Source organism: Somniosus microcephalus, chromosome 12 (assembly GCF_052327205.1).
Source record: "Somniosus microcephalus isolate GS21.2 chromosome 12, FLI_Smic_1.0, whole genome shotgun sequence".
NCBI lineage: Eukaryota > Metazoa > Chordata > Chondrichthyes > Squaliformes > Somniosidae > Somniosus > Somniosus microcephalus.
This window is the reverse complement of record NC_140998.1, coordinates 168,260,035-168,404,213: the sequence shown is the minus strand read 5'-3', so window position 1 is coordinate 168,404,213 and position 144,179 is coordinate 168,260,035. Positions and strand designations below refer to the sequence as shown.

The 144,179-nt window shown below is 50.0% G+C and overlaps 1 protein-coding gene across 1 annotated transcript; it reads right to left on the bottom strand.

Moving 5' to 3' along the window:
* Nucleotides 1-77,889: 77,889 nt before the first annotated feature.
* Nucleotides 77,890-122,214, bottom strand: nusap1 (nucleolar and spindle associated protein 1). The gene is made up of 12 exons (XM_086003810.1): nt 122,100-122,214; nt 107,764-107,832; nt 105,919-106,101; nt 105,590-105,785; nt 104,711-104,839; nt 103,391-103,503; nt 96,734-96,799; nt 95,244-95,446; nt 94,722-94,921; nt 83,253-83,357; nt 81,445-81,556; nt 77,890-79,730 (listed from the first exon to the last, which is right to left on the bottom strand). Exons 1-12 carry the CDS (start codon nt 122,172-122,174, stop codon nt 79,643-79,645), a joined length of 1,539 nt encoding a protein of 512 aa, XP_085859936.1. The 5' UTR covers nt 122,175-122,214; the 3' UTR covers nt 77,890-79,642.
* Nucleotides 122,215-144,179: the final 21,965 nt, after the last annotated feature.

The following is a 144,179-nucleotide window of genomic DNA, read 5'->3' as shown; positions in this document are numbered from 1 at the left end:
TTATGCCATACAGGGATGAACAAATACCATAGTTCATCCATGCGATCTTTGAATGTTTGTCATTGCCTATCCACCGTCAACACTTTCAGTAACATTCCCCGATCAATCCTACCCAACTCACGCCTCATACCATCGTAGTTTCCTTTATTTAAATTCAGGACCCTAGTCTCTGAGTCAACTGCTTCACTCTCCATCTTAATGAAGAATTCTATCATATTATGATCGCTCCGACCCAAGGGGCCTCGCACAATAAGATTGCTAATTAATCCTTTCTCATTACATAATACCCAGTCTAAGATGGCCTGATCTCTAGTTGGTTCCTCAACATATTGGTCCAGGAAACCATCTCGTATACACTCCAGGAATTCCTCCTCCACAGTATTGTTACTAATTTGGTTAGCCCAATCTATATGTAGATTAAAGTCACCCATGATAGCTGCTGTGCAATTATTCCACTTGTCCCTAATTTCCCGTTTAATACCATCCCGAACCTCCGCATTAATGTTTGGAGGTCTGTATACCACTCCCACTAACGTTTTCTGCCCCTTGGTATTTCTCAGTTCTACCCATACAGATTCCACATCACCAGAGCTAATATCCTTCCTTTCAATTGTGTTAATCCCCTCTTTAACCAGCAATGCTACCCCACCTCCTTTTCCTTTTTGCCTCTCTTTCCTGAATATTGAATACCCCTGGATGTTGAGTTCCCAGCCTTGGTCACCCTGGAGCCATGCTTCCGTAATCCCAATCATATCATATCCGTTTACATCTATTTGCACAGCTAATTCATCCACCTTATTACGAATGCTCCTTGCATTAAGACACAAGGCCTTCAGGCTTGTTTTTTTAACACTCTTAGACCTTTAAGAATTATTATTTACTGTGGCCATGTTTGATTTAAACCCTTGATTTCTCTGATTGCCACCTTTGTTTTTCTCCTTCCTGTCTTTTGCTTCTATCCTTGTTTCCCTTTCCTCTGTCTCCCTGTTCAGGTTCCCAACCCCCTGCCATTTTAGTTTAAACCCTCCCCCAGAGCACTAGCAAACACTCCCCCTAGGACATCGGTCCCGCTCCTGCCCAGGTGCAAACTGTCCGGTTTGTACTGGTCCCACCTCCCTCAGAACCGGTTCCAATGTCCCAGGAATTTGAATCACTCCCCCTTACACCAGTCCTCTAGCCATGAATTCACCTGAAATATCCTTCTATTTCTACTCTGACTAGCACGTGGCACTGGTAGCAATCCTAAGATTACTACCTTTGAGGCTACTGAGCGAAGGCACAATGGGCTGACTCTGGACAAAACGGTAGTCTCCACGACCTAGTCAGGAGTGTGATGGAATACTCTTTACTCTCCTGGATGGCTGCTGCTTCAACACTCAAGAAGCTCAACATCATCTAAGACAAAGCAGCCCACTTGATTGGCACCCCATCCACCACCTTAAACATTCGCTCCCTCCACCACCGGGGCACCGTGTCTGCAGTGTGTACCATCTACAAGATGTGCTGCCAAGTTCCCCTCCAAGTTACATACCATCCTAACGTGGCAATATATCGCCGTTTCTTCATCATCACTGGGTTAAAATCCTGGAGCATCTCCACCGCATGGATTGCAGCGTTTCAAGAAGGCGGCTCACCACCACCTTCTCAAGGGCAACTAGGGATGTGCAATAAATGCTGGGCCTTGGCAGCGACACCCACAAAACTAGAATGAATAAAAAACCAAAGGCCACATGGGGCACCATGAACTGGGGGAGAGTCACCATCCAGTGGGGGGTTGGTGCTGGGGACATGAATCAGTCAGGGTCTGTTTGGTTGTTCAGTGCCTTGGTGGGGCTGCAATATCCCTGCTGTGATTGGCTGTTCAAATATTAGGCAGGGCTTATGCGCCCCAGGCTTTGATTGGCCGTTCAGTAATTGGGTGGAGTTGCCGAGTCTCGGGCGGGGATTGGTTGTTTGGTAAGTGGGCGGAGTTGATGAGTCTCGAGCGGTGATTGGCTACTGGTCCCCGGCCTGGGCTGCCACTGTTCCTGGTTGCTGGGCACAGCCGCCATGAGCTGGATTCTGGTGAATATGAGATTCACAGGGAGAGGGGAGCGGGGAGCAGATGGAGGTATGGAGAGTAGGGGGGTGGGGGGATTGAGAGGAGAGACAGGGAGGGGGGAGAGAGGGGCAGGAAGGTGGAGAGTGCGTGAGGGGAGCGAGAGTCTTAGTGATGCTGCGGATATGTCGTCGGAATCTCAGCTTGGGCTCAAATATGACACCAAGGTTGCAAACACTCTGGTTCAGCCTCAGACAGTTGCCAGGGAGAGGGATGGAAAGTCGGTGGCTAGGGAACGGAGTTTGTGGCGGTTTGTGAAGATAATGGCTTCGGTCTTCCCGATATTTAGTTGGAAGAAATTTCTGCTCATCCAATACTGGATGTCAGACAAGCAGTCTGATAATTTAGAGACTGTGGAGGGGTCGAGAGCTGATGGCGAGCTAGTGCTGGGTGTCATCAGCGTACATGTGGAAACTGATGCTGTGTTTTCAATGATGTCGCCTGAGGGGCAGCATGTAGATGAGAAATAGGAGGGGCCCAGGATGGATCCTTGGGGGAGACCAGTGGCAACGATGTGGAAGCGGGAAGAGAATCCATTGAAGGTGATTCTCTGGCTACGATAAGATAGATGAGAATGGAGCCAGGTGAGTGCAGTCCCACCCAGCTGGATGACGGTGGAGAGGTGTTGGATGGGGATGGTATGGCCAACAATGTCAAATCTCCCCATTGTCCTCTCTGTCGTAGTCAATGGAAGGGAAAATACGACGGGGTGTTTACTGGGTGGTCAATGTGATAGCGTCCATTTTACACCATCACCCACAATTATAATAACCCCCTTATTTGAGGATCATAAGAAACAGGAGCAGGAATAGACCACTTGGCCCCTGGAGCCTGCTCCACCATTCAATAAGATCATGGCTGATCTAGGGCTCAAAGCCACTTCCCCGACCACTCCCCATAACCCTTCACTCCCTTATCTTACAAAAATCTGTCTATCTCCACCTTAAATGTATTTAATGACCCAGCCTCCACAGCTCTCTGGGGCAAAGATTTCCACAGATTTACGACCCTCTGAGAGAAGAAATTCCTCCTCATCTCAGTTCTAAAAGGGCGACCCTTTATTCTGAAACTGTGCCCCCCGAGTTCTAGATTTCCCCACGAGGGGAAACATCCTCTCTGCATCTACATTGTCGAGACCCCTCAGTATCTTATGTTTCAATAAGATCACCTCTCATTCTTCTAAATTCCAATGAGTATAGGCCCAGCCTGCTCAACCTTTCCTCATAAGTCAACCCCCTCATCTCTGGAATTAACCTAGTGAACCTTCTCTGAACTGCCTCCAATGCAAGTATATCCTTCCTTAAATAAGGAGACCAAAATTGTACGCAGTACTCAAGGTGTGGTCTCCGCAACACCTTGTACGGTTGTAGCAGGACTTCCCTGCTTTTATACTCCAACCCCCTTGAAATAAAGGCCAATATTTCATTTGCCTTTTTGATTATTTGCTGTACCTGCATGCTAACTTTTTGTGTTTCATGCACAAGGACCCCCAGGTCCCTTTGAACTGTAGCATTTTGTAATCTCTCTCCATTTAAATAATAGTTTGCTTTTTTATTTTTCCTGCCAAAGTGTATAACCTCGCACTTTCCCACGTTATACTCCATCTGCCAAATGTTTGCCCACTCACTTAGCCTGTCTATATCCCTTTGCAGGTTCTTTGAGTCCTCTGCACAACTTGCTTTCCCACCCATCTTTGTATCATCCGCAAACTTGGCTACATTACACTCGGTCCCGTCATCCAAGTCATTAATGTAGATTGTTATTATAGTTGAGGCCCCAGCACCGATCCCTGTGGCACCCCACTAGTTACCGTTTGCCAACCGGAAAATGACCCATTTATCCCGACTCTCTGCTTTCTGTTAGTTAGCCAATCCTCTATCCATGCTAATATATTATCTCCAACTCCGTGAGCTCTTATCTTATGCAGTAACCTTTTATGTGGCACCTTATCGAATGCCTTCTGGAAATCCAAATACACCACATCCACTGGCTCACCCTTGTCCACCCTGCTCGTTACATCCTCGAAGAACTCCAGCAAATTTGTTAAACATGATTTCCCTTTCCTAAAACCATGCTTACTCTGCTTGACTGCATTATGATTTTCCAAATGCCCTGCTACTGCTTCCTTAATGAAGGACTCCAGCATTTTCCCAACGACAGATGTTAGGCTAACTGGTCTATAGTTTCCTGCTTTCTGTCTCCCTCCTTTCTTAAATAGGAGTGTTACATTTGCGGTTTTCCAATCCGCTGGGACCTCTCCAGAGTCCAGGGAATTTTGGTATATTGCAACCAATGCATCCACTGCAGCCACTTCTTTTAACACCCTGGGATGCAGGCCATCTGGCCCAGGAGACTTGTCATCTTTTAGTCCCATTATTTTACCAAGTACTATTTCCTTAGTGATAGTGAGTGTCTTTAGTTCCTCCCTCCCTGTGGTCCCTTGATTATCCATTATTGGGATGTTGTTAGTGTCTTCTACCGTGAAGACAGATACAAAATATTTGTTCAGAGACTCTGCCATGTCCCCATTCCCCATTATTAATTCCCCAGTTTCATCCTCTAAGGGACCAACGTTTAATTTAGCTACTCTCTTCCTTTTTATATACCTGTAGAAGCTCTTATTATCTGTTTTAATATTTCTTGCCAGGTATACCGATTTGGATACTGTTGAGGGGGATGACTTACCAGGGGAAGGCAGCAGCAGCCAACTTCTTGGCACCAGGGGTGCTTCTGCTGCTCGGGAAGGGAGGAAAAAGAGTGGGAGAGCAATAGCGGTAGGGGATTCTATCGTAAGGGGAACAGATAGGCGTTTCTGTGGCCATAGATGTGACTTCAGGATGGTTTGTTGCCTCCCTGGTGCCAGGGTCAAGGATGTCACTGAACGGCTGCAGGGCATTCTGAAGGGGGAGGGTGAACAGTCAGAGGTCGTGGTTCACATTGGGACCAACGACATAGGTAGGAAGGGGGATGAGGTCCTGCAGTAAGAATTTAGGGCGCTAGGTAGCAGATTAAAGAGCAGGACCTCAAAGGTTGTAATCTCTGGATTACTCCCGGTGCCATGTGCTAGTGAGTATAGGAATAGAAGAATAGAGCAGATGAATGCGGGGCTAAAGAGTTGGTGCAGGAGGGAGGGCTTTAGTTTCCTGGATCACTGGGTCTGCTTCTGGGGAAGGTGGGACTTGTACAAGTCGGACGGGTTGCACCTGAACCAGAATAGGACAAATATCCTTGCGGGGAGGTTTGCTAGCACTGTTGGGGGGGGTTTAAACTAACTTGGCAGGGGGATGGGATACAGAGTGGAGCTATAATAGGGGGTGATGTACAGCCAAATATAGAGGAAAAAACAAGTCAGCTTGGAAGGCAGAGCAAATATGTAACGGCACAAGGGAGTAGGGCAAGGCTGGATGGCATTTATTTTAATGCAAGGAGTCTTGCGAATAAGGTGGATGAACTGAAGGTGTTGATGAATACATGGGAGTATGATATTGTTGCTATTACGGAGACATGGTTGAGAGAGGGGCAAGACTGGCAGCTCAATATTCCGGGGTATAGAATCTTCAGGCGAGACAGGGGGGGGGGGTAAAAGAGGAGGGGGTGTCGCAATATTAATTAAGGAGTCAATTACTGCTGTAAGGAGGGATGATATATTAACAGGTTCATCTAATGAGGCCATATGGGTAGAACTTAAAAACAAAAAGGGGGCAAGCACTTTGCTGGGAGTGTACTATAGGCCCCCAAACAGTCAGGGGGAGATAGAGGAACAGATATGTAGGCAAATCTCAGAGACATGTGCAAATAATAGGGTAATAATAGTGGGGGATTTCAACTTCCCCAATATTAACTGGGATAGTCAGAGTGTGAAAGGCTTAGAGGGTGCAGAATTCTTACAGTGCATCCAGGAGAGCTTTTTGAGCCAGCATGTAGAAAGTCCTACAAGAGAGGGGGCGGTACTGGACCTAATTCTAGGGAATGTGGCCGGGCAAGTGGTAGAAGTGTTAGTAGGTGAGCACTTTGGTGACAGTGACCATAATTCGGTGAGATTTAAGGTAGTCATGGAAAAGGACAGAGATGGACCGGAAATAAAGGTTCTAAATTGGGGGAAGGCCAATTTTAATATGATAAGGCAGGATCTGGCCAAAGTGGACTGGGATCAGCTACTTGTAGGAAAATCCGCATCGGAGCAATGGGAGTCTTTCAGAAAGGAAATTGAGAGAGTACAATGTTCCCATAAAGGTCAAGGGTGGGACCAACAAGCCCAGGGAACCTTGGATGTCAAGGGATATACAAGAATGGATTAGGAAAACAAGGGGGGGCTTTTGGCAGATACAAAGGACTAAAGACAGAGGAAGCCCTAGAGCAGTATAAAAAGTGCAGGGGGATACTTAAAAAAGAAATTAGGAGAGCGAGGAGGGGCCATGAAATAACACTGGCGAGCAAAATAAAGGAAAATCCTAAGGTGTTTTATAAGTATATTAAGGGCAAGAGGATAACTAGGGAAAGAGTAGGGCCCATTCGGGACCAAAGTGGCAATCTGTGTGTGGAGCCAGAAGATGTAGGTGGGGTTTTAAATGAATTTTTTGCATCTGTGTTCACTGTGGAGAAGGACGATGTAGACATAGAAATCGGGCAGGGGGACTGTGATATACTTGAACATATAAGCATCGAGAGGGAGGAGGTACTAGCAGTTTTAGCAGGCTTAAAAGTGGATAAATCCCCAGGCCCGGACGAGATGTATCCCAGGCTGCTGTGTGAGGCAAAGGAAGAGATTGCAGGGGCTCTGACACAAATTTTCAGGGGATGTGCCAGAGGACTAGAGAACAGCTAACGTAGTACCATTATTCAAGAAGGGTAGTAGGGATAAACCAGGCAATTACAGGCCAGTGAGCCTAACATCAGTGGTAGGGAAATTATTGGAAAAAATTCTGAGTGACAGAATTAGTCTCCACTTGGAGAGGCAAGGATTAATCAGGGATAGTCAGCATGGCTTTGTCAAGGGAAAATCATGTCTGACCAATGTGATTTAATTTTTCGAGGGGGTGATTAGGTGTGTGGATGAGGGTAGTGCAATGGATGTGGTATACATGGATTTCAGTAAGGCTTTCGATAAAGTCCCGCACAGGAGACTGGTCAAGAAGGTAAGAGCCCATGGGATCCAGGGTGCCTTGGCACATTGGATCCAAAACTGGCTTAGTGGCAGAAGGCAGAGGGTGATGGTCGAAGGTTGTTTTTGTGACTGGAAGCCTGTGTCCAGTGGGGTACCGTAGGGATCGGTGCTGGGTCCCTTGCTGTTTGTGGTCTACATTAATGATTTGGATGTGAATGTAAAAGGTATGATCAGTAAGTTCGCAGATGACACGAAAATTGGTAGGGTGGTAAATTGCGAGGAGGGTAGCCTCAGTCTGCAGGACGATATAGATGGGTTGGTCAGATGGGCGGAACAGTGGCTAATGGAATTTAACCCTGAAAAGTGTGAGGTGATGCATTTTGGAGGGACTAACAAGGCAAGGGAATACACAATGAATGGTAAGACCCTAGGAAAGACAGAGGATCAGAGGGACCTTGGTGTGCATGTAATTAGATCCCTGAAGGCAGCAGAACAGGTGGATAAGGTGGTTAAAAAGGAATATGGGATACTTGCCTTTATTAGCCGAGGCACAGAATATAAGAGCAGGGAGGTTATGATGGAGCTGTACAAAATGCTGGTTAGGCCACAGCTGGAATACTGTGTGCAGTTCTGGTCGCCACACTATAGGAAGGATGTGATTGCTTTGGAGAGGGTGCAGAGGAGATTCACCAGAATGTTACCTGGGATGGAGCGCTTCAGCTATGAAGAAAGACTGGACAGGCTGGGGTTGTTTCCCTTGGAGCAGAGAAGGCTGAGGGGGAACCTGATTGAGGTGTACAAAATTATGAGGGGCATAGATAGGGTAGATAGAAAGGAACTTTTTCCCTTAGTAGAGGGGTCAATAACAAGGGGGCATAGATTCAAGGTAAGGGGCAGGAGGTTTGGAGGGGATTTGAGGAAGAACTTTTTCACCCAGAGGGTGGTTGGAATCTGGAACTCACTGCCTGAAAGGGTGGTAGAGGCAGGAACCCTCACAACATTCAAGAAGCATTTGGATGAGCACTTGAAATGCCATTGCATACAAGGCTACGGACCAAATGCTGGAAAATGGGATTAGATTAGACAGGGCTTGATGGCCGGCGCGGACGCGATGGGCTGAAGGGCCTCTTTCTGTGCTGTATAACTCTATGGGGGAGAAATTCGGTATAGCCCCGTTTGGGGCGCTAGAATTGGCGCTGCGCAAATTTTATCGCCAGGCGCAACTTATCGCCACCTCGAACGATATTGGGTTGCTGCGCCCCTCAAGGTGATTGCGGCGTAAAATCAGGTGCTGCACGGGACTCTTAAGGCGCTAACCCGGTGGCGCTACTCAAACTTCAACAGATGGAGAGGGTGAGGCAGAGAGCGGAGCGCTTTACCGATGGGGCATTGGATGCTTTGGTTGGCGCAGTGGAGCGCCGGCGAGCTGTGCTGTACCCCGACAATGGCAGGAGGCCTCATCAGAGCGAGTACCGCAGAGCTTCGAGGGAAGTTTGTCAAAGAGTCGCCTCCAGCAGCATCGTGCCCAGGACTCCTGTGCAATGCAGGAAGAAGTTCAACGACCTCACTCGGGTCGTTAGGGTGAGTGCCTTTTTCACATTCATCTTCATCCCTCCATCTGCACCTGACTTTATGGCCAGAGGGTGTGCGAAGCCCCAATGGCCATCTGTCAGCCAGCACACATGGCCCTTTCTGGAAACACACACGCACATTCAACTCAGGGCATAATGGAAGGGCTATTCTACCATGGGGCACATGTGATGTCAGCTCAGGGCATAATGTAAGGGCTATTCTACCATGGGGGACATGTGATGTCAGCTCAGGACATAATGTAAGGGCTATTCTACCATGGGGGGCATGTGATGTCAGCTCAGGGCATAATGTATCATCACTTCCCGTCCTTTCTCCTGCAGGCCAAGCTGGCCAGGAACCGGAGGGAGCAGCTTCGTACCGGAGGAGGTCGGCCTCACCTGCAGACACTCACGGACCTGGAGGAACGAGTCCACCAGATTGTTGGAAGCCGGATGATTGGTCCTGTCACCACTGGAGCTGCCGACCCCATTGTGCACAGCGATGGTAAGGTCATCACCTTTTTGAACTGTCTCCTTCCACTTGTTCCCCCCACCAGCATGCTTTTTTACTTTGGACCCAAGTCAGAGCATTACAGCACTCATGCATCCCTTGTTGCCACCCTGTCCTTTTGCTAAAGCCACTCTTCAACCTCCCTGCTTTCAGATGCTGCATCACCAGCTCGGGAGCCAGGCCCTCAAGCTGCCACTGCCACTGACTCCGGAGGCGACGAGCAGGAGGAAGCCGGACCATCCGGACCACCCTCAGGTGAGCCAGCCCATCTGCAGACTGGGGGTAGTACTTCCCTGGAGGGGAGCGGGGGGGGGAAGGCTCTGAGGAGGAACCAGCTCCAGGACCTAGCGGGCTGCAGCAGCGCAAGGGGGGTAGGGAAGCTCGGGGGCCGTCAGGCCGCAAGCACTGCTGCACAGAGGGCAGAAGAGGTGCCTGCCCTCGCAGAAATGAGCGCCCAGGCTCGGCTCAGGCACACTGAGCTCATGGCTAAAGTGGCAAGGATGCCTGAATCCATCGAGACACTGGCAAGGAGTGTCCAAGACTTCGGCGCAGCACAGGCAAGGAGTGCGCAGGACTTCGGGGCAGCATAGGCAAGGAGTGCGCAGGACTTCGGCGCAGCACAGGCAAGGAGTCCGCAGGACTTCGGGGCAGCACTGGAAAGGACTGTCCAGGACTTCGGGGCAGCACTGGAAAGGACTGTCCAGGGCATCGGGACATCACTGGAAAGGACTGTCCAGGGCATCGGGGCAGCACTGGAAAGGACTGTCCAGGGCATCGGGACATCACTGGAAAGGACTGTCCAGGGCTTCGGGGCAGCCCTGGAAAGGACTGTCCCGGGCTTCACCGAAGCACTGGAAAGGACTGTCCCAGCCTTCACCGAAGCACTGGAAAGGACTGTCCAGGGCTTCACCGAAGCACTGGCACCTGTGACGCAAGTGCTGAGTGCTGCCACGCAGTCACTCGCTGGTCTCATGCAGACGCAGATTGAGGCTGTGATGAAATATTCCATTCATCACTCATTGGTATACTCTGCCTGTGACTGTGGTTGGTTTCAGTTTCATTTCCCTTACCTCAGTTCCGTTTCCTCACCATTGTATTGTACTGTGTGTAGGGCTCCGCCCATACCTGGCCCCTATGTAAGCTGGCCCAGCCTGCATCACATCCAGTACGGCAGACCTCTGGATGGAAGATACCTCTCCTCTGTGTGTTACCTTCTAAGTCAATAAAAGCCTTGTTTTGTTTCGCTAAGATCGAGTCTCGGATTTATTGAGGCACATCAATTTTATTGACTTAATTTTCAACACAATGGATCAACTCTTGAAACCCGAACGTTTGGATTTGGACCAGCATGCTTCGGACGCATCGGCACGCTTCGGACACTGGTTTATGTGTATGGAATTCTTCCTGGACAATTCCGCAGCCGTCAAAGACGCTACGGACGCTGCGAGTATGAAACTCGGAATTCTGCGGAATTGGGTAAGCCACCGGGTTTACCCCCTCATCCAAGACGCCGACACGTACCCGGCCGCCTGCGACATCTTAAAGGCACATTACCAGCAGCCTACGAATGAGGTGTATGCTAGGCATCTGCTCGCTACTCGCGCACAGCGACCTGGGGAATCGGTGGAGGAGTTCCTAGGCACCCTGAAAACACTTGGCAAAGACTGCAAGTGCCAAGATGTAAAAGCCGCAGTGTACACTGACGAGCTTGTTCGCGATGCCTTTATCACAGGCCTCAGCTCCACTTACACCCGGCAGAGACTGCTGGAAAAAACGGGATTGGACCTGAAACAGGCTGCGGACACAGCGCGATCCCTGGATGTGGCCCAGAGAAACTCGGACGCCTACTCTTCAGCCCGCGCCGTCCACGCCGCCACGTGTGCACCAAGGGCACCACCATCTTGGAAGGCATCTTCCCCGCCCGGCAGCCCGACACCGTCGGGGCCCCGCTCTCCCCCCAGAAGCCCTACGACAGCCGCGACGCGTCGGGGACCCAACTGCTACTTCTGCGGGCAGCCGAAGCACACCAGAAACCTGTGCCCGGCGAAAGGCACCACCTGCTTTAAGTGCGGTAAGAAGGGGCACTTCGGGAAGGTGTGCAGAGGGAACCCCGCCGGAAAACCCGCCACCGCCGCGTGTGCGCCGTGGGCGCGGCCATCTTGGACGCCATCTTGCCCGATCTCGTGGGGTCCGCCATCTTGTGAGCAGACAGCGTGGACGCCATCTTGTCTCGATCAGGGCCCTACAGTGGCATCGGTCACAGTGGACCAGACCAGGCCGCACCCGCTATCCAAATCAATGGTGGACATCGAGGTAAACGGGTGCGGGGTTAAATGTTTAATTGACAGTGGAAGCACGGAGAGTTTTATCCACCCTGAACTGGCACAACAACTCTCCCTAAAGGTGGTCCCTACTCGGGGTACCATCTCTATGGCTGATAAAACCCAGACATCGACCATTATGGGTTATTGCACGGTACAATTGTCTGTTAACGGAACTGTATACGATAATTTTAAAGTACTAATCATGAAGAATCTATGTGCGAGCGTGATCTTGGGCCTGGATTTCCAGTGCTACCACCAAAGCATCACGCTCAATTACGGTGGGTCCCAGCCGCCCCTCACAGTGTGTGGTCTGGCTACCCTGAAGGTAAAGCCGCCTTCGCCATTCGCGAACCTTACCCCTAACTGCCGGCCAATAGCGACCAAAAGCAGGAGGTACAGCTGGGAGGACAGGCGGTTTATCGCGACCGAGGTAGACAGGCTCCTGAAAGAGCGCATTATTGGACGCAGCAACAGCCCGTGGCGCGCCCAAGTGGTAGTGGTAAGGGGTAGCGAGAAGAAACGGATGGTGATCGACTATAGCCAAACGATCAACAGGTACACCCAACTAGACGCCTACCCGCTACCCCACATATCAGAAATGGTGAACCAAATCGCCCAATACCGGGTGTTCTCCACCATCGACCTCAAGTCAGCGTACCACCAGCTCCCTATCAGACCAGAGGACCGCCCGTACACCGCCTTCGAGGCGAACGGACGCCTCTACCAATTCCTCAGAGTCCCCTTTGGGGTGACGAATGGGGTCTCGGTCTTCCAGAGGGAGATGGACCGCATGGTCGGTGACCACCACTTGCAGGCAACCTTCCCCTACCTCGACAACGTCACCATCTGCGGTCACAACCAGCAGGATCACGACTCGAACCTCGAGAGGTTCCTGAAAACCGCACAAAAACTCAACCTCACCTACAACGAGGACAAGTGCGTTTACAACACCACGCGCCTCTGCATACTAGGCAGCGTGGTGGAGAATGGGGAAATCGGACCAGACCCCGACTGATTGCGCCCCCTACGGGAGCTGCCCCTGCCCAACACTCCCAAAGCCCTGAAAAGGTGCCTGGGGTTATTTTCTTATTATTCCCAATGGGTCCCCAACTACTCCGACAAAGCCCGCCCCCTCTTGAAAGCATCCTCTTTTCCGCTCCCTGCTGAGGCCCACGCCGCCTTCAAAAGCATTAAGCGGGATATTGAGCGGGCCACGCTACAGGCAGTGGACGAGAACACTCCCTTTCAAGTGGAAAGTGATGCGTCTGACTTTGCCTTGGCGGCCACCCTCAACCAGGCGGGGCGGCCCGTAGCTTTCTTCTCGAGGACCCTCCAAGGGCCCGAGATCAGACACTCCTCCGTGGAAAAGGAGGCCCAAGCCATCGTGGAGGCAGTGCGCCACTGGCGCCACTACCTAGCCGGCAAACGCTTCACCCTACTTACCGACCAGCGGTCGGTAGCGTTTATGTTCAATAATAAACAGAGGGGGAAGATTAAAAATGATAAGATTCTTAGGTGGCGGATCGAGCTCTCCACCTTCGATTATGACATCATTTACCGGCCAGGGGCCCTTAACGAATCCCCCGACGCCCTCTCACGAGGGATGTGTGCCAGCGCCACCGAAGATCGGCTACAGACCCTCCACAACGACCTCTGCCACCCAGGGGTCACGCGGCTGTTCCACTTCATAAAGTCCCGTAACTTACCCTACTCGATTGAGGAAGTTCGGTCTCTGACCAGGAACTGCCGCACTTGCGCTGAGTGCAAGCCTCGGTTCTACCGCCCAGATAGAGCCCACTTAATCAAAGCTACACGGCCCTTTGAGCGGCTCAGCTTAGATTTCAAGGGCCCCCTCCCGTCCGTCGACCGCAATGTTTACTTCCTGAACATTGTGGATGAATACTCCCGGTTCCCATTCGCCTTCCCCTGCCCAGACATGACCGGCGCCACGGTCATTAAATGCCTCAACAGCCTGTTCTGCCTGTTCGGTATGCCGAGCTACATCCATACGGATAGGGGGGCGTCCTTCATGAGTGAAGAGCTACGCCAGTACATGCTGTCCAGGGGGATCGCCACAAGCCGTACCACCAGCTACAACCCCCGGGGTAACGGTCAAGTGGAGCGAGAGAACGGGACAGTATGGAAAGCAATCACTCTAGCTCTAAGGACCAAGGACCTCCCTATCTCCCGCTGGCAGGAAGTCCTCCCAGATGTGCTCCATTCGATACGCCAACCCCCAATACGCGTATGTCCGGCACGCCGACGGAAGGGAGGACACCGTGTCCATAAAAGACGTCGCCCCAGCCGGTAATGACAACAACCACGACAACTGAAGTCTGGCGCAGGATGAAGGCGTCGTGTCTGCTGCCTGGGAACTGCGCATTGACTGCGAGGATCAGCTGTCGGTGGTCACAGACCAGCTGCACATTCAAGGAATGGAACCCCTTGCGGTTGCGGAACTCCTCCGGATTCAATACAGGTGATGTGCCTCAATAAATCCGAGACTCGATGTTAGCGAAACAAAACAAGGCTTTTATTGACTTAGAAGGTAACACACAGAGGAGAGGTATCTTCCATCCAGAGGTCTGCCGTACTGGATGTGATGCAGGCTGGGCCAGCTTACATAGGGGCCAGGTATGGGCGGAGCCCTACACGCAGTACAATACAATGGTGAGGAAACGGAACTGAGGTAAGGGAAATGAAACTGAAACCAACCACAGTCACAGGCAGAGAATACCAATGAGTGATGAATGGAATATTTCATCACATTCACCCCTTCTATAGATTTAGTCTGTTCGGGGGTTTGATCGTCCTCTGCGACCGACGTGGCTGTTGTGGTGCCGCGGGTGTCGGCTGGGTGTCCCCGGTGGCCTCCTGGGTCTCTGCCGGGGGTGCCGCCAGGGTTGTTGAAGGGGTAGTTGGTGGGGGTACCGTTGGTCGATGTTCTTCCGGGGGTGATGAAAGAGTAGTGGGTGGGTAAGAGTTGCTGTGATCGTTGTTGCTGCTGTTGTCGTGGTTGTTGTCATTACCGGCTGGGGCGACGTCTTTTATGGACACGGTGTCCTCCCTTCCGTCGGCGTGCCGGACATACGCGTATTGGGGGTTGGCGTGGAGTAGGTGCACTGACTCCACGAGAGGGTCCGTCTTGTGGCCCCTCACATGCCTTCGCACGAATACCGGACCCGGGGTGGAGAGCCATGACGGCATGGATACGCCTGAGGTGGATTTCCGGGGAAAGACAAACATTCGCTCATGAGGCGTGGCATTAGTGGCAGTACACAATAGCGACCGTATCGAATGGAGCACATCTGGGAGGACTTCCTGCCAGCGGGAGATAGGGAGGCCCTTGGTCCTTAGAGCTAGAGTGACTGCTTTCCATACTGTCCTGTTCTCTCGCTCCACTTGACCGTTACCCCGGGGGTTGTAGCTGGTGGTACGGCTTGTGGCGATCCCCCTGGACAGCATGTACTGGCGTAGCTCTTCACTCATGAAGGATGCCCCCCTATCCGTATGGATGTAGCTCGGCATACCGAACAGGCAGAACAGGCTGTTGAGGCATTTAATGACCGTGGCGCTGGTCATGTCTGGGCAGGGGAGGGCGAATGGGAAACGGGAGTATTCATCCACAATGTTCAGGAAGTAAACATTGCGGTCGACGGACGGGAGGGGGCCCTTGAAATCTAAGCTGAGCCGCTCAAAGGGCCGTGTAGCTTTGATTAAGTGGGCTCTATCTGGGCGGTAGAACCGAGGCTTGCACTCAGCGCAAGTGCGGCAGTTCCTGGTCAGAGACCGAACTTCCTCAATTGAGTAGGGTAAGTTACGGGACTTTATGAAGTGGAACAGCCGCGTGACCCCTGGGTGGCAGAGGTCGTTGTGGAGGGTCTGTAGCCGATCTTCGGTGGCGCTGGCACACATCCCTCGTGAGAGGGCGTCGGGGGATTCGTTAAGGGCCCCTGGCCGGTAAATGATGTCATAATCGAAGGTGGAGAGCTCGATCCGCCACCTAAGAATCTTATCATTTTTAATCTTCCCCCTCTGTTTATTATTGAACATAAACGCTACCGACCGCTGGTCGGTAAGTAGGGTGAAGCGTTTGCCGGCTAGGTAGTGGCGCCAGTGGCGCACTGCCTCCACGATGGCTTGGGCCTCCTTTTCCACGGAGGAGTGTCTGATCTCGGGCCCTTGGAGGGTCCTCGAGAAGAAAGCTACGGGCCGCCCCGCCTGGTTGAGGGTGGCAGCCAAGGCAAAGTCAGACGCATCACTTTCCACTTGAAAGGGAGTGTTCTCGTCCACTGCCTGTAGCGTGGCCCGCTCAATATCCCGCTTAATGCTTTTGAAGGCGGCGTGGGCCTCAGCAGGGAGCGGAAAAGAGGATGCTTTCAAGAGGGGGCGAGCTTTGTCGGAGTAGTTGGGGACCCATTGGGAATAATAAGAAAATAACCCCAGGCACCTTTTCAGGGCTTTGGGAGTGTTGGGCAGGGGCAGCTCCCGTAGGGGGCGCAATCAGTCGGGGTCTGGTCCGATTTCCCCATTCTCCACCACGCTGCCTAGTATGCAGAGGCGCGTGGTGTTGTAAACGCACTTGTCCTCGTTGTAGGTGAGGTTGAGTTTTTGTGCGGTTTTCAGGAACCTCTCGAGGTTCGAGTCGTGATCCTGCTGGTTGTGACCGCAGATGGTGACGTTGTCGAGGTAGGGGAAGGTTGCCTGCAAGTGGTGGTCACCGACCATGCGGTCCATCTCCCTCTGGAAGACCGAGACCCCATTCGTCACCCCAAAGGGGACTCTGAGGAATTGGTAGAGGCGTCCGTTCGCCTCGAAGGCGGTGTACGGGCGGTCCTCTGGTCTGATAGGGAGCTGGTGGTACGCTGACTTGAGGTCGATGGTGGAGAACACCCGGTATTGGGCGATTTGGTTCACCATTTCTGATATGTGGGGTAGCGGGTAGGCGTCTAGTTGGGTGTACCTGTTGATCGTTTGGCTATAGTCGATCACCATCCGTTTCTTCTCGCTACCCCTTACCACTACCACTTGGGCGCGCCACGGGCTGTTGCTGCGTCCAATAATGCGCTCTTTCAGGAGCCTGTCTACCTCGGTCGCGATAAACCGCCTGTCCTCCCAGCTGTACCTCCTGCTTTTGGTCGCTATTGGCCGGCAGTTAGGGGTAAGGTTCGCGAATGGCGAAGGCGGCTTTACCTTCAGGGTAGCCAGACCACACACTGTGAGGGGCGGCTGGGACCCACCGTAATTGAGCGTGATGCTTTGGTGGTAGCACTGGAAATCCAGGCCCAAGATCACGCTCGCACATAGATTCTTCATGATTAGTACTTTAAAATTATCGTATACAGTTCCGTTAACAGACAATTGTACCGTGCAATAACCCATAATGGTCGATGTCTGGGTTTTATCAGCCATAGAGATGGTACCCCGAGTAGGGACCACCTTTAGGGAGAGTTGTTGTGCCAGTTCAGGGTGGATAAAACTCTCCGTGCTTCCACTGTCAATTAAACATTTAACCCCGCACCCGTTTACCTCGATGTCCACCATTGATTTGGATAGCGGGTGCGGCCTGGTCTGGTCCACTGTGACCGATGCCACTGTAGGGCCCTGATCGAGACAAGATGGCGTCCACGCTGTCTGCTCACAAGATGGCGGACCCCACGAGATCGGGCAAGATGGCGTCCAAGATGGCCGCTCCCACGGCGCACACGCGGCGGTGGCGGGTTTTCCGGCGGGGTTCCCTCTGCACATCTTCCCGAAGTGCCCCTTCTTACCGCACTTAAAGCAGGTGGTGCCTTTCGCCGGGCACAGGTTTCTGGTGTGCTTCGGCTGCCCGCAGAAGTAGCAGTTGGGTCCCTGACGCGTCGCGGCTGTCGTAGGGCTTCTGGGGGGAGAGCGGGGCCCCGACGGTGTCGGGCTGCCGGGCGGGGAAGATGCCTTCCAAGATGGTGGTGCCCTTGGTGCACACGTGGCGGCGTGGACGGCGCGGGCTGAAGAGTAGGCGTCCGAGTTTCTCTGGGCCACATCCAGGGATCGCGCTGTGTCCGCAGCCTGTTTCAGGTCCAATCCCGTTTTTTCCAGCAGTCTCTGCCGGATGTAAGTGGAGCTGAGGCCTGTGATAAAGGCATCGCGAACAAGCTCGTCAGTGTACACTGCGGCTTTTACATCTTGGCACTTGCAGTCTTTGCCAAGTGTTTTCAGGGTGCCTAGGAACTCCTCCACCGATTCCCCAGGTCGCTGTGCGCGAGTAGCGAGCAGATGCCTAGCATACACCTCATTCGTAGGCTGCTGGTAATGTGCCTTTAAGATGTCGCAGGTGGCCGGGTACGTGTCGGCGTCTTGGATGAGGGGGTAAACCCGGTGGCTTACCCAATTCCGCAGAATTCCGAGTTTCATACTCGCAGCGTCCGTAGCGTCTTTGACGGCTGCGGAATTGTCCAGGAAGAATTCCATACACATAAACCGGTGTCCGAAGCGTGCCGATGCGTCCGAAGCATGCTGGTCCAAATCCAAACGTTCGGGTTTCAAGAGTTGATCCATTGTGTTGAAAATTAAGTCAATAAAATTGATGTGCCTCAATAAATCCGAGACTCGATCTTAGCGAAACAAAACAAGGCTTTTATTGACTTAGAAGGTAACACACAGAGGAGAGGTATCTTCCATCCAGAGGTCTGCTGTACTGGATGTGATGCAGGCTGGGCCAGCTTACATAGGGGCCAGGTATGGGCGGAGCCCTACACACAGTACAATACAATGGTGAGGAAACGGAACTGAGGTAAGGGAAATGAAACTGAAACCAACCACAGTCACAGGCAGAGAATACCAATGAGTGATGAATGGAATATTTCATCACAACAGGCGCCCGCAAAGCCACGTGCGTGCAGTCAATGGCGCCCTGCACCATGGGGAAGTCCGCTATTGCTGCGAAGCCTTCTGCGCGCTCCCGCTGCTTGTCCAGTGTCATAGGGAAGGAGATGTACTGCCGCCTCCTTTTAAACAGGGCATCAGTTACTTGACGGATGCAGCAATGCACCGCAAACTGCGATATGTTGGCGATGTCCCCAGTTGCAGCCTGAAAGGAGCCGCTCGTGTAGAAGTTCAGGGCAACAGTCATCTTGACAGCCACCGACAGAGAGGTCCTGCACCTTATCTGAGGCTGCAGATCTGGCTGAAGCAGGTGGCACAGCTCAGTCACCACCTCCTTTCTGAAGCGCAGCTTTCTAAGACACTGCTCCTCTGACATGTTCAAGTAAGAGAACTGTTGTCGGAAAACCCTGGCAGCGTAAGGTCTGGTGTGGCGACGTCTGTTGGCCCTCCTCCATCTGGCCATACCTGCCCGTCTCTCCCTGCGTCTCTGTGCCCTTTCCAGATGGTTCAGCAGCAGGACATTCCCCTCCAATGCAGCCCCCATGATAATAGCGCACAAGAAAGTTTTCCCGTTGTAAATGCTCACCAGCAGCAAGGTGATGGTCAGAAGGCTGAAGTTCCTCTGCCAGCGCTGGCTCACTGGTGAAATGGCTCTCAGAGTGCAGCTCAGCAACTCTGTGAAACTCTCGAAGAAGTTGTGCTCCCAAAATGGCTGCCGCTTTTATACCAGTGCAGTCCCCTTTAAAGAACACCCTCCCAGCCCGAGAGCGACTGGGGAATGATCCAGGTAAGCTGTCCTTATTAGCGCCAGGCGGAATGGAGGGGGGCGCCACTGAATTTCCGGTCCGGGGCGCCAAAAAGGCGTTGCACACTGAAATGACGTCATGATCTGCCTGCGCCCGTGAGCGGGCGCTAAGATTTAGCGCCGGCACTAAAAGTCCACTCAATATGGGAGGAGATGCAGGGTTCGCTGCGCCCAGGCGCCAGTTGGTTAGCGCCCCACTTCTCGGCCTCTTTAGGCGCTAATCGCTGGCGCTACCAACCGAATTTCTCCCCCTATGACTCTGACTCTATGGCCTAGAAATTCAGTTGGTTGCGCCAGCCGTTAGCGCCTTAGGAGGAGTAGATGTCGGGCGCTAGGCGGCTAGCGCCCGGGCGCAGCGCGATCTGCGCCTCGCCCCAACTTCACTAGAGATTTAGCGGCGGCGCAAAGTCTTTGCGCGCGCTCAGCTGCGCGCGCAGATCATGACGTCATTTCCTCGTGCAACGCCCTTTGTGCGCCCCCAACCGGAACTTCAGTGGCGCCGCCCCATTGTGCGCCTGGCGCCCCTAGCGACTGTTAGAGTGGAACGGTGCTCAGTCGATGCGGGGCGCGGGGGGCGCAAATTAAAGGGCACTCCTCCTGCACTATAAAAGGCTGCCATTTCACAGCACTCCTTCTTGAGAAACGGATCTTTGGAGAGAGACCAAGGTAGAGAGCTTTCTGCTTTGGCCCAGCACTCGGACAGGTACTTCTGGCTTCAGGCCACAGCTTTCCACTAGTCTTTGCCTTCATTGACATCTCATTGTTTGCCAGCATATTATGGGGGCTGCAATGTGTGTCAACGCTGGCTTTCTCAATTACATCCAAAGGGCTCACAGACGCCGTGAGAGAGTGGCAGCCCTGGCTAGACGGAGAGGGGGCAACAGGCGTCAGGAAAGGAGGCCTTACCCACCCAGGGTATACCGCCAGCAGTTCTCCTATCTCAATATGTCTGACGAGCAGTGTGTTCGGAGGCTGCGATTCTGAAGGGAGGTGGTCACAGAGATCTGCCAGCTGCTTGGCGGTGATCTGCAGCCACAACTGAGGAGCAGGACGTCTCTGTCGGTGGCAGTAAAGGTGACGGTGGCTCTCAACTTCTATGCCACCGGCTCCTTCCAATCCGCTACTGGGGACATTGCCACCATCTCCCAGTTCGCCGTGCATTGCTGCATCCGCCAGGTGACCAATGCCCTTTTCAAAAGGAGACGTCAGTTCATCTCCTTCTCCATGGCCCTTGCCAAGCAGCAACAGCGTGCAATGGGCTTTGCAGCATTCACGGGCTTCCCCATGGTGCAGGGCGCCATTGACTGCACGCATGTGGCTTTGCGGGCACCTCTGGAGAATGCCGAGGATTACCGCAACCGGAAGGGCTACCATTCGCTCAACGTCCAGCTGGTGTGTGACCACAGGCAGCTCATCCTAGCTGTCAATGCCCGCTTTCCAGGCAGCAGCCACGATGCCTTCATCCTGCGACAGACTTCTGTGGCAGACATGTTCCAGGCACAGCCTCACCCACGAGGATGGCTTATCGGGGACAAAGGCTATCCTTTGTGTACCTGGCTGATGACCCCGCTCCGTGCGCCCAGCACCCCTGCTGAAGAGGGATACAATGAGAGCCATCAAGCGACCAGGAACATCATCGAACAAACAATCGGCGTCCTGAAGCAACGGTTCCGCTGTCTGGATCGTTCCGGTGGAGCCCTACAGCATTCGCCGGAGCGAGTCTCCCATTTCGTGGTCGTTTGCTGCATGCTGCACAACCTGGCTATCCGCCGGACTCAGGCACTGCCACCAGAGATTGGAGGACCACCTCAGGAGGAGGAGGAGGAGGAGGAGGAGGACCAGCACAGGAGGGAGGCAGAAAGTGCAAGGGCCGCCCGTCGCCGGCTTATTGAACGTCGCTTCTAGGCCCCCTCTCAGGGAATGGCTTGTGCCAATGTCAGCAGATGAATGTAGCCGCTCCACAAGCCCTCAGCCGAGCAGGGCAACCAGGACTTAACAAAAAAACCATGGACACTGCAATTTAACAACAATAATTTATTGCAAACCTCTGCCCTTCCCACATTACATCCTCATGTGGAGAAGCCCCCTCCAAAAACACAAAACTACCAGTCTCGGCCTTACAAAAAGAAAGAAAGACACCAGTCTCGGCCTTACAAAAAGAAAGAAAGACACCAGTCTCGGTCTTACAAAAAGAAAGAAAGGCACCAGTCTCGGCCTTACAACAAGCACCAGGCATTTGTGCATACCTCTACTTTTTGCCCTGCGAGGGCGATGCCTTGCGCATCCTTGCCTGGCCCCTGCCCGCCCTGCAGCTCCTCCTCAATGGGAGCCCAGTGGCTGCAGCAAGGCTGGGGGAAGGCTGCTGAGGGGCAGATGGCGAGACGGCAGATGCCCTTCGGGGTCGGCCTGCACCAGCTCTGGCCTTGGAGTGGCCGGCTGCTGACTGCTCCAACTCTGGCTGGGCGGCAGCAGTCTGTCCAGTGGCTCGTGGCAGCTGCAATGGCGGAGTGGCCGTGTTGGCTGCAGTAATGGTGCCAACCTGGCAGATCGCAGGTGCTCGCTGGTCGCCTGAGACATTGGCACTCGCATGGGCCAGCACTGCAGCATGCGCAGCAAACAGCTGAAGAACAGACTGCTGGGCTGCTGCTGCGCGGCAAGTGCCCTGGCGATGCCTGGCTGATCCAGCGAGGGTGGCAGCAGTTAGTGCCCGTGTGGCCCTGGTCTGTGTCCGCATGACACCAGCCAGTGAATGGATGGCACGACTGAGCACTTGGCTAGAAGCCGACTGTGCTGCCGCGAAGTCCTGCAGACTCCTGGCCTGTGCTGCACTGAATTGTTCCAGACTCCTGGCCTGTGCTGCACTGAATTGTTGCAGACTCCTGGCCTGTGCTGCTCCGAATTCCTGCACACTCCTTGACAGAGACTCTATGGAGTCAGGCATCCTTGCCACTGCAGCCATGAGCTCAGTGTGCCTGCGCTCAGCCTGGACGGCCATTTCCTCCAGGAGCCGCACCTCCTCTGCGCTGACCGTCGCAGGACTGGAGGCCGCACTCACCCTCTGGGGAGAAGTCCGCCGAGCTTCCCCACCCCTCCCGCGTTGCTGCAGGCCGCTGGGCCCCGGAGCTTCACTCTCCTCCGACCCTTCCCCCCGGCTCCCCTCCAGGGAAGACGTGTCCCCTACATCGCCATGGGCTGGCGCGGCTGAGGGTGGCACTGATGGGCCGGCTTCCTCTTCCTCCTCCTCGTATTCCGAAGCGCTGACAGTGGCAGCTTGAGGGCCCGCCTCCTCACCTGGCGATTCACCATCTGAAAGCAGGAAGGCACAAGAGTAGCTTTACAGTGAGGACAGGGCGGCAGCGAGGGAGGCATGAGTGGTGCCATTCACAGCATTGGTCGGACAGTGGCAAAGGATGCTGATCTGAGGCGCCAGTGGAACGAGCGAAGTCAAAAAGGTGATGCCCTTACCATTGGTGCCCAGAACAGGGTCGGCATCTCCACTGGCGACGGGTCCAATCAGCCGGCCTGCCATAATGCGCTCCACACGCTGGTCGAGGTCGGAGAGCTCTTTGACATCAGGACGGCCTCCCCCGGTGTCAATTCGTTTGCGCCGGTTGTGAGCCACCTTGGCCTGCAAGAGAAAGGACGGCCTCTAAGTGCAGTGTGTAGCCCTGATCTTGTCTGCAATGCCTCCCATGGTCGAATAGCTTGAACAGTGTGTAGCCCTGATCTTGTCTGCACTGCCTCCCATGGTCGAATAGCTTGAACAGTGTGAAGCCCTGATCTTGTCTGCAATGCCTCCCATGGTCGAATAGCTTGAACAGTGTGAAGCCCTGATCTTGTCTGCAATGCCTCCCATGGTCGAATAGCTTGAACAGTGTGTAGCCCTGATCTTGTCTGCAATGCCTCCCATGGTCGAATAGCTTGTACAGTGTGTAAAGTGCTGAATGTGCAAGTGATTTTCATGACAGTCCCATAGCTGCTGGATGAGGCCTGGCCATTAGGGCTTTGAGGTCCCTTTGCCCATAAAGTGAGGTGCACATGCAGGGATGAGGAGGACACTGGAAAGGGTACTCACCCTGACAACCCGAGTGAGGTCGTCGAACTTCTTCCGGCATTGCACAGGAGTCCTGGCAACCACGCTGTTGGAAGACACCCTGTTTGAGACCTCCCTCCAGGCTTTCCTGTAGGCGCTGGGCAGCGGCCTCTTGCCACCTTCTGGGAACAGAACATGGCGCCTGCGCTCCACTCCGCCAACCAGCACCCTCAGGTTACCGTCGCTGAAGCGCTGCGCTCTCTCCCTGGCCTTCTCCATAGCCCTGGGCGTTGCACAGATGAAGCAGAAGTGGTCAGGCCTAGGTTGAGGGCTGCAGTGTGCAGGGCGTGGCAGGCAAACAAATCCACCCTCCCCCTTTAAGAGCTGACCGGCGCCAGAGTGTCTGCCGTCAATCAACAACTCGCCGCACCTGCGCTGCGCCTGGCCTCGGGGGTATCGCTCAGCACCGCCGGCTTAGCGCCTAAAGATAGTCGTGCATCGCCTGTTTTAGCGCAGCAGCAACCTCTTGGGGCGATGCGACTGAATATCGCCGAATGGGGCGCGACTTTGCGCCGGGTGCAAACTTTAGCGGCCGCCCGACTTTACCGCCCCAAAAGTGGCTATACTGAATTTCTAGGCCTATGACTCTCATAATTCATCTTCTCTCTCTTTATTATATTTTTAGTCATCCTTTGCTGGTTTTTAAACATTTCCCAATCCTCTGGTCTCCCACCAATCTTGGCAACATTGTATGCCTTCATTTTCAATTTGATACCATCCTTTACTTCCTTAGTTAGCCACGGATGGTGCTCCCTTCTCTTCAAATCTTTCTTTCTCATGAGTTCCCAACATACCAGCGTCACTGCACTTGAGCACTGATTCATTGCACGAGCACACTCTGAGGAAATACTGAGCTGTGATATAGTTACAAGGGCTTTCTATCCTGATTTCAGCCTGCTCCAGATCAGAGTGTACAGGGAATGGTTTCATTGTAAGCTCACTGAGGTCACTCCTATTCATTGCCAGTGATAAAACCAAAGAACTGGAGAGGACATGGGTTACATTAGGGCCAGGATGTCTCTGGACAATTTCAGAGCAAGGTTGCAGATCAAACTATCAATGAGTGGGAGGAGTAATTACAGAGAAAGAATAGCAAGGAGTCCATTCCGATCGTCAGCAGTCGGAGAAAGACCAACATCACTCATAACCAAAGGCAAGGACTATGGAACGTTGTCAGCACCAGATAAGGTGGTTAAGAAGCCATACAGGATACTTTCCTTTATTAGCTGAGGCATAGAATACAGGAGCAGGTTGGTTATGCTTGAACTGTATAAAACATTAGTTAGACCACAGCTAGAATACTGTGTACAGTTCTGGTCACCACATTACAGGAAGGATGTGATTACACAAAAGGGGGGACAGAGGAGATTTACCAGGATGTTGCCTGGACTGGAGAATTTTAGCTATGAGGAAAGACTGGATAGGCTGGGGTTGTTTTCTTTGGAACAGAGGAGGCTGAAGGGAGACTTAATTGAGGTGTATAAAATTATGAGGGGCCTAGATAGAGTTGATAGGAAGGACCTATTTCCCCTAGCAGAGGTCAATAACCAGGGGGCATAGATTTAAAGTAATTGGTAGAAGGATTAGAGGGGAGTTGAGGAGAACTTTTTTCACCCAGAGGGTGGTGGGGGTCTGGAACTCACTGTCTGTAAGGGTGGTAGAGACAGAAACACTCATCGCATTTAAAAAGTACTTGGATATGTACTTGGAATGCCGTAACCTACAGGGCTACAGACCAAGAGCTGGAAACTGGAATTAGGCTGGATAGCTCTTTGTTGGCCGGCACAGACACAATGGGTTCGATTTTAACTCAGGTGCGGGATGGTGTCGTGTTATCCGAATTTCGTGTTTCCCACACAAATCTAACTGGATTTTAACTCAATTGGCCAATTGATTTCCAACGTGTGGGAAGCCTTTACAAATGGGTTTTTCATGACTGAAAGTCCCCTCCGATGACGTGGCGGAGCCACCAAAGGACTCAGAGTGGTTGTACATAATTCCTTTAACAGCAATGTAGTTACTGTCTGTGCCTGTACCTTTAATTGCACTGTTTGACTGTACAATGCCAGTTACCTTTACAGCACGTGATGACGTCATGCCGTTAGTCACGTGATGCCCCAACGGCGGGAAAAACGTGATGACGTCATGATGTCACTCTCCCTCGTGGAGCCCTCAAGGAGAATAGACCTGTTATTGATGTGTCCTAGCAGTTTCCAATTTAAACTCGTTTGTTTTCATTAAAGTTCATTAATTTAATTATTTGAGTCAAACTCAGTCTTTTTGATAGGAACCTCCGTTCCTACATTGGTAACCCCGACTTCTACGAACGATTTTCGTGGAAGATTCGACATGGACACGAACGCCGTCACGCTGAAACTGCCACAGTTCTGGGAGCAACAACCAGACGCCTGGTTCATCCAGGCTGAAGCCCAGTTCGCCATTCGGAACATCAATGCGGATCAGACCCGTTATTATTACGTGGTCTCCACCCTCGACAGCGCAACTGCATCCCGGATCATCAGCTTCATCGGTAGTCCTCCTACTGACAGCAAGTATGATGCAATGAAGGCACGGTTGCTTCAGGTTTTCGGGCTATCAAAGTCGGAGCGTGCTCGCCAGCTCATCGCGTTGCCCGGCCTCGGGGACTCCAAACCATCCGAGCTCATGAGCCAAATGCTCACGCTCTTGGGTGCTGAACCGGAATGTTTCATCTTCCGGGAGCATTTCCTCTATCAACTGCCTGAACAGGTTCAGGCTGCCCTGGCCAGCTCCGACATTACTGACTGCACCAAGCTTGCGGCCGAAGCCAATAAGATTTTCATGGTTACCCAGCAGTGTTGTGCGGCCATGAGGCGCCCACCCCCCACAGACGCGGTCCCGGTTTCTCCTACGGCGGGCTGGTGCTCCTACCACACCCGTTTTGGCGCGAAAGCACGATGCTGCCGCTCCCCCTGCAGTTTTTCGCCAAAGAAAACCAAGAACGTGCAGGCGGCGTCCCTGGTGACGGATGACCAAATCTAACGGGCGTTCCGCAGTGGCGATGGCCATCGGTTCTACGGGGAAACTCCTCTATCACTGATTCCCTCTCGGGCTGCCATTTCCTTTGTGACACCGGGGCGCAGTGTAGCATTCTACCTGCGTCGAAGCTCGACACGCAGACTGGGAACCTCAGTTTTTCCCTCGTTGCGGCTAATGGCGCAGCTATTCGAACGTTCCGAAAGCGGCGGGTCGAAGTCTGTTTCGGTGGTCAGCGCTTCTTTTGGGATTTCATCACGGCTACAGTCTCACAGCCTATCCTAGGGGCAGATTTTCTGTGTGCCAACAGCCTGCTAGTCAATGTCCAACACCGCCGGCTGATCTATGCGGCCACCTTCCACTCGATCCCGTGCTTCTACTGTACCTCCGTGGCGCGTTCCATTGCTTGTGCTTTTCCTCCTCCGGATGATTTCACGCGGCTCCTCGGGGAGTTTCCGGAGCTGACAAGGCCCACCTTCTCCTCTTCAGCGACGAAACATGGTGTTGAACATCACATCACCACTACTGGCTCCCCGGTATATGCTCGGGCTAAAAGACTTGAACCCAGCAAGCTTGCAGCTGCGAAGGCGGAGTTCGTCACAATGGAGCGGCTCGGCATCATTAGGCGATCGAACAGTCCCTGGTCTTCGCCTCTACACATCGTGCCGAAACCAGGCGGCGGCTGGCGGCCATGCGGTGACTACCGACGCCTCAACGATGCCACCACTCCGGATCGGTACCCGATCCCGCATATCCAGGACTTCTCGGCCCACTTGGCGGGAAATACTATCTTCTCTAAAGTCGACCTCATCCGTGGATATCACCAGGTTCCAGTGCACCCACAAGACGTACCGAAAACCACTGTCATCACCCCTTTTGGCCTCTTTGAGTTCCTGCGGATGCCGTTTGGCTTAAAGAACGCAGCACAGGCGTTCCAACATTTAATGGTCTCCGTTCTTCGGGACCTGCGTTTCCTTTTCGTCAACCTTGACGACATGCTCATCGTCAGTGCCAGCAAGGAGGAGCACATCTCCCATTTGCGTTCCCTCTTTACGCGCCTTAGCCAACACGGTTTAATCATCAACCCGGCCAAGTGCCAGTTCGGCCTGCAACAAATCGACTTCCTGGGACACCGCATAACATCGGATGGCGCCGTCCCTTTGGCGACGAAGGTTGAGGCGGTTACTTCTTTCCCGCGGCCGTCGACAGTCAAGGCCTTGCAGGAGTTCCTGGGGATGGTCAACTTCTACCACCGTTTCGTCCCCAAGGCGGCTCAACTCATGCAACCCTTGTTCGGGGCCCTCAAGGGCAAGTCCGGTAAAGACCCAATCAGCTGGGCAGCTGAAATCAATCCAGGCATTCGGCGACACCAAGAACGCTTTGGCCAACGCAACCATGCTGGCACACCCACTTCCAGGTGCTACTATCGCCCTTACCACCGACGCGTCAGACTACGCCATCGGTGCAGTGCAAGAGCAGTGGGTCAACGGCACGTGGCTACCGCTGGCGTTTTTCAGCCGTCAATTGCGAACAAATGAAAAAAAGTACAGCACCTTCGATAGGGAACTACTGGCCCTTTTCCTCGCCATTCGCCATTTCTGGTTTTTATTGGAGGGGCGCCCCTTCACGGCTTTTGTCGACCACAAACCCCTTGCGTTCGCCATGGCCAAGACCACCGAACCGTGGTCCGCTCGTCAACAACGTCACTTGACGTTCATTTCCGAATTTACTACGGACATTCAACATGTGTCTGGTAAGGACAACCTGGTGGCAGATTGCCTCTCCCGTGCGACGGTCCACGCGGTGCACCTGGGGATCGACTACGCCCTCATGGCGAAAGATCAGGTTTCGGATTCGGAGGTCCAATCATATCAAACCGTTCCCTCCAGCTTCCAAGCGACTGACGTCGTCTTCCAGGACGCAGGTGCCACGCTTCTTTGCGATGTTTCCATGGGAGTTCCTTGTCCCATAGTGCCAGTCGCATGGCGCCGGAGGGTTTTTGATGCCGTACACGGGTTGTCGCACCCAGGGATGAAGGCTTCACAACGGCTTATGTCAGCCAAGTTCGTCTGGAAGGGGATGCACATCGATGTCCGTGACTGGGCTAATACCTGCATCGTATGCCAGAAGGCCAAAGTCCAGTGTCATGTCAAGGCTCCAGTGGCTGCGTTTACTGTTCCGGAGTGTCGTTTCGACCACGTGCATGTGGACCTCGTGGGGCCGCTTCCGCCTTCTCAGGGTTATACTCATCTCCTTACCATAGTGGACCGTACCACTAGGTGGCCAGAGGCAATTCCTTTGGTTTCCACCACGTCGGCAGACGTCACTAGAGCTTTCATCTCCTGTTGGGTCGCCCATTTCGGAGTACCGGTGGACATCTCCTCTGACCGCGGGCCAGAATTTTCCTCGGATCTTTGGAATGCTGTGGCTCAGGGGCTCGGTACACAGCTTCATCGCACCACCGCCTATCATCCTCAGGCAAACGGCCTTTGCGAGCGATTCTACAGGTCGCTTAAAGCCTCTCTTCGGGCCAGTCTTCAAGGTGCAGGATGGGTGAACAGACTCCCATGGGTCCTGTTGGGTCACCGTACGGCGCCCAAAGAAGATCTACAATCGTCTTCAGCTGAACTCGTCTATGGCCAGCTGCTCCGGGTACCAGGAGATTTCCTCCCTTCTGCCACAGAGCCATGGTCTGCCTCCCAGCAACTCGTTCGCCACCAAGAAGCGGCCAGATGCTTTGCCCCGATCCCTACGTCCAATCACGGTTTGCAGACCTCCTACATGCCACCGGGACTGAAGACTGCGGAATATGTCTTCATCTGACACGACGCTCACCGGGATCCGCTCAAGCCTCCTTACACTGGTCCTTTCTGCATCATCGAACCGGGTGACAAATCCTTTTTGGTCAACATCGGAGGGAAACCGGATCACATCTCGGTGGACCGCTTGAAGCCGGCTCACCTGGACCTGGACCACCCTGTCGTAGTCGCTCAACCACCCAAACGTGGCCGACGGCCCGTGGCCGCCGCACCTGATCAACCAAAGCCGCCTGACAACCCGTCTGCGCTCGTCGCGCCGGCTCAGCCGCCACCGACTGCCAACGCGTCCACCGGTCATCAACTTCCTCTACCAGGGTATCGAAGTCGATCGGACAGGCTCATCAGGCCTCCTCCTCACCTCACCTTTTCTGTTAAAGACAATTCTGGGGGGGCGCATGTGGCGGAGCCACCAAAGGACTCAGAGCGGTTGTACATAATTTCTTTAACAGCAATGTAGTTACTGTCTGTGCCTGTACCTTTAATTACACTTCACCTGAAGAAGAAGCAGCACTCCGAAAGCTTGTGATTTCAAATAAAGCTGTTGGACTATAACCTGGTGTTGTGTGATTTCTTACATTTAATTACACTGTTTGACTGTACAATGCCAGTTACCTTTACAGCACGTGATGACGTCATGCCGTTAGTCACGTGATGCCCCAATGGTGGGAAGAACGTAATGACGTCATGACGTCACTCTCCTGATCAGGGGATCAGTCCTCCTGGAGCCCTCAAGGAGAATAGACCTGTTATTGATGTGTCCTAGCAGTTTCCAGTTTAAACTCGTTTGTTTTCATTAAAGTTCATTAATTTAATTACCTGAGCCGAACTCAGTCTTTTTGATAGGAACCTCCGTTCCTACAACGTCATCATTGCTGCTGCATTTAAGGTCTACAGCAAGCCTTGCTTCTTCTGCAGACTGCCAAGCTTCTTGACTGTGCAGTGTGAGGGAGCTGCAGCAAAAATGACAAGCGGGAGGGCAAGATTAGCTCCTCGCTTTGACGAGGTGGCACTGCAGGAATTAATGGATAGGGCTAGGGCCAACAGGGAGGTGCTGTTCCCTTCATCAGGGAGGAAGAGGCCTCCCACTCAGACCAAGGCAGTGTGGATGCAGGTGACTGAGGAGATCAACTCCTTGGGAGTTGTAAAGTCCGCGCCTCAATAATACACAGACTTCGGGAGAACAGTTTAACAGGTACTTTACTGAACAGGAGGGCACTCTTTTGTTTGGACCCAAAAAAAAAAACCAAAACAAATTGGACTGTAAATTAACAAAACTTCAACTGAAACTTAACAAATCAAATTAAAATTTGGTTTTCCGGGTTGATGATGCACTCCAGTCCCCGCGGCGCCCACCGGTCGCGGAAATACTCAAGCGTGCCGGCGTACACTGCATGCTCCATCTCCAGGGCCACCCGGGCGCGAACATGGCCGTGGAAGAGAGGCAGGCAATCCAGCCGGACGACCCCCTCGACCGCCCGCTGTCTGGACCAATTGATGGCTCTTTTAGCCAGGCCCAGGAGCAGGCCTACAAGGAGGTCCTCCAACCTGCCCGCTCCCCTCCGCACCGGGTGACCGTAGATCAAGAGCGTGGGACTGAAGTGCAACCAAAAATCGAGGAGCAGCCCCTTCAAGTAGTAAAAGAGGGGCTGCAACCTCTCACAATCGACATAAACATGAAACACGGACTCCTCCAGGTCACAAAAAATGCAGGCGTCCTGGGAGTCCGTGAACCTACTTAAAACCATATGGCACGGGACCGCTCCGTGCAACACCCTCCAGGCCAAGTCCCCGATGGAACAAGGGAGGACTCCCGCGTAGAGAGCCCTCCACTGGGGACCTCCGCCTCCGCCGGTCGGCAAGACGCCACGCCAGGGCATGTCCGGACGGCAGACGAAGATGGCAAAGTGGAGAGTGTGCAGGAGCAGCCCGTACAGGAAACCCCTCCGCGCAGAATGAAAAGGCACGGAGGGTATTTCCTCGAGACGGCTCAAGTTGTGAGGCACCGGTTCCCGAGGGGAGTTTTGGGGCCGGGCGCCGATGAGGAATTCCGTCCGAACGGGGGTAAGCTCGGACGGGATCACCCCACGTGCTTGAGCCGCCTCGATACACCTAGTGGAGTCGGGGCCCAGTGCCACTTTCACCGACTCGATGGCTTCGACCGCGAGCCGGACGTTAGCCCAGGACAGGCGCCGCGCCAGCTCCTCCGGCGCCATCCAGCCCGCTCCTCCACTATCAAGCAGGTCCCCGACTCTGGTCACCTTGCCAGGCACAGCCCTGCCCTCCGCCAGCCACCCGAACCCGCGGTCATGGAGGTGCGGATTCCTGAGCAGCGGCTCCCGAAGGAGAGCCGCCGCTCCTGACGGGGTAGAGCTCCGCCTGGAAGCGACGTAGTTCCAAACCCATAGCAGTTCCCGGTAGAAGACAGGCAGCTCCTGCAGGCCGGCACGCCTGCAGCCCACTTTCACAAACAGGAGCTGCGTGTCGTAATTGAGGCCGTGCAGCTGGCGGAAGAAATACGTCACCAGCGCACACCATCTCGGAGGATTCTCGACGTACAGGTATCTCTGCAGCGTCTGAAGACGGAAAGTCGCAGCCTGGGTGCGAAGGCACACCAGCGCCTGACCGCCCTCCCTAAGCGGGAGACTCAGAACCGCGGCAGAGACCCAGTGCTTCCTTTTGTCCCAGAAGAAGTCGATGAGCTTCTTCTGCATCTTGGCGACAAACGCAGGGGGAGGGATCAAAGTGACCAACCGGTACCACAACATCGCGGCCACCAGCTGGTTTATGACCAGCGCTCGACCCCTGTAGGACAACACTCGGAGCAGTCCTGTCCAGTGTCCTAGGCGAGCGGTGACTTTGGCCTCCAGCTCTTGCCAGTTCGCCGGCCAGGCGTCCTCGGCAGGGCTAAGGTAGACTCCCAAATAGAGGAGGTGCGTGGTGCTCCAGGCAAAAGGCCTGAACTCCTCCGGCAGGGAGTCCAACCGCCACTGACCCACCAGGAGTCCGGAACATTTCTCCCAGTTGATCTTGGCGGAGGATGCGTCCGAGTAAATCTGCTGGCATTCCCGCATCCTCCGCAAGTCAGCGGGATCCGTGACCGTGAGGAGCACGTCATCGGTGTAAGCCGAGAGGACCACCTCCACGCCCGGCCCTTGCAGAGCCAGTCCCGTCAACCTCTTCCGCAAGAGGCTCAAGAAAGGCTCCACGCAAATGGCGTATAACTGACCGGACATGGGGCATCCCTGACGCACCCCCCTCCCGAAGCGAAGGGGCACCGTCAAGGACCCGTTAACTATAATCAGACAATCCGCGGCGGCGTACAGAAGTCAGATCCGGGTGATGAAATGCGTCCCGAACCCGAATGTACGCAGAGTGCCGAAGAGATACTCGTGATCCACCCTGTCGAACGCCTTCTCCTGATCCAGGGAAAGGAAGGCGACCGACAGACCAGCCCTCTGGGTGTGGTGGACCAGGTCCCGGACCAGATGGATGTTATCGTGGATGGTCCGGCCCGGGACCGTGTAGGACTGGTCGGGGTGGATCATGTGGGCCAGCACGGTGCCAAGGCGAGCAGACATGGCCCTGGCAAAGATTTTATAGTCCGTGCTGAGGAGGGAGACTGGGCACCAGTTCTTAAGGAGGCGGAGATCGCCCTTCTTAGGCAGCAGGACAATGACCGCCCTGCGCCAAGAGAGGGGCATCTCCCCGGTCGCCAAACATTCCCCCAGGACCCGCGCGTAGTCGCCCCCCAAGACGTCCCAGAACGCCCTGTGGAACTCCACGGTCAGTCCGTCCAGCCCCGGGGGCATTCCCCCGGAGAGCTGGCGGAGGGCGCCGGTCAGCTCCGCCAGGCTTAGCGGAGCGTCCAATTTTTCGGCGCCCTCCGGGCTGAACTTCGGCAGGTCCTCCCACAAAACTCTGCGCACATCCTCGCTGGACGGATCCAGAGAGAACAGAGCCCCGTAATAGGCGCGGGTCTCCGCGCTGATTCCCTCCGGATCCGAGACCAGACATCCGTCGTCGGCCAGCAGCCCCAAGAGCTGCTTACGGACCCCCCATCTTTTTTCCAGCGAGTAGAAGAAGGGGGAGCCGCGGTCCAGGTCCCGCAGGAGCTGGATCCGCGACCTCACGTACGCGTCTCGGGACCCGACGAGCTGCAGGTCCTTCAGCGCGCCCTTCTTCTCTTCGTACACCTTCCGCAGGGCCGGGTCCTCGACGACCTGACCGAGACGGGACTCCAGGTCGAGCACCTCCTTCTCCAACCGCCCGACCCGGGCCTCCCGCCTCTTGGTTGACCCCTTTGCGTACTCCTGACAGAAGAGACGGACGTGAGCCTTGCCCACGTCCCACCATAGCCTCAAGGAGGGGAAGCCCCACCGCTTCCTTCTCCAGTCGGCCCAGAACCGATGAAACGAATCCCGGAACCGCGAGTCCTCCAGCAGCAGGTTGTTAAATTGCCAGTACGCGGACCCCCCCCCCGCGCGCGCGCAGCGGAGCAAGCTCCGCCCACACCAGGTGGTGGTCCATGCACGGCACCGGCCGCATGGAAGCCGCCGGAACGCAGGAGACGTACGCCCGTGAAATGTAGAGGCAGTCGATTCTGGACCTTCCTCCCCCAGACCTCACACTAGTGAAGGCGCTGGAGTCGGGGTGGAGATTTCGCCAGACGTCCACCAAGTCGAAGGACCTGACCAGGTCCCTCAACTTCTCCATCGCCGCTGGGCTTCGCGGGGGACCCGAACGGTCCCTCGCCTCGAGGGTGCAGTTAAAATCCCCCCCGAGGATGACGCACTCGCCCGCGTCGACGGAGCCCAAAAGAGCGGACACTTCTTCGAAGAAGCGCACTTGCTGCGCACCGGTCTGAGGGGCGTACACATTCACTAGATGGAGCGGCACGCCCCCCAGGCGAACAGTGACCTGGAGCAAGCGGCCCGGCACGTGCTCCTTGACCCCAAGATCTCCGGCTGAAAATGCGGGGCCAGCAAGATAGCCACCCCGCTGGAAATGTTGGAGAGGTGACTCATGCTGACCCCTCCTTGCCACTCCAGGAGCCATGTGGCTTCGTCTCCCGGAACGGTGTGGGTTTCTTGCAGGAAGCACACCGCATACTTCCCGTCCCGAAGGACGGAGAAGTTATTGAATCTGCAGCGCGCCTCCCTGCTGCCGTTGATGTTGAGGCTGGCTATGGTTATCTTCATGTCAGAAGCATAGTGCAACCTCTACCTACACCTAACGGGGAGAGGGAGCGCAGCCGCTGGTCAGCCGCCACTTCCTCAGCAGCCCAGTGAGAAACGTTCTGAGCCGACGCAGCTCGAGCGGGTCCACGCCCTCGTCCGCGCCCATGATTTTAACGGCGGCGCGGACGGACACGATGAGCAGAGCCAGCTCCAACCACCTGTCGAGGGCCAGCCGGATCTTATTGTGCCGACCCTGGCACGTGGCCATAAAGTCCCGGAGTTCCCTTACGGGAATGAGGAGAGACTCGGCGAGGGGCACGAGGTCATCCAGCGCTTCGTCGACGGTGGAGTCGAAATCGTCCTCCGTGCCCATCACCGAGTCCCCATCCTCCTCCAGGGGGTCGTCACCAGCGGCTGACCCTTCCGTCGCACAGTGCGCAGCGAACGGCTCGGCCGCACCAGCCGGTCCCGCCTCCACCTGGATCCCACCCCCAGGATCGGCGGCAGAGGATTCCTCCCTGGGCTCCTCTAGGGGCGCCGGGCCAGAAGACGGCGGCGGTTCGGAGTCCCCCCCCGCCTCAGACGCCAGAACGACCAGAGAAACCGGGGAGAGAACAATTCCCAGATTCTCCAGTACGTCCGACACCAGAGACGCAGCCAGGGGGCCATCCTCCTCCCCGCCACCAACCGCCGACCCAGTGGATGGGGTGTTTTCAACTAAAACCTCCACCGGGACAAGCAGCCCCTGGGAGATGTCCGGGTCGCATTGGGCGAGCTCATTTTCCTCGAGCTCGCCCGACCCAGACCCCAGGCCGCCCGACCCGGTGAGGGGTAACGGCACCGATAAAATGTCAATCACCGCCGTGGGGTGTCCCGCGCCCACCCCCACGGGCAGGGTCTCGTCCCCATCCCCGGGAGGCACGTGCCGGACAGACACATCTGCCTCAGCCTCCCGAGGGACAGGCGACCCCTGCCGATCGCCGGTGGTAATGACAGCGAGGGGGGGGCGCAGTACCCGCGGCAGGTGACGACTCCCCCTGCTCGGAGGGACCTTCCTCCTCCCGGTCCTCCTCCTCTTCCAGGGGGTCACGCCTTCTTTTCAGCGCGGAGGGAGCGAGGGAGACCTCCATGTCTGCAGGTACCTCCTCGTCTGCTCCCTCCGGCGGAGCAGGTTTGTCGGGTTCCTCGGGCCCGAGCCCGGCCGCAGATACTGGTGTTTCCGCTACGGCGGTTGCGGCCACAGGCTCGGGCAAGAGGCCCCTCCCACTCCCATCCGCCCCGATTAACTCCGCGAGGAGCGCGGCTGTAAGGGGCTTAAGGGGCAAGGGCCGGCCCCCCACAGGGGGACCCGCCCTAAGGTGTTTGGATTTTTGCTGCGCCTTCCTTCCGGCCGGATGCGCTCCCTCCCCCCCGCCGGAGGCCTTGGTGGCATCGGCCTCTGACGTCAACCGCGGTTCCTGATGTGCGGGCAGATCCGGGGGGAGAAGTGGCGGCGGCGCCAGCCTCGGCCGCACTAGATGATCTGGCGGCCTTGGAGGTGGGGCAGTTTTTCCGAATGTGCCCCACCTCCTTGCAGGCGTGGCACCGCACGCCGTCCGACGTCCAGAAGACGCGATAGGCGGTCCCCTCGTGGCGGACGACGAACGCCCTGTCAGTGTCCTCCTCCCGCGCCAGCTGGATAAACAGCTGGCGCCGGAACGAGAAGACGTGGCAAAGCCTGGCTTCCCGGAAGCCGAGCGAGATGGGCGTGATCCCCGACCTCACCTCCCCAAGTTGGCATAAATGGGGGAGGAGGAGCTCACCAGGAACATAGGGCGGGACGTTCGAGATGACGATCCTCTGCACGGTGGCCTCGAGAGGATCTTCCGGCAGGAAGTTCCCGCCCACGGTGAGCCCCTTGGCGACGGCCAGGGACACCGCCCGCTCCGACCCCAGGAAGAACACAGCCTTCCCGTACATTTTTGAGGCCGCGACGATGGCTGAGGGGCCGACAACCCGAGCCATAGCTTTAACGCAGGCCTCAATGGTCATAGTGGGGTGAGTGTAGCTCTTCACCCCAAGCTTTTTTGTCATAAGTTTAAAAGGTGACGGGGCAGCAGAAGCTGCGGGAGCAGCTGTGGCTCTGGCTGCCACTCCCGCATAAGTCCTGGCTGGCCCCGCCACCGGCGAAGATGCAGTCACCATTAGGGGTGTTTTTATAAAGGCTACACTCACCCCAAGTCACAGGCCTGAAGGTGTTAATGGCCTCAGGTATTTTTTGGTCCTCTATTGAGCAGAGGGAGCTGTTTAAAATGAAGACACACCTCTCCCCTTATTGATTGAAATTGGGAGAGGGGCCTTCTCCCCTCTGCTCAATAGGCAATTAATAAAAAGAGATGAAATTGAGGTGCCTCAGAGAAATAGGCAGAGAGAGACAAAGAGAGAGAGAGAGAGGGGGGGGTGGGAAGGAGAGAGGCCGCAAGGGCAGGGTTGCCACTCAGGATGGTGGGTGGGTGGGTGTTGGCAGGGGTGCACTCTCCGATGGGAATTTAAAGTCTTTGATGGTGGTGGTCTTCTGGCAGGGGGAGAAGATGTCTTCACCTGGGAAAGCTGGAGATGCCCCAGGCTCAGTCCCACACCAGGTCTTAACGATGTAATTGGACTTCACCTAGGCAGCTCCAGCTGTCCCAGGTCAGGCAATAGAAGGGGTGCTTATTAGTGGTGTGTGTGGCCTAGTTTTTAACAAGAGCCACACACACACACACAGACACCCCTTGATGATCCGGCCTTGTTTCTTCTTTTCTCCCCCCACCTAAAATACAAAGTCTTTGGGAGAGTGCCCCAAATAACACCCACCTGTAGATGTTCAGAAAGATGTTCTCCTTCCCTCCTTCCAAACAGTTGGTTGTTTTCTGTTAATGGTGGTTTCTCACCCCTCTCTCCCTCTCCTGAATTGGAGGCCAATTTGGGGAGGCAGTGATAGGAAAGGCCTCTCCCCTGGTTGATGATGTTGCTGGCCTCCTTTCTCCTTCTCCTCCTCTGTCCTCTCTCTCCAGGCACCTCTGTTGTTGTGATGATGATGGTGGAGGTGGTGGTGGTGACCTTTCGTTCTCCTCCTCTTCCTGGTCAGGAGACCACCACTTTCCACTCTCCACTCTCCTGGTTTGGCTGCTCCTTCTCCTCCTGCTGACTGAGGCAGCTGCACAGCCAGCAATGCTGAGAATGAGGTCTCAACAGGAGGGCAACGTCAGACTGAAACACAGAAGCCTGCTAGGGCCTTTTATACAGGGGTGGTCACTGCCAGTACTGCAGTCTAAAACCAGTTCTTCCCTTAAAGGTACATACACAACAATTCCTCCCCTTTTAGATAAACAGTACATAACATTCATTTAACAACTAAATAATAACTAATTACAACTTTCTGGATATTATATACATCAACTGAAATAATCATTTATAAGTTCAGTCTTTGAGGAGGCTTCCTGATCCTGACTGGATAGCGCCTTTCTCAAGTATCCTGTTCTTGCTGCGAAGCTGATTCTGGTTCATGGTCACTGGTTGGTTCGTCAGCTTCCAATACCACTGCTTCTGAGGTAGACGCAATCTGTACTTCAGGTTGATTACCAGGTGCACCTTCTCGTGGCACGGGTTTGGCTTGTTCCTGTGACTCTAGAATCTGGTCAGCATGGCGCCTCACAATGCTCTCTCCAACGTCCACTGTGTACATTAGTGGTCCCTGCTGTGTGCATATCGTTCCTGGCTGCCATTTTTCTGTTCGGTAGTCGCGGGCCAAGACTGGTTGCCCTACCTTGAAGCTCCGGGTTGGCTTCTCATTTATGTGCTGGAATTGCTTATCCTCAACATCTCCTCTTATGTTTGGTTTGAGCAAATCCAGGCGACATCTTCGCCTTCGGTTGAAGAACAGTATGGCTGGAGCTTGGTTGGTTACTGCATGTGTCGCATGTAAGCAAACAAGAAACTATCCACCTTGTGTTGTAGTGGTATGTCATCATTATACATTGCCTTTATGGCCTTTTTAAAGGTCTGAACAAACCTCTCAGCCAATCCATTTGTGGCTGGATGATATGGGGCAGATGTGTAATATTTCACCCCATTATTCTTCAGGAACCTCCGGAAATCCTCAGACACAAACTGTGGCCCATTGTCGGAGCAAATCTGTTCTGGCAACCCATCCCTGGCGAAGATGGTCCTTAGGACTGCAATAGTTTTCTCCGTGGTGGTGGAGGACATTTTAATGACCTCTGGCCATTTCGAATGGGCGTCCACAGCGATTAGAAACATTGAGTCCATAAATGGACCAGCAAAATCAATGTGTACCCGTTGCCATGGAGATGAGGGCCACTCCCATGGATGTAGTGGGGCCTGTGGTGGAGAGTTTTGGGCCTTCTGGCATCCTGTGCATCTCTTGGTCATATCCTCGATTTCTTTATCGATTCCCGGCCACCACACAGATGCCCCGGCTAGGCTCTTCATTTTTACCCCTCCCAGATGACCCTCATGAAGCTCATTGAGCACTCTATCTCTCAACTTGGGTGGAATTACCACTCAGGATCCACACATCAAGGTTCCCTGGCACACTGACAGCTGTTCTCTCCTTGGCGAGAATGCTGGCAACAGTGAGTCGCCATATGCTGGCCATCCCTTCACCGTCAAATCGTAGACCCGAGAGAGTGTCGGGTCATTTCAGGTTTCCTTCTCTATACTCGAGTTTGTAACAGGCAAACATTCGACTATGGTCGCATGGAGTATCTCAACAGGGTCCACTGCAGGTGTTTCTTCTACCGTAGGCAACGGTAGGCGCGACAGCCCATCAGCGTTTCCATGCTGTTTCGTACCCTTGTACTCTATGTCGTACTGATGTGCCCCTAGAAAAAGTGACCATCTTTGCAGCCGTTGCGCCGTCATCACCGGAACGCCCTTCTTTGGGTTAAAAATGGAGACCAGGGGCTGATGATCAGTCAGTAGGGTGAATTTCTGCCCGTGCAGATAGTGATTGAACTTCTTCACCCCCCACACCAGGCTGAGGGCCTCCCTGTCAATCTGGGCGTACTTACGCTCGGCTGAGGTTAACGAGCGCGACGCAAAGGCTATTGGCCTCTCTGAACCGTCACGGAATTTGTGTGACAGCACCGCTCCAATGCCGTAGGGTGATGCATCACATGCCAACCGAATTGGTAGTGTTGGGTTGTAGTGGGCCAATACTTCTTTTGAAGTGATTAGGCATTTACATTCCTGAAAGGCACGCTTACACTCATCACTCCATTTCCATGTCACTCCAGTTTGCAGCAGGGCGTTCAGTGGGTGCAGAATTCACAGAAATCACAGATAGTGAGGCGAAAATATCTTCTATCCGCGGAAGTGGATACTGTACTGTGTGCAGGACTGAGTTCACAGTCACCTTGAAGCCCCCACAGATGCGAACCTTCTTTGGCTCCCCAGGCGTGCTGCTCAATGCTTTCTTCATTACAGGAATGATGGGTGTGGCCCACTCGCTCCAGTCCACCTTGGACAGCACACCCGAACGCTCCAGACTCTCCAGTTCAGCTTCAACGGCTGGGTGGATCGCGTATGGCCTTGAAAAATTTTGGGTTTGCGTTATCCTCAATCTTTACTCCTTTTAGAGTCTCAAGTTCTTGTTGGAACACCTCTTCCGCGTCAGATAGAATTTGTGACAGACGTCCAGGTGCGACGTTATCATCCTTTTTGTCAGTCACAGTTAGCGCCAGAATGGAATGTCAATCCAATTGTATTTTTCGGATCCATTCACGTCCCAATAATGGTGGTCCTCCATCTCGTAATATATACATATATAGTTTCTGTGTTTCCTTGCCGTTATATTTAACTGGCACCCTTATTTTTCCTCTGGGGTAGACCTTTTGCCCCGTGTATGTCTTCAATACAATGGACGTGTCCTTTAAGGGTATGTGTGAGAATAGCCGCTCATAGTCTCGTCGATTCATGACAGTTAGGGCTGATCCTGTATCCAATTCCATCTTTACTGGGGACCCTGCTATCATGAGGGCGACCCAAATGATTCGGTGATCTTCCTTTGCGATCACGTTGTGTAACTTTAGACAACTTAGTCTCCTGCTCCCAGAGTCCTTATCACTCTCCTGATCTTCCGAACTACTGTCTGTCAGTTTCTTTACTTTCCTGTACTGTTCCTTAGTAGTTTTTGTCGTGTTGGTTTTCTTTCCCGACCTGCAGACTCTTGCTATATGTCCCATTTTTCCGCATTGCCTGCATACTTTGTCCTTAAACCAGCAGTCCTTCTGCTCGTGGGTTGTTCTGCCGCAGCGATAGCACTTTTCTGCTCCATACGCCATTTCGTTAGTGCTGTATTCTTGTGGTTTCTGTTGTATTTCCGCAGCTCCCCGTGCTGCTGCTTCGTAGGATACTGCCACGCTGAAAGCCTGTTCTAGCGTCGGGTCCTTTTTTGAAAGTAGTCGTTTCTGGGTTCCTTCACTCTGGAGCCCGCAGACAAACTTATCCCGTAAGGTGTCTGCCAGTCCTGCTCCGAACTGGCAGTGCTTCGATAACTTGCGTAGTTCCGTAAGATAGTCAGCATTGCTCTCATCTTTGTGCTGGTTTCTTTTATGGAACTTGAATCTTTCTGCTATCAGCAGCGGTGTAGGGTTTAGGTGTTCCTGTAAGATATTAGCAATCTCCTCAAAACTTTTCTCCATTGGTTTAGCTGGGGTAATTAAATTCCGCAATAGGCCATACGTACTCGCGCCCATCAAATTCAATAATACCGACGCCCTCTTTCCATCGGCCGCCTCATTTGCCTTGCAGTACACTTCAATTCTTTCCACATATGTGGTCCAGTCTTCTACCTTGTTGTCGAAAGCAGTGATACTGCCACTTTTCGGCATCTTGGGTGATTTAAAATGGCGCCTCCCGCGCTTTTTCTTCTTCCCCAATGGAATAAAATGGCACCTCCCGCGCTTTTCCTTCTTCCCCAACGGGATAAAATGGTGCCTCCCGCGCTTTACCTTCTTCCCCTTGCTGCCGCGCTGCTCCTAGCGTTCTACGGGGTAATGGCGGCGACCCGCGGCTTCGGCGCGTCTCGCTTTCCTTCCCCCCCGTTTATTTTCTCTCCGCTGCCCGGTTCTTGAGCACCGACCGCGCCCTGTGCGCTCCACCCTCTCTCTCTCTTGTTTTCTTTTCCCGGCGACGCTGCGCGGCCCGTTTTGTAGAGCCGCTCGATCGAGCTTGAGCCCGCCGCAGTCCGGAAGGGTCAGCGCACTACCTGCTACCAGCACGATTTGCTGGAACACCTTAACTGGGGAGCCAAGCACAGCTCTCCACAGTCTCTCCCGCAATTCTCCGAACACCGATGAATTCTTTGGGCGGTTGCCCGTGGTCGACGCCCGTTGCTCAGACTACGACCTCCAAGAAACCTCCTCTCAGGGCGAGATCCCCGTGAGATGATGCCACACTGCAGGTGAGTTCGAACTTACTCGTCGCCACTGTAAAGTCCGCGCCTCAATAATACACGGACTTCGGGAGAACAGTTTAACAGGTACTTTACTGAACAGGAGGGCAACGTCAGACTGAAATACAGAAGCCTGCTAGGGCCTTTTATACAGGGGTGGTCACTGCCGGTACTGCAGTCTAAAACCAGTTCTTCCCTTAAAGGTACATACACAACAGGAGTCACCCACAGAAACTGGATACAGAGCAGGAAAAGATTTCATGACATTCAGCGCACTGGAAAAGTAAGTATGAATTTCCCATCACCCTCAATCTGATCCCCATTGCCTTTCCTCACCAGCACCCAGCTTTAGCAATCACTTCCTCCACATTCCACTTGACACTGACATCCATACACCCTTACCCATTCCCTCTCTCTCTATGCTCACATTCACAGAACTATTCCACCATGCAGCCCTCACACTCCCAATCACTCTGATGTTTTGAACACAACTGACAACACACAGGGAGGGCCCTTGGTCTTGCCATCTCATTCCATCTTTGTCTCCTTCTAAGTATCTATGCTATGCAATCTCTACACTCACTCCTTCATTCTCACTCAACCTCCACTTGTCTCCCTCATTGCAGGAAAAGAGAGCTCACAACAAAAGAGAGCAAGCCAGGACAGGAGGAGGGACAGCCTCAATAGTCCACCTGACCCCCTGGGAGGAGGCCGTCCTGGAAATTATGGGCATTGAGGATGATTTGCACGTGGGGGCTGTAACACAGCAAGCTGGTGACAGAAAAGTTTCCCATCTCTCTCTTTGACATTGTATGAGTCGCTGATAATGATTGTGAAGCTGTAACAGATGGACTTATGAGCATCTGCAAAAAGCTATGTGCATGTAGCCTTTGCATCACATCTCTGACTCTTTCCTTTACTCCCCCACAGGACCATCACAAGCATCCGTCCCCCCCTAGCCAGGAAGAAGAGGCTGAGCAGCCAGACTCCTCAGAGGAAGCTGCAACCTCTGAGGGCGCAGCGTCAGCAGAATTCAGCGCACCCAGCATCAGCGCAGACACTCACACCTCGGTGGGACTTTCGGGACATAGAGCAGTGTTGTCACCTGGTGTATCACAACTCACAAGTGAGCATCAGCAGATTGTGGAGAGAGGGACAGCAGTGGAGAGTCCTAGTCGGAGGGCGCAGGACTCTGCCAGCTCGGCTTAGCAGCATGTCGACCCTCTGCATCTGGGTCCATCCATAAGATCAGAGGTGATGGAACTCCAGGCACAGATGCAGGAGTCTCTGGCAGGTTTTATCTCTAGGGACGCTGCGAGTGTGGAGCGAATGGAGGAGTCCATAGCGACCATGAGCAAAGCCTTTGTGGAGTCATTGGCACATGAACACATCACCATGGAAAGGATGGCTACCTCCATGGAAAGGATGGCTACCTCCATGGTAAGGCTGGCTACCGTAGAGGAGAGAATGGCTACAGTAGAGGAGAGGATGGCTACGGCCATGGAGGAGCTTAGTCGCCAGGGTATGGAAAACATGGTCATTGTTCAGAATAGAATGACATCTCTTGAGGAGAGATGGGCATCTATTGAACAGAGAAACCAGACCTTCATGGAAGTCCTTCTGAGTAGGACTGCCATTGCAGATACGGGTCCCCATGGCCCCCCTGATATGCAGCAAGGTGCTCTCCAGCCACTTGCAGGCGCTGAGGGGGACCTGACCCATGAGAGGGAGGTTGGTGGCAGACCTCAAGGAAGTGGGGGCTCCTCTCCAAGTGCTCACACTTCCATGCCACTGCAGAGCCCTCGGTCAGAGCCCCACTGGAGTCCACACCCAAGTGAGATAGATGTCTCAACCCCTGCACAGCCGCAGGAGCAGCAGACTGTTGATGAGCCCTCACAGGCTCGCAACCCCAGAGGATGCCCGCCAAAGGTGTCGAGACAGGAGCAGCAGGAAAGTGAGCAAGGGGTCTCCACATCTGCTGAAGCCACAGGGGAGGCACCACGTAGGAGCACGCGTAAGATGAAAATTCTGCGCAAATAGTCACAGGGGTAGTCACTTGGGTGCAATTTTGTGTTTATTTTTAAAATGCCATCACATCGTTATTGAACATAAAAATTCTGATGGCAAATGTTGCAGTTGTGGCGTCTGTCATTTCGCTATTGGGACTTCCACATTGAGGCCTTAGGAATACTTGCAACTGTCAGTATGGTGGTCAGAGTGATAGGAACCCTCTGGTTCTTGGCCATTGTCAAAGCTCTGGTAAGAAGCAGCGAGGCAAAAGTGTTTGATTGACTAGGCTAAGCAAATCTGGCCAGGATGAGTGCGTTCCTTGCATCCCGGGCAGCAATGTTCTCGCGTAATACTGCCGCTGGTTGATGGGCCTCTGCAGGATGTTCGTTTTCATCGTCCTCCTCCTCCTCTATGTGAGGAGCCACTTGGTCCTCAGGAATCTGCAAGCCACGACGCTGTGCCATGTTGTGAAGTGCACAGCAAACCACGACGATTCTGGAGACCCTGGCTGCTTTGCTCGATAATGGATCTGGTGGAAAATGTGGCTGGAGTTGTAGCGCTCCTCTGCTTCGTTGGCTGGCCTCCTCAACGGTGTCATTAGCCACGTCCTCAGGGGATAGCCTTTGTCTCCAAGTAGCCATCCGTTAAGTTGGTCTGGTGGACTGAATAACGGAGGCACACTAGACTGGCGCAGTATGAAGGAATCATGGCAACTGCCAGGGTACATGGCACAAACATGCAAAATTTCCTTCTTGTGGTCACACACCAGCTGAACTTTGAGGGAGTGGAAGCACTTGCGGTTGACAAAAATACCTGGATTGCGATGGGGTGTCCTAAGGGCCACATGTGTGCAGTCAACGATGCCCTGCACCCTTGGAAAGCCTGCCAGATTAGCTAAGCCAACCACTCATGCCGTGACACTTGCTCGATCCTTGGTGAAATGGATGTGATTGTGCGTGAGGGCAAAGAGGGCATCGGTTACCTGCGTGATGCAAGTGTGTGCGGCCGCCTGAGAGATGCCGTTGATGTCTGCTGTTGATCCCTGGAATGAGCCTTGTTGTGTATGTAATATGTGTGCTACTTTGAACCTATGGACAGGACTGCACTACTTGTAGGGCGTAGTGATACGCAGTACCACTCCTGGCCATAGGGGTATAAATAGTACTGTGGGTACTGATCTCCCCTCAGTTCCCGCCTGTGGGCATGAAGTAAAGACCTACGTATAGTCCCTACCTCCAACCAGTAAAGACCTGTTTGAGTTATACGTTTAAGTCTTTGTGTTAATTGTTCAATACAATACACATACTTAACACTGGCGACGAGTCAGGTTCTTACCCTGCGGCAGTTGAAGAGAGGTTTCAAACATCACCACCCCACTAGAAGTGACAGGCTTTAGGACTCTGAAGCCTCCATCAGCGACTGAGCACTGGAGTGCAGCAGCCATCCTGACAGCTTCCAGCGACTGACAGAAGTCTTTCTGCAGTTTCCTTGTTCAACCTAGGCGGTGGGGTAAGCCGTGCAGCGTTGGCTGCAAAGACAGGGCTGGGGAAGTTGGAGAAGATAAGGGCGATCGCAATCCCTGATAAGAGCCGTGGTGAAACGCGCGAGCGGGTAAGCCAGAGCCCGGGAGGGAGCGAGCAAGAGCCGCGCGAGCGGGTGAGCCAGAGGCCGGGAGCCGCTTCAAGTGCGAGGCGCAGCGCGGGCCAGCGATCGGGACCAAAGATAAGGGCCGCACTCGGACTGAAAGGCGCGGCGGCTGCAGAAGCTCAAGGTGCGAGAGCCGCGGTGCACAGCGCGGGCTATTGATCGCGGCGAAGGTAAGGGCCGCACTCGGGGGCTGAAGGGAGACGGCGTCGGGGGACGGGTGAAGACCGCCAAGCGCGGGAAATCGCCATTTTGTGGGCGGAGGACGACGGCAAGAGCGGGAAGCCGCCATCTTTGATAACAAGTAAACAAAATAAAATCTGAGAAATTGCAAATCTACAATGTCTAAACACGGGAATATTAGCACCTTTGATAGTGACCTCGAAGATTGGGCCATATATGTTGAAAGAGTAAAAAATTATTGTAAGGCCAATAAAATTCATGACCAAGATAAAGCTCTAACATTATTAAATTTAATGGGTGCGAAGACATACGGGCAATTGAAACACCTGTTATCACCAGATGAACCGGCGGATAAGACGTTCGATGAGATTGTTACTGTCCTGAAAGATCATCTAAACCCCACGCCGCTGATGCTAGCGGAACGATTTAAATTTTATGACAGAAGGCAGCTACAGCATGAAAGCAATGCTGAATATTTGCTGGAATTGCGTAAATTAGCGAAATATTGCCAGTTTGGAACGGGACTGACAGATGCACTACGAGACAAATTTGTGTGTGGTTTATTTAAACAGGATACACAAAAGCGACTGCTCGAGGAGAATGAGCTGACGCTTGAGAAGGCGGTCACTATGGCAGCAGCACACGAAGCCGCAGCGAGAGGCACGGCAGTAATGCAGCTACGGTCACCGGAGCTCAGTGCACACAAATTGGGTGTGAGTTCTGGCAAATGTTATCATTGTGGAAAGACAACGCATGATCAGAACCAGTGTTGGTTTAAAAACCAAGAATGTAGAACTTGTGGTAGGCTTGGACATATAGCTAGAGTATGCAGGTCAGGGAAGAAGACCAGCAACAAGAAGTCACCGCAAGGAAAATACGCAAAAGTACACAAGGTGGCCGAACAGGAGTCCGATTCAGACGCTAGCAGTAATGAACTGGCTGGCTTAAGCAGTATTGAACTGGCTAGCTTAAGGGTACTCAACGTTGGTAAGGGTGCAGACCTCCAGACAATTTGGGTTACTCTTCAGATAGAAGGAGTCCAAGTAAAAATGGAATTGGACACTGGATCGGCATTGTCGGTCATGAATAAGAAAGATTACAGAAGGTTATTCCAACATATTCCCCTACAGGATACGGAGATTATATTGACAACCTACACGGGGCAGAGAGTGTACCCCATTGGGACAATAAAGGTTGCAGTGGTCCACAAGGGCGAAGACAGTCAAATAATGGACTTATATGTGATATCTGAAGGAGGTTCTCCACTACTAGGACGGGAGTGGATTAGGAAAATGAATATGGACTGGCATTTCCTACAAACAATAACGAATGAGAACTCGGTGAAGATAGTCGGCCCAGACTCTGGAACGGATGATGGTAAGCCCAACTCAGGTGCAAAAGACAAAGTTTCAGCACAGAATTCCACTGAGCAACAACAACATAGTTTAACTGTGGATTCTGAGTCTGGCAAGTCTACTGATGTGCCCATTTCTGAGGGACACCGGGCTCGAACTCAACTCCATTTCAAACTACAACAGCAATTAGAACAAATGCTTCGCCGTTTTGAGCAAGAGTTGAATGCAACGAAAGAGTTCTTTGATATAGAGTTGGAGAATCTGGAAAGACAACAGAAGCAGCTGATGGAGAAAATGGAGCAGGAGCACACAAAACGTCTGATGTCAGAGGAGTTAACGGTCAGCCAACTCCTGCATATGCTGAAGGACAGGACTCTGAAATGGGAAAAACTTGAACACGAACTTCAATATTCAAACGAAAGGGGTTCGGAGCTCTCAAAGGTTATTGGAAGAGCTGAGGTGGCAACACAGACTGAGATGACTGCAACAGAGCAGCCCTTGGATGCCAAAAGTACGCTGACTCACGTCAACGTAGAACAACAGACCGCTGAAACAGCTGCTCCGGTAGAGGGATTGAATAGTCCGATCAATCAATCTCCAAAAGAAGTTGAAGTAGTAAAATCTCAAATGAGGTCATTAGTAAACGACTTGCTGAAAGCCCAGAAAAAGCTGGATGAAGAGGTACGCATGAAGAAGTCTCTTCAGGAAAGATGTCTGGACTTGGAACAAAAGCTGGCTAATGCCCAGCTGGGTATAGAGGAAATAGAAGACCCTCTCGCTGGCCTAGATCAGGACGACACCGAATATTACTATGTCCTGTCCTGCCCAACTTGTAACTTCGACTCCCACCATACAGAAATCATGGAGGAGCACCGAAAGTCTACGGAACATCGGGAGAAGGTGGCTCTACTACGGAAAAAGGAGGAAGAGAAGGAGGAACTGCGCATGCAGCTGGCAGCTGACAGTGGAGCCCAGAGAGTCTCCAAGAAGCAGAAAAGGAAAAGTCGAAACAGAAGATGACCCATCTGAACCATTATTACCTCTACCAGATCACACACGTGGTCCCTCCGAACGGAGCCAATTCAGTTCGGAAGTTCAAACTGTTAAATCCATGGAAGGACTATTGAATGAGTCACTCCAGCAACGTGAACCGACTACACCACAGAGATTGAACCTGTGAACTGTTTTCCGCAGAGACTGAATCTGTGATCTGTTTTGACATGAAGTTATCTATGTATCTATGTTATTCTGTTATGTAAACCTGAAGTTATATATGTATATATGTTATTACGTTATGTTAAATGGGGAGATGACTGTAAAGCTAGGAAGGGAGGAATGTTGTGTATGTAATATGTGTGCTACTTTGAACCTATGGACAGGACTGCACTACTTGTAGGGCGTAGTGATACGCAGTACCACTCCTGGCCATAGGGGTATAAATAGTACTGTGGGTACTGATCTCCCCTCAGTTCCCGCCTGTGGGCATGAAGTAAAGACCTACGTATAGTTCCTACCTCCAACCAGTAAAGACCTGTTTGAGTTATACGTTTAAGTCTTTGTGTTAATTGTTCAATACAATACACATACTTAACAAGCCTGAGGCCAAAAAGTTGAGTGTGGTGGCGACTTTGATGGCCACTGGTAATGCTTGTCCACCTGGTCCTCTGGGCAGCAGGTCTTGCTGTAGCATTGCGCAGATGTCAGTCACTAACTCTCGCGAAAGTCAGAGCCGCCTTTGGCACTGCTGCTCAGACATGTTGAGGTAGCTCACCCTGCATCTGTAGACCCTGTTTGGGGGGTATCTCCTGCACCGACGGGCTTCCATGCGCTGGCCCCTTCTGGCCTGTGCAGCCTCAGGTGGGTGAGCAGCAGCCTGGCGCTGCTGCTGCTGTTGCTGGTGCTGCTGTTGTTCCTGGTCCTGCTGCTGCCGTGCCTGGTGCTCGAGCTCCTCTAATGCCCAGATGGGAAGGAAATAAATGGCTCCCATGCTTCTGGTATATGCCTCCTTTGAGGAAGCGCTGAGTGAAGGTGGCGAGAAGGGTTTCCCAGGAGGCCACACTGGAGATGGGTGTAAGGCTCCAACCTTCCACAGGTGTGGTTAAGCTGTCTGAAAGTTGCCCCAGACCGGAGACCACTAAGTCCTGCCACCTGCAAATCATGGCTGATCAAATCTCTTTAATGGTTGACCTGCAGTTGATAGTCAGCAATCCAATAGTGCTCCCGCCAGGTTTCACATTCGTGTTTCCCACCAGGCGTGCTTCACGTGGGAAAAGGGTTAAATTTGCAAGAACCTTTCAAAATAGGATTATAGAGGTCATTTAGTGGTTGTTAAGGGCCTTAAAGACAAATCCCGCCTGTTGGGTGCGGGACAGAGTCGGGACCATCAGACATGACTGAGTGAAAATTGCTCGGAGTCGGGAACCAGGCCCGGGGAGGGGGGGCGGGAGGGATCCCACCTGCCAGTTTTTGCGATTTTAACCCCCCGCACGCCTCCAAGCCCGCTTCCACGGCTCAATGAAAATCGAGGCCAATGGGTCGAATGGCCTCCTTCTGTGCCATAAATTTCTATGATTCTATATGCACAGTGCTGGGACAGGGACCGCTATCACCACCAGACACCAGCACAGTGCTGGGACAGGGACCGCTATCACCACCAGACACCAGCACAGTGCTGGGACAGGGCGCGCTGTCAGCATCAGACACCAGCACGGTGCTGGGACAGGGAGCGCTGTCAGCACCAGACACCAGCATAGTGCTGGGACAGGGACCGCTATCACCACCACACACCAGCACAGTGCTGGGACAGGGAGCACCAGCACCACCAGACACCAGCACAGTGCTGGGACAGGGAGCACCGTCAGCGCCAGACACCAGCACAGTGCTAGAACAGGGAGCGCCATCACCAGCAGACACCAACATAGTGCTGGACCAGGGAGTGCCGTCAGCACCAAACACCAGGACAGTGCTGCGACAGGGAGCACCGTCAGCACCAGACACCAGCACAGTGCTGGGACAGGGCGCGCTGTCAGCAGCAGACACCAGCACAGTGCTGGGACAGGGAGCGCTGTCAGCACCAGACACCAGCACAGTGCTGGGACAGGGTACGATATCACCACCAGACACAAGCACAGTGCTGGGACAGGGAGCGGTGTCACCACCAGACACCAGCACAGTGCTGGGACATGGAGCGCTGTCACCACCAGACACCAGCACAGTGCTGGGACAGGGAGCCCTGTCACCTCCAGACACCAGCACAGTGCTCGGACAGGGAGCGCTGTCACCACCAGACACCAGCACAGTGCTGGGACAGGAAGCACCGTCACCACCAGACACCAGCACAGTGCTGGGACAGGGAGAACCATCACCACCAGATACCAGCACAGTGCTGGGACAGGGAGCACCAGCACCACCAGACACTGGCACAGTGCTGGGACAGGGAGCACTGTCAGCACCAGACACCAGCACAGTGCTCAGACATGTAGCACCAGCACCACCAGACACCAGCACGGTGCTGGGACAGGAAGCACCATCACCACCAGACACCAGCACAGTGCTGGGACAGGGAGAACCATCACCACCAGATACCAGCACAGTGCTGGGACAGGGAGCACCAGCACCACCAGACACTGGCACAGTGCTGGGACAGGGAGTGCTGTCACCACCAGACACCAGCACAGTGCTGGGACAGGGCGCGCTGTCAGCACCAGACACCAGCACAGTGCTGGGACAGAGAGCGCTGTCACCACCAGACACCAGCACAGTGCTGGGACAGGGCGCGCTGTCAGCACCAGACACCAGCACAGTGCTGGGACAGGGAGCGCTGTCAGCACCAGACACCAGCACAGTGCTGGGACAGGGAGCGGTGTCACCACCAGACACCAGCACACTGCTGGGACAGGGAGCCCTGTCACCACCAGACACCAGCACAGTGCTGGGACAGGGAGAACCATCACCACCAGATACCAGCAAAGTGCTGGGACAGGGAGCACCAGCACCACCAGACACTAGCACAGTGCTGGGACAGGGAGCACCGTCAGCACCAGACACCAGCACAGTGCTCAGACATGTAGCACCAGCACCGCCAGACACCAGCAAAGTGCTGGGACGGGTAGCACCATCACCACCTGACACCAGCACAGTGCTGGGACAGGGAGCGCCATCACCACCAGACACCAGCACAGTGCTGGGACAGGGAGCACCATCACCACCAGACACCAGCATAGTGCTGGGACAGAGAGCACCGTCAGCACCAGACACCAGCACAGTGCTGCAAAAGGGAGCGCCATCACCAGCAGACACCAACATAGTGCTGGACCAGGAAGCGCCGTCAGCACCAAACACCAGCACTGTGCTGGGACAGGGCGCACTGTCAGCACCAGACACCAGCACAGTGCTGGGACAGGGAGCGCTGTCAGCACCAGACACCAGCACAGTGCTGGGACAGGGTACGATATCACCACCAGACACCAGCGCAGTGCTGGAACAGGGAGCGGTGTCACCACCAGACACCAGCACACTGCTGGGACATGGAGCGCTGTCACCACCAGACACCAGCATAGTGCTGGGACAGGGAGCGCTGTCACCACCAGACACCAGCACAGTGCTGGGACAGGGAGCACAGTCACCACCAGACACCAGCACAGTGCTGGGACAGGGAGCACCATCAGCACCAGACACCAGAACAGTGCTGGGACAAGGGGCGCTATCACCACCAGACACCAGCACAGTGCTGGGACAGGGAGCGCTGTCACCACCATACTCCAGCACAGTGCTGGGACAGGGAGCACTGCCACCACCAGACACCAGCACAGTGCTGGGACAGGGAGCACTGTCACCACCAGACACCAGCACAGTGCTGGGACAGGGAGCGCTATCACCACCAGACACCAGCACAGAGCTGGGAAAGGGAGCGCTGTCAGCACCAGACACCAGCACAGTGCTGGGACAGGGTGCTATGTCAACAACAGACACCAGCACAGTGCTGGGACAGGGTGCGGTGTCACCACAAAACACCAGCGCACTGCTGGGACAGGGAGCGCTGTCACCACCAGACACCAGCACAATGCTGGGACAGGGAGCACTGTCACCACCAGACACCAGCACAGTGCTGGGACAGGGATCGCCGTCACCACCAGACACCAGCACAGTGCTGGGACAGGGAGCACTGTCACCACCAGACACCAGCACAGTGCTGGGACAGGGAGCACCATCAGCACCAGACACTAGAACAGTGCTGGGACAGGGAGCGCTATCACCACCAGACACCAGCACAGTGCTGGGACAGGGAGCGCTGTCACCACCAGACACCAGCACAGTGCTGGGACAGGGAGCGCTATCACTACCAGACACCAGCACAGTGCTGGGACAGGGAGCGCTGTCAGCACCAGACACCAGCACAGTGCTGGGACAGGGAGCGCTGTCAGCACCAGACACCAGCACAGTGCTGGGACAGGGAGCATTATCACCACCAGACACCAGCACAGTGCTGGGACAGGGAGCACTGTCAGCACCAGACACCAGCACAGTGCTGGGACCGGGAGCACTGTCACCACCAGACTCCAGCACAGTGCTGGGACAGGGAGCACTGTCACCACCAGACACCAGCACAGTGCTGAGACAGGGAGCTCTGTCACCACCAGACACCAACACATTGCTGGGTCAGGGAGCGCCGTCATCACCAGCACAGTGCTGGTACAGGGAGCACCGTCAGCACCAGACACCAGCACAGTGCTGGGACAGGGAGCACTGTCACCAGCAGACACCAGCACAGTGCTGGGACAGGTAGCGCTGTCACCATGAGACACTAGCACAGTGCTGGGACAGGGAGTGCTGTCACCAGCAGACACCAGCACAGTGCTGGGACAGTGAGCGCTGTCACCACCAGACACCAGCACAGTGCTGGGACAGGGAGCGCTGTCAGCACCAGACACCAGCACAGTGCTGGGACAGGGCGCACTGTCACCACCAGACACCAGCACAGTGCTGGGACAGGGAGCACTGTCACCACCAGACACCAGCACAGTGCTGAGACAGGGAGCTCTGTCACCACCAGACACCAACACATTGCTGGGTCAGGGAGCGCCGTCATCACCAGCACAGTGCTGAGACAGGGAGCTCTGTCACCACCAGACACCAACACATTGCTGGGTCAGGGAGCGCCGTCATCACCAGCACAGTGCTGGTACAGGGAGCACCATCAGCAGCAGACACCAGCACAGTGCTGGGACAGGGAGCACTGTCACCAGCAGACACCAGCACAGTGCTGGGACAGGTAGCGCTGTCACCACGAGACACTAGCACAGTGCTGGGACAGGGAGTGCTGTCACCAGTAGACACCAGCACAGTGCTGGGACAGGGAGCGCTGTCACCACCAGACACCAGCATAGTGCTGGGACAGAGAGCACTGTCACCACCAGACACCAGCACAGTGCTGGGACAGGGAGCGCAGTCACCACCAGACACCAGCACAGTGCTGGGACAGGGAGCGCTCTCACCACCAGACACCAGCACAGTGCTGGGACAGGGCGCACTGTCACCACCAGACACCAGCACAGTACTGGGTCAGGGAGCGCCGTCACCACCAGGCACCAGCACAGTGCTGGTACAGCGAGCACCGTCAGCACCAGACACGAGCACAGTGCTGGGACAGGGAGCACTGTCACCAGCAGACACCAGCACAGTGCTGGGACAGGTAGCGCTGTCACCACGAGACACTAGCACAGTGCTGGGACAGGGAGCGCTGTCACCACCAGACACCAGCACAGCACTGTCACCACCAGACACCAGCACAGTGCTGGGAAGTGGAGCGCAGTCACCACCAGAAACCAGCACAATGCTGGGACAGGGCGCACTGTCACCACCAGTCACCAGCACAGTGCTGGAACAGGGAGCGCCATCACCACCTGACACCAGTACAGTGCTGGGACAGGGAGCACCGTCACCACCAGACTCCAGCACAGTGGTGCTCCCCTGAGGCCCACAAAAGTAGTTTGACATGTACCTTTGCCGAACCTTGACTCTCCCATCACCCGCTGGACTGGTCGGAGTGAGCACGACAAAGGCTCTTTCCATTTCCGACTCAAAATGACCACTCAGGCCCTATTAACGTCCTAGGATCCCGATTTGCATGTTAAAAGGGGCCCAGCGTCTGAAACAGGCAGGCACTTTGGACACCCAACGGGAGGCCCCATTCCAAATGGCGATGGCCGCATCGCTGGCGTTAACGGGCGGGAAGCTCAGCGGCCCCATTCTGAGGCCGTTCCCGACCCTTTAGCCCCAGGCGATGGCCAATCTACACCGAGCCCCTGTGGCCCTAACGACTCTGCTGGTTGACACTGGGGTATTTTTTGAGGCGATCCTATTGGGAGGAGTGAATCAGCCTCAGAACTGCCTCGTGACTGCTGCAGTTTGTCATCTGCTGGCTCTGGCCAATCAGGATCCAGCAATGGGTTGGCTCCTTGCCAGGTTGTGACCATTTAAAAGGTGACTGGAGGTTCAGCTCACAGCCTTTGTGAGACCTGTGAGTGTGTCATGAACTGGACTGTACTGAAGGGAGTTAAAGATCACTGCGGGACTTTCAAGTGAGTCTTCCACATTAAATATCTTTGTATTTCCACTTTGAATGGCTCCTATACTATTTAATATTCCTCTTTCTCGAGCAACTATCCCATCTCTTTTTAAACAGAACTGACAGACTTTTCTTTAACAGCAGTTTATGACAGACTGACACATTCTAACAGGCCTCGGTGTGAACATTGGTTCTAATCTCTCCTTTAATTCTTTTCATCTTTCTCTTAAATCTGTGCCTCTTGTTACTGCCTCCCTTGTTATGTTCATTAATAACTCGTCGTTTTTATTAAGAACAGCTAGCTTTTGCTAGACACTTTGTTGAGCACATGTGTACTAGGTACAGTATCTGTAGAGGCCTCCATCTTGACTGCTGCCTTGTGGGTAGCCTAGTGCATCCTGGGTAGCCCACTCTTATATACATACAGCACCACCTAGTGTACCATTCCAGAATGACAGGTTACTGATCATTACATCCCCCTTTCTTTGAGGTTAAACAAAATCAGTATCAATCAATATCAATCAATAACAACATAAACATCTTCAACAGTCAATACATTTTCAATGTAGTTTTCTTTGTACTCAAAGATTAAGTCTATCAGGCTTTTTTACTTCACGTGTGGTTCTTCTCAGCACAGGTAAGTCTGATGTGTTTTCATGAGAGCCTGTATGTGTATTTGTGTTAGATTGTTCTGGTGGTGAGTGACAAGATTCAGTTGCGGCATTGTCATCGATTTGCTCTTCGATAGTCTCTTGTGTTTTTAGGAGGGAACGGCGGTTCCTCCTGAGAATCTGCCCTTCCTCAGTTCTAACAGTGTATGACCTTGGTCCTACTTCCTCAAGAACTGTAGCTTTCCTGTTCCATGCATCTGGATCCTCAATCCAGACAACATCATCCCTTGTCAATGGTTTCAGAGTTTTGGATGACTTGTCATAGTATGATTTCTGTTTCAGCTTTAACAGTTGAAGTCTCTGTCTCAGTTCCTTACTCTGCTTTTCTTTTGCACAGCAGGGTAGCGTGGTACGCAACTTGCGACCCATTAGGAGTTCAGCAGGTGAAGAACCAGAGTCTAAAGGTGAGGCTCGGTAGCTCAGCAGGGCGAGATAAGGATCAGACTTGCTTTCTGTCACTTTCTTCAGTAGCTGCTTGAGAACTTGAACACCTTTCTCTGCCTTACCATTCAACTGAGCATACAAAGGACTGGATGTGATGTGTTGAAAGTCATAATGTGCTGCAAACTGTTGCCACTCCTTACAGTTGAAGCACAGACCATTGTCGCTAATGGCAATCCTGGGAATTCCATGTCTGGCGAAGATGGATTTCACATGCATTATGACACTGCTTGCTGTGGTGCTTGAGAGCAGCACCATCTCAGGATAGTTAGAATAGTAGTCAATCACTATTAGATAGCCTTTACCATTTAAATGAAAAAGGTCCATACCAACCTTTTGCCATGGTGCTGTTGGTATGTCAGCTACTATCATTGGTTCCTTTGCTTGTTTGTTTTGGTGTTTCTGACATGTCTCACATTTGCCTATCATGTTCTCAATGTCCTTATTTATGCCAGGCCAATAAACAGTGTCTCTTGCTCTCCTTTTGCATTTTTCAATTCTGAGGTGTCCCTCATGAATCCTTTTGAGCATGTCTTGACGTAGAGCCTGTGGAATGACTATTCTGTTCTGTTTTAGTAATAGTCCACTTGCGACACTCAATTCTGACCTTATGTGAAAATATTTTGGACAGGAACCTTTTGGCCAACCATGATGAATGTTCTCTATTACTGTTTGTAATACTGTATCTTTTACTGTTTCTTCTGCTATTTGCTTTGATTTTGTGTCTGACACGGGCAGCGCAGCAGTGACCATACTCACATGAACATCCACGTCTTCTTCAGTAGAGCTCACATGACATAAATTGGCCAGAAAAAGCAATAATCCTGAGGATTGGGAGCAGTTTAGGATTCAACAAAGGAGGACAAAGGGATTAATTAAGAAAGGGAAAATAGAATATGAGAGTAAGCTTGCAGGGAACATAAAAACTGACTGTAAAAGCTTTTATAGATATGTGAAGAGAAAAAGATTGGTGAAGTCAAGTGTAGGTCCCTTACAGTCAGAATCAGGGGAATTTATAATGGGAAACAAAGAAATGGCAGCCCAACTAAATTCATACTTTGGTTCTGTCTTCACAAAGGAGGACACAAATAACCTCCCACAGATGCCGGGGAACATAGGGCCTGATGAAAGGGTGGAACTGAAAGAAATCAGTATTTGTAGGGAAATGATGTTAGGAAAATTGATGGGACTAAAGGCCGATAAATCCCCAGGGCCTGATAATCTACATCCCAGGGTACTTAAGGAAGTGGCCCTGGAAATAGTAGATGCATTGCTGGTCATCTTCCAGAACTCGATAGACTGTGGAACAGTACCCATGGATTGGAGGGTAGCTAATGTTACCCCACTATTCAAAAAAGGTGGTCGAGAAAAAGCGGGGAATTATAGACCGGTAAGCCTGACATCGGTAGTGGGGAAAATGCTAGAATCTATTATAAAAGATATAATAGCAGAGCACTTGGAAAACAGTGACAGGATCGGACAAAGTCAACATGGATTTACAAAAGGTAAATCATGCTTGACTAATCTACTGGAATTTTTTGAGGATGTAACTGGTAAAATAGATAAGGGAGAACCAGTGGATGTGGTGTATTTGGACTTTCAGAAGGCTTTCGATAAGGTCCCGCATAAGAGATTACCATGCAAAATTAAGGCACATGGGATTGGGGGCAAGGTATTGACTTGGATAGAGAACTGGTTGGCGGACAGAAAGCAAAGAGTTGGAATAAACGGGTCGTTTTCCGAGTGGCAGGCAGTGACTAGTGGGGTACCGCAAGGATCGGTCCTAGGACCCCAGCTGTTCACAATATATATTAATGATCTGGACGAGGGAATTGGATGTAATATCTCCAAATTTGCAGACGACACAAAGCTGGGTGGGAGAGTAAGCTGTGAGGAGGATGTCGTGAAACTCCAGTACGATTTGGACAGATTGGGTGATTGGGCAGAAACATGGCAAATGCACTATAATGTGGATAAATGTGAGGTTATCCACTTTGGTGGCAAAAACAGGAAGGCAGATTATTATTTGAATGGCAATAGATTGGGAGAAGGGGAAGTGCAACGAGACCTGGGTGTTCTTGTGCACCAGTCGCTGAAGGTAAGCATGCAGGTGCAGCAGGCGGTTAAGAAGGCAAATGGTATGTTGGCCTTCGTAGCAAGAGGGTTCGAGTACAGGAACAAGGATGTCTTGCTACAGTTGTACAGGGCCTTGTTGAGACCGCACCTTGAGTACTGTGTGCAGTTTTGGTCGCCTTACCTGAGGAAGGACGTTCTTGCCATGGAAGGAGTGCAGCGAAGATTCACCAGGCTGATACCTGGGATGGCAGGAATGACGTACGAGGAGAGATTGTGTCGATTGGGCTTATACTCACTGGAGTTTAGAAGATTGAGAGGGGATCTCATCAAAACTTATAAAATTCTGTCAGGCCTGGACAGACTAGATGCAGGAAGGATGCTTCTGATGGCCGGGGAGTCCAGAACCAGGGGTCATAGTCTAAGGATAAGGGGTAAGCCATTTAGGACTGAAATGAGGAGGAATTTCTTCACCCAGAGAGTGGTGAACCTATGGAATTCTCTGCCACAGAGGGCGGTGGAGGCCAGTTCATTAAATATTTTCAAAAAAGAGTTGGATATATTTCTTAAGGCTAAAGGGATCAAGGGATATGGGGAGAAGGCAGGGACAAGGTACTGAATTTGGATGGTCAGCCATGATCTCATTGAATGGCGGAGCAGGCTCGAAGGGCCGAATGGCCTACTCCTGCTCCTATCTTCTATGTTTCTATGACTCATTGTGGGTGCTCGGGATAGTGCATCTGCTAATACTATGTATTTGCCTGGTGTGTAGATCAGTTCAAAGTCATATCTTTGCAGCTTCATCATGAGTCGTTGAATCCTTGGAGACATCTCATTCAGGTTCTTTTTTATGATGGCAACCAGTGGGCTGTGGTCTGTCTCAACTGTGAAGGTGGGAAGTCCATATATGTAGCCATGAAACTTTTCTAGTCCAACTACCAAGCCTAGACATTCCTTTTCAATCTGGGCGTATCGACACTCAGTATCAGTCATAGACCTGGAGGCACAGGCAACAGGCTTCCAATCTTCACCCTCTGCTTGTAGCAAGACCGCACCTAGGCCATCTTTTGATGCATCCGTTGACACTTTGATTCTTTTTGTTGGGTCAAAGAAGGTGAGTACAGGTGTGGTTGTCAGCACTGCTTTGAGGTTTATCCACTCTTGTTCATGTCTTTCTGTCCATGCGAACTCATTTGTTTTACGTAGCAGGTCTCGCAGACAGGCTGTCTTGGCTGACAAGTTAGGAATGAACTTTCCAATGAAGTTTACCATCCCCATGATGCGTAGCACTCCTTTTTTGTCAGTGGGTCGGGGCATTTTGAGTATGGCGTTTACTTTTTCCATATCTGGCTCTATTCCTTTACCAGATAGATTATCTCCTAGGAAAGTGACTTCCTGGACGCCAAACTGACACTTGGCTTTGTTGAGCTTCAGTCCATTCCGGCGTATGCTCTGTAGCACTTTAGTCAGTCTCTCATTGGCCCAGAAATTCCAGAACGGGGCTTGCAGCGCGTGCAAGCCCCGTATTTACACTTACCCCGCGCTACTGCCGATCAGCTCCAGGGACGCCTGGAATTGGTGTTTCCAGAAGAAGAATCCCGGGCAGCGTAGGACGTCACGCCGCCCAGGAGTGCAGCCAGCGCGAAGTCAGGAGCGTGCAGTGCAAGTGAGACACGCCCCTTGAGGTCTGTTTCACTGGACACGCCCCCAATGTTTCTGTCAAGCTGCTAACCATTTTTACATGCAAAGCAGCAGTTTAAATAGGTTTTTGGAAGTTTTTTGAAGATTTTGGTAACTTTCATAAACTTTTTTAAATGTTTACATTATTTTGAGTAATCTGAAGTAGTTTTAAAGAGAATTAAAGCAATTTAAAGACTTTTAAAAGCCCTAAAAGAATTTTTTTAATTCCATTTATTTATTTAGCAATGTCGTCGTCATACGTGTCTTCACACTGTTCCCTTTGGGGAACTGTATGAAGTGGTGGAAGGATTTATGGCCATGATTAACGCTCATTCCGTGACCGTAACCATCTTTGAACCAGCCATTAGGGCGGTTAGTCCTATGGCGGGAGGGTTTTACGGGCTCCCACAAGCTATACAAGGAGGGGGGGCCACCCACACCCACGGACGCAAATATCCCACTGGATGTCAACCCAGAATTTAGAGCCGGAGCTCCGACTCCACTTGCCGGGACTGTCTGGAGCGGGGTTCGAAACCCTACCCTGATCTGGCCCAGCGGCGGGGATCCTACCGCTATGACAAAGGCCCAATCCGATTAGCAACGTGAAATGGCAGCATAGGGCTCCAGTCACGGGGAGGGAAAAGGCGCAGGAAACGTATGGGTGTCACCTTTTGTGCGGAGTGGGCCTTTTGCGTAGCAGTAAGCATCCCCGCCGCTGGGCCAGAAGGAGTAGGGTTTTGAACCCCACTCCAGACAGTCCCGGCAAGTGGAGTCGGAGCTCCAACTTTAAATTCTGGGTGGACATCCAGCGGGATGCTTGCGTCCGTGGGTGTTGGTGGCCCCCCCGCCCTCAGATGGGTTGTGGGAGCCCGTAAAACCCGCCCGCCATAGGACTAACCACCCTAATGGCTGGTTCAAAGATGGTTACGGTCACGGAATGAGCGTTAATCACGGCCATAAATCCTTCCACCACTTCATACAGTTCCCCAAAGGGAACAGTGTGAGGATACGTACGATGGTGACCTCTTGCGCAATGCACCTCCTTGGACCCTCAGTCGCAGATGCGAGGGGGCAAGTTGTGCAATTGTTAAATTTTTTATTTTATTGACATGTAAAATGTTGGCCCAGTAATTCCCTTCCAAATGCACTAGTACGGTCGGGGTACTTACGCATCTGGCTGGATGAAATGCCGGTTTTCAGCATGCACAGTGCATGTGGGGAAAACCGGCATTTCCTGTCCTCTGAACGAAGGGGTTCAGAGGCAGAACGCGTGCGACTGCACAGGCAGCGCGTGCGCAGTATAATTCGCCGCTTTCATTAATGCTTTCAGTGAGGTCCAGTCATTACAACTTACACATGAAAAAAGCATGGGTACAGTTGCTCCAGAGGCTGCGGAGGAAGATATTTCTTATCGTGGAGCTTCTGAAAGTATGTATGTCTGTATATATTCCTTTGCGTGTTATGTATATATTCCTTTACTTATGTGTATGAATGTATTATTTAATTATGACTTTCAGAGAAAGTAACTTATTGGAAAATCATAATTAAAAATATACATTCATACACATTAGTAAAGGAATATAAATCATACATACATATACGTAAAGGAATATATGTGGACATACATACATAACTCATTCTCACATTCCATTCACACAGCCACAATTGCTCCTTCTACCTACCGTTCTGAAAACCCGTTTAAAAAAAAAGAAATTAAAGTTTAAAACTTAGTTAAAATTTCTTAAAATAACTTCCCTCCCTTTCCCAAACCTAAATATTGCATTTCATAAGTTCCTCCATAAAATATATCTCCTTCCCCAGCCAATGAACAACTTTACACTTGCTTTTTTTAAGTGCAAGTTCTAGGGACTTACCCTCACTGAATCCATCAGTGAAATCTACAAAGTTCACTGCGCAAGCGCTGCCTGTGCAGTCGCACGCGCTGTGAATAGACCTCGGGTCTGGAAATGCCGGCGTTCCCCGCATGCGCTGTTCCTGCTGAACGCCGGCATTTCCAACGGCCAGATGCATGAGTAACCCGACCGTACTCACGCTTCTGGCCTGGAATTTCTGGCCCATTGTGTTCTTTCAGTGTGGAGCCCCAGATGATGATGTCATCAACATAGACCCGAATTCCTTCCAGACCTTCAATTATGTGTTCCATCGCTCTATGAAAGATTTCAGATGCAGATATTATCCCGAAAGGCATTCTGAGGAAACAATACCTGCCAAATGGTGTGTTGAAGGTACAGTATTTGGCGCTCTCTTCATCCAGTTTTAGTTGCCAAAATCCTTGTGAGGCATCGAGTTTGTAAAGTATCTGGCACCTGACATTTCACTGGTGATTTCTTCTCGCTTGGGAATCTGGTAGTGTTCACGTTTTATGTTTGCATTTAAGTCCTTTGGATCCATGCATATTCTTAGATCATTGTTCTTTTTCTTTACACATACCATGGAGTTAACCCAGTCTGTTGGCTCTTCGACTTTCCTGATGACTCCTAGTGTGGTCATTCTGTCCAGTTCATTCTTGAGCCGGTCACGCAGGGGTGCTGGAACTCTTCGTGGAGCATGTACCACTGGCTGAGCATCCTCTTTTAGCTGGATCTTGTAAGTGAATGGTAGAACTCCAAATCCTTTGAACACATCCTGGAAATTATTCACGACAGAATCCACCGAGTCATCTGGTCTGCTTATGGCACAGTTTATATGGTAGACTCTCTTGACCAGTTCTAATTCCTCACAAGCTTTGTCACCCAGTAGTGAATCAAGTCCTTCATCCACAACAGAAAACATGAGATGATGCACTTTGTCTTGACTGTCACTTTAAGTCTGCATACACCTAAGCTATCTATTTTCTGTCCATTATAGTCCTTCAGTAGTACTGACTTTTTCTGTATTTTGGGCTTTTCTTTCATATTGTTAATGTCACTCATACTGATTAAGTTTGCTTTTGCCCCAGTGTCTAGTTTCAATGTAACTAATGCTCCATTTACCTGCAGTGGGATCATCCATTTGTCCTCTTTTACTGCATTAACTTTATGTTCAGCATTGTTAATTCCTGAGGGCTGCACATTTTCTGTATCCTTTTTGATATTGTCACATGACACCATTCCTACAAAACATGTCTCACTTAAATCAGTGTCCTCAATTACATTAACTCGTTGCCCTTTCTTAGTTTTTACTTTTGAAAAGCATTGTTTGGCAAAGTGATTCTTTCCATGACATTTTGTGCACATTTTTCCAAACGCTGGACATTGTTTTAACTGGTGTTTGTAACCACAGCGTTTACAATTAAAAATTCCTTCCTCCGATTGCTTTTCACTTCTGTTCTGCCCATGTTTCTTCCCCTTGCAGGACACAGCACCGACAGCAGCACTTACTGCAATCGCATCATCATTGATTTCACTGAAAGTCTTGGCATGCTTTTGAGCTAGCTCGCTAGCTTGGCATATTTTCACAGCAATTTCCAATGTTAGTTCGGTTTCTCTCAACAGACATTCCCTGACTTTTTTATCATGAATACCAAACACAATCTGGTCACGAATCATGGATGCTTTCAGCTCAGAGAAATTACATGTCTGTGCTTTCAGTTTCAGATCAGTCAAAAAGCTATCAAAAGCCTCATTTTGTTGCTGTGTCCGAGAACAGAAAACATACCTCTCATAGGTTTCGTTCGTTTTGGGAGAACAATGTGTGTCAAATTTCTTTAGCACATCGTCTAATTTTTCTCTGTTCTCCTCTTGATTAAATACAAATGTATTAAATACCTCTATCGCCTGTGGGCCTGCAACCGTGAGCAGCAACACTATTTTCCTTGCGTCTGGCTTCGTACTGTACCCGATGGCAGCAATGTAGAGTTCGAATTGTTGTTTAAAAGTCTGCCAATTGTAGTCGACATTTCCTGTGAGTTTCAAATGCTCTGGTGGCTTCAAATTCTCCATATCGCGTTGCACAATATTCAGCAGATCTTACCAATCCTGGTACCATGTTATGTTAATTAATAACTAGTCGTTTTTATTAAGAACAGCTAGCTTTTGCTAGACACTTTATTGAGCACATGTGGACAAGGTACAGTATCTGTAGAGGCCTCCATCTTGACTGCTGCCTTGTGGGTAGCCTAGTGCATCCTGGGTAGCCCACTCTTATATACATACAGCACCACTTAGTGTACCATTCCAGAATGACAGGTTACTGATCATTACATCGCTGACCTGTTCAAATTACCTATCGCTACTTACCTTATCAAAACCCTTCATGATCTTGAAGGCGTCTATCAGGTCACACGCTAACCTTTCCAGCTCTATTCCAAAATATCCCAACTTCAAATGTCTCTTCATAACTGGAACCCTTCGTCCCTGGTAACAGTAAATTGTGTATCTACCCTGGTCCTCTCCCATTGCTTTTATACCCTTCTTGAATGCAGTCTGTGTGGTGATGGTGCTCACATAGTGCTGTTAGGTCAGGACTTCCAGTATTTTGACCCAGCGACAACTTGTATTTATATAGCGCATCTAATGTAGTAAAACATCCCAAGGTGCTTCATGGGAGCATTATCAAACAAAATTTGACACTGATCCACATAAAGAGATATTAGGACAGGTGAGCAAAAGCTTGATCAGAGGTAGGTTTCAAGGAGCGTTTTAAAGAAGGAAAGAGAGGAGGAGAGGTTTAGGGAGGGAATTCTAGAGCTTAGGGCCTAGGCAGCTGAAGACACGGCTGCCAATGGTGGAGCGATGAAAATCGGAGATGTGTAAAAGTCCATAATTGGAGGAGTGCAGACATCACGGAGGGTTGTAGGAAGCTACAGAGATAGGGAGGGGCGAGGCCATGGAGGGATTTGAAAACCAGGATGAGAATTTTAAAATCGAGGCGTTGGCAGACCAGGAGCCAATGTAGGTCAGCGAGCACAGGGGTGATGGGTGAACAGCAATGATGAAGGAATAGGGATATGTCCAAGTCAGGATGGTGTGTGACTTGGGGCTGATGGTGGTCCCATGAAATTGCTGAACTTATTTGGTACCTAATCAAATGCTTTATGAAAATGGACTAAACACATTTACCCATCCTGTTCCCATCTTCCTTCATCCACCTCGCCAATCCAATCTGGAATGTTGACCTAGTTTCTGCCTCAACCACTAACCCTGGAAGTGAATCCCACAGCCGCACAACTCTCTGTGTGAAGACGTTTCTCCTGCTCTCTGTTCTAAATCTCTTACATTTAATCTTGTATCTGTGGCCTCTCATTCTTGACCCCTCAGCTATACTTTGGTGCAGATGGATCCGTTACCCTTGGCAGCCAAGTCAATGACCCTATAGAGTGCACTCCTTCATTCCTCATACATTTTTTTAATAAAGGTTTCTTTGTCCTCACTGCAACTTTAAGATGTTACTAATCGACCAACAGTAAGGAAGCTCAAACCTGTTATTTTTTTTTCATTCATGGGATGTGGGCATCGCTGACAAGGCCAGCATTTATTGCCCATCCCTAGTTGCCCTTGAGAAGGTGGTGGTGAGCTGCCTTCTTGAATATCTGCAGTCCGTGTGGTGAAGGTACTCCCACCGAGCTGTTAGGGAGGGAGTTCCAGGATTTTGACCGAGCGACTATGAAGGAATGGCGATATATTTCCAGCTGATGGTGTTCCCATGCACCTGCCAGGCAATAGAGGTCGTGATTTTGGGAGGTGCTGTCGAAGAAGCCTTGGCGAGTTGCTGCAATGCATCTTGAAGATGACACATACTGCAGACACAGTGCGCCAGTGATGAAGGGAGTGAATGTTTAAGGTGGTAGATGGGGTGCCAATCAAGCGGGCTGCTTTGTCCTGGATGGTGTCGAGCTTCTTGAGTGTTGTTGGAGCTGCACTCATCCAGGCAAGTGGAGAGTATTCCATCACACTCTTGACTTGTGCCTTGTAGATGGTTGAAAGTCTTTGGGGAGTCAGGCGGTGAGACACTCGCCACAGAATACCTAGCCTCTGACCTGCTCTTGTTATCACAATATTTATGCGGCTGGTCCAGTTAAGTTTCTGGTCAATGGTGACCCCCAGGATGTTGATGGGCGGGAGTGGGGGGGGGGATTCGACAACGATAATGCCGTTAAATGTCATGGGGAGGTGGATAGACTCTTGTTGGAGATGGTCATTGCCTGGCACTTGTTTAGTGAATGTTACTTGACAGCCCAAGCCTGAGTGTTGTCCAGGTTTTACTGCATGCGGGCATGGACTGCTTCATTATCTGAGGAGTTGCGAATGGAACTGAACACTGTGCAATCATCAGCGAACATCCTCACTTCTGAGCTTATAATGGAGGGAAGATCATTGATGAAGCAGCTGAAAATGGTTGGGGCTAGGACACTGCCCTGAGGAACTCCTGCAACGATGTCCTGGGGCTGAGATGATTGGCCTCCAACCACCACAACCATCTTCCTTTGTGCTCGGTATGACTCCAGCCAGTGGAGAGTTTTCTTCCTGATTCCCATTGACTTCAATTTTACTAGGGCTCCTTGATGCCACACTCGGTCAAATGCTGCCTTGATGTCAAGGGCAGTTACTCTCACCTTACCTCTGGAATTCAGCTCTTTTGACCATGTTTGGACCAAGGCTGTAATGAGGTCTGGTGCTGAGTGGTCCTGGCAGATCCCAAACTGAGCATTGTGAGCAGGTTATTGGTGAGTAAGTGTCGCTTGACAGCACTGTCGACAACACCTGCCATCACTTTGCTGACGATTGAGAGTAGACTGATGAGCCGGTAATTGGCCAGATTGAATTTGTCCTGCTTTTTGTAGACAGGACATAGCTGGACAATTTTCCACTTTATTGGGTAGATGCCAGTGTTGTAGCTGAGCTGGAACTGCTTGGCTAGATGCACGGCTAGTTCTGGAGCACAAGGGGGAAAAATTTGGTAGGTTGCGCCACCCATTAGTGCCTAAAGAGGTCGAGAAGTGGGGCGCTAACCAACTAGCGCCCGGGCGCAGCGAACCCTGCGCCTCTTCCCAAATTGAGCAGACATTTAGCGCTGGCGCTAATCCGTTGTACCCGCTCAACGGCGCACGCAGATCATGATGTCATTTCAGTGTGCAACGCCCTTGGGGCACCCCGGACCGGAAATTCAGTGGCGCCCCCCTCCGTTCCGCCTGGCGCTAACAAGGACAGGTTACCTTGAACGTTTCCCAGTTGCTGTCGGGCTGGGGGGGCGCTATTTAAAGGGGACTCTTCCTGGATCATTAGTGGTAGCCATTTTTGGACCACACCTTCTGTGAGAGAGAGAGAGAGTTGCTCAGAGACAAACGGAGAGCCATTTCTGCAGTGAGCCAGCGCTGGCTGAGGAACTTTAGCCTTCTGAACATTACTTTGCAGTTGGTAAGCTTCTCAACCGGCATAACTTTCAGTGCGCACTTACTATGGGGGCTGCACTGGATGGGAACATCGTCCTTCTTAATCATATTGACAGGGCACAGAGACGCAGGGATAGAGTGGCAGGCATGGCCAGACGGAGGAGGGCCTACAGACGTCGGCACACGAGACCTTACGCTGCCAGCGTTTTCCGCCAACAGTTTTTGTATATCAACATGTCGGAGGAGCAGTGTTTCCGAAGGCTGCGCTTCAGTAAGGAGGTGGTCACTGAGCTCTGCCACCTGCTTCAGCCAGATCTGCAGCCTCAACTAAGCTGCAGGACATCTCTGTCGGTGGCTGTGAAGATCACTGTGGCTCTAAACTTCTATGCCAGCGGCTCCTTTCAGACCGCTACTGGGGGCATTGCCAACATCTCACAGTTCGCGGTGCATTGCTGCATCCGTCAAGTGACTAATGCCCTCTTTAAAAGGAGACGGCAGTACATCTCCTTCCCAATGACCCCGGACAAGCAGCGAGAGTGCACAGAGGGCTTCGCAAGGATAGCGGGCTTCCCCATGGTGCAGGGCGCCATTGACTGCACACATGTGGCTTTGCGGGCGCCTCTAGAGAATGCAGAGGATTTCCGCAACCGAAAGGGGTTCCATTCTTTGAATGTGCAGCTGGTCTGTGACCACCGACAGCTGATACTCGCTGTCAATGCCCACTTTCCAGGCAGCAGCCACGATGCCTTCATCCTGCGCCAGACTTCTGTGGCAGACCTTTTCGAAGCCCCGGCTTACCCAGGAGGCTGGCTTCTCGGGGACAAGGGCTATCCTCTGTGCCGCTGGCTGATGACCCCGCTCCATTCGCCCAGCACCCCTGCTGAAGAACGTTACAATGAGAGCCATCAAGCGACCAGGAGCATCATTGAGCACACAATCGGCGTGCTGAAGCAACGGTTCCGCTGTCTGGACCATTCCGGAGGAGCCCTTCAGTACTCACCTGAGCGAGTCTCCCACTTCATGGTTGTGTGTTGCATGCTGCATAACCTGGCAATCCTCAGGACCCAGCCAATGCCACCAGACACTGAAGCACCAGCAGAGGAGGAGGAGGAGGAGCACCAAGATGGGAGGGAGGCACAAACGGCAAGGGCCGCCCGTCAGAGGCTTATAGCAAGTCGCTTCTAGGCCCCTCTGAGGGAATGCTTTCTGCCATTCCAAGAACATGAATGGAACCATTCTACTACCCCTAAGCCGGTCAAGGCAACAATTAGTGCAAAAACAGACATGGACATTGTGAATAAATAAACTTCTTTATTTAACAAAATGTGTATCCTTCCCACATGACAAAGCAATGGAAACAAACAGCAAAACAAACAGACTGCCACATAACTGTCTCTCACACCTTGGAGACAATGTACAAAACATAACTGTCTCTCACACCCTGGAGACAATGTCCAAAATATAACCAACATTCAGACCAGCATCCTCGGCCTTGAATGAAAGAAATAACATAATTTAGCAGCACCTCCTACTTTTTGCCCCTCGAGGGTGATCTGCTTCCCTTGCGGAATTGCCCCCTTCCCGCCCTGCAGCTCCTCCGTAATGGGACCCCAGTGGCTGCAGCAAGGCTGGGTGAGGCCTGCTGACTGTCCGAAACTGAGACCGCAGATGCCCTTGAGGTATGGCCTGGACCAGCTCTGGGCCTGGAGGGCCCGGCTGCTGACTGCTCCAACTTCGCATGGGCGGAAGCAGTCTGTCCTACAGGTGGTGGCAGCTGCAGTGGAGAAGTGCCAGTGGTGGCATCAGGAATGCTGTCATCCTGAGAGCGGATAGCAGCTTCCTGGTCGGCCGACACACTGGCACTCTGACGGGGCAGCACCGCACCATGCGCAGCAGTCGGCTGGTGCACAGATTGCTGGCCTGCTGTGGCGCGGCGAGGGCCCCCGGGGAATCCTGCCCGATCCAGCGAGGGTGGCAGAAGTCAGTGCTCGCATGGCCTCAATCTGCGTCTGCATGAGACCAGCCACTGACTGCGTGGCAGCACTCAGCACTTGCGTGGCAGGTGCCAGTGCTTCGCCGAAGTCCTGGAGAATCCTTGCCAGTGCTGCGCCGAAGTCCTGCACACTCCTTGCCTGTGCTGCGCCGAAGTCCTGGACACTCCTTGCCAGTCTCAATGGAGTCGGGCATCCTTGCCACTGCAGCCATGAGCTCAGTGTGCCTCAGCCCAGCCTGGGCACTCATTTCTATGAGGGCACGCACCTCTTCTGCGCTCTGTGCAGCAGCACTCGCGGCCCGACTCGCCCTCCGGGGAGATGCGTGCCCCCGAGCTTCCCTACTCCCCTCGCGTTGCTGCAGGCCGCTGGGTCCTGGAGCTGCATCCTCCTCAGACCATTCCCCCCTGCTCCCCTCCAGGGAAGGCGTCTCCCCAGTCTGGACATGGGCTGGCTCGCCTGAGGGTGGTACGGATGGTCCGGCTTCCTCCTCCTCGTCGCCTCCAGAGTCACTCGCACTGGCAGCTTGAGGGCCCGCCTCCCGAGCTGGTGATGCAGCATCTGAAAGCAGGGAGGTTCAAGAGTGGCTTTAGTGAAAGGACAGGGTGGCAGCAAGGGATGCATGAGTGCTGCAATGCTCTGAGTTGGCTCGAGAGTGAAAAAGCATGCTGGTGTGGGGAACAAGTGGAAGGAGAGAGGTCAAAATGGTAATGACCTTACCATTGCTGTCCACAATGGGGTCGGTATCTCCGGAGGCGACGGGGCCAATCATTCGGCTTGCCACAATCCGATGGACTCGCTCCTCCAGGTCTGTAAGGGTCTGCAGGTGAGGCCGGCCTCCTCCGGTCCAATAATTCATAATAATAATTCAACTTTTATTGTCATTGCACAAGTACATGAACAACGAAATGTGATCTTGCAAGCTCCCATGACTGGGAGAAGCAAAGCCGCTGCATCGGTGCGCGCCGCCATTCCATTTCCACCATTCCTCCTGTCCGACAATCTTCAGCCCACCGCCCGGGCCTGCTCACCAGCCGCTCCTCCCGTGGCTCCTTCCGTGACCTTCTCACCAACTGCCCCTCCTCGGGGCTCCTTCCGTGACCTTCTGCACCTGGTCTTCCCTGATGGTCACCCCTCCAGGTACTAACCAGGCCTGGCTCTGCTTAGCTTCCAAGCCTTGCCAGTGACCCTGTCCCTAGTCCCAGGAACAGGGCTGTTGTCTTCTATTATTGGCCAGCTTGGCCTGCAAGAGAAAGGACGGGGTGTGATGAAACCTGCAGCCCTGATCTGGCATGACATGCCTCCCATGGTCGATTAGCCCTTACATTATGCTGCCCTGATCTGGCATGACATGCCTCCCATGGTCCAGGAGCCCTTACATTATGCACAGAGCTGAATGTGCGTGTGTGTTTCCAGAAAGGGCCATGGGTGCTGGATGACAGCTGGCCATTGGGGCTTTGCACACCCTCTGGCCATAAAGTGAGGTCCAGATGGAGGGATGAAGATGATTCTGAAAAAAGCACTCACCCTGACGACCCGAGTGAGGTCGTTGAACTTCTTCCTGCATTGCACAGGGGTCCTGGGAACCATGCTGCTGGAGGTGACTCTGTTGGAAACCTCCCTCCAAGCTCTGCGATAGTCAGTGTTGAGGCCTCCTGCCATTCTCTGGGTAGAGTACAGATCGCCTGCGCTCCACCGCGCCAACCAGAGCATCCAATGCCCCCTCGCTGAAGCGCTGCGCTCTCTCCCTGGCCCTCTCCATATTGATGCGGTTGTCGACGCCACAGGTAGGTTACCACCGAGTTTGAGGCCTACGAGGCGCAGGGTGCGGCTGGAGATGATAATCGATCCGCCCCTTTAAGAGCTGGCCAGCGCCAGCGTGTCTGGCTGAAATCGATAATTGACAGCACCTGTGCTGCGCCCGCGGAGAAATTGCGTGCAGCGCCTGATTTGGCGCCGCAATCACCTTCAGGGGCGCAGCTACCCAATATCGCTCGAGGTGGCGATAAATTGCGCCTGGCGCTAAACTTTGCGCACCGCCAATACTAGCGCCCCAAACGGGGCGATACCGAATTTCTCCCCCCAAGTCTTCAGCACGACAGCCGGGATGTTGTCGGGGCCCTTAGCCTTTGCAGTATCCAGTGCGCTCAGCCGTTTCTTGATATCACGTGGAGTGAATCAAATTGGCTGAAGATTGGTTTCTGTAATGCCAGGGACCTCAGGTGAGAGCAGAATGGGACAGACAAGACAGGTCAAGAGCCCTGTTAACCATGGTAGAGGGGAATCCTTGGTTGAAGAAAAAGGAAGACATACCGGAAGCAGTGGTATGGAAGGTCGCATCGGCAGAACAGGTGCGACAAGACGGAGAGTTTGGAAGAATGGAATAGAGTCCTTACAGGAGGTGAGGTGGGAGGAAGTGTAGTCCAGGTAGCTGTGGGAGTCGGTGGGCTTATAGTAGATATTAGTCGACAGCCTATCCCCAGAAATGCAGATAAAGAAGTCGAGGAAGGGAAGGGAAGAGTCGGAGATGGACCATGTAAAGGTGAACGTAGGGTGGAAATTGGAATCAAACTGATGAAATTTTCCAGTTCTGGGCGAGAACAGGAAGCAGCACCGATACATTTATCAATGTACCGGAGGGAGGGGACCTGAGCAGTACTGAAACAAAGAATGTTCCACATATCCCACGAAAAGGCAGGCATAGCTAGGACCCATGTGGGTTCCTGTAGCAACAGCTTTAATTTGGGGGAAGTGAGAGGAGTCAAAGGAGATGTTGTTCAATGTGAGAACAAGTTCAGCCAGGTGGAGGTGAGTGGTGCTAGATGTGGACTGGTTGGGCCTCCGTTCAAGAAAGAAGCCTCTTTCAGCATTTGGAGAGGCTCTATTTATTTATCCCAGTCTGGCAACACTTTAAATTTAAAATTCTCATCGTTGTGTTCAAATCCCTCCATGGTGTTTCCCTTCTCTATCGCTGCAACCTCCTCCAGCCCTACATCCTTCAGAGATCTCTGCGCTCCTCCAATTCTGGCCTCTTGAGCATTTCAATCGCTCCGCCATTGCTGCCTGGGCCCTAAGCTCTGGAATTCCCCCCCTAAACCTCTCCACCTCTCTCCCCACCAGTCCTAATATCTCATGTGGCTCGGTGTGATATTTTCTTTGGCAATGCTCCTGTGAAGCGCCTTGGGATGTTTACTATGTTAAAGGTGATATGTAAATGCAAATTGATGTTGTTCCAATGGATAACCTGTGCTGGCCGTTGGTTTCATTCTTAAGGAAAGAAATGGGCTTGTAAATGGCAGCACAGCTTGCGAACCCCAGGCCTGTGCTTCCAGCTCCAACCAGGGTGTTTCCATAGCACGGGTGCCTAGTCGCAGGTACACGGACACCAAAACTAACATGATCAACCGCCATAACTTTATTTCATTTTAATTCTTTTATTTATTCATTCTCGGGACGTGGGCGTCTCTGACAAGGCTGACATCCCTAATTGCCCATAAGAAGGTGGCAGTGAGCCGCCTTTTTGAACTGCTGCAGCCCATGTGCTGAAGGCATGCCATTGCAGCTATTAGGGAGGGCGTTCCAGGATTTTGACCAAGTGATGATGAAGGAATGGCGATATATGTCCAAGTCTGGATGGTGTGTGACTCGGAGGGGAATTGCGGTTGGAGATGAGAAGACTCCCCTCCCCCGCCACACGGAAACTACTAACATAGAAACATAGAGATAGGAACAGGAGTAGGCCATTCAATGAGATCATGGCTGATCTTCGTCTGAGATCATAGCTGATCTTACCAGTTCAATACCCCGTCCCCGCCTTTTCTCCGTAACCCTTAATCCCCTTAGCCTTCAGAAATATATCCAACTCTCTCTTGAAAATATTTATTGAATTAGCCTTCACAGCCCTCTGTGGCAGGGAATTCCACAGGCTCACCACTCTGAGTGAAGAAATTCTTCCTCATCTCTGTTTTAAATGATTTGCCCACTATTTTTAGACTGTGGCCCCTGGTTCTGTGCTCCCGGCCATTGGAAACATTCTCTCTGAATTCAGCCTGTCCAGGCCTGCCATAATTTTATATGTTTCGATGAGATCCCCTCTCAATCTTCTAAACTCCAGTGAGTACAAGCCCAAACTATTTAATCTCTCTTCGTAGGTCATTCCCGCCATTCCAGGTATCAGCCTGGTGAATTGCCGTTGCACTCCCTCCATGGCAAGAACATCCTTCCGCAGATGGGGCGACCAAAACTGTACACAATACTCCAGATGCGGTCTCACCAGCACCCCGTACAGCTGTAGTAAGGTATCCCTATTCCTATACTCGAACCCCCTTGATATGAAGGCCAACATACCATTTGCCTTCTTAATCGCCTGTTGCACCTGCATGCTCTCCTTCAGTGACTGGTGCACAAGAACACCCAGGTCCCTCTGCACTTCCCCATCTCCCAATCTATTGCCATTTAGATAATAATCTACCCTCCTGTTTTTACCCCCAAAGTGGATAACCTCGCATTTATCCACATTATAGTGCATCTGCCACGTATCCGCCCATTCCCCCAACCTGTCCAAATCGCACTGTAGCCTCCCGACATCCTCATCAGAGCCCACCCCTCCTCCTAGTTTAGTGTCGTCAGCGAATTTGGAAATATTGCATCCAATTCCCTGATCCAGATCATTTATATATATTGTGAACAGCTGGGGTCCCAGGACAGATCCTTGCGGCACCCCGCTGGTCACTGCCTGCCACTCCGAAAACGAGCCGTTTATTCCAACTCTCTGTTTTCTATCCGCCAGCCAGTTCTCTATCCACGTTAATACTTTGCCCCCAATCCCATGAGCCTTAATTTTGCATGATAATCTTTTGTGTGGAACCTTATCGAAGGCTTTCTGGAAGTCAAGGTACACCACATCCACTGGCTCTCCCCCATCTATTTTACCAGTTACTTCCTCAAAAAATTCCAGCAGATTAGTCAAACACGATTTACCCTTTGTAAATCCATGTTGACTCTGTCCGATCCTTTCCCCATTTGTCAAGTGCTCCGCTATTTTATCCTTAATAATGGACTCTAGCATTTTGCCCACAACCGATGTAAGGCTTACTGGTCTATAATTCCCTGCTTTCTCTCTACCCCCCTTTTTAAATATTGGGGTAACATTAGCTACCCTCCAATCCACGGGTACTGTTCCCGAGTCAATGGAGTTCCGGAAGATGATCCTTAGAGCATCTGCTATCTCCAGGGCCACCTCCTTAAGTACCCTAGGATGTAGTTTATCAGGCCCCGGGGATTTGTCGGCCTTCAGTCCCCTCAACTTACCCAACACCATATCCCTAGAGATACTAATTTCTGTCAGCTCCTCCCTCTCATTAGTCCCTATGTTTGCCGATATTCCTGGGAGGTTATTTGTGTCCTCCTTTGTGAATACAGAACCAAAGTATGAGTTTAATTGGTCTGCCATTTCCTTATTCTCCATTATATATTCTCCCGAATCGGACTGCAAGGGACCGACTTGGGATTTTACCAGTCTTTTCCTCCTGATATACCGATAAAAGCTTTTGCAGTCTGTCTTTATGTTTGCTGCAAGTTTACTTTCGTATTCTATTTTCCCCTTCCTGATTAATCCCTTTGTCCTCTTTTGCTGTATCCTGTACTGCCCCCAATCTTCCGGTCTGGTGCTTTTTTTTGCCAGTTGATATGCCCTTTTTTTTAATTTTATGCTGTCCCTAATTTCCCTCGTTATCCACGGTTGAGTCACCTTTTTAGGTTTATTTTTATGCCAAACCGGTATAAACATGTTCTGGAATTCTTCTATTCTATCTTTGAATGCTTGCCATTGTCTCTCCACTGTCAATCCCCCCAGAAACACCACCCAATCAATCTTACCCAATTCCCGTCTCATACCCTCGTAATTCCCTTTATTTAAGTTCTGGACCTTAGTCTCTGATTCAATTTCCTCACTCTCCATCTCGACTGAGAGCTCGATCATATTATGATCGCTCTGACCCAAGGGGCCTCGTACAAGAAGATTGGTGATAAGTCCCTTCTCATTGCACAATACCCAGTCTAAAATGGCCTGATCTCGAGTCGGCTCCTCGACATATTGGTCCAGATAACCGTCCCGAAAACATTCCAGGAATTCCTCCTCCTCAGAATTTTTACTAATTTGGGTAGTCCAATCAATATGTAAATTAAAGTCACCCATGATGACAGCTGTGCTCTTATCGCACGCTTCTCTAATTTCCCTTTTTATGCCTTCCCTCACCTCCATATTACTATTTGGAGGCCTATATATCACACCCACTAACGTTTTCCTCCCCTTGCTATTTCTCATTTCTACCCATACAGATTCCGTTTCATCCGAGTTAATATCCTTCCTTTCCATTGCATTAATCCCCTCCTTTACCAGCAATGCTACCCCACCTCCCCTACCTTTTTGCCGATCCTTCCTAAATATTGTATATCCCTGGATGTTAAGCTCCCAGCCTTGCCCACCCTGCAGCCACGTTTCTGTAATCCCAATCAAATCATACTTGTTTACCTCTATTTCCACAACTAATTCATCCACCTTGTTCCTAATGCTTCTAGCATTAAGATACAAAGCCTTCAGGCTTGCTTTTTTCACACTCTCATTATGAATTAGTTTGGCCCTTTGTGTTTCTCTCCTTTGCTTATTGCTTCTCACCTTTCTACCATCTATTTCTAACTTCATATGACTTCCCTCTTTTCCACTACCTAGGTTCCCATCCCCCTGCCAAATTAGTTTAAATCCTCCCGAACCGCCCTAGAAAATATTACCCCGAGGACATCGGCTCCCTCACAGTTCAGGTGTAGACCGTCCCCTTGGTACAGGTCACTCCTCCCCAAGAACTGGTTCCAATGCCTCAAGAATTTAAATCCCTCTCCCTTGCACCACTGCTCAAGCCACGTATTTAGCTTATCTATCTTACTCTCTCTAAACTTATTAGCTCGTGGCACTGGTAGCAATCCAGAGATTACTACCTTTGAGGTCCTACTTTTCAATTTAGCTCCTAACTCCCTAAATTCAGCTTGTAGGACCTCCTCCCTCTTTTTACCTACATCGTTGGTACCTACATGTACCACGACAACTGGCTGATCCCCCTCCCCCTTCAGAATGCTCTGCACCCGCTCCGAGACATCCTTGACCCTTGCACCAGGGAGGCAACATACCATCTTGGAGTCTCGGTCTCGGCCACAGAAACTCCTATCTATCCCCCTTACAATTGAATCCCCGATCACTATAGCCCTATCCCTCTTTTTCCCGCCCTTCTGTGCAGCAGAGCCAGTCATGGTGCCCTGAACCTGGCTGCTGGTGCCTTCCCCTGATAAGTCATCTCCCCCAACAGTACCCAAAACGGTAAACCTGTTTTGGAGGGAGATGACCGCAGGTGACTCCTGCACTACCTTCCTGCCTTTACCCTGCCTTTTGGTCACCCATTTACTGTCTGAGCTAGCCTTTACCTGCGGTGTGACCAACTCACTGAATGTGCTATCCACAACATCCTCAGCATCGCGTATGCTCCAGTGTGAGTCCATTCGCAGCTCCAGCGCCGCCATGCGGTCTGCTAGGAGCTGCAGCTGGACACACTTCCTGCACACATAGTTGTCAGGGACAGTGTCCCTGATTTCCCACATGGCACAGGAGGGGCATGACACGGGTCTGAGCTGCCCTTCCATGACTTAACCCTTACAAGACCCTTTTATTTACTACGATTTAGCTTAATTATTGAATTCTACTTAGAATAAGTTTGTGAAAGTACTCACCAACCAGTCACCTACCTGTTTTCTGGTGTTGTATTTTCACTGCCGCCTCCTGTCCTGGAACCTTTTCCACCTAGGTTAGGCTCCTGAAATAAAATAAATTGAACCTACCTTTTCAACTTCCCCTAACCCCTAAAAGGTTAGAGGAGGTGGAAGGGTGGGAGACACTACACTGTAGTGTTTCGGGTTTAGCAACAGCTCCACCTATAAACAAATGGGACAAAACATAGAAAAGTGCCCAGGCCCAGATGCTGTTAGTGTAGCCAAACCTCCAGGATTGTCCTGGTCTCCAGGAATAAAAGGCCAATCTCCCAGCCATTCCTGCAAATAATGTGGGAGGAGCATAGAGAATTTTGGTTTTAATTATCTTTGAATACTTTCATTTATGTTATAAAAATATTGGAGAGAAGAAAAGCAGTTTGACAGGCCAAGGCGATTGGCGGTCATGTGATGAGTAATGCAGGAATAGGTCCAACCAGAGTTGTCAACCCAAGATGGTATCCATCCCTGAATACTGAAGGAGGTTGTCTAGGAGACAGGGGGCGCTGGAGCCAGAGCTTGGCAGGAATCTTTGGCCATTGGGAATGAGACAAATGCCTGAAGGGTTGGAAATGATGCATCTGTTTTCAAGTTGGGGTAAGGGATAAGCCTGAAATTATTGGTGCTTAGTCTTTATATAGAATTACATAGAATGTACAGCACAGAAACAGACCAACTGGTCCATACTGGAGTTTATCAAAGGCCTTCTGAAAATCCAAGTACACCACAGCCACTGGTTCTCCCTTATCATTCTACCAGTTACATCCTCAAAGAACTCCAGTAGATTTGTTAAACACAATTTCCTTCAAAAATCCATGTTGATTCAAGTGGTCTCCTCTTTCATTAGACCAATTGTCACTCGAGCGGCTCGCCTCTGGATGGTCTTTATGCCGCTACTTACTTGCCATGATTAGTCCGAAGATCAAAGTTGGGCAGCATGCAGTATACAACCATGATCCTCGACATTCCAGCTGGACTAAATAGGATATCACCAGAGAGATCTGAGCATCTGAAGTGTGCCCTCAATTATAGTAGTGTGCTATGGCAGCAGAAATGCATTGTGTTTGAGTGGTGCTCAGCTGGTATCCCGAGATTAGCTACCTGTAATCTCCTAGGATCCATCCTGACACTTTGCTTGCTGGTTGAAGTGATGGCATGTGGACTGCAATACAATGAAGGAATGGTGGTAACTGCTGGGAAAGGGAGTATTTACTTACATAATAGTGTTGCTGTTCACAAAGAAGCTGGACAGAGTGTGCAATCTTGTGCTGTTGTAGTAGGAGATGGAGAGTAAATCAGTGAAGGAATCCAGCTCTCAATTAACAATAGGTTTTATTTTAACAATTTTTATTCCAACCTTACAAAAAAACTACTCAGGCTTTAATTATAATGCATGAACAGCAGAGGCATGGATTTTGTTTTTTTGTTTTTTTAAGTTTTCAAAAGGAGAAGTAAACATCAGTTACCAAGGAAGAGCTTCAAAGTTATTGTACTTTTCCCCATAATCACCTCTCCCAGTTAGCTGGTCACTCCTCCCCTGAAGGTGCTATTTACACACTGTTGAGCTTTGGCAGGACAGTCAACAAAAGGAGGGCATCATTAACAAGCCCAATCCTGTCTTCACCAGACATCCACACACAGGAGTGGGAATCTGGACAGTTTCCCTTTACCTTCCCCCTCACCCTGACTACAGATAGGGGCAGCCTTCAATAGCCAACACATACTTAGTGAAAGGCAAGATAGCACAGATGCTGGAAATACTCAGATCAGGTAGCACTGGTGGCAAGATGCTGCTTGACCAGAGTATTTCTTGCATTTTCTGTTCATATTTCATACAAAGTGGTTGTGGTAAAAATCTACAAAAATATCAGCAAGTTTGATGTTTAGTAGGGCACCATTCCAACAAAATATGAAAGATACAGCTCGAAACATGCCCACAGCAGCTCGAGTTCCAGCTGCCTGCCTGGATCCAAGAGCGAGTGGTGCAGGTGACACTTAACCTTGAAAATCTCAATTCTGTATAGGAATGGGGACTGAAGACAAGCAAGTGAAAGAGGGTGGATGCACAAAGGTACCATAACTATCACAGTTCCCTTTAGGAAAGGTATCTATCTCTAAACCATATAAAAAAATTCAGCTTTCTGCAGAAAGTTCTAAAAACAAGGAAGCAAGTGCTGCAATCAAACACCAACAGGACAGACAGTATATACAAAGCCATGGCAAACTGCTGCAATAGGACACAATTCAGATCAGGCAAGCTTACCCATTTCCCTGTGGGGTTCCAGTTTGAGCCTAGCCTGGAGGATCTTCCATGGCACAGTAAATATTTTAAACAAAATGAATCCCAATACATTCTACTAACTTCAGACTGTTTGGGGCTTCACCAGTCTATGGACAATCCCAAAAGTAACTAGATCACCACCAGTGTTGAAAATCTGGAGTAAAGGCAGAAAATGCTGGTACATCAGTGGCCATGATCAAGGGCCCCATGCAAAACTAACAGACCTCCTTCCCAACACAGATGCTGATGGACTCTGTGCACCTCCAGCAGTTAGTCGTTCCTCTCCCTCAGGTACCACACTTTCAGCTTAACAGATGATGCAAAGGACCTTAACCATAAAGCCAGTTAAAAAAGTTACCTCAATACAAGCCACAGAATGTTACTGCAAGTGCTGCAATCAGCAACATTCATCTTTTGGACTTGAGCTTCAATTCCCAGCGTAGTATTTTTTTAAGCATCAGTCTGCCGGATAACCCCAGCCATCATTTGACGCAAGGCTAAACTCTCAGAATTCAATACAGGCAAATAAAACCAAACAGAATACCAGAGGATTCCAACAGTGATATTCATTACAGTAAGGACATTGTGGCATGACCGCTGCACTATTGTTTTAGGAAGACACATTTAACGGCAAAATATATTCAGTTTCAAGGCTGAAATTACATGAACCAAAGCTTGGAGTGGACAGGACAGTGCTACATAGAGGAAAAAGCTAGTGTGTTTTAGAAAAATAGGAATATTCAACCAGAACATATATAATGGGCAGTGCAGAGCATTGGTTTCTTTCATGCCATGACCAGACCCCGCCTTGTTCCCATCACGTGGTTCTTTCTCTCCTTCCGTCCTTCCACAAACTTCTCCCGTCGGTTCTCCCTGTGACAAAACAGCTTCAGTTAAAATCCCCACAGTTAAACACCCACTAACAGGAGCGTCAGATCAGCAGGTCAAGCCACAATGGCTCAGCCAAGACAGCACTAAAGATGGTACAATGTGTCCGAGCTCCTGGGCAACCAGTCAAGGATCACAACCAGATCATTATCCAATGACCCCTGCTATAAAATGTGTGTGAACGTGGCGTGACCGCTGTGTGCAGCTGTGATTTCCGTTGAATAACTCACCATCACTCAGTCTAGACCCACCAGTGGGAAGACTCGGGTTTTTGAACAGTAGCCTCCACCCATGGAATTGCACAACTAGCAACAAGCCAACACCTGCTGGCAGGAGGGGTGGGGATGGGGAAAAAAGGGAATCCCCTCCCTGCCACCCTAAAACAAAAGGTTTCAAACCTATAACTAAGTGAACAGAATGGCCTGGAATTTGCAGTCCCGATGACGGCAAACAGGCAATGTTCGCTGTCATTCCGCCTTTGAAACCGACCGCTACTTCAGGAGTTAGCACGTGCGCAGCCTAATGCAGAAATCCTGAAGTTGCAGTCGGTCATTCACAGCTCCGACAGAGGCTGCACTGTGACCCCGCCCCCAAAGATCCGACAATCGGTGAAATCTCAAGTGATAAACTCTGGCTCTTCTGCAGTAATACCGCTGTTAAACTCCCCACTAAAAAAAGTTAGACCCAAAGGGATTAGGTGTAATTGGGGTTTTAACAGCATTTGACTGCTGAACAAAGGTCATGGGCCTGGAAAACCAATTTTAAACAATGTCAAATTTATCCATTTTATTAAAAAAGAAAACTTTTGTTTTTTGTCCATCTTTATTTCAGGTTTGCCTTTTCCCCCATGTGAAAGCCCCAATCTTTGTTTTGCTCTAACATTTTTTAAGTTAGAATTTTAAGAGCTTACCCACTTCCTTGTTCGCTGTCTGAGAATTCTGCATTTTGATTGGCTGCTTAGACGGCTTGTTGATGTCACTGCAGCTCGGACTAGGGGGATTCCCACTGTACGCTGTTGATTTGAACTACGGGTCTCAAAACTCGAACTTCGACAGAGAGATCGTGTAGATCTTTGTGTGAAGCTTACTCTGGTGCCAGCAGCAAACGCCGACCACAAATTCCGGGCCAATATTAAGGGACTGATAGTCCTACCAAAAAACCACGTTAAACTGCTGTGTGCAGCTACATTGGGGTAATTAGTGGGTACTACAACAGACGTGAATCATTAGCCAGCTAACTGCCAATTGAATCAGTGCAGTCTACTATCTTAAACTTTTCTTTATTTCTCCACAGACTATCCCCCAGGTAACTGAACACTCCAGGACTCAGTGGGGCAAGCACCCCTGCAGACGAGCCTGACATCAGGAACGTGCTATTTCTGCACACGCACAGAATCCTCACTTATTTCTCGGAGAAGCCCCAGTTGAGGGTTGAAATTCATGCATTGTTCTGCCCTTTTCACTTCGGAGTTTGTTCCCACACCAACACCATTCCTGACCTCAAACAATGCTCACCAGAAAGAGCAAGGCCAAGAGTCCACAAACCTAGTTTACCAGATTCTAAAAGCAGCACATCAGCAACACTCAAACACTGGTTCATGGATTGGAGAACTGAAGCACTGAACCCGCGCCCGGCCGTGAACCCCTGCCCGGCCCGCGACACTGACCTCCCAGCCCGGCCCACGACAGTGAACCCTCACCTGCTCTGTAACTTTGGCTGTTTATGATCCTTTTTATGAGAATATGCACTCGTATCCAGCGATTTATTTTGAGCCACCTGGTTCTCTTCCATCTCCCAAGTTTTCAGCTTCCCTACAAAGCGAAGAGTTTAGGTAGAGTAAGTGGTGATTCAGAACTGTTTAATTTGGACTGCGACTCCACTCGAAGAAAAAGTTTAGTGAACTCCTGGCACCAACTAATGGAACGCAGTCACATTCCACAAATAGGGACTCCTTGGTCTCAGCAAGGTCATTTTTCTAACCCCCCTCCCCCCTTTCAGATCTAGTTCATTCAGGCAGGTGGATAACTTGCACCCAACCTTCTGCCAATGTGACTATACGGTCTCCAGAGCACAGAACCATGGTGTGGGGGGGGGAATGAGTCGAGTCACCGCCACGCCCTCTGTTGGGAGCATATAGTTCAGCTCACTGCTTTCCCACCCATGATTGGGCACTGACACCATGTTAGGTCTGTTATGGCTGGTGAGTATCGCACTATCCCACAGAGCCGAGTGGTTCTAGTGAGACCCAAAGTGAACATCAGTGAGCAGGTGCTGCTTGTGACAATGTTGATGGCTCTTTCCATCACTTCACTGAAGATGGGGAGGAGGCCGATACGAAGTGGCTGGACACTGGTATCTATGATGAATGGGACCCCAGGAAGAGGCAGAGCAGGGCCATCCACTTGGCACTTTGAACTGAAGATGCTCACAAATGCATCAGCTTTGTCTATTGCACACACATGCTGGGCTCCACCATGGTTTAGGATATTCATGGCCATCCACTGTTCCTGTTGGTCAGCAACAGACTCAGCTTAGGGATCCCCATCTCCCCAAAGTAGCTCAGGGTTACTGGAGTTTAACCAGCTAAAACCATGCATCCCACCACCACAAAGCACTGGTCAGCTTCTCTCCATTAACAGACCTAGGATCTCACCACCCTTTAGGGCATTACTTGCAGTGATGCCTGGACCTGGGTGGAAGAACCCCATCCCAGTGAGTGGCTAGTGGGCACCAAGTAAAGACGGGATTGGGCTTGGCCAATGTTACTGTGGGAGAATAACGTGTTGACATTCGCTGTCTAGGAGTTGTACGTGAAGAATGGCCACTTAGTTGAGGGACCAGAGGGCTGCTGACAACTGAGGATTTGTAGCTCGGCAAGAGCAGGCACTCAGGAAAGGAGGGTGGGGAGGAGAAATCCTCAATGAAATGGTAACTTGCACAAATCATTGCGTAGACTGTAGCTAGAATATTGTATCCAAAGTAGGGCTCCTTACTTTATGAAGGAAGTAAAGGCCAGAAGAGACTCACTAAGATGATCACAGGGATAGTCTTTAGTTACAGAGAAACTAGAGATACCCTTTTCATTAAAAAAGGTTTAGAGGAGATCAAAGAGATGTTCATAATCATGAAGGTTCAAATTTAAAAAAAAACTTCATTGGCGGGTGAGTCAGTAACTAGAGGGCTTAAATTAAAGATCATCACGAAAAGAACAAATGAAGAGGTTAGGAGGGTTAAGACATGGAATGTCCTACCAGAAACAGTGGTGGAAGCAGAATCCATTATAGCTTTTAAAAGGGAAGTGGATAATTATGTGAAGATGACAATTTAAAAGGGTATGGGTAATGGCATTAAGTGGATTCCTTTTTCCAGAGTCGACACAGGGACAAGAAGAAAAATGGCCTCCTGTGCTGCAAGATTCTAGGATTCCAACTGAAAGCATGCTTTACTAATACTTGCACTTTGACCAGAGAACTTTGCCAAAGTTCAGTTGAAGCGATGCACACTGACCTTTGTGTGGCTTGTATCGAAGCGGGCGAGACAAGCTTTCCTTCAGGTCGAACTTTTTGTTGGTTCCAGGAGTCATGCTGCCGGAGAACTGGTATGGAGTAACCACTGAAACCAGGAAACAACTGAGTGAGACCATGAAAAACAATGTAAAATTAAAGTGTACAGTGCCCCATCCACCCTCTGCAGCTAAGACTCCTTTTATTAGAAGTCCAGTGCTCTGGGGAGCTCAGGAATTGACAGAAATCTTTTCAGAATTCCAGAGTGCAGAAAAGCCCTGGTATCTAGAGAGCAGGAGATTCATCATCTGCTACAGCTGGAGGGGTTTTTCCTTTGCCTCACCCTTGTCCCCCCCTGAAAATGCTACCTATACCTATTAGGTGCTGGCAACCCTCATGTTCCTTTTGGGGAAGCCAATAGTGAGCAGCAGGTTATTTGACCATGGGGGGACATCACAGCTAAGTCCAAATTCTTACCTGCCAAGCCAGTGGCTAATTTGTAGCTCAGCAGAGGCTTGGGATTTCTTAGGAACACAGGAAAAAAAAAAAAAGAGTAGGCTGCTCAGCCTCTCTAGCCTGTTACACCAGGCAGGGGTTATACCCAATATACACGAGACTGCAAGTAGGCAGAAAGCAGGACAAAGCTGGTTAGTGGGAAGAGTGTGCCAGCATTTACACTCCAACACTACTCCAGGGTGCTGCTTAGAGATGCAGTCAGTCAATCACAGGCCCCAAGTTAGGCAAACTAATAAAATGTAAGTGAAACTATGCAATGGAAAGTAGGGAATTGACAGAAACCGAGGAAGTATGGAGCACAAACCCAAACAAAATGCAATAGTCCTAAATTTGCCATTCACCAGTTTGACTTTGTGTCCTTGATCTTCTCTCAATTTAGCTTGACGGAATTTTTACAGATTTCTCTTTTCCAAGTCTAGAAAAATCACCTCTCAGACACCTTTAAAGGCAGAAAAGCCTAGCTTTCGCCAATCATTCCTCATAATTCAGACCTTTAACTCTTCTCTATCTTACCTCCCGTATCTTGGTGCACTATGTTCTAGGAACAGGAGTTGGCCATTCGGCCCTTCGAGCCTGTTCCACCATTCCATGAGATCATGGCTGATCTGTGACCCAACTCCATATACTTGCCTTTGGCCCATATCCCTTGGGTTAACAAAAATCTATCCCTCTCCAATTTAAAATTAACCATTGCCCTAGCATCAATTGACCTGGCATCAACTGACCTGGCATCAACTGCCATTTGCAGGAGAGTTCCAAACTTCATTCCTTGAAGATCGGGCTCTAAATTTTAGGCTATGTGCCCTAGTCTTAGACTCTCCAACCAGCAGAAATTGTTTCTCTATCCACCCCAGCAGTTTAATTTAATATTTTGAAAACTTCGATCAAAATCATCTCAACTTTCTAAATTTCAGAGATTACAACCTTAGTTTGTGTAACCTCAATTTGTAATTAAACCTTTTTTGTTCAGAGATCATTCTAGTAACATCTACCCTGCGCTCCCTCCAAGGACAATACATCCTTCCTAAAGTATGGTGCCCAGAACTAAACAGTACGCCAGGTGTGGTCTAACCAGAGCTCTGTATAGCTGTAACATACTCCTACCCACTTGTATTCTATAGTCCTCTAGATATAAAGCCCATCATTCCATTAGCCTTTGATCATTTTCTGTAACCGTCTGTTTATTTTTCTGTCCCCCTCGCCTGCAAATCTGCCATTATTACCCGTCTCCTAAAAAACCCTTGACCCCTCCATCCTTGCAAACTACCGCCCCATCTCCATACTCCTTTTTCTCTTCGAAGTCCTTGAACGTGTTGTCACCGCCCAAATCTATACCCATCTTTCCCGCAGCGCCATGTTTGAATCCCTCCAATCAGGTTTCCACCCCGTCATAGTACCGAAACGGCTCTCAAAGTCACAAATGACATCCTTTGTGACTGACGAAAGTAAAACTACCCCTCCTCGTCCTCATCAACTTGTCGACCACTCCACCCTCCTCGAACATCTCTCAGCCGTCGTCGAGCTGGGTGGGACTGCACTCGCCTAGTTCCATTCTTATCTATCTAATCGTAGCCAGAGAATCACCTGCAATGGGTTCTCTTCCCAGTCCTGGATCATTACCTCGTGTCCCCCAAGGATCGATCCTTGGCCCCCTCCTATTTCTCATCTACATGCTGCCCCTTGGCGACATCATCCGAAAACAGTCAGTTTCCACATGCACACTGACGACACCCAGCTCTACCTCACCACCACTTCGCTCCACCGTTTCTAAATTGTCAGACTGCTTGTCCAACATCCAGTACTGAATGAGCAGAGATTTTCTCCAATTAAATATTGGAAAGACTGAAGCCATTGATTTCGGTCCCCGTCACAAACTGCGCCCTAGCCACTGACTCCATCCCTCGCCAACAGCTGTCTGAGGCTGAACCACACTGTTTGCAACCTTGGTGTCATATTTGACATTGAAATGAACTTCTGACCACATATCCGCAGCATAGCTGATTCAGTGGCTCCGCCGCAGTATGACTCTGGGCAACTGTATATAATTCCCTTTAACGATGTTCTAACACCAGCCTAAGCCTGTACTAGAGTGTTAGACATTACTGTGTTTTGTATATAGTGTTTGTATGTACAGGGCGTGGCCCCTTTAAGAGCGCGGGCAAACACGATGACGTCACGTCGCAAACCACGTGACTGTCCGGGCAGTCCTTGTGGAATCTCCATCTTAAGACCTGTTTTCATGGTTCTCCTGTATCGATCTCAACAAACTGTTTAATGTAAGACTAAATGAGTTCAAAGACCGGTTTGATTGATCGAGTCGACCTCAGTTATTGGTTAGGAATTAGTCAATTCCTACATTGGTGACCCCATTTTGTGTGAAAGTTTTTCGCAAAAAGAAAAACAGCATGGAGGCCAACGCCGTTTTGCTAAAGCTACCGCAGTTCTGGGAGCAGCAAGCGACCTCGTGGTTCATTCAGGTCGAGGCACAGTTCGCCCTAAGGGACATCGTTGCGGATCAGACCAAATATCTCTGGTCTCCACACTCGACAGCTCTACCGCCTTGCGGATCGTCAGCCTCCGAGAACACTCCAACGGAGCACAAGTATGAAACCCTCAAGGCGCGGTTGCTGCAAGTTTTCGGGCTCACTAAATCAGAGCGCGCCCATCGATTGCTCGCTATGCCCGGGCACTCCAAGCCTTCGGAGTTGATGAGCCAAAAGCTCACTCCTGGGCTCAGAACTGGAATGCTTCCTATTCCGTGAACTATTCCTCAGCCAGCTGCCTGAGCAGGTGCAAGCTGCCCTGGCCAGATCAGAGGTGGAAGACTGCACGGCAGAAGCGAATTTTTTTTTCGCAGTACTGCACCGCCACGAGGCGCCCATCCCCCACCCCAGCTCATCAGCCTGCTGGGCTGTGTTTCTACCACGCGCAGTTCGGCGCAAAGTTGCCGCCCTCCCTACAGCTTTCCCCAAAAAAAACTGCGACTACCGAGGAACGGTCTAACGGCGGCCACGGGGCCGCCATGGTGATCGGCAACGCGGGCAAGTTGCTTTTCATCACCGATACGCTCTCCGGTCGTCGTTTTCTGTGCGACACCGGAGCGCAGTGCAGCATTTTACCCGCGTCCGCCCTCTGTGCAGGCAGGGAATCACGGCCTCGCCCTTGAAGCGGCCAATGGCGGAGCAATTCGGACCTTCGGCAGACGGCGAGTGGAGGTGTGCTTCCGGGGGGGGGGGGGGGGGGGGGGGGGGGGGGGAAACGTTTTCACTGGGAGTTTGTGATGGCCCAGGTTTCTCAACCCATTCTCGGCGCGGATTTCCTGTGCGCCAACAGCCTCCTGGTCGACGTGAAGAACCGGCGGTTGATCAACACGGCAACTTAATTCTATCCCTTGTTACCACAGTAACACTACGTCGCGCACTGTCGCCTGTGCTTTCCCGACGAGTTTGCTCGTCGAATTTCCCAACTTGACAAGACCCACGTTCTCCTCCAGCCACAAAACATGGTGTGGACCACCAACAGCCCCCCGGTCCACACGTGGGCCCGGAACCTGGCGGTCGCAAAGGTGGAGTTCGCGACCATGGAACGGTTAGGGATTATTCGCCGGTCGAATAGTTCCTGGTCTTCACTCCTCCATAATCATCCCGAAGCCTGGCGGCGGATGGCGACCATACGGCGACTATCGACGCCACCACTCCTGATCGGTACCCGATCCCCCACATCCAGGATTTCTCTGCCCATTTGGCAGGGAGCACCGTCTCCTCGAAAGTCGACCTCATACGGGGCTACCACCAGGTCCTAGTGCACCCACAGGACGTCCAGAAGACCGCAGTCACCCCCCCATTCGGCCTCTTCGAGTTTCTGCGAATGCCGTTTGGGTTAAAGAATGCCTGATGGACTCCATGCTGCGGGACCTCAAGTTCCTCTTTGTCTACCTGGACGATATCCTGATTGCCAGGCTGTAATGAAATCTGTTCCTCTTGATCCTGTATTCGTTTTGCACTCATGTATATTACCCTCCCCCACTGTGTATAGTTTCACTTCCTCTTTCCCGACTAACCTGGGAGGTTCCAGGTCTTGGCTATGCCCCTGACTGACTTCTTTTACATAAAGATCCCAGGATCTGTATGACTCATTCCTGTGAACCAGTCGGCATGTTGAGATATTGGCTCTGATCTTAGTGATTAAAAGCCAACTTGTTTAAGTCTATAACTTCTAGTTTTGTGGTTATTGAAGGCCCATCACAGGCCCACTAAAGAAGAACATAGGTCACCTACGCACCCTTTTGAGGCCTCAACCAACACGGCCTGATTATCAACCCGGCCAAGTGTCAGTTTGGCCTGCGCCAAATTGATTTCCTGGGACATCGCATCACCGCAGAGGGAGCGGTTCCTTTACAAGCGAAGGTAGAGGCGGTGATATCCTTCCCACGCCCGCAAAGCATTAAGGCCCTGCAGGAATTCCTAGTCACGGTAAACTTTTACCACCGTTTCGTGCCTAAGGCAGCACTACTCATGCAGCCCTTGTAAGAGGCCCTCAAGGGCAAGAACCCGGTAGACTGGACGGACGACATGGCCCGAGCGTGCGACAACACCAAAAGCGCCTTAGCCAATGCAACCATGCTGGCGCATCCGCTGCCAGGAGCCACTATCGCCCTCACCACCGACGGGTCAGACTACACAATCAGCACCGTGCAAGAGCAGTGGGTGAACAGGATGTGGCAGTTGTTGGCATTCTTCAGCCGTCAACTACGGCGGAACGAGAGCGCGTATCGCACATTTGACCGGGAGTTGCTCGCCCTTTTTCTGGCCATCCGCCATTTTCGCTTCCTCGTGGAAGGATGTCCTTTCACCGCCTTTGTGGACCATAAGCCACTAACTTTTACTACAGCCAAGACCGCCTAACAGTGGTCATCCCGACAACGTCAACTGACCTACAAAGCCAAATTCACCACGGATATACAGCACGTGGCCGGTAAGGACAACCTGGTGGCAGACTGCCTCTCCCACGTGACCGTCAAGACGGTTCATAAGAACATAAGAAATAGGAGCAGGAGTAGGCCAATCGGCCCCTCGAGCCTGCTCCGCCATTCAATAAGATCATGGCTGATCTGATCCTAACCGCCAATCTACTATCACTGAACCATCTCCTGAATCTAACAGAATTAAAGACACGAAATAGGAGCAGGATCAGGCTACACAGCCCCTGGGCCCGCTCCGCTACCCACAGGGCCATGACCGATCCGAACCTAGACTCATGTCCAAATTCCTGCCCGCTCCCCGTAACTCTTTATTCCCTTTACTTCTAGGAAACTGTATTTCTGTTTTAAATTTATGTAATGATATAGCTTCTACAGCTTTTTGGGGCAGCATATTCCATGGACCTACCACCCTCCTGAGTGAAGTAGTTCCTCCTCATCTCAGTTTTGAAAGAGCAGCCCCTTATTCTAAGACTATGCCCCCTAGTTCTAGTTTCACCCATCGGGAACATCTTCCCCGCATCCACCCGATCCAACCCCTTCACAATCTTATATGTTTCAATAAGATCGCCCCTCATTCTTCTGAACTCCAATGAGTAGAGTCCCAATCTACTCAACCTCTCCTCATGTGTCCATCCCCTCATCCCCGGGATTAACCGAGTGAACCTTCTTTGTACTGACTCGAGAGCAAGTATGTCTTTTCTTAAGTATGGACACCAAAACTGTATGCAGTATTCCAGGTGCGGTCTCACCAATACCTTGTACAACTGAAGCAATACCTCCCTATTTCTATATTCTATCCCCCTAGCAATGAAAGCCAACATTCCATTGGCCTTCTTAATCACTTGCTGCATCATTTGGACATCAATTACACCCTTATGGCAGCGGACCAAGCCTCAGACCCAGAAGTCCAAGCCTGCAGAACGACCGTCACTGGCCTCCGGTTGGTCGACGTCAAGTACCATTCGGCAGGTACCACGCCGTTGAGACGTCTCCGTACGGGACCCTCGCCCGGTTGTCTGGCGCCGTAAAGTGTTAGACGCCATATATGGGTTGTCACACCCAGGAATGAAGGCCTCTCAGAAGCTGATGTCAGCGAAATTCGTATGGCATGGCATGCACAAGGATGTCTGCGACTGGGCCAACACCTGCGTGGTCTGCCAAAAGGCCAAAGTACAGCGCCACGTCAAAGCTCCGTTGGCCACCTTAACAGTTCCAGAGCAACGTTTTGACCATGTCAATGTGGACGTGGTAGGACCACTCCCACGGTTTACCGCACCACCAGATGGCCGGAGGCGGTTCCCCTGGTCATCCACTACTTCGGCAGACGTGGCCAGGGCGTTCATTTCCACCTGGGTCGCCGTTTCGGAGTGCCCGCAGATATTTCTTTCGACAGGACCGCAGTTTTCCTCTGAACTCTGGAATGCAGTGGCCCAAGGACTCGGTGTCAAATTACATCGCACCACAGCCTACCACCCACAGGCAAATGGCCTCTGAACGTTTCCACCGATCACTGAAAGCCACCCTGAGGGCCAGCCTCCAGGACGCTGGCTGGGTAGACAAGCTACCGTGGGTCCTGTTGGGCCTTCGCACGGCCCCCCAAAGAAGACCTTCGCTCTTCATCAGCAGAGCTGGTGTACGGTCAGCTGCTGCTAGTCCTGGGGGGGGATTTCCTGCCAGCTTCGACGAAGCCATGGTCTGTGTCTGACCAGCTTACTAGTCACCAGGAGGCGGCCAAATGCTTCGCACCAGTGCCCACTTCGCACCATGGGCTGCAGAGTTTGCATGTTCCCCCGGAGCTTCACAAGGCTGAGTACGTCTTTATTCGCTATGATGCTCATAGGGATCCACTCAAGGCCCCATATACTGGTCCCTTCCGCGTGTTGGAGGCAGGGGACAAAACCTTCACGGTAGATGTCGGTGGTAAACCGGACCACATTTCGGTCGATCGCTTAAAGCCAGCACATCTGGACCTCGACCGCCCTGCCGAGACGAGGTCGGCCACCCATCGCCGTTACAGCAGACCAAGTGCAACCGCCTGCCAGCCGCCCAACAGCCTCAGGAGTCGTTCTGACAGGCTCATCAGATCCCCTCACCGTTTGACTGTCCGTTAAAGCAAATTCGGGGGGGGGGCGCCCCATGTGGCGGAGCCACTGAATGACTCTGGGCAACTGTATATAATTCCCTTTAACGATGTTCTAACATCAGCCTAAGCCTGTACCATTGTGTTAGACATTACTGTGTAATGTATATAGTGTTTGTATGTACGGGTGTGGCCCCTTTAAGAGAGCGGGCAAACGCGATGACGTCACGTTGCAAACCACGTGACTGTCCGGGCAGTCCTCGTGGAATCTCCATCTTAAGACCTGTTTTCGTGGTTCTCCTGTATCGATCTCAACAAACTGTTTGAACTCGTTTAGTCTTACATTAAAGACCTGTTTGATCTCGAGTCGACTTCAGTTATTGGTTAGGAATTCATCAATTCCTACAATACCACCTATTTTCATCTCCATAACATTGCCTGTCTCCGCCCCACCTCAGCACCTTTGTTACCTCTATACTTGACTAATCCAACACACTCCTGGCTGGCCTCCCACATTCTACCCTACGTAAACTTGGTCATCCAAAACTCAGCTGCCCATGTCCTAACTCTCCCAACACCCTGTTCAGCCATCACCTGTGCTCGCTGACCTTCATTGGTTCCTGGTTAAGCAGCACCTCAATTTCAAAATTCTCAACCTTGTTTTCAAATCCCTCCATGGCCTCACCCCTCCCTATCTCTACTCTCCTCTAGCCCCACACCACCCCCCCCCCCTCCCCATTGCTTTGGGCCTCCACTGTTTCCAGCTTATCACCATTTACAAGGTACTCTCATCTATTTTTTTTTTATATAAAGGTCCAAAGTAGATGACCCCACATTTGCCTATATCAAAATCCATTTGCCAGAGTTTTGCCCATCCACTTCATTCATTAATATCTTTGTAATTTTATGCTTCCATCTACATTGCTTACAATGCCACCTATCTTTGTTTAATTGGCAAACTTGGATATGCAGCTCTATGTCATCATCCAAGTAGTTAATAAATATGGTGAATAGTTGAGGCCCCAACTCAGATCCCTGTCTCACCACTAGTCACATCCTGCCAATTAGAGTACCTGCCCATTATCCTGCCACTCAGCCAATTTCCTAACTAGGTCAATAATTTGCCATTAATTCCATGTGCTTCAACTTTAGTTAAGAGTCTCTTGTGGGACTTTATTGAATGCCTTCTGGAAGTCCATATAAATAACATCCATAGACATTTCCCAGTACACTACTTTAGTTAAGTCTTCACAATATTCAATCAGGTTCGTCAGGCATGACCTACCCTTTACAAATCCATGCTGGCTCTGACCAGCTGAAACTTCACACCGTTCAGTCACTCTATCCTTAATTATAGATTCTAGTAATTTCCTGACAGATGTTAGGCTAACTGGTCTATAATTCCCTGGTTTCCCGCTCACCTTTCTTAAACAGCAGAGCAACATGTGCACTGACTTGTACTCTGTTATAGGTCAACATTTTATTGGCTTTATTGATTACTGCTCTGTGTTGGTTGGACATGCTTAAAGTCAAGCCTACCAAGACACCTAGGTCTCTTACAACTTCATCCTCTATTATTTCAACACCATTCATGGACTGTGACACACTTGAACATATTAGCATCGAGAGGGAGGAGGTACTAGCGGTTTTAGCAGGCCAAAAAGTGGATAAATCCCCAGGCCCGGACGAGATGTATCCCAGGCTGTTGTGTGAGGCAAAGGAGGAGATTGCAGGGGCTCTGACACAAATTTTCAGAGCCTCTCTGGCCACAGGGGATGTACCAGAGGACTGGAGAACAGCTAACGTAGTACCATTATTCAAGAAGGGTAGCAGGGATAAACCAGGGAATTACAGGCCAGTGAGCCTAACATCTGTGGTAGGGAAATTATTGGAAAAAATTGAGGGACAAAATTAGTCTCCACTTGGAGAGGCAAGGATTAATCGGGGATAGTCAGCATGGCTTTGTCAAGGGTAAATCATGTCTGACCAATCTGATTGAATTTTTCGAGGGGGTGACTAGGTGTGTGGATGAGGGAAATGCTGTGGATGTGGTTTACATGGACTTCAGTAAAGCTTTTGACAAAGTCCCGCATAGGAGACTGGTCAAGAAGGTAAGAGCCCATGGGATCCAGGGGGCCTTGGCGTGTTGGATCCTAAACTGGCTGAGTGGCAGGAGGCAGAGGGTGATGGCCGAAGGTTGCTTTTATGACTGGAAGCCTGTGTCCAGTGGGGTACCTCAGGGATCGGTGCTGGGTCCCTTGCTGTTTGTGATCTACATTAATGATTTGGATGAGAATGTAAAGGGTATGATCAGTAAGTTCGCGGATGACACAAAAATTGGTGGGGTGGTAAATTGCGAGGAGGAAAGCCTCAGGCTACAGGACGATATTAACGGGTTGGTCAGATGGGCGGAAAAGTGGCAAATGGAATTTAACCCGGAAAAGTACGAGGTGATGCATTTTGGACGGACAAATAAGGCAAGGGAATACACAATGAGTGGTAGGACCCTAGGAAGTACAGAGGGACCTTGGTGTACATGTACATAGATCCCTGAAGGCAGCGGAACAGGTAGATAAGGTGGCTAAAAAGGCATATGGGATACTTGCCTTCATTAGCAGAGGCATAGAATATAAGAGCAGGGAGGTTATGATGGAGCTGTACAAAACGCTGGTGAGGCCACAGCTGGAGTACTGTGCGCAGTTCTGGTCGCCTCACTATAGGAAGGATGTGATTGCTTTGGAGAGGGTGCAGAGAAGATTCACCAGGATGTTACCTGGGATGGAGCGCCTCAGCTATGAAGAAAGACTAAACAGGCTGGGGTTGTTTTCCTTGGAGCAAAGGAGGCTGAGGGGGACCTGATTGGAGGTGTACAAAATGATGAGGGGCATAGATAGGGTAGATAAGGAGGAACTTTTCCCCTTAGTAGGGGGGTCAATAACAAGGGGGCATAGATTCAGGGTAAGGGGCAGGAGATTTAGAGGGGATTTGAGGAGGAACTTTTTCACCCAGAGGGTGGTTGGGAGCTGGAACTCACTGCCTGAAAGGGTGGTAGAGGCAGGAACCCTCACAGCATTCAAGAAGCATTTGGATGGGCACTTGAAATGCCATTGCATACAAGGCTATGGACCAAATGCTGGAAAATGGGATTAGACTGGACAGGGATTGATGGACGGCGCAGACACGATGGGCCGAAGGGCCTCTCTGCGCTGTAAAACTCTGACTCTAATACACGTTGTCCATTTTTCCTTCCCAAGTGCGGCACTTTAAATTTCATCTGGCATTGTTCTACCTATTTACATTTTGTACAACTCATTCTGTAATTGTTGAGCTACCTCTTTCTACTGCCCCTTCCAGTTTGGCAGCATTTGCAAATTTGACTAGTTTGCATTGAATCTCAAGAGTCCAGATCATCGATAACAATTTGTAGCAGTCCCAACACCAATCTCTGGGGCACTCCCCCACATAATTCCTCAAACAAGTACTCTTATTTCCTACCTTCAACCAACTTCTTATCCATTCCCAGGATTTAACATGAATCCCCACAACTTTGAGCTGAATAACCTTTCACGTGGAACCTCGCCAACTGGCTTCTGAAAGTCTAGTCTATGTCACAAGCTTTCCACTATCCAATTGGGATGTCTGTTATTCAAGGATGGTCAAACAGGATCTACCCTTCTGAATGCATAGCAACTGTTGCTTATCTGGCTATTATACAGCAATTGAGCAAGTTTACTGACAATCAATTCCATTATGTTACATGGTCCAGGTAGCTCTCCAATCAAAGGAGCCACTGGATACTGGGAACTGACCCTGTAACTGCTATAGGTCTCACACCACTGATTTCAATTAATTGATCAAGAGTGCCAGATATTCAGCACTGTTAAGGTGTAGCATACCTTTAACCTGGGCAGGATTAGTAGTGCTGGCGGCTGCTGGTTTCTCTTTCTGGTCTTCAGGTTTCTTGGGTCCTGCCGGTTTGACTTTTTTCACCTCTTCAGTGCCTGGATTACTGGGCAGTTCTATGTACAGTGACATCCTGGTTGGAGTCTTCATCATGGAGCACTTGTCATCATTGTCCTTGGTAGCATCTGTAAACCTGAACACCATAACAATTAAATCCACATACACAGGAGAATTTCAAAAAAGAAAAAGTGCAATAAGAAAAATGAGCAATAGCATTGAAAAATGAGCACAGAAAAAATATAGGGTCAAGCACAACACATTTTGATATGTACCTCCACTCCAACTGTAGAGGGGTTTCCAGTTCATACTTTGTTCCTTAAAGCTTATAAAGACAAGTAGGCTACTAAAATTGGTATAATAGTCACGGTCAAAGTGCACAGAAATGGATTTGAAATAAGAACTTAGTCATCCCAAAGCTTCTGCTGGATCTTGTTGAAAGTGGCTGAGGGCATTACCTGACATTCATTTTGGCGACAGAGTACACAGAAGGCTTGAAGACTAATTTTTCATTCAGGGTGCCAGCTTTGGCTGCAGCAGAGCTACGCGGTGATTTACGCCGGTTGGGAGGCGTGGATAATGGAGCAATTTTTGCTGTCTGCTGTACTGGGCTAAACAAAGAGGGTGTGCTCTTCAGATCTTGTGATCCATTCACTGACTTCTAAGGAAAAAAAAGGGGGAATGATATAAATTGGGCTAAATACAAACTTAACAAAAAGGAGAATATCCCAAGACAAAGCTGCACCCCCATTAAACAAGCACCTGATACAATTTTGAATAGTGGTTTCAGCTCCTGCCTATAAAATTTACTGAAGTTGAGTGCTGGAGACAATGGCCCAGAAATTTCTGTCAACGCGTGAGTACGGACGGGGTACTCACGCGTGTGCCAGGAGGAATTGTCAGTTTTCAGCATGCACAGCGCATGCGCTGAAAACCAGCATTTCCTGTCCTCTGACCCAAGGGGTTAAGAGGCTGAACGCATGCGCGGTATCGGGCTGTGCGTGCGACTTGGATTTTCTGTATTTTTACAGATTTGCGCATGTGTAAAGGCCTCCGGTTTTTACACATTGAAAAACCACACGTAAGTACTTAGTTTTACAGGTAAGTGGTCTTAGTACAATTTAGAATTTTTTTCCCCCCACAGGTTTATTATTTTTAAAGAATCTACAGTAAGGTAAGTTTAGTTTTAGACCCTATTTTTTAAAAATTTATTTTTCAAAAATTTGATTAATTGTTTAAAATAGTTTTTTAAAGTTATTCATAGTTAATTTAATTATTGGGATGCTTTTTAAAATTTTATTTAAATTTTAAGTAGTGTTTTGGGGTGCAGTACTTTTCATGAGTTTGACAGTCTTTACTATCAAACTTATGAATGAAGTTTCCCCTCCCCCGATTGGCTGAACAGTGCTCACCTGATCCCAGCCGGCACATCGCACTAAGTACGCCGCTGGGTCAGGTTAGCACAGCGCGCCGGGATCAGAACCTGGCCACTGACAGGAAAGCCACTGCGGGCCAGATTTCAGATGTCGGCGCGCAGGGTAAGTGCACATCGGGGGCTTGCACGCGCGGCAAGCCCCCGACAGGAATTACTGGGCCATTGTTTCATCATGAAAGGAAGTGAGGTAGAACAAGAGGGCTGCACAAGACAGACTTGCCTCTCTTCCATCCACCTCCCACTCACTGCTCAGGCAGTAAACTAAACCAGCCAGTGTGACAATCCCACCCAGTCAGAAGTCACGTAGCAGGGAACTCAGCTCTCACCTAGACAACATATTTCAACCCTTTACAACATCCGCCTGTAACCATGTTTCAGCAGTTCCACTATCCCCAATAATTTTCATGGGAGTTAAGTGTAGTTGTCAGTCAATGCAATATAGCCTTTTTAATTGATCTTGTTTAGCACTGGGGCAGATAATGGAATAGATTTTCCAGTTTCAATAATCCTTACCTTCACATTGCTGCCTGGAAGCTTTATTGCAGATGCTTTCTGAGGGAGGGTGTTTTCAGCCAACATCTAATGAAAATAAAATCAGCTCAGTCTACTTTTAGAAAGCAGCAAACATTTAAGTAACAAGGCCAACTCTTTATTAGCACCTTAGGCTGGGTCCTATACAACAGATTATTAAAAGGACTTTCCTGAAACAATTAATACTAGCAGTTAATTGCCATTTGCTCCTTATTGAAAATTCAAAAATTCTTCAAATGATACAAAATCGTCAAAGTATGGATTAACTATGACAGGAAGGGGGAAATCAATGGGCTGTATTTGGCGACCCCTGCGGGTGCGTACGTGCCATAGGGACCATGTAAATTCCGGGTTTAGGCATGCAAAGCACATGCACAAAAACCCGGAACCTGCGATCTGGCAAGAATCTTAACAGATCCTCTGCATCCCCGGGAGATGGGCCTCTGCGGGTGGAGCGTTGCGCTATTTGCCCAACTTCCACCTGCTGAATGTCTGAAATTTACACCTGCTAAAAGCAGGCGCAAGGCCTGCTTTTACCAGCATAAGTTTAAAAAATAGAAAAATAAAATCACATTAAAAACCCTGTCCAATAAGGCAAGTTTATTTTTAGCCCCATTAAAATATACTCGTACGCACAGAACTCCCCATAAGAATGAATGGGAATTCCCTTTTTATTGGTTGGGCTGGCCCACGTGAACCACATGCGCCCCTGGGATACGCGGGCCTCAGCGGCCCAGGATCGCAAGTCTCCATACCTCCCAGGCCACCAGATAAATGCGTAGATATTTTACAGGTCAAGGCATTAGTCAGCAGGAAGCCTCCGATCGCAAATTTTGGGCCAATATGAAATCTAGCCGTGTGTTCAGTGGATTTCAATGGACGAGAGTGTGATCTTGAAGTACAGACACACAGGATTATAGGTGGGAAAAGCCAGGAGTGCAAGTGGGATTCTGGGTTTTACATACAGGCCATGGGATACAAAAGCAAGGGGGCAATGAGGAATTCGCACAAAATATTGGTACGGCCTTGGTGTATTGTGTGCAGCTTTGGGCACTCCATCATAGGAAGGATATTGGAGTCTTGGAAAAGGTGCAGCATAGATTGACTAGGATGGTACCAGGGTCCATGAATTTCATAGACTAGTACAGCACAGAAGGAGGCCATTCAGCCAATCGAGTCTGCGCCAGCTCCTTCAAGGAGCAATCCAGTTAGTCCCACTCCCCTGCTCTTTCCTCATATCCCCCACAATTTCTTCTCCAAGTATTTATCCAATTCCCTTTTGAAAGCAACTATTGAATCTGTTTCCAGCACCCTATCAGGCAGTGCATTCCAAATCCTAACCAGCACTTTTTGAAAGCCCATATACACATTAACTGCATGGTCTTCATCCACCCTCTGCATTACCTCATCAAAATACACATCAAGCGAGTCAAAAACAATTTGCCCTTAACAATTCTGTGCTGGCTCTCCTTTATTAGTCCATACTTGTCTAAGTGGCTGTTAATTTTCTCAGATTATTGTTTGAAAAACTCCCCCACCACCACTATTAAACTGACTGGCCTGTAGTTGCTGGGTTTATCCTTCTCCCCTTTTTTGAACAAGGGTGTAACATTTGCAATTCTCCAGTTCTTTGGCACCACCCCGTAGCCAAGGAGGATTGGAAGATTGTGGCCAGTACCTTGACAATTTCTACTTTTATTTCCCTCAACAACCTAGGATGCATTCCATCTGGACCGGGTGACTTATCCACTAAGTACTGCCAGCCTTTCTAGTACCTCATCTATTTCTCTCATCCAGCATCCCAGCAACCTTGTTTACCATAGCTTTGACAAAGTCCTCCTCCTTGGTCAACACCGATGCAAAGTACTCATTTAGTACCAGAGTCATGCCGTCTGCCTACACCAATAGATCTCCATTTTGGTCCAGAATCAGCCCCACTGCTCCTCTGACAACCTTTTAATGTAATTACGAAACATTATAAAAGATGTAATAGCAGAGCACTTGGAAAGCAGTGACAGGATCGGACAAAGTCAACATGGATTTACAAAAGGTAAATCATGCTTGACTAATCTACTGGAAATTTTTGAGGATGTAACTGGTAAAATAGATAAGGGAGAACCAGTGGATGTGGTGTATTTGGACTTTCAGAAGGCTTTCGATAAGGTCCCGCATAAGAGATTAGCGTGCAAAATTAAGGCACATGGGATTGGGGGCAAGGTATTGACTTGGATAGAGAACTGGTTGGCGGACAGAAAGCAAAGAGTTGGAATAAACGGGTTGTTTTCCAAGTGGCAGGCAGTGACTAGTGGGGTACCGCAGGGATCGGTCCTAGGACCCCAACTGTTCACAATATATATTAATGATCTGGACGAGGGAATTGGATGTAATATCTCCAAATTTGCAGACGACACAAAGCTGGGTGGGAGGGTATGCTGTGAAGGGCATGTCGTGAAACTCCAGTACGATTTGGACAGGTTGGGTGATTGGGCAGAAACATGGCAAATGCACTACTATAATGTGGATAAATGTGAGGTTATCCACTTTGGTGGCAAAAACAGGAAGGCAGATTATTTGAATGGCAATAGATTGGGAGAAGGGGGAAGTGCAGAGACCTGGGTGTTATTGTGCACCAGTCGCTGAAGGTAAGTATGCAGGTGCAGCAGGCGGTTAAGGCAGCAAATGGTATGTTGGCTTTCGTAGCAAGAGGGTTCGAGTACAGGAACAAGGATGTCTTGCTACAGTTGTACAGGGCCTTGGTGAGACCGCACCTTGAGTACTGTGTGCAGTTTTGGTCACCTTACTTGAGGAAGGACGTTCTTGCCATGGAAGGAGTGCAGCGAAGATTCACCAGGCTGATACCTGGGATGGCAGGAATGACGTATGAGGAGAGATTGTGTCGATTGGGCTTATACTCACTGGAGTTTAGAAGATTGAGAGGGGATCTCATCGAAACCTATAAAATTGTCAGGCCTGGACAGACTAGATGCAGGAAGGATGTTTCTGATGGCCGGGGAGTCCAGAACCAGGGGTCATAGTCTAAGGATAAGGGGTAAGCCATTTAGGACTGAAATTAGGAGGAATTTCTTCACCCAGAAAGTGGTGAACCTGTGGAATTCTCTACCACAGAGGGCGGTGGAGGCCAGTTCATCTATATATATATATATATATATAAAGCGGCTCTTCGGTCTGTCTGCCTGGTCTCTATACGTTTGGAAGTTAGAGCGTACCGACGTGCGCGTCGCCTCAAAAGAAAGCTTGCGATTCCGGACCGGTCATAGGCATATTTACGTTTCGGCCGGACAAAAATCCCGCCCGCGGTATCCCAAAAACGTTCAGCGTTCCGCTCATTAGCATCTCATTAGCGACCGTGTGACGTCAAGGTCTTCCTACAGTTGAGTGTCGAGTGACTCGACGATTGACCAATCCTACGCTTCGGTGACCTGACCGGTCGACCAATCGGTGCGTGTGTGGGCGGGCCTTATCCTTCTGAGCCGAGGTGAGTGGTCGCCATCTTGATTTTCCACAATTTTTTCCCCCACACTTGGTGTGTTAGGGAACTAAGGTAAATATTTCAATTGTGTTAGGCAATTAATTAACAATTTATTTGAGTTTTATATTGTGTTTAGCAACCCCCCACCCTAGGGGGACTCGGGGCCTGAAGCTGAAAAAATCTCTTTCCCCCCCCCCCTCCTCCTCCTCCTCCTCCTCCTCAAGTTTCCCGCTCGCTAACGGCCTTGCCGGCTCCCGCGGGCCGCCCGCAGCGGCCGTCCATCAGCCGCACGATACGCGGGGGACCTCAGCAGGGGCTGGAGAGGGGGACAGAGGGGAGTGGGGGGAGGGGGGAGGGAGGGGACATGACGGGGAGACACAGGGGCAGGGAGACCAAACGCCCCAAAATTGCCCTCGCAACGCGGGGCAGAGAGAGACAGAGAGACAGAGAGACAGAGAGACAGAGAGACTAAACTAAAGGGATATGGGGAGAAGGCAGGGACAGGGTTCTGAATTTGGATGATCAGCCATGATCTCATTGAATGGCAGAGCAGGCTCGAGGGGGCCGAATGGCCGACTCCTGCTCCTATCTTCTATGTTTCTATAGTTACTGCTGTATTCTCTGGTGCAGGGATGTGATAGAAATGGATGGGATGGTAATCAGTGAAAGACTATTTCCACTGGTTGATAAATCAGTAACATGTGGATATAAATACAGAATTAGTAGAGGGGGAGGTTAGAAGATTTTTCCCACGCTAAAGCAATATTAATTACAATAGGGAATTAGAATAAAAAAGGATTTGGGGGAAAGAGCAGTGAAATGGAAATTAGTCAATAGTCTTGAGGTGGAGCCAGCACCAGCACAGTGGGCTCCTTTGACACGAAGATTTGAGATTTTAAATTTCTGTAACTTTAGTAGATACCATGGAAGATGAAAGGTCAGTATGAAAACCAACATTTGCTATAACTTGTCAATTTAAATTTATAAAATCTTTGTACCCGGGTCCATTAGTTAAACATCTGAAGTTGCTTCACACTGGGTAACAGACGCCAAGCTGGAAAAGATCTCGGTGACTGAAAGTATACGCTGAAAGATTTGAAAAGATTTTGAAAGCAGAGGGCAGTAATAAAGAGAGGGTTTAAGGAGGCAGTTCCAGCAAAGAGGGCTGTGCAGTGTGCAAAAGACTGATATTTAGAGATTTAGTAGATGGGAAGGGAATCATGTATAAATTTAAGTGCAGCCATTGACCAACTAATCTTACCCATAATTCCTGTGGGCATGGGAAAAAAACCAAGGCTTGTTCAAAATGCAGCCGCGAGGACAGTCAGAAGCAGTTTTGACTAAGCTCAGATAACAAACAGCTATAGGCTGAGAGTGAAGGTCAAATTGTTAAACAACATTATAATGCCAAGTAGGAATTAGAGTTGGCTTAACAAAACTAATTGCAAAGATATTTAAAAGATAATTAGTGTAAGGGACATAAAATGAGAGATCATGGGAATTAAGGTATCCATCTGGTAGATTAGAGAGATAGTCTGGACATCGTCAAGACTAGTGAAACAGCGTGACACGGGCTGGGCCCTTGGTATAGAAAGGCCTTGTACTGCTTGAAGGTAGAAATGAGAAGGTAAATTCCAATGAGGTGAATGACGTATAACAATGAACAGGGTAGAGTTGTTGGAAAATTACTGAACCAGGAAGAGTCAAGATGCTACCCTTAGTCTGAGTGACAATGGTATTTTGACTATTAGAACCAATTAAAGGAGGTGATTTTGTTAAAGGCCATATATCGACACTGGCCAAACAAATTTTTTGATAAGAAAAGGGTTAAAACCTTGATACTCAAAGAACAACTTCACAGACCTACTGCAAGAACAAAGGAACAGACTGAAGACGATGTCACCTGTGTCCGAGAGGTTCCAGAGACCGAGGGCTGCGAGCAACTCGTTAAACGTATTACGATGCAAGCTTAATAAATCTTGATTATTGCCCAAGTGCTACTGGTTGCTACTTATTTTGGGTGTCTCGTCCAAGAACTCAGATCATTAAGATCTTACAACAGGAAAGCAGAGTTGGGAGGATAGAAAAGTTAGAGGCAGCAATCTTGTAATCTTTCCATTTCCTTCAGGATGCTAATCAGTCATATTCTGTAGCACTGGGATAGTGCATTGTAATCTTGGATAAGTGAAAAATCCCAAATTTGGCATCTGTCCACTTTCCCCTACCAGCAACACCGATTACACTTTCTTCCTCAGGTGCCCACATGGGTTCCACGCTTTCCAGTACATTGCATCCGTGGGCATCTGCTTGTTCCATCATAGAGTGGGGGGTGGTGCACGCACGCACGCAGGGAGATCCCTTTCGTAACAGGACAAGTAATTGGGTCGCATTTGAAGTCTGCCCAACACTATTTTCTGATCATGGATACGATTCCCCAAGTCCCAGCTGTTTTCCTGGGTTATGTCCTATTGCCATGTGTAGCCAGTGCTAGCAGGCTATTTGGCTGCAGAAGGTATCACTCAAACTCAACTATCCAACATTCACCCAAGCTCATTGCACAGACCTCTGCAGCAGGAACTCTAGTTGAGGTTTTGGGGGGGGGGGGGGGGGGGGGGGGGGTGTCCCGAGATCATCTGAAGCAGCCTTGCCAAGATCAGCTAACACTGCACTGAATATGATGGGAACCTGGTCCTTCTGGTCTATATGGCTTGATACCACACATGGTACACTTATCTGAACTAGAATTCAGAGTACAGTAGAGATGAAAAACTGCAACCAAACCAAAAGATCCCCAGTAAACTCTTGTATATTTAATCCCCAGGAATAAGGGGAACACTACACTTGTTACAATATATGGGCTATTGGGCTATTTTCCTACATGGCACAGCTGGCATGGACACTCACCTGCCAACTGCACATGGAAACTCAAGCATGTGCTGCATATTATTACCTACTGTCAGATACTGTGCTCAACCTATGTCCACGTTTCAGATGGGCACAACTAGTGGGCAGGGGTCCACACTGATAGTATCAGCCATAAAATGACCTCAGAGGGCAATACAGACTACCTATTTGGGTGTGTGTTTGGAGATGTGCATTGACATCTTTAGCCATATGCACTAAGTGCCCATGTAGTTCTCTAGACTTACCTTCACCTGTTTGATAGAGTTACCGACAACTTCAAGGCGTTTCCGTTTCCGTTCAACATACAAGTCGATTGACTCCATCTTGTTGAAATTGGCTTGATGAATCTTTTTCCAGTCTAGGAGATACCAAATACCACACTGCATTAACAGATCTCAATCCCAAATATGACACTGCATTATCAAAACATGGAGCCAAGAACTCCAAATATCACACTGAATTAGTAACACGAGACTTTTATGTAGCACCTTATCAAAGGCCTTTGAAAGTTAATATATACATCCACTGCATTGCCCTAGTCTATTGTTACTTCCTTGAAGAATTCAATAAGACTGGTAAACATGACCTTCCTTTTAGAAATCCATGCTGACATTTTTAGTATTATATTCTTTGCTAAAAGATGAGGTTATAACATCTCAAGACAGAGATTCTAGTGTCTTCCGATCACTGACCTCAAGCTAATTGGTCGATAGGTCTATCTCCCATTTGAAGATAGGAATTACATTTGCTATTCAAACCAAACCTCTGGCACTCTTCAGTAAAAACTGATGCAAAGAATCTGTTTAGTATATTTCAACCAGTATCAATGCATTACAAGTTGACATACGTAGAGCGCTCATGCTCTCTCAAATTTACTAAAAGATATGACCGGAAAGCCCTGCGGCGGGTAGTCAAAACTGCCCAACGCATTACCGGCACCCGGCTACCGACCATAGAGCACATATACCAGAAACGCTGTCTACGGAGGTCACGGTCCATCATCAAAGACCCTACCCACCCCAGCCACAGTCTGTTCGCCCTCTTGCCATCTGGGAGACGCTACAGATGCATTCGCACCCGTACGACCAGATTTAAGAACAGCTTCTTTCCCAGGGCTGTCATCCTACTGAACTCCACAAATAAACTCTAAAGCCTGCACATCTGCCAATGCACTTTATTATGGTCATATTTATGTTAATATACTACAAGCCAAATGTATGTTGAATGTTTAAATGTCTTAATCTAAATGTACACTCAGGAGCCGCAAGCCTACATTTTGTTGTACTGCACTTGTGCACTAACTGACAATAAAAGTTGATTTGATTTGATTGGTAATTAAGGTGAGGGATGTCAATACAGGGAACTGGAAGATTTTCTACCCTTTGCATTCAGTGTCAGCATCAAGCATTCCCAGTGCCAGGTACACCACAGATTAGATAGAAGATAATGACAATCTTGACACTAACAGCAAGGCACCTCACCTTGCCACTCCAGCATATCTTGATGTACACAATTTCCCAATATCAAACCACTGCTTTGCAGAGGCAGTAACAATATTTTCTTACCAGGAGTGACACGGTTTGGTCCAGTTTTTCCACGTGCTATGGGAGACAGGAGTCCAGTTTTCCTGGCTGCCCCAACATAACGTGGAATTTTGCCACCTGGGAAGATAGTCTTCGATTGAGCAGCAGTTCCTATAAGTAAAGACAGGACCAATAACTAACCAATTGGCCAACTAAGACTTTTCAATCAGCATCTCCCAACTTCTCACTTCGGGAGCTGGACTTACATAGAAGAAACGATGAGAACATACGTACACATCCTACTAAGGGTCACTGGCTGATTCTTTTCACTCCCGAGCCCAGGGGCTCTGATCCAGTGGGGACCAGCTAACTCAATACAAACTAAAGATGGAATTTGGGACATTTTGGCAGATTTTGAATGAGGAAATGCCTTGAAAAGGACCCAGCACTTCCACCATTGTCAAGTAAAGCAGAAGTGCGCACATTTTTCATTTACTTTGTACGGCCTGAATCAGTTGACTAAAAGGTCAATGAGCTATCCATTCCAACATATTACAGGAAACTTTGAGATATCGGGCACCGACGGGACTGAGCTGTTGCCGTCCCATCAAAACTGCCGGACAAACCAGCGCTAATGTTAAAACACACGGAAGCTTTTGAGCTCCGTATCTAGCAACAAACCCGGTGCTTCTAAACAGTCGGCCGTAGCTTGCAAGCGTCTCTGTAGCTAAGCAACAGCTTTAGCTAGACCTTGTAGCGAAAAGAAAAAAAACCTTACTGAACCAACTCCTGAATTTTGCTGGTGGCTCGAGCATTCCGGACAGTTAACCTCTGGATAAACCTAAGTTTCCTGTAACAATTACATTGCATAGAATCCTTTGAACATGCATGTGATGAGGTTCAATAATTGACCAGTACTACCTTTGGATGTACTGGCTGCTCTCTTGGGTGGTAAATGTGTACATGGAGTCAAAGCAGCACTCCCATCAGCCAGACTTCCTGTACTTTCATCCCCAGTTTCCATGGAATGCTCAAATTCTGCATGCCATTGTCTTGGTCTCCTCTTGGAGTCTGATCCCTGTGTGTTTTGGCACTTTTCCAAATGAGATGAAGGTTCCTACACAAGTATTTAATAAGAAAAAAGTATTTAAAATTCTTGGAACAGAACTGTAACAGATAAAATTCCATATTAGACAGCAGGACAGTGTGAACTTGTGCAGACAGTAAGTCAGCAGTAGAGATGCTTATACCGTTGAAGGCTGTTCATTTTCAGAGCTTGTGACAACCTGCAGGTGAACACATTCATTCTGATTTTCATCCTGCTCTCCCTTGCTTTTATTCGACGGTTTCTTTTTGCCCCGTCGTTTAGTCACACAAGAGTCTGCCCCCTTTTCCACAGCAGGTGTATTACATTCATCAGTTCCTTCAGCAGCCTGCAAAACAGTCAGCATAAAATGTAAATATGCTTCATCAATACAAACTAAGCGTATAATAGCTCTGCTTTACAAGCAGGTAAAGTTGCTTGTGCTCTAGAACACTCAAATGTAGGTTTCACGTCCTATTCACTAAAGCCAAGGGCCACATGCAGCCACTCTTCAGTGTAACTGATGCTACATTCACTGGGCCTCCATTCACTATCCACCCAACTATGAAAGTTCATAGCTTAATCAGTTTTGTTACCTCACCTCTCACGACTCAAAACACAAGGAAAAGCTATTATGAAGCAGCAGCATCTACAGAGCAAGTAAGAGAGCTCCATGTGGATCACACATATGCTCCAGAGATATAATTCTTAGCAAAGAGAAGCAGAAATACAGGAAACTTTCTGGTATCCGGCACTGACTGGACTGAGCTAGTGCCGTCCCATCAAAACTGCCATAGAAACCAGCACTAATGTTAAAACATACGAAGCTTCTGAGCTGTGTGTGAAGCAACAAACCCCGTTGCTTAGCAACAGCTTCAAAACAGTCGGCGTAGCTTGCAAGCGTCTCTGTAGCGAAGCAACAGCTTCAGCTAGACCTTGCAGAGCCACGACTGCAGAAAAAAAAAAGAAAAAACTTCTGAACCGACTCCTGAATTTTGCCGGTGGATAGAGCTTTCCGGACATTTAACTTCCGGATAAACGAAAGTTTCCTGTACCAGAATGTGGACTCGCACCAAGTGTCAAGCAACTTTTATAGGTAAACCAGTGGTACAACTTGTAACAGGTTTTTAGAAACAGAGGGCTAACCCTATCAATTTAGCATATGTTTTCAATATTAGATTGTTAGAGACACTGGGCTTCTTACCCTAGCTCACGCTGATTGCTACATGATTCAATAGCCCTGAAAGACTGAGCAGAGATGGCAAAATCTCAGACGCCACCAAATTGTCAAAGCATTGACTAAATCCTTCCATACCTCATGTAGAACAACTGTCTGCGCTGTTCCAGTAGATTGTTATACACACTAAAGTGTAAAACCAACTGCGCTGCTTGAAATGAGTCTGTTCATGTGCCTGGGGCTATAAGGGACGCGCCAAATCTTGCAGACAGCTGGCTATCTATCGTCTCACACATCCTGCGATACAATTATCCATTATTTAAACTCTTATGCAGCAACTGGATAAAGTAAAGGAGTGTCAGACTTCCACCCTCTCTGGATCTAGGCCCTATCCAGATTGGTGGTCCATCCAGAGAAGGTGGAACATAGGGCCAGTCAGCCCCTCAATGATGTCGTTCCAAGGTGAAGTCAGACACAGCACTGATCGAAAATAAAATTAAAGCCACTTTCTCCAACTCTGGCCTTTTGCACTTCCCCAATTTTAATCGCGCCACCATTGGTGGCCGTGCCTTTAGCTGCCGAGGCCCTAAGCTCTAGAATCCCCTCCCTAAACCTTGCTATCTCTAGCTTTAAGATATTCCTTAAAAGCCTACCTCTTTGACCAAGCTTTCGGTCATCTGCCCTAATCTCTCACGTGGCTCGGTGTCAAGTTTTGTCCGATAATGCTCCTGTGAAGCGCCTTGGGATGTTTTACTACATTAAAGGCGCTGTATAAATACAAGTTGTTGGTGCTGATGCTTGCTTTGTTTTAAAATTTTATTTTCACATTCGTACCTTCAGAGCAGCATCGGCCTCCTGCTCCTGTTGGAAATGTTCTTGCAAGTGCTTCAGTAACTTTTCAGCCTGTGTTTAAAAAAAAGTGGGTAAGTCAAAGAGGTATCAAGCAACTTTAACAGAGAAAGATTCACATTTATATAAACACAATCATCACAGAAATTATACGTAGTGTTTGCAGACAATGCCCTTTAGAACAGTTGCAGACAAACTTACAACACCAGGTGCTCGTCACCTACAGCCTACGAAACTCTTTGGGCTGACCCGTTTACTTAACAATTAGTTTGTGTAACGTTAATAGAACACAGGTCCACATTTGCAGAACACTACTCAGTGCATTACATGGCAGGACTCCCATGTATTGCCAAATGGTTTGATGCTTAACTTACCATGAAAGGTCCACTAGTGATCTATTAAAATTGGGACAGCTACTGTGCTCAGGCCTTACAGCCTTAATATAAAACCAATCTTGTTTTGCTGCAGCCCAAAACTAAAATACATTCCAATCTGCAAAGATCCCTGACCAAATATATTCTGATTAACTCAGTTTGTGGCCTTAAAGGGAAACAGTTACCGCAGCAGACGATAGAACACTCATCCTTATAAAACAGCACATCATCTGATTTAACATGAGCCAAGGGAGATTTGCTTTAACTACAAAATCTGCAAGATCAGGATTAGTTTTTTTTTTTTTTTTATATATAAATACTTGCTTTACGATCCTATAATCAGTAATGGATTTTTAAAAAAAAGTGTAAAAATTAAATATAGAAGTCTGTAATCAACAACAGTATGCAATGGTAACCCGAATTATGTGACATGTAACCCTTTTGCTTATAATTAAAAGTCTGTAAGTAAGCTGTAACCAGACAGCCTGGGGGAGAAAGAGGATTGCTATAGTTGAATAGTGAGGCTGTGGGTGAAAGTTGGATATTCACCAACAGTAAGAAGGAGACAGTACAGCTATCCTGAGAACCAAGGTTCGCAGTTTCCACTGTGTTGGAATGTTACAACATCCGCAGTGGATTCAAAACAAAGGCCAACAGCAGGGTCTGTATCTCAACCTATGGAGACGTATTCCTTTTGTATAACTAACTACCCCAGATAAGAGTCTTGATGGTCAAAAACAGATGATGCAAGAGTGTCATCAGACCAAAAGCCTGCGTGAGCCGTGGGTGCTACCAACGTGGCATCTTTATGGCTGGGTTTGTGTGATTAAAAACCTATGGAGTCCTCCTGAACTAATGTGTAAAAAGGTATAAGAAGGGGTCTTAACAGCCACAAAATGTAGACGGTTTCCAGGGACATGGCCGAAAATTTCAGAAAGAATCAAGGAGACACCTGGGAGATGGAGAGACACAGGGTGCAGCTTACTCATGGTTGCAGCTTCTACCCAGAGGATAACAGGGTAATACAAGTCTCAATTATACTCTAAACTGCTGCTCGGATACTGTAATGTATTAAGTCTTGCTTGTGCTGAATAAAGTTGAATCACTAGCCCCAACACGGGTCAACTTCGAATCATTTGGAACCAGAGTCCTCCTTGGATCTTATACTACGCTAAACTATAGAGCAGAGAGAATAATTTCAATACCACGCTAAAGACAGTTTTGAAATTTTTGTACACAAGTTCTGGAGATATATTGTCCTTACACAGACCTGTTGACTTTAAGTTAGATATTTTAAGTTTAAATGGAAAGGTTTATAGATATACATCTTAAATTATAATTGGGATTGTAGATCAGAATAGATTACTAGCTGCTTAAACCTGCAAAACATGTTTCCTTCAGGCCTTCAGTTTCAAATACACAAAGGAGGACACAAATAACCTCCCAGAGATGTCAGGGAACATAGGGTCTGATGAAAGGGAGGAACTGAAAGAAATCAGTATTTGTAGGGAAATTGATGGGATTGAAGGCCGATAATCCCCAGGGCCTGATAATCTACATCCTAGGGTGCTTAAGGAAGTGGCCCTAGAAATAGTAGATGCATTGCTGGTCATCTTCCAACATTCGATGGAATCTGGAACAGTACCCATGGATTGGAGGGTAGCTAATGTTACCCCACTATTCAAAAAAGGTGGTAGTGTGGCAGAGCCAAAGGACTCAGATCATTTGTATATAATTCCTTTAACATGTTAGTTACAGCCTGAGTCTATCTTTATTTATGCTGTTTAACTGTACAGAGCGTGGTTACTTTAACAGCGTGGCTAAAACGTGATGACGTCACGCCGTTCATAGTGATCCCCGACTGGCAGGAAAACGTGATGACGTCAGCCACGGGACCGCAGGGGCAGTCCTCATGGAGCCTCCGAAGAGAGCAGACCTACATTCGATATTATCCTGCAGTTTCTTGTCAAAACCTGTTTGCTTCATTAAAGTTCATTTTGTTTCATCGCCCGATTAGAACTCAGTCTTAGTTAGGAACCCACCTTCCTACATTGGTGACCGACTTTCGTGAACGGTTTTCGCGGAAGATCTTCAGCATGGAAACGAACGCCGTGACTCTGAAACTGCCACAGTTCTGGGAGCAACAACCAGCCGCGTGGTTCATCCAGACTGAAGCCCAGCTTGCCATCAGGAACATAGTCGATCAGACCCATTATTACTACGTGGTCTCCACCCTCGATAGCGCCACTGCCTCACGGATCGTCAGCCTCCCTCAGTAGTCCTCCTCCTGACCGCAAGTATGATGCGTTAAAGGCGCGGTTGCTAAAAAAGTCTTCAGGCTCTCGAAGTCCGAACGCGCTCGCCGGCTTCTCGCTATGCCCGGCCTCGGGGACTCCAAACCGTCCGAGCTCATGAGCCAAATGCTCACGCTTTTAGGTGCCGAACCGGAATGCTTCCTCTTCCGGGAGCTATTCCTCTGCCAACTGCCAGAGCAGGTGCAGGCTGCCCTAGGCAGGTCAGAGGTCACGGACTGCAGAGCTTGCTGCCGAAGCAGATAAGATTTTCACAGTAACCCAGCAGTGCTGCGCTGCCACGAGACGCCCATCCCCCACAGACGTGGCTCCAGCTCCTCTTGCAGGGAGCTGGTGCTCCTACCACGCCGCCGCTCTCCCTGCAGCTTTTTACCCCCAAAAAGCTCCTGCAGCATTCCTGGCAAAGGAGGACCGGGTCTAACAGGTGCTCCGTGGCTGCGATGGCCATCGGATCTTCGGGGAAACTTTGTTACCGACTCCCTATCGGGTCGACGTTTCCTTTGCGACACCGGGGCGCAGTGTAGCATCCTACCTGCGTCGAATCTCGAAATGCAAGCTGGGGGCCACGGTTTTTCCCTCGTGGCAGCTAATGGCGCAGCCATTCGAACTTTCCGAAAACAGCGGGTCCAAGTGTTTCGGCAGTCAGCGCTTCCATTGGGAATTAGTCACAGCCAGTCTCGCAGGCCATCCTAGGGGCGGATTTTCTGTGTGCCAACGGCCTCGATGTCCGGCACCGCCAGTTGATCAACGCAGCCACCTTCCACTCAATTCCGTGCCACCACGGTACTGCCGTGTCGCACTATCGCCTGCACGTTCCCATCTCCGGATGACTGCACTCGGCTCCTCAGGTGTTCCCGGAGCTGACCAGGCCCACTTTCTCCTCAGCCACGAAGCATGGTGTTGAACATCATACCACCACTACTGGCTCCCCGGGCTAGAACCCAGTAAGCTAGCGGCTGCGAAAGCAGAGTTTGACACGATGGCGCGGCTGGGGATTATTCACTCGAATAGTCCCTGGTCTTCGCCTCTCCACATTTGTTCCAAAACCAGGCGGCGGCTGGCGGCCATGCGGTGACTACCGACGCCTGAACGACACCACTACTCCCGATCCCGCAGTCAGACTCTCAGCCCATTTGGTGGAAATTCCATCTTTTCAAAAGTCGACCTCGTCCAGGGGCTATCACCAGGTTCCCGTGCACCCGCAAGACGTCCCGAAAACCGCAGTCATCACCCCTTTCGGCCTTGGAGTTCCTGCGGATGCCGTTTGGCTTGAAGAACGCGGCACAGGCTTTCCAGCACCTGATGACTCCGTGCTCCGAGACCTAAACTTCATCTTCGTCTACCTCTGACACTCATCGCCAGCACTAGCAAGGAAGAGCACATCTGCCATTTGCGTACCCTCTTTACACGCCTCAGTCAGCACAGTTTGATCATCAACCTGGCAAAGTGCCAGTTAGGGCTGCAGCAGATCGATTTCTTGGGACACTGCATCAGACGGCACCAACCCCTTACTGACAAAAGTGGAGGCTGTTAACGCTTTCCCACGCCCGCCAATCGTCAAGGCCCTGCAAGAGTTCCTTGGGATGGTCAATTTCTATCACCGCTTCATCCCTAAGGCAGCTCTGCTTATGCGGCCTTTGTACGAGGCCCTCAAGGGCAAGTCCGGTAAGGATCCAATCAGCTGGATGACTGAGATGGACCAGGCGATCAACACCAAGAGCACCTTGGCCAACGCAACCATGCTGGCGCACCCGCTTCCAGGTGCCGTCATTGCCCTTACCACTGACGCGCCAGACACCATCGGCGCAGTGCAGGAGCAGTGGGTGAACGGCACGTGGCAACCGCTGGCGTTTTTCAGTCAACAATGGAGAAATGAAATACAGCACGTCGATCGGGAGTTGCTGGCCCTTTTTCTAGCCACCCGCCATTTCCGGTTCTTAGAAGGACGTGCCTTCACGGCTTTTGTCGACCACAAGCCTCTAACGTTCGCCATGGCCAAGCCCGCGAACCGTGGTCAGCTCGTCGTCACCTGACATTTATTTCTGAATTCACCACGGACATTCAACATGTGTCTGGTAAAGACCTGGTAGCGGATTGTCTCTCCCATGCGACGGTCCATGCGGTTCACCTTGGGATTGACTACGCCCTCATGCCTGCGGATCAGGCCTCGGACCCAGAAGTCCAATCATACAGAACTGTCTCTCTAGTTTCCAAGCGGCCAAAGTCAGTTTCCAGGCCGCCGGCATCACGCTCCTTTGCGACGTCTCCATGGGTGTTCCCTGACCTATCGTGCCAGTTACATGGCGCCATACACCGGTTGTCACACCCTGGTATGAAGGCTTCACAACGGCTAATGTCAGTGAAATTCATCTGGAAGGGTGTGCACCTGGATGTCCGTGACTGGGCCAACACCTGCGTGGTCTGCCAGAAGGCCAAGGTCCAGCGTCATGTAAAAGCTCTAGTGGCTACGTTCGCTGTTCCGGAGCGTCGTTTCGACCACGTGCATGTGGACCTTGTGGGGCCACTTCCACCTTCCCATGGTTATACACATCTCACCATGGTGGACCGCACCACGAGGTGGCCAGAGGCAATTCCTTTGGTTTCCACCACTTCGGCAGCCGTCGCTAGAACTTTCATCTCCTGTTGGGTTGCTCGTTTCGGGGTACCAGCAGACATCTCTTCCGATCGTGGGCCACAATTTTCCTCGGAGTTCTGAAACGCTGTAGCTCAGGGGCTCAGCACCACCGCCTATCATCCACAGGCAAACAGTCTGTGCGAGCGATTCCACAGGTCGCTTAAAGCCGCTCTACAGGCCAGTCTGCAATGTGCAGGATGGGTGGACAGACTCCCATGGGTACTTTTGGGTCTTTGTACGGCGCCCAAAGACCTGCAATCGTCCTTGGCGGAACTCGTTTATGGCCAGCCGCTCAAGAGCGCATGGGGATTTCCTCCCCTCTCCCACAGAGCCATGGTCCGCCTCCCAGCAACTCAGCCACCAGGAAGCAGCCAGATGCTTTGCTCCTGTGCCTACATCAAATCATGGCCTACAGAGTTCCCACGTGCCAGCTGAGCTGAAGAACGGCTAGTACGTATTTATCCACCAGGACGCTCACTGGGATCTGCTCAAGCACCCTTACACTGGTCCTTTCCACGTCATTGAATCAGAGACAAATCCTTTTCGGTCAACATCGGAGGAAAGCCGGATCACATTTCGGTGGACCAGTTGAAGCCGGCTCACTTGGACCGGGACCGCCCAGTCATCATCGCTGAACTGCCGAAACGTGGCCAACTGCCCGTAGCCACCGCGCCAGATCAACCACAGCCACCCACCAGCTGGACCACCGTCCATCAGCTTCCTCTGCAGGGTTACCGAAGTCGCTCGGACAGACTTGTCAGGCCTCCTTGACGCCTCACTTTTGCTGTTAAAGACAATTCTGGGGGGGGCGCATGTGGCAGAGCCACCAAATGACTCAGATCGTTTGTATATAATTCCTTTAACATGTTAGCTACAACCCGAGTCTGTATCTTTATTATGCCAGCACGGTGGCATAGTGGTTAGCACTGTTGCCTCAGCGCCAGGGACCTGGGTTCGAATCCAGCCTCGGGTGACTGTCTGTGTGGAGTTTGCACATTCTCCACGTGTTTGCGTGGGTTTCCTCCGGGTGCTCCGGTTTCCTCCCACAGTCCAAAGATGTGCGGTTAGGTTGATTGGCTATGATAAATTGACCCTTAGTGTTAGGGGGATTAAATACGTGGGGATAGGGTGGGACATGTGTTGGTGATGGGGTTACAGGGATCGGGTGGGATATGTGTCAGTGCAGGCTCGATGGGCTGAAATGGCCTCTATCTGCACTGTGGGGTTTCTGTGATTTCTGTGAACTGTACAGAGCGTGGTTACTTTAACAGCATGGCTAAAACGTGATAACATCACGCCATTCATCACATGATCCCCGACTGGCAGGAAAACATGATGTCAGCCACAGGACCGCAGGGGCAGTCCTCGTGGAGCCTCCGAAGAGAGCAGACCTACATTCGATGTTATCCTGCAGTTTCTTGTTAAAACCTGTTTGTTTCATTAAAGTTCGTTTTGTTTGATCGCCTGATTAGAACTCAGTCTTCTAGTTAGGAACCCATGTTCTTACAGTAGAAAGAAAACAGGGAATTACAGACTGGTAAGCCTGACATCGGTAGTGGGGAAAATGCTAGAGTCCATTATAAAAAGATGTAATAGCAGAGCACTTGGAAAACAGTGACAGGATCGGACAAAGTCAACATGGATTTACAAAAGGTAAATCGTGCTTGACTAATCTACTGGAATTTTGAGGATGTAACTGGTAGAATAGATAAGGGAGAACCAGTGGATGTGGTGTCTTCGGACTTTCAGAAGGCTTTCGATAAGGTCCCGCATAAGAGATTAACGTGTAAAGTTAAAGCACATGGGATTGGGGGTAAGGTATTGACTTAGATAGAGAACTGGTCGGCAGACAGAAAGCAAAGAGTTGGAATAAACAGGTCTTTTTCCAAGTGGCAGGCAGTGACTAGTGGGGTACCGCAGGGATCGGTCCTCAGACCCCAGCTATTCACAATATATATTAATGATCTAGACAAGGGAACTAGATGTAATATCTCCAAATTTGCAGATGACAAAGCTGGGTGGGCGTGTGCTGTGAGGATGCCGAGAAGCTCCAGGATGGACAGGTTGGGTGATTGGGCAAAGGCATGGCAGATGCAATATATCATGGATAAATGTGAGGTTATCCACTTTGGTGTCAAAAACAGGAAGGCAGATTATCTGAATGGCAATAGATTGGGAGAAGGGGAAGTGCAACAAGACCTGGGTGTCCTTATGCACCAGTCGCTGAAGGTAAGCATGCAGGTGCAGCAGGTGGTTAAGAAGGCAAATGGTATGTTGGCCTTCATAGCAAGAGGGTTTGAGTACAGGAACTAGGATGTCTTGCTGCAGTTATACAGGGCCTTGGTGAGACCACATCTTGTATTGTGTGCAGTTTTGGTCACCTTCTGAGGAAGGATGTTCTTGCCATGGAAGAAGTTCAGCAAAGATTCACCAGGCTGATACCTGGGATGGCAGGAATGATGTATGAGGAGAGATTGGGTCAATTGGGCTTGTACTCGCTAGAGTTTAGATGAATGAGGGGATCTCATTGAAACTTATAAAATTCTAACAGGATGTTCCCGATGGCCGGGGAGTCCAGAACCAGGGGTCAGAGTCTAAGAATAAGGGGTAGGCCATTTTAGGACAGAAATGAGGAGGAATTTCTTCACCCAGAGTGGTGAACCTGTGGAATTCTCTACCACAGAAGGCAGTGGAGGCCAATTCATCAAATATATTCAAGGAGTTGGATATATTTCTTAAGGCTAAAGGGATCAAGGGGTATGGGGAGAAAGCAGGGGCCAGGTACTGAATTTGGATGATCAGCCATGATTGCATTGAATGGCAGAGCAGGCTCAAGGGGCCGAATGGCCTAATCCTGCTCCTATGTTTCTATGTGCCTAAATTGGTTATTTTGCTACCTGTAGTTAATGTATTCATGCACTAAAATCTGATAACACAGCAAGATAAGAAACTTGAAATCTCCATGTTTACTGAGCTAGTTAGGCAATATAATATTGGGTTATTTTAGGTTAGTATTTGACTGACTGGGCTACAAACACATTTGGATTTCTGGCAAACCTGAACTAGGGCAAGTTGCCCATCACAGGGAACACTACTGAGATGTAAATAAGTGATTTAAAAGGAACACCCACTTCACTCCAGTTATCACTACCACGTCAACACAAAACACATTCATTGTCACCAAGATTGTTGGCATATTGTTACCAATAACTTGCAACAAAAAATGGGTGCCATTTCAGCAGATTTTATTTTTTAATACATTTACTTCAACTCTAACTTGTACCACAAGTTAAAAATACTCTGCAGTCACAGCTCATGGGGGGGGGGGCTTTTTCTAACTCCAAATATCACAAGCCTACCATGACACTGAATGAAATCCCAGTAACACACCACCCATGTACATGGAGGAGCTTAAAACCACATTCTTCACACCCCAGCACCCTGGATATCGCTGAAACGTCAACATTAGTAACCTCGGCACACATTGCAGACACCAACACTCCCCCAGCCCAATCACCCACCACTTTGCCCCCAATATAAGAGGGGCCGCCTCCTTTCCCCCTCTCCACAATACAAGATGCATTCTCCCCTCCCTCTCCACAGAGAAAGGGCCAGCCTCCCCCTTGCCTGGATAGACTGGAGAAGCTGGGGTTGTTCTCCTTGGAGCAGAGGTTGATTGGGTGACCGCTTTGCAGAACACCTGTTCAGTCTGTAAGGGTGACCCTGAGCTCCCAGTCGCCTGTCACTTTAATTCTCCGCTTCACTCCCACTCTGATCTCTGTCCTCAGCCTATTATATTGTTCCAATGAAACTCAACGCAAGCTAGAGGAAGAGCACCTCACCTCTCGATTAGGCACTTTACAGCCTTCTGGACTCAGTTCAACAATTTCAAACTATAACCCCTGCCCCCATTTTTCATGTGTATGATTTTGCCATTCCCATTTGCACCATTTCATCTTTCCTGCCTCTTACATAAGCACAGTATGTTCCTTCAAATCCTTCCTCCCACCCTCACTGTCTCTGCACCCACTTAATATCTGTTCCATCTCCTGCTTTTTCCCCAGTTCTAATGTAGGGTCCTAGACCTGAAACATTAACTGTTTCTCTCTCGCCACAGATGCTGCCTGGCCTGCTGAGTGTTTCCAGTGTCTTCTGTTAGTTCAGATTTCCAGCATCCACAGTATTTTGCTATTGTATTAAAGTTGAGGAGATTTGATAGAGGTGTTAAAAATCATGTCTGGATAGAGGGAAACTGTTCCCATTGGCAGAAGGGTCAGGAGCTAGAAGACACAGATTTAACGGTGATTGGCAGAAGAACCAAAGAAAAAACTTTACACAGCAAGTGGTTGTGACCTGGAATGCACAGCCTGAAAGGCTGGTGGAGGCAGATTCAATCGTGGCTTTCAAAAGGGAACTGGATAAATACCTGAAGGGAAAAAAATCTGCAGGGCTACTGGGAATGGGTGGGACTAGCTGAAGTGCTCCTGCAGAGAGCCGGCAGGAGCTTGACAGGCTGAATGACCTTCCGTGCTGTAACATAGAAGATAGGAGCAGGAGCGGGCCATTCGGCCCCTCGAGCCTGCTCCGCCATTCAATGCGATCATGGCTGATCATCCAAATTCAGTACCCGGTCCCTGCTTTCTCCCCATATCCCTTTAGCCTTAAGAAATATATATCCAACTCTTTCTTGAATGTATTGGCCTCTACTGCCTTCTGTGGTAGAGAATTCCACAGGTTCACCACTCTCTGGGTGAAGAAATTCCTCCTCCTCTGTCCTAAATGGCTTACCCCTTATCCTTAGACTGTGACCCCTGGTTCTGGACTCCCCCACCATCAGGAACATCCTTCCTGCATCTAGTCTGTCCAGGCCTGTCAGAATTTTATAAGTTTCAATGAGATCCCCTCATTCTAAATTCCAGTGAGTACAAGCCCAATCAACCCAATCCCTCAAGTCATTCCTGCCATCCCAGGTATCAGTCTGGTGAATCTTCACTGAACTCCTTCCATGGCAAGAACATCCTTCCTCAGATAATGTGACCAAAACTGCACACAATAATCAAGGTGTGGTCTCATCAAGGCCCTGTACAGCTGCAGCAAGATATCCTTGTTCCTGTACTCAAACCCTCTCACTACGAAGGCCAAAATGCCATGTGCCTTCTTAACCACCTGCTGCACCTGCATGCTTACCTTCAGCGACTGGTGCTGAAGAACACCCAGGTCTCGTTGCACTTCCCCTTCTCCCAATCTATTGCCATTCAGATAATAATCTGCCTTCCTGTTTTTGGCACCAAAGTGGAGAACCTCGCATTTATCCACGTTATATTGCATCTGTTATGCTTTTGCCCAATCACCCAACCTGTCCAAATCATCCTGGAGTTTCTTGACATCCTCCTCAACACACACGCCCACCCAGCTTTGTGTCATCTGCAAATTTGGAGATATTACATCTAGTTCCCTTGTCTAGATCATCATTAATATATATTGTGAATAGCTGGGGCCCCAAGGACCAATCCCTGCAGTACCCCACTAGTCACTGCCTGCCACTTGGAAAAAGACCAGTTTATTCCAACTCTTTGCTTTCTGTCTGCCAACCAGTTCTTTATCCAAGTCAATACCTTGCCCCCCAATCCCATGTGCCTTAACTTTACACACTAATCTCTTTTGCGGGACCTTATCGAAAGCCTTTTGAAAGTCCAAATACACCACATCCACTGGTTCTCCCTGATCTATTCTACCAGTTACATCCTCAAAATTCCAGTAGATTAGTCAAGCACAATTTACCTTTTGTAAATCCATGTTGACTTTGTCCAATCCTGTCACTGTTTTCAAAGTGCTCTGCTATTACATCTTATAATAGACTCTAGCATTTTCCCCACTACCGATGTCAGGCTTACCAGTCTGTAATTCCCCACTTTCTCTCTACCACCTTTTTTGAATAGTGGGGTAACATTAGCTACCCTCCAATCCATGGGTACTGTTCCAGATTCCATCAAATGCTGGAAGATGATCAGCAAAGCATCAACTATTTCTCGTGCCACTTCCTTAAGTACCCTAGGATGTGGATCAGGCCCTGGGGATTTATCAGCCTTCAATCCCATCAATTTCCCCAACACCATTTCCCTACAAATACTGATTTCTTTCAGTTCCTCCCTTTCATCAGACCCTATGTTCCCCAGCATCTCTGGGAGATTATTTGTGTCCTCCTTTGTGAAGACAACCAATATATGTATTTAATTGGTCTGCCATTTCTTTGTTCCCCATTATAAAATCCCCTGATTCGACTGCAAGGGACCTACGCTTGACTTCAATCTTTTTCTCTTCACATATCTATAAAAGCTTTTCACAGATGCAGATAGAGGCCATTTCGGCCCATCAAGCCTGCACCGACATATCCCAGCCAATCCCCGTAACCCCTACACATATCCCACCCTATCCCCGTAACCCCACGTATTTAATCCCCCTAACACTAAGGGTCAATTTATCATAGCCAACCAACCTAACCCGCACATCTTTGGACTGTGGGAGGAAACCGGAGCACCTGGAGGAAACCCACGCAAACACGGGGAGAATGTGCAAACTCCACAGTCACCCGAGGCCGGATTCGAACCCGGTCCCTGGCGCTGTGAGGCCAACAGTGCTAACCACTATGCCACCGTGCTGACTTTTACAGTCAGTCAGTTTTTATGTTCCTTGCAAGCTTACTCTCATTCTATTTTCCTTCTTAATTAATCCCTTTGTTGAATCCTAAACTACTCCCAATCCTCAGGTTTACTGCTTTTTCTGGCCAATTTATAGGTCCTCTCCTTGGATCTTAATGCTATCCCTAATCTCCCTTGTTACCCACAGTTGAGTCACTTTTTTTTGCCAAACTGATCAACAACTTCTGTAGTTCATCCATTTGGTCTTTGAATGTTTGCCATTGCCTATCCAGTCAACCCTTTGAGTGCCATTCCCCAATCCTACCCAACTCACTCCTCAGACCATTGTAGTTTCCTTTATTTAAATTGAGGACCCTAGTTTCTGAGTCAACTACTTCATTCTCCATCTTAATGAAGAATTCGATCATATTATGATCGCTCCGACCCAAGGGGCCTCGTACAACAAGATTGCTAATTAATCCTCTCGTTACATAATACCCAGTCTAAGATGGCCTGATCTCTGGTTGGTTCCTTGACATATTGGTCCAGGAAACCATCCCATAAACACTCCAGGAATTCCTCCTCCACAGTATTGTTACTAATTTGGTTAGCCCAATCTATATGTAGATTAAAGTCACCCATGATGACTGCTGTGCCCTTATTGCACACTTCTCTATTTCCCTTTTAATGCCATCCCCAACCTCCACATTACTGTTTGGAGGTCTATATACCACTCCCACTAACATTATCTGCCCCCTGGTATTTCTCAGTTCTACCCATACAGATTCCACATCAGCACTAATATCCTTCCTTATAATTGTGTTAATCCTTTCTTTAACCAGCAATGCTACCCCACCTCCCTTTTTGCCTATCTTTCCTGAATATTGAATACCCCTGGATGTTGAGTTCCCAGCCTTGGCCACCCTGGAGCCACATTTCCATAATCCCAATCAAATTCGTTTTCCTCTTTGCACAGTTAATTCATCCACCTTATTACAAATGCTCCTCGCATTAAGACACAAAGCCTTCAGGCTTGTTTTTTTTAAACACTCAGACCTATTAGAATTATTATTTACTGTGGCCATGTTTGATTTAAACCATTGATTTCTCTGACTGCCACTTGTTTTTCTCCTTATCTTTTGCTTTTATCCTTGTTTCCCTTTCCTCTGTCCCCTTGCTCAGGTTCCCAACCCCCTGCCATTTTAGTTTAAACCCTCCCCCAGAGCACTAGCAAACACTCCCCCCACCCCCCCCAGACATCAGTCCCAACCCTGCCCAGGTGCAAACCGTCCAGTTTGAACTGGTCCCACCACCCCCAGAACCAGTTCCAATGTCCCAGGAATTTGAATCCCTCCCCCTTGCATCATTCCTCTAGCCACATATTCATCTGAAATATCCTTCTATTTCTACTGACTAGCACATGGCACTAGTAGCAATCCTGAGATTACTACCTTTGAGGTCCTATTTTTTTAATTTACCTCCTAACTCCCTATATTCCACTTTTAGGAGCTCATCCCACTTTTTACCTATATTGTTGGTACCTATATGCACTACAACAACTGGCTGTTCACCCTCCTCTTCCAAGATGTTCTACAGCCGCTCGGAGACATCCTTGACCCTTGCACCAGGGAGGCAACACCATCCTGGAGTCTCATTTGCAGCCGCAGAAACACCTATCTATTCCCCTTACAATAGAATCCCCTATTAAGCTAGCTCTACCCCTCTTTTTCCTCCCTAACCATTCTATTAATCTTTAATTTAAGGATAGGAATCTCTCCGCCCATCTGGCAGACAGGCCCAGGACAGCCAGCCATCTGTCCAAGGGCCTGGAGCAGGGAGCGCCCCGCCACCAGCCTTCTCTCCCAGATAAGAGAAAATGCTGGAAAAACTCAGCAGGCCAGGTAACATCCATGGAGAGAAATTAGAGTCAACATTTCAGGTCAAAACCCTTTCTCAAGACTAATAGAGGCACAGGGAATGAAATAGGTTGAGGGGCCAGGCTGGGAGAGAACAAAAAAGAGGAGAGACATTAAGAGGTAGTCAAGACCAGACGAGATGGTGATAGGATTAGTGGAGACAAAAGACAGCTCTAGATTCTCTCCCAGAAGCCAAGGAGCTCCCCGCCGCACACACCCGCCAGCCTTCTCCCCCAGAGGGCCCGGAAACTCCCCACCGCCACCAGCCATCTCTCCCAGAGGGCCCGGAGCAGGGAGCTCCCCGCCGCCTCTCCCAGAGGGCCCGGGAGCTCCCCACCGCCGCCGGCCATCTCTCCCAGAGGGCCCGGAGCGCCCCTTCTCCCCTGCCGGGCCCGCCGCTCCCCTTCTCCGCTGCCGGGCCCGCCGCTCTCGCCCACCCGCCTCACCTTCAGGTTGGCCTTCAGTCCGCACTGCTTGGCCAGCCGCTGCAGCTCGGCGTACTTCAAGCTCTCCAGCGCCATGTCCTGTCCTCCGGCCCGCCACTCGCAAACCGTCTCCGCGCCCTTTTTAAATTCTCCCTCCCAGCCCACCCATTGGCTGAGCGCAGGCGCGCCTGCGGCCGTCAAAACAATCGAGTTGCATAACAGCCGTTTCTTATTGGTTAACGATCTCCTTTATCCGCGCCCCCCTCACTCGGCCTCGCATCCAATGGAAGTGCAGCCACCCGCGCACGCCCCGTTGACTGACACTCGCTGGGTCCAATCAGTCGGAGAGGAGGGGGGGCCGCTTTAAGGCGGGACAACTGCTCCAAGCATCCAATCAGATCGCCAGCTTCCAGCTGCCATTTAAGATAGACATGGGAGTTGTCCACTCAGGACAAGTCCTTGCAGTCTGTGTTCCCAGGGACTGGGATCTGCGAGGACAACATACAGGCAGCTGCCTTTTGTCTCCACGGGCAGATTACCATCTCGTCTGGCTTCGAATACCTTTTATTGTCTCTTTTCTTCTTTTGTTCGATCGCAGTCTTGCCTTCGATCTATTTTCTTTTCTTTCCAGTTTTGAAGAAGGGTTTCGACCTGAAACGTCAACTCAAATTTCTCTCCACGGATGTTACCTGACCTGCTGAGTTTTTCCAGCATTTTCTGTTGTTACACGCACACCTTGTCAGCAATGAGTAATTTGATTCAGTCAGCTGCAGAGTAGAATCAAAATTCGGGTCGGGGGCTTCCCGCAGGTGTAAGCCCCCGACCTGCACTTACCTTGCGCGCCGGCCGTTGAGCTGTGGGCCCATGTGGAATTCCGATCCTGGGCCTGCTCCAACTACCGGCACGCAGTGCTTGCGTATCCCAGGGGCGCAGCTAGTTCGATGCGTCCCCTGGGATCACGTGGGCCATGGGGAGCCAATGGTAGCAGGGAATGCTTCATTCATAAGTTTGACAGGAAGAGCTGTCAAAATGTATAAATACTATAAGCCCCAAAACACCACTAAATCTTCAAATAAATTTTTTTTTAATCACATTTTTTAAAACTATAAATTACATGAAATAACTATTTTAAACAATAATTTACATTTTTGAAAAAAATAATTTTATTTTCTAACGGGGCTAAAAATAAACTTACCTTGCTTTAAAATATTTAAAAATAATAAAGCTGTGGAAAAAATGTTTTAATTTTAATTAATTCACCACTTACCTTGTAAAAAGCAGGCCTTACGCCTGCTTTTTATATGTGTAACTTCTGGAGACTTACCCTCCCGGGAAAACCTGCAAAAAAAAACTAAGTTCGATGCGCACGCGCAGCCTCTCCCGCGCACACGTTCGAACTCTGAACCCCTTCCTTCAGGGGAACGGAAGTGCCGGTTTCCCGCGCATGCGCAGTGCATGCACGAAACCGGCACTTCCATCGGGCCTACGGGTGAGTACCCCGTGTGTACTCACCCGTGGAGACCCGAATTTCTGTGCCAATATAGTCCAATTCACTTTTGAAAGTTATCATAGAATGGTTACAGCACAGAAGGAGGCCATTCAGCACACCAAGCCCTTGCCGGCTCTCAGCTAGTCCCACTCCCCTGCCCTTTCCCCATAGCCCTGCAAATTTTTCTACTTCAGATACTTATCCAACTCCCTTTTGAAAAATAAGATTGAATCTGACTCCACCACCCATTCAGGCAGTGCATTCCAGATCTTAACCACTCGCTAGGGAAAAAAGTTTTTTCTTACGTCGCCTTTGGTTCTTCTGCCAATCACCTTAAATCTGTGTCCACTGGTTCTCGACCCTTCCACCAACGGGAACAGTTTCTCTCTATCTACTCTGTCTAGACCCCCCATGATTTTGAACACCTCTATCAAATCTTCTCTCAATCTTCTCTGCTCCAAGGAAAACAACCCCAGCTTTTCCAGTCTATCAACGTAACTGAAGTCCCTCATTCCCGGAATCATTCTTGTAAATCTTTTCTGCACCCTCTCTAGGGCCTTCATATCCTTCCTAAAGTGTGGTGCCCAGAATTAGACACAGTACTCCAGTTGGGGCTGAACCAGTGTTTTATACAGGTTCATCATAATTTCCACACCTTTGTACACTATACCTCTATTTATGAAGCCCAGGGTCCCGTAAGCCTTTTTAACCGCTTTCTCAACCTGCCCTGCTGTGGTAAACCACTGTTTGTATTCCACTGTGTACATGTCTGTACATGCCTCGGCTGACTCCTCCCACGAGTCCAGGTATAAAGGTGACTGCTCCACAGTCCCTCTGTATTCTGGACTGGTCGACCACTCGAGGCACACCTTCATTCTCTTGTTAATAAAAGCCTGTTAGTTACTCGCTTAACCTCAGTTTTTTGAGTAATTGATAGCGCATCAATTTTATTAACAAGATTTTTTTATATTGGAGAAGATCCTCACACCAGCATGCCTGGACTTAAACCATCGGGAGGCGGACGCATCCGCCAAGTTTGCTCACTGGCTTAAGTGCTTCGAAAAATTCCTGATCGCCTCCGCTGCAACGGTCAAATCGGATGAGGACAAACTGGATGTCCTGATCTCCAAAGTGAACCACCGAGCGTACTCGGTCATCCAGGATGCGACCTCGTACACGGCTGCTCTCAAGCTCCTCAAGGACCAGTACACGCGCCCAGTGAACGAGGTGTATGCCAGGCACCTCCTGGGGAGTCGTAAACAACAACCTGGGGAATCGACTGAGGAATACCTTCAGGCACTGTCTGTGCTTGGCCGGGCCTGTGGTTGTAAGGATGTAAAGGCCGCCGTGTACACAGAGGAACTTATCCAGGACGCTTTTGTGGCGGGCCACAGGTCCAATTACACCCGACAGCGACTGTTGGAGCAGAGTGACCTCGACCTCAACAAGGCCTCTGAACTCGTACTATCATTGGACGCAGCCTCCCGGGGCATGGATGCCTACTCCTCTGCACCGTGGGCGCCACGGGGAACGACAGCCTGGGACACGGTAGGACCGTCTCATAGCGCCGTGCCACCCCAGCCACATCCCAGCAACGGCCCAACTACCGCAGCAGTGCCCCAAGGCCAGAAATGCTACTTCTGTGGCCAGGCCAAACACCCCAGAGCACGCTGCCCGGCGAAAAATGCGATCTGCTCGGGCTGCGGGAAGAAGGGACACTACGCCAGCGTCTGCAGGGCCAAAGCCACCCCAAACCCCAGCAGCGCCGCGTGTGGGCCGTGCGGGCCGCCATCTTGGGCCTCCCCAGCCATGTGCGAACCACCGGAACAGCAGCCATTTTGGACGCCTCCAGCCACATGGGGATCATGAACGCCACCATCTTGGACGCCAGCTGGGACGCAGCAGGCCCCCAACACCGCCTCATCTGATACCCGCAGCGACACACCGACCCCTACGCTGGCCTCCGTTACGCTGGACCAAGCGAGACCGCACCAACTGGCCCGGTCCACAATGGACATTAAGGTAAATGGTCATGAAACGATCTGCCTTTTTGACTCTGGGAGCATGGAGAGCTTCATCCACCCCGACACGGTGCGGTGTTGCTCTCTCCCAGTCCTGCCTGCGCACCAGCGGATTTCTATGGCCTCCGAGTCACAGTCGGCGGACATTGGCGGCTACTGCGTGGTGACACTCTTAGTAGACGGGACTGTGTACGATAATTTTAAACTTCTGGTCCTGCCCCACCTCTGCGCTGCCGTTCTACTGGGGTTAGATTTTCAGTGCCACCTTAAAAGTGTTACGATGGCGTACGGTGGACCCCTCCCTCCACTCACAGTCCGCAGCCAGCAGCTTCCAAATTGCCCGCCGCGCACCAGGTGCAACCTCTCCACACTCAGAGTCACCCCCCCCCCCCACTGTTTGCTAACCTCACCCCCGACTGTAAGCCCATCGCCACAAAGAGCAGGTGACACAGTGCCGGGGACAGGGTTTTCATTAAAACCGAAGTGGAGCGGCTCCTGAAGGAGGGGATTATTGAGGGCAGCACCAGCCCCTGGCGAGCCCAGGTTGTGGTCGTTAAGACCGGCGAGAAGCAGCGCCTGGTCATCGACTACAGCCAGACAATAAATCGCTACACCCTGCTGGACGCTTACCCACTCCCCCGCATAGCTGATATGGTCAACCAGATCGCGCAGTACCGCGTCTTCTCGACCATTGACCTGAAATCAGCGTACCACCAGCTCCCCATCCGCCCTGAGGACCGCCAGTATACTGCCTTTGAGGCAAACGGCCGCCTCTATCACTTCCTTAGGGTTCCCTTTGGCGTCACCAACGGGGTCTCCGTCTTCCAAAGGGAGATGGACCGGATGGTCGATCAAAATGCGTTGCAGGCCACTTTCCCATATCTGGACAATGTGACCATCTGCGGCCATGACTTGCAGGACTATGACGCAAACCTCGAAAAATTCCTCTGCACCGCCCAACTCCTGAACCTGACGTATAACAAGGAGAAGTGCATATTCCGCACAACCCGCCTCGCCATCCTTGGCTGTGTTGTGGAACACGGAGTCATCGGTCCCGACCCCGACCGGATGCGTCCCCTTATGGAACTCCCACTGCCCCACTGCCTCAAGGCCCTGAAGAGGTGCCTAGGATTTTTCTCCTATTACGCCCAGTGGGTCCCCTACTATGCGGACAAGGCCCGTCCGCTGATCAAGTCCACCACTTTTCCCTTGACGGCAGAGGCCCGCTTAGCCTTCCACCGTATCAAGGAAGACATTGCCAAAGCCACCATGCACGCAGTGGACGAATCCATCCCCTTCCAGGTGGAAAGCGACGCGTCCGACTTTGCCCTGGCCGCTACCCTTAATCAGGCGGGGAGACCCGTGGCCTTCTTTTCACGAACCCTCCAGGGCCCGGAGACCAGACACTCCGCTGTTCAGAAGGAGGCCCAGGCTATTGTGGAGGCTGTGCGTCATTGGAGGCACTACCTGGCCGGAAAACGATTTACCCTGCTCACTGACCAGCGTTCAGTTGCTTTTATGTTTAACAACAAGCAGAGGGGCAAAATCAAAAACGACAAGATCTTGAGGTGGAGAATCGAACTTTCCACCTACAATTACGAGATCTTGTACCGGCCCGGGAAGCTCAATGAACCCCCGGATGCTCTATCACGTGGCACCTGCGCCAGCGCGCAGATCGATAGACTGCGGGCCCTCCACAATGACCTCTGCCACCCGGGGGTCACCAGGTTCTTCCACTTCATCAAGGCCCGCAACCTGCCTTACTCCATTGAGGAGGTCAGGACCATGACCAGGAACTGCCAAGTCTGCGCTGAGTGCAAACCGCACTTTTATAGACCAGACAGGGCTCACCTGATAAAAGCCACTCGCCCCTTCGAGCGCCTGAGCGTTGATTTTAAAGGGCCTCTCCCCTCCTCCGACCGCAATGTGTACTTCCTCAACATTATTGATGAGTACTCCCGTTTCCCGTTCGCCATCCCCTGCCCGGACATGACCAGTGCCACGGTCATTAAATGTCTGAACGACCTCTTCACCCTGTTCGGTTTCCCCAGCTATATCCATAGCGACCGGGGCTCATCGTTTATGAGCGACGAACTCCGCCAGTACCTGCTCGCTAGGGGTATTGCCACAAGCAGGACCACTAGTTACAACCCCCGGGGGAACGGACAGGTGGAAAGAGAGAATGCGACAGTTTGGAAGGCCGCCCTGCTAGCCTTAAAGTCTAGGGGCCTTCCGACCTCCCGCTGGCAGGATGTGCTCCCCGATGCGCTCCACTCTATTCGGTCACTGTTCTGCACTGCCACTAACACCACCCCTCATGAGAAAATGTTTGTCTTCCCAAGGAAGTCCACATCGGGGACATCGCTACCGCCATGGCTGACGTCCCCAGGGCCGGTCCTACTGAGAAGACACGTGAGGACCCATAAAACGGACCCCCTGGTCGAGAGGGTCGACCTCCTCCACGCCAACCCCCAGTATGCTTACATTGCGTACCCGGACGGGCGGGAGGACACAGTCTCCATACGAGACCTCGCACCCTCGGGGGCCCCAGTAACCCACTACCCACTACCACCCCCCCCCCACCACGATCTGATATCCAACCCCAGCAGACGGCACGCCTGGGCCCCGCGACCCGCTCGACACCCACGAGGACTACACACCAGTGCCCCAGCCTACGCGGGACTCGACGCCGGAAGCTTCGCTACCCCTGCCGTCGCCACGTCGATCACAGCGGCAGACAAGACCTCCGGAGAGATTCCAATACACAAACTTTTAATACACTTCACCCCGCCGGACTCATTTTTAAACAAGGGGTGAATGTGGTAAACCACTGTTTGTATTCCACTGTGTACATGTCTGTACATGCCTCGGCTGACTCCTCCCACGAGTCCAGGTATAAAGGTGACTGCTCCACAGTCCCTCTGTATTCTGGACTGGTCGACCACTCGAGGCACACCTTCATTCTCTTGTTAATAAAAGCCTGTTAGTTACTCGCTTAACCTCAGTCTTTTGAGTAATTGATAGCGCATCACCTGCCACCTTCAATTTGTGCACACATATCCCCAGGTCTCTCTGTTCATGCATCTTCTTTAGAACTGTACCATTTAGTTTATATGTCCTCTCCCCATTCTTTCTACCAAAATGTATCACTTCGCACTTTTCTGCGTTAAATTTCATCTGCCACATGCCCACCCATTTCACCAGCCTGTCTATGTCTTCCTGAAGTCTATCACTATCCTCCTCACTGTTCACTATACTTCCAAGTTTTGTGCCATCTGCAAATTTTGAAATTGTGCCCTGTACACCCACGTCCAAGTCAATATATATCAAGAAAAGCAGTGGTCCTAGAACCAACCCCTGTCCACCTTCCTCCAGTCCAAAAAATGAAACGTTCACCACTACTCTCTGTTTCCTGTCACCTAGCCAATTTCGTATCCAGGTTGCCATTGTCCCCTTTATTCCATGGACTTCAACTTTGCTGGCAAGCCTATTATGTGGCACTTTATCAAACACCTTTTTAAAGTCTATATACACCACATCAACCCTCTCTGTTACCTCATTGTTTTTTGTGGGCATTTATTGCCCATTCCTAATTGCCCTTGAGAAGGTGGTGGTGAGCCACCTTCTTGAACCACAGAGGGCAGTTAAGAGTCAACCACATTGCTGTGGGCCTGGAGTCAAATATAGGCCAGACCAGGTAAGGACAGCAGATTTCCTTCCCTAAAGAACATTAGTGAACCAGATGGGTTTTTACAACAATCCAGTAGTTTCATGGTCATCATTACTGATACTAGTTTTTAATTCCAGATTTATTTAATTACTATTCCTCAGCTGCCTGTGGTGGGATTATGAACTCATGTCTTGCAGATCATTAATCCAGATCTCTTGGATTACTAGGCCAGTAATATAACCACTATGCTACCGTGCCAGGAAACAGAGAGTAGTGGTGAACGGTTGTTTTTCAGAATGGAGGAAGGTATACAGTGGTGTTCCCCAGGGGTCAGTACAAGGACCACTGCTTTTCTTGATATATATTAATGACTTAGACTTGGGTGTACAGGGCACAATTTCAAAATTTGCAAATGACACAAATCTTGGAAGTATAGTGAACAGTGAGGAGGATAGTGATAGACTTCAAGAAGACAAAGACAGGCTGGTGGAATGGGCGGACACGTGGCAGATGAAATTTAACACAGAAAAGTGCAAAGTGATACAATTTGGTAGGAAGAACGAGGAGAGGTAGTATAAACTAAAGGGTACAATCCTAAAGGGGGTGCATGAACAGAGACACCTGGGGGTATATGTGCACAAATCGTTGAAGGTGGCAGGGCAGGTTGAGAAAGCGGTTAAAAAAGCACGTGACCCTGGGCTTTGTAAGACGTGCGGAAACCACCCCTCACCCCGTTCAACAGTTCAAATGCTTTCCGAAGTGTAATTATAACACCTTAACTGGGTGTACCATTGTCTTTTTTCCATAGACTCAGATGTCAGGAGCCTCCAACCTCCTGTTTCAATAAGGCTATTGGTTCAGTGCCAACAACTTATCTTATCTCAATAGCCTGTATGCTGTTCACAGCTTTTTCATTGTTAGGTTTGTAGAAGTTGGGTGGTCAGCAATTTAGTGGGAATAGGGTCGAGGGAGCAGGAAGTGGGTCTCATGGACAAGATGAGCGTGGAGAGGTCAAGAAGGGAGATCAGAGAGAAACTGGAGAAAAATGTGAGTTCAGGGCTAGGGCAGGGGCGAACCTTAGAGGAAGTTTGGTCCAGTGGGCTAGAGGAAGGAAGTGGCAGAGGCAGCTGATTGGATGGTCTCAATCTTAGAGACAAAGAAGTCCATGAGCTCCTTGCACTTGTTGTTGGAGATGAGTGTGGAGGAGACAGCGGGGGTGGGGGTTTAAGAAGGCAGTTAGCAGTGGAGAATAGAAACCGGGGGTTATCTTTGCATTCCAGAATGATTTTGAAATAGTGAGCAGTTTTGTCAGACGAGAGCATGAAGGGATAATTACTAGCCCTAGCCCCTTTAGGGCTACCCCGGATCAGGCGTATTCCCCAGACATTCACTTTCAACTAAAGTTAGAGGTAGCCAAATCCTATAAGACGCTTAATTGGGTCTAAAGGTCCAGACTATCTCTCCCTAAAGGAAAGGAACGACCTGAAGATGTTACCGTCCTCCAGATAGCACTTTTAATAAGTTTAGCTAGACTGTAACGTTCCGGATATTATGAGGGTCCGGAAAACTCCCCCAGAATTCTGCAACTCCTCACCAAGGAGCGTACAGAGATTGAGTTCACGAGTTTGATACAGAAGTACTATGTGAGACAATTCTAAAAATATATAGATTTATTAAAGAACCGACGTAATTTACAGTTGGTGATTCAATCGCAACATTAACAGTTCCAAATACAAAAGCTTTCACAATCTTATTCTCAGAGATCCTTATTCTTAAACCTTAACTTCGTTACATTTTTACACTTCTTAGTCTTATTCCAAGATATCCACCAAAATCAAATACAATACCGTTGATCCCCGAGACTCAAAGAGTTGTAGACTTACAGTGCTTGCCTCTGAAGCTGAGAATCACTTTGCCCCTTTACAGTGAATCTGTCTTCCCATTTGAAAGTTCAATTTTTATACCCTTTCTCAGTGGTATTTCCTTTGAAGTTTTCTGCTGATGTAAGCTAATTATCTCTAGTAATTTTTCTGCTGGTCCCTGCTATTCTTACAGTTAGTTCAGCTGGTAGCAATAAGAATTATGTCTCTACCCTTAGGTGTTCAAAGCTTATCATAAAAAACTGTGTGGAGCAGGTGCATCTATTTGATGTCATTCTTACCAAAGTCTTCTATTTGTGTCTTTTTACGACGTGTAAATTAAAAACACCTCAACCGGGTGCACCATTGTCTTCTTAGTTACCTCAACTGGTTGCAACACAGACTCGTGTCTCCTAGGTGTTCCAAGTTCAACACAAAAACAATGTGACAGCTGGTGCCTCCCCCACTTGATGCCATTCCCATGAAGGCATATGTTTCTTAATTTTTATGTGTTTCTTTCCGAAGTGTAATTATAACACCTTAACTGGGTGTACCATTGTCTTTTTTTCAAAGACTCAGACGTCAGGAGCCTCCAACCTCCTGTTTCAATAAGGCTATTGATTCAGTGTCAACAACTTATCTTATCTCAATAGCCTGTATGCTGTTCACAGCTTTTTCATTGTTAGGTTTTTAGATTTTCAAGTCCAGTTTGTCATGTTTTAATAAAGTCAGAATTCTTTTATAGAATGGTGTATTTTTCTGAATAGGTATATTGCTTATTCCTTCACAAGCAGGACCCGATATTGCCTTGCGTGGTCCAGACAGATCTGGTGGTAAAAGTTGTCCACCATATCAGTTCAAGTCTGCGTCCCTTGGGCTTGAGGGAGCAAAGATGAAGGCCATACCAGGGGGATCGGCCAGGGTGAGAGAGGGCATGATGGGCCGAATGGCCTCCTTCTGTGCCGTAACGTTCTTTGATTCTATGAATCTATGAAGTAGCTGTGAGGACTGGCCATTCTGACGAGCCCGGCCCCACTCTATAGAGGGCTGCATGGCACCAATTTGTGGCAGTGGTTGTGAACCTCAGAAGGATCTGTAAAAACACCCAGGAAACTTCTGTTTGCTGGGGGAGTGAGGCCTCCACATTGAGCAGCCTCCCACCTTGCTTTGACTCTGAAAAACCACCACACCAAGCCACCCAGCAATTGACTAATGGCCTCTTCTAATATGTAACTCCACGAACGGCATTGTCAGATCATGCGGGGAGCAGTATCTGTTTCTCTGAGGCTGAATTTGATAAATCCACAGCATTGACTACTTTGCATTATTTGTGCTGCAAGGTTGGTTTAGTGAGGCGAACATCATTCATTGGTTCTCCCCACCCCCACCAGCTCTCGTTCTCCCACCGGCTCCTGTTCCTCCCCCCGACTCCCTGGCTCCTGCTCCCCACCGCCCCCCCCCCCCCGGCTCCTGCTCCACCCCCCGGTTCCTACTCCCCACCCCGGCTGCACGTAGGGAATGCCAGTGTGGAGAGCACAGCGCAGAGGGACCAGGGTGGAAGACCCAGAGGAGCGGGACCCAGGCGGAGGGCCCAGCACGGAGGGCCAGCGGGGAGATTCCCAGGGTGGAAGACCCAGAGGGGAGGGACCCAGGCGTAGGGCCCAGGCCGGAGGGCCAGCGGGGGGTGGTCCCCATGTGGAGGGACCCAGGCGGAGGGCCCAGGGCAGAGGGCCAGTGGGGAGGTCGCCAGGTGGAGGGCCCAGGGCGGAGGGCTCGCGGGGAGGACCCCAGGCGGAGGGCCCAGACGGAGGGCTTGCAGGGAGGACCCCAGGTGGAGGGCCCAGGGCGGAGGACCCCAGGCGGAGGGCCGAGCGAGGAAGGCCCAGCCTGGTGCAAATGCTCGATTGGTGACGTACTGTATGCAGTTTGTGGTGCTCTTGCAGTGAAGTTATGGCAGTGGAGCGGGACACCACAGGACAGCCAGAGGGCACACCTGAGGTACACGATCGGACTCTTTTAATCTGTGAATCTGGTCCCTCTGACGTACAGAGGAGCCTGATCACCATTTTAGGGCAGTACTGGGCGTAACATGCCCCCCACTCTCGACCTTCCTCCTTCCAGCCCAGAGGCCGGCTGAGCTGCCCCAGGGCCTCCATAGCCTGCCTGCCCTGCACTGACGAGGCCCGAAACCCACCCGCAGGCAAATCCCAGGACAGTTTGGGAAGTGTGTCTAATAATGAAGTAGCATGGTGATCCAGCATGGGATTGCATGGGGTGAGGGGCAGGATCTGTCTCTAATGTCAGGGTTATGTGTGTGAGTGTGAGCGAATGTGTGTGTGTGTGTGAGTGTGAGTGAGTGTGAGTGAGTGTGTGTGTGTGGGTGTGTGTGTTTGTGAGAGAGTGTCTGTAAGGGTGTGTGTGAGAGGGTGTGTGTGTGTGTGAATGTGTGAGGATGTGTCTGTGAGTGTGTGAGAGGGGATGTCTCTCTGTGTGTGAGTGTGAGCGTGAGGGTGCATACGAGTGTGAGGGTGAGTGTGTGTGTATGTGTGAGTCTGTGAGTGTGAGTGTGTGTGAGTGTGAGAGTGTGTGAGTGTGAGAGTGTGTGTGTGTGTGAGTGTGTGAGTGTGAGGGTGAGTGTGTGTGAGTGTGAGTGTGAGAGTGTGAGTGTGTGTGAGTGTGAGGGAGTGTGTGTGAGTGTGTGTGAGTGTGTATGTGTGAGTGTGTGTGAGTGTGAGGGTGAGTGTGTGTGAGGATGAGTGTGTGAGTGTGAGGGTGAGTGTGAGAGTATGTGTGTGTGAGTGTGTGAGGGTGAGTGACTGTGTATGTGTGAGTGTGTGTGTGTGTGAGTGTGAGGGTGAGGGTGTGAGTGTGTGTGTGTGTGAGGGTGAGTGTGTGTGAGGGTGAGTGTGAGGACGAGTATGTGAGGGTGAGTGTGTGTGAGTGTGTGTGTGTGAGGGTGTGAGGGTGAGTGTGTGAGAGTGTGTGTGAGGGTGAATGTGTGAGGGTGAGTGTGTGTGAGTGTGTGTGAGGGTGTGTGAGAGGGTGAGTGTGTGAGTGTGTGAGTGTGAGGGTGAGTGTGTGAGAGTGTGTGTGAGGGTGAGTGTGTGAGGGTGAGTGTGTGTGAGTGTGTGTGTGTGTGTGAGGGTGAGTGTGTGAGGGTGAGTGTGTGAGAGTGTGTGAGTGTGTGTGAGTGTGTGAGTGTGTGTGAGGGTGTGTGTGAGGGTGAGTGTGTGAGTGTGTGTGAGTGTGAGTGAGTGTGTGAGGGTGAGTGTGTGAGGGTGTGTGTGTGAGTGTGTGAGTGTGTGTGAGTGTGTGAGGGTGAGTGTGTGAGGGTGAATGTGTGAGAGTGAGTGTGAGAGTGGTTGTGTGAGGGTGAGTGTGTGTGAGTGTGTGAGGGTGTGTGTGAGAGTGTGTGTGAGGGTGAGTGTGTGTGAGTGTGTGAGGGTGAGTGTGTGAGTGTGTGTGAGGGTGAGAGTGTGAGTGTGTGAGAGTGTATGTGAGTGTGTGTAAGTGTGAAGGTGAGGGTGTGTGTGAGTGTGAGGGTGAGTGTGTGAGTGTCAGGGTGAGTGTGTGTGAGTGTGAGGGTGAGTGTGTGTGTGTGAGAGTGAGTGTGTGTGAGTGTGTGTGTGTGAGTGTCAGGGTGAGTGTGTGTGAGTGTGAGGGTGAGTGTGTGTGTGTGAGAGTGAGTGTGTGAGACTGTGTGTGAGTGTGAGGGTGAGTGTGTGTGAGTGTGAGGGTGAGTGTGTGTGTGTGAGAGTGAGTGTGTGAGGGTGTGTGTGAGTCTGTCAGTATGTGTACACACTCCCAGTCACACAGCAGCGGAATCTGCACCGTTTGAAGATCAACCAATAGTTGCAACAACAGGATATCTATTTATTTACAATTTATAAATTTACAAATTTACAATTTATGGTGACAAATTGCTCAGTTTGATGCTAAGAGGAGATGGAGGAGGGTCGGTGCCTGTGTTTAGGTTTCATTCTGATGGCGACAGCAGCAGTTCCTGAGGCAGCGGTTCCACCAGGTGAGCCTCCGCGTGGGTCTTGCTGTGTTGTGTGAGTCCAGAATGGTGATAATACGCAGAACTGAAAGTTTCACCTGCTCATAAGGAATTGATTGCAGTTGAAGCCTCAGCACGCCAATTATGTCTGAGACCTGGTCCCCAAGTTCACTGCCTCGTCTTTTAATGGTGGTTTGTACGAGAACAGCGGCTGCAGTGGAACAGCTGGGGGTGTTGGTCGGACAGTCCTTTGAAGACCATGAAGAGTAAGTTGCCCAGCTGGTCATGGGACAAACATTTGGAAATGACCTCTGTGATTAGAGAACATGATTGAAGGAGGACTGAAGTGTCAGGGTTAACGAGCTGTTCTCTGACTCTTTTCAGTGCCTCTAACTGCTCCGTTTGCTGAGCCAGATTGGGGCCTTCACACGACAAATGAATGGCCAGGATTATATACAAAGTATCCAGGGCCGTCTGTCGAACAGGAAGCGATGGGTCTACACAACGTGGCATCAGTCGTCCGATCAGAGTCCCCGTGTTATTTCCTGGCACTACATTATAAACATTGAGCTTCCTCCAGTAAAGTTTTAGCAGCTCTAAGGTCATTTCCATGGCGCTCTCTCGTTCATAGTCTTTTGCTGAACTGATCCTGTTGAGTATGTACCTTTAAGAGAATAACTGGTCTCAGACTGCAGTACCGGCAGTGACCACCCCTGTATAAAAGGCGCTAGAGAGCCTCTGTTGTTTAGTTTCGTTTATGCCTTTCACCAGTAAAGTTCTATTTGTTTTCTCTCCTGCTAGTCTGTGTCTCAATCATTCATGGACTTAACACTGGCGACGAGTTAGAAACAAACTTACCTGCAACTCAGCAGCAGCTCCGACGACGTTGTTGAAGGTCGGAGCCAGAAGAAAGAAGAAAAAAAAAAAATAGGCCATTGAAACTCGAGAAACGGGCGTCGACCATCAATCATCGAGTTCAAAACTTGCAGGAGAGACTGTCCAGAGCCAGGCTGGGTTCCTCGGTCCGTGGTTTCCCAGCTAATCGGGCTGGTGGCAAGTAGTGCTCTGATCCTTCCTGGGCTGCGGCGGGCTGAAGCTCGATCGGGTGGCCTTTCAACGGGGCCGGGCAGCGAGTCGGGAAGCAAGGAGAGAGAGAGAGGGTGGAGCACACAGGGCGCGGCCGGTGTTTCAAAGCTGGGCAGCGTTCAGACCTCAGAAGAGGGAGGGAAGTGTCCCAGAGGGTCCGCTCCACGACGAGAAGATAATAAAAGAAAACGAATTAATATTTAACGCGCAGGAAACCGTGGAAAGCAGCGCTAACAACAGCGGGGAAGAAGACAAAGCGCGGGAGGCGCCATTTTGGTAAATCGGGGAAGAAGGCAAAGCGCGGGAGACGCCATTTTAGATTTGCAAGATGCCGAAGACTGGCTGTATCACTGCTTTTGATAATACATTAGAGGACTGGACCACGTATGTGGAAAGAGTCGAGGTATATTTCGAGGCAAATGAAATAGCGGAGGGGAAAAAGGCATCAATATTGCTAAACGTAATGGGCGCTAGAACGTACGGCCTATTGCGGGATCTGATTACTCCAGCCAAACCAAAGGCGAAGCGTTTTAATGAAATTGTTGCTGTTCTACAGGAGCACTTAAACCCTGCACCACTGTTGATAGCAGAAAGATTTAAATTCCACAGGAGAACTCAGCACAAAGATGAGAGCAATGCTGAGTATCTTACGGAACTACGCAAGCTATCAAAGCACTGCCAGTTCGGAGCAGGACTGGCAGATACCCTACGGGACAAATTTGTCTGTGGACTCCTGAGTGAAGGAACACAGAAGAAGTTACTCACGGAAAAAGAGCTGACGCTAGATAAGGCTTTCAGCGTGGCAGTATCATATGAAGCAGCAGCCAGGGGAGCTGCAGAAATTCAACAAAAATCACAGGAATACGGCACCCATGAAATTACACGGGGATTTGCAAAATGTTATCGCTGCGGCAGAACTAACCATGACCAGAAGGACTGCTGGTCCCTTCATGGACTCGATGTTTTTAATTGCGGTGGATGCACATTCAAAGTGGCCAGAGGTAATAAAAATGTCCTCAACCACCACGGAAAAAACTCTCGCAGTTTTACGAACCATATTCGCCAGGAATGGGCTGCCTGAACAGATTTGCTCTGACAATGGACCACAGTTTGTGTCTGAAGAGTTCCAGAGGTTCTTAAAGAACAATGGTGTTAAGCATTACACATCTGCCCCATATCATCCAGCCACTAATGGATTGGCCGAGAGGTTTGTCCAAACATTCAAGAAGGCTATCAAGGCAATGTGTAATGAAGATATACCCCTACAACACAAGGTGGACAACTTCTTGTTTGCCTACCGGAATGCGACACATGCGGTTACCAACCAAACTCCAGCCATGATGTTCTTCAATCGAAGACTACGATGCCGCTTGGATTTGGTTAAGCCAAACGTCCAAAGAGATGTGGAGAACAGGCAGTTTCAGAATATGAATGAAAGGCCGACCAGGAGTTTTAAGATAGGGCAACCAGTTTTGGCCCGGGACTACCGCACTGAGAAATGGCAGCCAGGAACGATTTGTACACGACAAGGACCTCTCATGTATACCGTGGACATTGGGGAGAGCATTGTAAGACGCCATGCTGACCAGATTCTAGAGTCACTGGAAAACGTCAACTCCACACCACGATCTGATACACCTGGTAATGAAATCGACGTTCCAATTGTAGCTACTGCAGAACCGGTAATATTGGAAGCAGATGAACCAAACAACGACATTGATTCCGACTCAACATTGCCAGAAGAACCTGATACTCCAAAGAGGCGTTATCCAGACAGAATTAGGAAGCCTCCTCAAAGACTGAACTTATAATTGCTTAAACTTAACCAATGTATCTAGCAACAGTAATTGTGATTGTAATTCGTTATCATTAGTTGTTAAATGAATGTTATGTACTGTTTATCTAAAAGGGGAGGAATTGTTGTGTATGTACCTTTAAGAGAATAACTGGTCTCAGACTGCAGTACCGGCAGTGACCACCCCTGTATAAAAGGCGCTAGAGAGCCTCTGTTGTTTAGTTTCGTTTATGCCTTTCACCAGTAAAGTTCTGTTTGTTTTCTCTCCTGCTAGTCCGTGTCTCAATCATTCACGGACTTAACAGATCCAGGCCTCTGCATGATTGAAAATGGCCTCCAGTCCTTGAGGGGACAGGTCCTGAAGTAATATTTGCTTCAGCAGATTTTGCAGCGACTCTGTGGTTTGGGTATACAATGTGGCCGTCTCCTTTGTATTATCATTTGTGTCCTCGTCATTGTTCAGGTCTGGAGGTACCAAGCCAAAAGTACTGGTCAGGCAGCTTTGAATCAATTGGCAGGTGTCAGCTTGGTTTGATTCACTGTGTAGTTTCACGAGATGTGTGTGGGTGTCCATGGCTAACTGTCCAACAGGACTCTGCAGCAGCTCGGGTGGCTCGGCTCAATAAGATCCTGCGTGTATGTGAGCAGCACCCTGTTTCTAATAAAGTTGGTGGGAAGTCTCCAGCGATTTATATATAGGGATCTGGCTATCTGTGTCACGGTCTGTATTAGGCTGAGCTTGAGTGTGAGATCCCTGGATTCAGCCTTTATCCCCTGCCCACTTGTAATTAAATGACGAACAGCTGGCAGAATGTGGCTCTCGATTGTGAACAGCAGTTCGTCAGGTGCGCAGACTGCCATGTTCCCATAGCACAGACCCAGTGTGCCTTGACTTTATCCGATTCCTCATCAGCCTTGACCCTGAATCTGTGGGAGTTAGCAAACTCCTCCAGGCTACTGAGCGTATCATCAAAATGTGCCATGGCACAGAAACCAATGGCGAGGGCCGCTCCCTCTTGCTCCGCACTCTCACTGTGCTGCACACTCAGTAACATTTGGTGAAGCTCCTCCCTTACGTTCTTAGTGCGGGTCTGGCGGAGCACTGACGCAAGAAATTTATATAGAAAGCCCTTCTCTTGTGGGGAATGATGGTTGGCATTGAGTTGTTTTGCCATTTCATCAGCGAGCTGACATGTCCACTCCTCGTCATCAATCGTATTTAAAGCTAGGCACAAGACCGCCAATAATTTAATCTCCCATTCCGATTGGGACAGAGACTCCTCGGAATTTTCCAGTAAATGGTCAACTAATGGTGCCAGCTCGTCTTCCCACCACCTCACTGATTGTGAGTGGACATTGAGACTCGGGACTTTCAGTAGACTCAGTGCCGCAGCTCCTCGGCCTCCTCCCTGGTATGGGCAACAAGACACAGCGAGGAGCCGGGTCAGCAGTGCCTGGGCTTTAGGGAGATTGGCATCTTTGTTGTAAGTGTGGGAAAAGCTTTCACTACCGGCTCGCAGTTTCTTTTTCCCAATATGTGCGGAACAACTGCAGATTATTGTTAAAGCCTTGGTGTACTGGGTCAAGGTGACAAACTCCAGTAAGGATGGCCAAAGGACATCCTGTATCCTCAGTGCAGTTGTGATCAAACACATCACTCTTTCACATACTGTAACTAATTCTTCATCAGTTACTGGGTCTGGCTGATGATTGGGTGGTACCAGGGAGCTGCCGGCGCGCAGTGTTTGCATATCCCAGGGGCGCAGTTAGTTCGATGTGTCCCCTGGGATCACGTGGGCCATGGGGAGCCAATCGGAGCAGGGAATGCTTCATTCATAAGTTTGACAGGAAGAGCTGTCAAAACTTAGAAATACTACAGGCCCCAAAACATCACAAAATCTTCAAATAAATTTTTTAAAAACATCACATTTTTAAAATAAACTATAAATTACATGAAATAACTATTTTAAATAATAATTTAAATTTTTGAATTTTTTTTTAAATTTTCTAACGGGGCTAAAAATGAACAAAAATAAAAGTATTTAAAAATAATAAACCTGTGGAAAAAATGTTTTAATTTTAATTAATTCACCACTTACCTTGTAAAAAGCAGACCTTACGCCTGCTTTTTAAATGTGTAACTTCTGGAGACTTACCCTCCCGGGCAAACCTGCAAAAGAAACGTAAGTTCGATGCGCACGCACTGCCTCTCCGGCACACGCGTTCGAACTCTGAACCCCTTCTTTCAGGGGAACGGCAGTGCCGGTTTCCCGCGCATGCGCAGTGCATGCAGGAAACCGGCACTTCCATTGGGCCTACGGGTGAGTACCCCGTGCGTACTCACCCGTGGAGACCCGAAGTTCTGGGCATTGACTCGCAGCGCCCCAAGAGGGAGGCGGGGTGCTTCCAGTAGCACCCCACTTCCCTCTTGGGGCGTAATCACTCAATTTCCGGCACGGGGGCGCTACTGTTAGCGCCCCAGTGAAGTTAGCGTCCCAAATGGGGCGCTACTCAATTTCTAGCCCTATGTATGCAAATTGGCTGCCGCATTTCCCACATTACAACAGTGACTACACTTAAAAATAAAAAAAGACTTCATTGGCTGTAAGGCGCTACAGAAATGCCTTTTTCTATTTCTTACACTGGATGCCCAGTTGAGTGAGATTGGCAGTTCTGTGTGGGAGGTCCAAGCCCACTCGGGGCTGGGTCAAGATTGGTCAAACTCATTTTGCCTCGGATCCTTGCCGTCAGCAGGCCGAGACTTTCATTCCATCGGTTTGATGGCTGGAGATCCCCACAGGTCCCAGAAGTGAAAGACCAGTGTCCAAACCACCAATTCCCAGAGTGCTCTTTGTGCAAACATGTAACTAAAGCTCATAATGGCACAGTAGTGACATTGGGAGAAAACAAAGACCTGTGTGGTTTTATCTCATTTTATCGGCAGTTTGCCAACAATATTACTACTTTAAACAAGTGAAAATCAGTTGGTACAAAAAAGGAAAATGTGCCGAGTTCTCCCAATGTAAAGCATTCCTTCCCTTGTTTTTCAGAAAGTTGTCCCTTTCAACAAACTGCGTTGAAAAGATAGCAAATTTGAATGGACTAAGTAAGTGTATGTCTTTTATTAATGTTTTCTTTCAAGGCTTTTATTTTCACTGTTATATTGCTTCCAGGTTTAGGAGAACGATGTTCGTGTATCGCTCTCCCTCGCTGGGCTCTATTTTTATATGGAGACCGACAGCGAGCAAATATGCAGCGTTGGTTCCATTTACATTTTAGTACATGGCTCCCTGATCCCTATAAGCAGAATCATAGATGCACATCCTCGACTGTCTGTGATACCATCCACTGGCTTAAACATCAAACACCAGTGTACTGTAGCTGCAGTGTGTACTATCTATAGGATGCATTGCAGTAAGATTAGGTATGGTAGTGTAGGAGTTATGTTACTGGACTAGTAATCCAGGGAACTGGACTATTAATCCAGCGAACGTGAGTTCAAATCCCACCATGGCTATTTGAGAATTTGAATTCAGTTGCAAATAATCTGGAAATAAAAAGCTGATATCGGTAAAAGTGACCATGAAACTGTTGGATTGTCGTAAAAACCCAACTGGTTCACGAATGCCCTTTTAGGGAAGGAAACCTGCCGTCCTTACCCAGTCTGGCCTTTATGTGACTCCAGTCCCACACCAACATGGCTAACTCTTAATTGCCCTCTGAAGTGGCCGAGCAAGCCACTCAGCTGCATCAAACAACCACTGCAGTGGTTCAAGAAGGCGGCCCACCACCACCTTCTCGGGCAACTAGGGATGAGCAATAAATGTCAGCCTTTCCAGCGACGCCCACATCCTAAGAATGAATTTCCTTTTAAAAATTGCTACGGCTTCTTCGGCAACACCTCCCAAACCTGTGACCTCCAGCATCTAGAAGGACAAGGGCAGTAGGTGTATAGGAACACCATCACCTGCAGGTTCCCCTCCAAGTCACACACCTAACTTGGACATATATCGCCGTTCCTTCATTGTCATTGGGTCAAAATCCTGGAACTCCCTCCCTAACAGCACTGTGGGAGCACCTTCACCACACGGACTGCAGCGGTTCAAGTAGAAGGCGGCTCACCACCACCTTCTCAAGGGCAACTAGGGAAGGGCAATAAATGCTGGCCTTGCCAGTGACGCCCACATCCCGAGAATGGGAGCTGGGCTAGTTTAACACCATGTGGGGTGTAAAAGATGAAGGGGGACCTAGTCTCCCTCCGATAATTGCACCTGGTGTGAAAGCACCTAAAGAGGGCTCTTTTACTCTCTCAAAGAAATGTACTGTTAAAATCTGTAATAGCAATGGTCCACAATTATTAATGTGAGCTAATAAATCCTTACAAATATTTAACTAGATGCTTGAACCCTGGGCTGATCAGGAATATTAGCGCCCCCACCCCCACCCCCACCCCCACCCCCACCCCACTGATGATCCTTTTTTTAACCTGAAAATTTCTATTGAAAACCAGTACTTTTAACTTCCTCCAGTTTCAAAATGGAACCTTTTTCTTCTCTATAAGTAGGTTCTTTAACAATGTGTAAGGGGGCAGTAGTTTAATTGAGTTACTGTCCCAAACAGCGAGATTACAGCTCAAGTTACTTGTAGAAGCCAACTAGACCCTGAGAGTAAATTACTGCTTTGATACACACTCTGAGCTATACTTAACTTTTTGTATTTTTTTCCTGAATTCAGGTTTTTTTTTAAATCAGGTGAAGTCTGAGCAAAAAGCTAATACTCATTATCAGAAAATGGATTTTGAAAGAACAAGTCCAGTGCTTCCCAGAAAAATAATAATGTCTCCACAGAGTAAATCGTTAAAAGGAATTGATGCAGATCATGGGCGCCACCCACAGCGAGCCTGCCCCATGGAGCTTTGTTCAGTCATCAGTGTGTGACACCTAACTGAAGGTGCTCTCCACATTGCTGTTCATTCCGCCCGGGGAGAGACGGACTGCTCCCAGCAGCGAACTCAGCAAGTGGCTCGTGCAACACTCAGGATCGGAGTGGGCCAAGGCTGCCGTTTTGTGTGTCGCTGGGCTCATCCTTATTTTGTAATTCATCTTCAGGGGATGATTACCAGATTTAACCCTAAATTCAGAAGCATCAACTCTGTTCAGAATTGTGAGGGCTGTAACATAGGGATACGGTAGCATAGTCGTTATGTTACTGGACTAGTAATCCAGTAGACCTGGACTAATCATCCAGAGTTCAAATCCCACCACGGCAGTGGGGGAATTTAAATTCAATTAAATAAATAAATCTGGAATCAAAAGCTAGTATCAGTAATGGTGACCATGAAACTATCAGATTGTTGTAAAAAAACTCATCTGGTTCACTAATGTCCTTTAGGGAAGGAAATCTGCCTTCCTTACCTGGTCTGGCTGATGTGTGACTCCAGATGTTATCTCAATCGCTTGAGGGGGTTGGAGAGGAATTTCCAGAGTAGTTTTACCCTATTAGCCCTGGATTTTCCTCTGTTATATCCCCCTCTCCCAGGAGATTACATGGCTGTGAAGTGTTAGGAAGTGTCTAGATATGATGCTCCAGCCATCATGAGTATGGGCCAGGCTTGATGGACCAGCTGGTCTTTTCCTGCACATCAATTTTTTATGTTATTTAAAAGTGAAATGTTGTCCTTTTTCTCATGTTTTCCAGAGAAGTTAAGAATTCTATCGCTAGGAAGGAACAACATAAAGAATTTAAATGGTCTGGTACGTTAATATAGTTTCACTCTCAGGTCCTAAAACTCGCTATTGAAAGCTTCACTTAATTCCCTGATGGTTCAGTGAGTTTAGTCAATGAGTGACTGAGCCACACAGACCAGGAAGATCTGCGGTTTAATTTCTGAGTCAGCTGATCTGCGATGGGGCAGCGAGGAGCTTGTTGGATTTCGGAATGGCCTGTAAATGGAACCTGTCAGCTGATAACCAGTGACCTTAGTTGTGGCTGTGGTGAGAGTTTTATTCATGGCATTTTATTTACTGTTCTATATCACTAATATCAATGCATATGTCAACACTTCTTCTCACTTACACTTAAGTTGTCCATCCCACGTTTGTCACACATTGAAGGTTGAGGGGTGATCTGATCGAGGTGTTTAAAAATTATAAAAGGATTCGATAGTATAGATACAGCGAAA

Excerpts from the sequence above, each read along its gene's own strand:
- nusap1 (XM_086003810.1), bottom strand. The coding sequence starts at position 122,174 with ATGGCGCTGGAGAGCTTGAAGTACGCCGAGCTGCAGCGGCTGGCCAAG. Across the intron at positions 104,840-105,589 it reads AGCAGCCAGTACATCCAAAG|GAACTGCTGCTCAATCGAAG; the intron begins GTAGTACTGGTC and ends CTTTACTTATAG. Across the intron at positions 83,358-94,721 it reads TAATCCTGCCCAGGTTAAAG|TGGTTACTCCATACCAGTTC; the intron begins GTATGCTACACC and ends TCCTGGTTTCAG.